This window comes from Chiloscyllium punctatum, chromosome 19, assembly GCF_047496795.1.
Source record: "Chiloscyllium punctatum isolate Juve2018m chromosome 19, sChiPun1.3, whole genome shotgun sequence".
In the NCBI taxonomy this organism is placed as follows: Eukaryota; Metazoa; Chordata; class Chondrichthyes; order Orectolobiformes; family Hemiscylliidae; genus Chiloscyllium; species Chiloscyllium punctatum.
The window spans coordinates 96,438,289-96,582,467 of record NC_092757.1 but is presented as its reverse complement, the minus strand read 5'-3'; the positions used below and the strand labels follow the sequence as shown (position 1 = coordinate 96,582,467).

General features: G+C 46.3%; 3 protein-coding genes and 1 pseudogene across 9 annotated transcripts in view; 3 read left to right on the top strand and 1 right to left on the bottom strand.

Annotated features, from left to right (window-relative positions):
- smyd4 (SET and MYND domain containing 4) overlaps positions 1 to 8,826 on the top strand; it is a 13,741-nt gene extending 4,915 nt beyond the window's left edge. For 2 of the 4 annotated variants that reach the window (XM_072590119.1, XM_072590116.1), the window contains 7 exons: positions 1 to 406; positions 4,873 to 5,055; positions 6,619 to 6,782; positions 7,052 to 7,187; positions 7,471 to 7,587; positions 7,909 to 8,032; positions 8,426 to 8,826. The exon at positions 1 to 406 is cut by the window's left edge and continues 615 nt beyond it. In XM_072590119.1, the coding sequence (XP_072446220.1) occupies positions 1 to 406; positions 4,873 to 5,055; positions 6,619 to 6,782; positions 7,052 to 7,187; positions 7,471 to 7,587; positions 7,909 to 8,032; positions 8,426 to 8,594 (1,299 nt within the window). In that variant the 3' untranslated portion in view covers positions 8,595 to 8,826. The remainder of the gene's footprint in view (positions 407 to 4,872; positions 5,056 to 6,618; positions 6,783 to 7,051; positions 7,188 to 7,470; positions 7,588 to 7,908; positions 8,033 to 8,425) is intronic. The other 2 variants (XM_072590118.1, XM_072590117.1) reach the window with 2 other exon arrangements.
- A 6,785-nt stretch (positions 8,827 to 15,611) lies between these two features.
- On the top strand, positions 15,612 to 24,356 carry LOC140491223 (uncharacterized; annotated as a pseudogene).
- A 2,089-nt stretch (positions 24,357 to 26,445) lies between these two features.
- On the bottom strand, positions 26,446 to 57,452 carry vma12 (vacuolar ATPase assembly factor VMA12). Its single transcript, XM_072590115.1, is given in 7 exon segments — positions 26,446 to 27,338; positions 33,627 to 33,739; positions 34,641 to 34,683; positions 43,258 to 43,347; positions 44,475 to 44,548; positions 56,619 to 56,852; positions 57,236 to 57,452. Coding segments are annotated over 7 exon segments (867 nt in total). The 3' UTR covers positions 26,446 to 27,242.
- Positions 57,453 to 57,497: 45 nt separating this feature from the next.
- Positions 57,498 to 131,838, top strand: poldip2 (polymerase (DNA-directed), delta interacting protein 2). Of its 4 annotated transcripts, none has more exons than XM_072590114.1 (11): positions 57,498 to 57,649; positions 66,148 to 66,229; positions 68,126 to 68,223; positions 69,568 to 69,667; positions 71,070 to 71,145; positions 72,108 to 72,215; positions 74,480 to 74,616; positions 76,380 to 76,406; positions 77,185 to 77,310; positions 98,387 to 98,466; positions 131,097 to 131,838. In XM_072590114.1, the coding sequence occupies exons 1-11, from the start codon at positions 57,516 to 57,518 to the stop codon at positions 131,209 to 131,211; spliced, it is 1,083 nt and encodes a 360-aa protein (XP_072446215.1). In that variant the 5' UTR covers positions 57,498 to 57,515; the 3' UTR covers positions 131,212 to 131,838. The 4 variants fall into 4 exon arrangements, with proteins under 4 accessions (XP_072446215.1, XP_072446214.1, XP_072446213.1 ...); XM_072590113.1 differs by having other exon boundaries at positions 74,477 to 74,616; XM_072590112.1 differs by lacking the exon at positions 131,097 to 131,838 and adding an exon at positions 104,715 to 105,276.
- Positions 131,839 to 144,179: the final 12,341 nt, after the last annotated feature.

Below are 144,179 nucleotides of genomic sequence, written 5' to 3'. Positions count from 1 at the left end.
ACAGAAAAATTGGAGAGTGGAGCTGACCAAAGGTCAATTGGTGAATGCAGCGTGAGGCACAATCCAGACCACAAAGTGGAACTGAGCAGTTGTTTTTCTGGGATGTCAGAGGTTGGCAATGGGATGCCCAGGGATGCTCAGAGCCGTTACCAGATGATCCACAGTCTCCTGACCCACACCAGATTGCAAACACCAGAGCACCGCTTCATCTGTGGTCTTACTGCAGCAGCTGTGTGCCAGGAGATCAGGCGAATGGGGCTGGAGTCACAGCTGGTGAGTGACAAGCTGGAGCAGCCTGCAATTATTGCCCAAGGCCAGGGACTGAGGACACTGGGAGTGGCATTGCTCCGACACCACCTCCAGCTGGTGTGTAATGCTCAGGCTATCACTGCAGTCAGAGTCACAGGTATGTACCAGGGTACAGGATGGCCCGAGAGCCTGCTGTAATGGAATCATGGATTTCACAGGGTGGGATTGGTTACTGGATGTTCCGGGGTTTAGATCTTTTAAAAAGAACAGGGAGGGGGTAAAAGAGGAGGGGGAGTAGCACTGTTAGAAAGGGCATCACAGCTTCAGAAAAGCAGCTTGTCGAGGAGGGTTTGTCTACTGAGTCAGCATGGGGGTGGAAGTCAGTAACAGGAAAGAAGCAGTCACTTGATTGGGTTTTTTCTATAGACCCCCCCCCCCCCAATAGCAGCAAAGTGATGGAAGAACAGGTTGGACAGCAGATCTTGGAACGGTGCAGCTGTAACGGTTGTTGTTACGGGTGACTTCAACTTCCCCGATATTGATGGGAACCTTCTTAGTGCAGATGGTCTGGATGGATCTGATTTTTGTCAGGTGTATCCAGGAAGGATTGCTGACTCAATATGTAGCTCGGCCAACTGGGGGGGGTGAGGCCGTATTGGATTTGGTGCTAGGCAATGAGGCATGCCAGATGGCAGATCGCTCAGTGGGACTATTTCTGGGACAGTGATCACAACTGCCTCACCTTTACCATAGCCATGGAGAGAGCTCGGAACAGACAGTAGGGGAAGGTATTTAATTAGGGGAGGGGAAATTATACTGCTATTAGACAGGAGCTGTGGAGTATAAATTGGGAGCAGTTGTTCTACGGGGAATACACAACAGAAATATGGAGGCAGTTTAAGGAGCACTTGTGGCGAGTGTTGGATAACTTTGTCCCACTGAGACAGGCAAGAAATGCTAAGGTGAAGGATGTAGGTTTGCTCGCTGAGCTGGAAAGTTCATCTCCAGACGTTTCGTCACCTACTAGGAAACATCTTCTGTGGGCCTCCAGGCAAAGCAATGTTGATAATTCCTGCTTTCTGTTTATATGTTTGGGTTTCTTTGGGTTGGTGATGTCATTTCTAGTGGTGACATCATCTCCTGTGGTGCTGTCACTTCCTGTTCTTTTTCTTAGGGAGTGGTAGATGGGGTCTAATTCGATACATGAACATCAACTAGCCACAAAAAGACATGACCCCCTCTCACTAGTATCCTTACATACAGATAAGGAAGGACACCACTTCGACTGGGACAACACATCCATCCTAGGACAAGCCAAACAGAGACACGCATGAGAATTCCTAGAAGCATGGCATTCCAACAAACACACAGTGTTCGACCCCAACTACCATCGCCTGAGAAAAGGAACAGGAAATTATGTCACCACAGGAAATGATGTGACCGCAGGAAATGATGTCACCAACCCAGAGAAACCCAAATATATAAATAGAAAGCAGGAATTATCAACAGTGCTTTGCCCAGAGGCCCACTGAAGATGTTACCTTGTAGGTGACGAAACGTCTGGAGATGAACCTTCCAGCTCAGTGAGCAAACCTGATATTAAGGAAGTGGATGTGCTGGAAATTCTGGGAAACATCAAGATAGATAAGGCCCCAGGGCAGGACCAGATATATCCATAGTTACTATGAGAAGTGAGGAATGAGATTGCTGCACCTCTGGCGATGATTGTTGCAGCCTCATTCTCCACGGAAGGAGGACTTGATGATTGGAGGGGAGGTATTCCCTTCACGAAAGGGAATAGGGAAATCCCTGGGATTACAGATCAGTCAGTCTTACGTCTGTGGTAAGCAAGGTACTGGAAAGGATTGGAAAAACATAGTTTGATTAAAGATAGTCATCATAGCTTTGTGAGGGGCAGTTCATGCATCGCAAGTCTTATTGAGTTCTTGGAGGATGTGATGAGACAAGTTAACGAAGGCCGAGCAGTCAGTGATGTATATGGATTTCAGGAAGGCATTTGATAAGGTTCCTGATGGTAGGCTCTTTCAAAAAGTTAGGAGGCTTGGGATACAGGGAAACTTGGCTGTTTAGATACAGAACTGACTGGCCGAAAGAAGACAGCGAGTTGTAGTGGATGGAAAGTATTTGGCCTGGAGTTCACTGACCAGTGGTGTCCCACAGGGATCTGTTCTTGGGCCTCTGCTGTCTGTAGGTTTTATAAATGACTCGGATGAAGAAGTGTAAAGGTGGGTTAGTAAGTTTGCTGATGACACAAAGGTCGGTGGTGTTGTAGATAGTGTCGAGGACTGTTACAGGCTACAACAAGCCATTGACAGGATGCAGAGCTGGGCTGAGAAGTGGCAAATGGAGTTTAACCAGGATAAATGCAAAGTGATTCATTTTGGAAGGTCAAATTTGAATGCTGAATACAGGGTTAAAATCAGGATTATTGGCAGTGTGGAGGAACAGCAGGATCTTGGGGTACACATACATAGATCCCTCAAAGTTGCGTCCCAAGTTGATAGGGTTGTTAAGAAGGCATATAGTGTTTTGGCTTCCATTAACGGGGGATTGAGGTTAAGAGCCACAAAGTTTTGTTGCAGCTCTATAAAACCCTGGTTAGACCACACTTGGAATATTGTGTCCTGTTCCAGTCGCTTCGTTATTGGAAGGAAGTAGATTCTTTAGAGAGGGTGCAGAGGAGATTTACCAGGATGCTGCCTGGACTGGAGGACAGGTCTTCTGCAGAGAGGTTGAGTGAGCTAGGGCTTTTCTCATTGGAGAGAAGAAGGAAGAGAGGTGATTTGATAGAGGTGTACAAGGTAATGAGAGGCATAGGTAGAGTAGACAGCCAGAGACCTTTCCCCAGGGCAGAAATGGCTGTCACAAGGGGAAGGAAGGTACAGGGGAGATGTCAGAGGTAGGTTATTTGCACAGAGAGTGGTGGGTATGTGGAATGCACTGCCAGCAGTGGGAGGAGAGTCAGTGACAATATTTACATTTAAGCGACTGCTGGCCAAGCACGTGGATGGCAGTAAATTGGGGGCTGATATTAAATTAGGATAAATGCTCGGCAGAACATTGGCCAAAGGGCCTGTACAATTCTATGTTTTGTGTAAACTGACACCATGAATGGGATTTGTATGAGAGTGTACTGCCTAGCCAGTGTGGGAGCAAGCTATATGGACCAGGGAGATTCCTGGCCCTGGTTGTACTCTGCATTGAATCAGAGAATGGTTACAGAACATGAGGGGGTTGGTCAGTCAGTGGTATCTATGCTGGCTTTCTGAAGGAGCGATGTACGTACTACCTCTTCCCCGGCCCCTGACTGCTGCAAAACCTGAACTAGTTATTCAGTTCTCTTTTGAAAGGCTCAGTTGAAGCCCATTCCAGACCCTAACCACTCACTACATGACAGGTTGATTTTTACTGTCCCTTTGTTTCTTTTGTCAGTGAGCTTCGGTGTCTGTCATCTGATTTCTGATCCTTGTACCCAAGAAGACACCCTCTTTCTGACTCTCCATTCAGACCATGGTTCAAGGTTATAATGACAGTCGGCACCTTGAAACGGACAGGTCCAAAAACCAGCCTATAATCCCTTACTGATGCCAAGTGTGTATAATGGTGCCGTGGGCAGTGCGTGATCCGGTGTGATTGCCAAAGGATCTCCATTCCCTCTTATTTTTCCTGCCACTGCAGCAGCTTCCAGAGCCCGCAATCAATCTGTCCGGATGCCAGTCAGCATCCCCGGACTTTCCATGTGGTTGCTTGTGTTACTACACTGGGTGAACCCCTCTGCTAATTTAAAACCTGCAACACAGAAAAGATTTATCTCATGCGGTAATCTGTGAAAATTCAAGAGGTCAAGAACAAGTAAAAATTAACAACTTTATTACTTAAAGTATAACAAAGAATAATTAACTAACAACTATTTACAACTCCTGTCCAACCTATCTTTTACATTCCCTTCTATAATACTAGCCCGATAAAGCCCCGATTACAATTTACAAAACAAAACTTCTAATCTCAAAACCAGGTGGCTTTCGGTTTTCTCTGTAATCCTGACTTGTTCTTGGGGATTCTGCTGCACAGGTTACTGATCAATAAAGGTACCTTTAAGAGAGCTATTTTTCAGGCAGTCTTTACATGCTGGTAGCTTGGCGGTTCTCTTCTCAACTGTTCAATTTTCCCTTGTCTTATACCCCCAAAGGATCGGATTGTGTCATTGGCTTTTCACATTGTCAATATACTAATACAAACTGGATTGGACTTTGGTATTTTTTGTGGTATAATTTAAACTGATTGGCCTAATTTGAATCTGTTTTGTCATTTCCAGGCAACCAGCTACCCTAGTTACCCCAGTAACTGGAGCACATGTGACATTGTATCTTTTTTTCTGAACACTTGGTGCTGTCAGGTAGTTTTTGCTAGCTTTTAACTTTCTTAAAGGTACAGTACACCCACATCTTCATAACAATTGGCCATGCAGCTTAAAGAGATCATTGCCAAGGGTCCTGTGCAGCTGCTTGTGCCTGGTGATCCTACAGCTTTACTTTGACTTTGTGACTGCAAGCTCACTTCCTGCTGTGGATTCCTAGCTTAAAGCACTTGTTCTTGTTGCAGGAGGCGGACATTCCCATGTGGCAGAGATGGAAGAGGTCAGAATTGCGACTGCCTTCTATTGTACAGTCAGTCTGCTGAACCATTCCTGTGAACCCAACACTAGTATCACATTCCACAACACCACCATCATTGTGAGAGCCTCCCAGTACATTGCAGCAGGCCAGGAAGTGCTACACTGCTATGGTAACTCCAACAGTCAGCTCTATCCCTCCATAGCTCCCCCTCTCGGACTTCTCCCTGCCCTCACCTTTTCTACTTTCACAACACACAGGTTGGAAAGTCAGTTCCGAGTGGGGTTAGGGCAGTAATATAAAAAGATACTGAATACGTTAAATGAGTGTATGAAGATGTAGTAAATAGAGTATAATGTGGGAAGATGTAGAATTGTTTTTGGCAGAATAAAAGGAAACCTCTAAATGGTGAGAGATTGCAGAGCTCGATACAGAACAATTTGGGTGTCCATGTATATCAATTGCAAAGTTTAGTCCAGCAAGTAATTGGGAAATAGAATGTTATCATTTATCGTGAGGGGAATTGAATCCAAGAGTAGGGAGGTTGGCCTTCAGGTATACAGGGCACTGCTGGGACCACATCTGGAGTACTCTGTAGAGTACCAGTCACTGTATTTCAGGAAGAATGTACATGTATTGGAAGCGGTTTAGAGAAAGTTCAGACTAATACCTGGAATGGGCATATGTTATGAGGAAACGTCTAGGCTTATATCCACCAGAGTTTAGAGGAGTAAGAGGCGATTTGTTTGATGTATAAGCTCCTGAAGAGTATTGGCAGGAGGATGTAAGAAAGAATGTTCTGTCTTTTTATTTCATTCATTCACAGGATGAAGGTGTCACTGGTCAGGCCAGTAATTATTTGGCAGATGAGAGCCAACCACATTGGCTGTAGGTCTGGAATGGCATGTAGGCCAGACCAGGTAAGGATGGCAGTTTCCTTCTCTAAAGGACATTAGCGAACCTGATTGTTTTTTTCTGACAATCGACCACAAATTTGTGGTCATCATTAGATTCTTAATTCCAGATTTTTATTCTATTCAAATTCTGCCATCTGCTGGGGGTAAAATTTGAGCCCTAGTTCCCAAAACATTACCTGTGTCTCTGGATTAACAATCCAATGATTATGCCACTAGGCCATCGCCATCCCTTTGAGGGAATTTAGAACGAGAAGTCATTGTTAAAAAGCATGAGGTGACCAATGGGACCGAAATGAGGAGAAACTTTTTCTGGTAGCGTCATGAGTCTTTGGAACTCTCTTCCTGGAAAGGTGTTGGGTGCAGCTTCTGTGAATATTTTTAAGGCAGACGGAGGCGGACAGGTTCTGAGGAAAACTTGAATGAGACTCAAAACATTAGCTGTTTTTCTCTCTCCACACTTCCTGCCAAACCTGCTAAGTTTCTCCAGCAGTCTCTGAATTTGATTCAGATTTCCAGCATCCAGGGTTTTGCTTTTATTCAAGTGGATGGGATCTTGTTAAGTGAGAAGGTGAAAGGTAGGAATGTGGGTTTGAGGTTACAGTGAGATCAGCCTTGATTTGATCGAATGGCAGAACAGGCTCGAGGGCCCAAGTGGTTTACACCTGCTTGCAATTCTCAGGTGCTTTCCCCATTCTTTCCATCTCCTCTCCAATATGTGTGTCCCTTTGCTCTGTCTTCCCCCTTCTCTCTGTTTCCCCTTCCCCAGCAGTGCTCACTGTGTATTGTGTTGGCTTCAACTGTCTCTCTGCTGATTCCAGGGCCGCACTGGAGCCGGATGGCAGTGAGGGAGCGACAGCAGGCCCTGAGATCGCAGTATTTCTTTCACTGTCAGTGCACTGCATGTGTTCGTGAGGAGGGGAAGGTTGGAATGGACTCTCTGCTTGGCCAATTCCTCTGCTCTTATTGTGGGGTTGAGTTACAGGTGAGGAGAAGACAAGTAGTTGTGCTGGCACTGAGTTATTGGTTTTCTGTTTACTGACCATCTCTCCTGCTGCACTACCCAGGACTTCGTAAAGCAAATTCCATCAGAGGGCATCATTCCTAGCTCATCACCTAGTGGCCCCGACAAGTTTTAAGAAAACACTGGTTGGCTGGAGCTAACTCCACAAGGTCCCACTGCACTAGAAGACATTTGGTGATGATGTCACCATTCCCTTTGCAGTCTGCCTCAATCAGTCTTGTTCTTTGCAGGATTCGAAGGAGGCTCATTGCACGTGCTTAAACAGCTCCTGTCGTCTCATTGTCTCCAAACAAGCCCTCTTCCAACAAGTGAAGAAAGTGAGAGACCAGATTGGGTTTGCCAGGCACCTGAGTACTCAGCATCCAGGTACAATGACCAGGACTGACCGGGCATCTGGGCACAGGCCAGTACTGACCGGGCATCTGGACATGATATTCAGTAGTGACTGACCAGTACTAACCGGGCATCTGAGCATTGGACTAGCAGTGACTGACCAAGCACCTGAATGCAGTGACCAGGCATTTGGGCTGGTGATCAATTACCAGCGAGCAGTTGTTATTTAAGCCAGTGACAATGGGAAGTGGGGAAGCGTGTTTCGTTTGGATTCTGTGATTGTGCTGGGTTTTACCAGTTTCCTTTCTTCTCCCAGATAAAGCCCTTCGGTTGCTTTCTGAATGTCAGCAGTTAGCTTGCACCCTCGTGTCTGGCCAACACCCATTGCAAGGAGAAATCGAGGACTGCCTGGCACAGACTCATGCTTCCCGAGGTGAGGGCAGTCCCTCTGACTGCTGTGTGAAGCTGGGAAGCACTGGGGCTGGATGGAGCGGGGAGGATAGGGGCCTCCTTAGGCAGGGATTGTGATGAGGAAGTGTGTTGAACTTGTTGCAGGATAGTGGAGAGCGAGTGTCGGGTCTGGGAGGGGTTTTGTTGGAGTGTTATCGGGATAGTGGGGAGAGGGTTTGGGGATGTTTGCTGATTCGGGATATTTGTGTCTGTTGGGTGGATGGTTGCTGGACTGAGAGTTCCCCTGTCTGTGCCAGTGATCCTCCCTCAATTTTACTGATTTGGGCTAATTCTGTTCCTGCAGGTGATTGGCTAGTTGCTGCTCGGCACATGAGGAAGAGCAAGGAGTTGGTGCAGATTCAGTATGGAGCCCAGAGTGTGGAACTTGGCAAAGAGCTCTTCAAACTGGCACAGATTCTCTTCAATGGGTAAATCTGGGCACTGAAATAGCTCACACTGCAGTGTAATGGGCACAGACTGGGGAGGAATGGGCAGCCCAAGAGTAACAGTGACATCCTATCTCCCTCCTGCCACATCCACCTAACACTCATTCATTCTCACTTTTTTACACACATACTCTCACTCGTACACACACAGTCTCAACCTCACTCTCTCACGCTTACACACGCAGTCTCAAACTCTCAGTATCTCTCACATGTACTTTCACTCACTCTCTTGCTCTTGTGCGCTGTCTCTGTCTCACACAGACACACTTCCTCACACCCTCATCCTCACACTTGGACAATCTTTCAGTCTTGCACTCACTCATACGCAAAGACTCTCCTCTGCCCAGCCTGACTCTTTCTTCCTTTCATTTGTAGACATGTTGTCGATGAAGCGTTAAGTGTTACTGAACAGGCTGAGAACCTGCTTTTGCTCCACTGTGGGGCTGAACATGAGATGGTGATAGAGTTGAGGGCAATGAAGTCCTGCCTACAGACTCTTCCAAGCCAGTTTGCTAGGTCTCCCAAACTGTATCGCAGAGAGTGACGGGATCCTCGACCAACCAAGTGATGTCTCCACCCAGGCTCAGGATCACAACCAATCCCAGGGAAACCCATCAGATACAACTCCGTCAACTTAAGGAGCATTGTTACTGAAACTATACTCGAGAGCTACAGATGGAACTGGCAGTGCTGCCTCCTCACAGTTAGAGTCTGCCAAGTGTTTGTAAAAATACATTGAACTGTTTGAAATTCATTAAATAACTAAGTGTCAGAAATCGTTGAATGATAATCTTCAGGTGTACAGTGTGGATGCATTTGTCAGTGAGTGTGTATCAATGGCTTCTTGTACCCCGTGTGTGTGTGTGTGAGTGTGTGTGTGAGTGTGTGTGTGAGTGTGTGTGTGAGTGTGTGTGTGAGTGTGTGTGTGAGTGTGTGTGTGAGTGTGTGTGTGAGTGTGTGTGTGAGTGTGTGTGTGAGTGTGTGTGTGAGAGTGTGTGTGGGTGTGTGTGTGTGGGTGAGAGTGTGTGTGTGTGTGTGCAGGTGTGTGTGTGTGTGTGAGTGAGTGTGAGAGTGTGTGTGTGTGAGAGTGTGTGTGTGTGTGTGTGAGAGTGAAGGTGTGTGTGTGTAGTCTCCTGTTTGTAGTGAATGAAACCTTTGAAGAGCAGGTGTGCACGCTGGAATGGATACAGATAGAGGAAGCTGAGGTGCTGAAAATTTTGTCAAACATTAAGATTGACAAGTCGCCAGGCCTGGACCAGATTTGTCCTCGGCTGCTTTGGGAAACGAGAAATGCAATTGCTTCACCACTTGCGAAGATCTTTGCATCCTCGCTCTCCACTGGAGTCATACCTGAGGACAGGAGAGAGGCAAATGTAATTCCTCTCTTCAAGAAAGGAATTAGGGAAATCCCCGGCAATTACAGACCAGTCAGTCTCACGTCTGTCGTCTGCAAGGTGTTAGAAAGGATTCTGAGGGATAGGATTTATGACCGTCTGGAACAGCATGGCTTGATTAAATGCAGTCAGCACAGCTTTGTGAGGGGCAGGTCATGCCTCACAAACCTTATCGAGTTCTGTGAGGGTGTGACTAGAAAAGTTGATGAGAATCGAGCTGTGGATGTGGTGTATATGGACTTCAGCGAGGCATTTGATAAGGTTCCCCATGGTAGGCTCATTCAGAAGGTCAGGGGGAATGGGATACAGGGGAACTTAGCTGTCTGGATACAGAATTGGCTGGCCAACAGAAGACAGCAAGTGGTAGGAGAAGGAAAGTATTCTGCCTGGAAGTCAGTGGTGAGGGGTGTTCCACAGGGCTCTGTCCTTGGGCCTCTATTGTTTGTAATTTTTATTAATGACTTGGATGAGGAGATTGAAGGATGGGTCAGCAAGTTTGCAGATGACATAAAGGTTGGAGGTGTCGTTGACAGTATAGAGGGCTGTTGTAGGCTGCAGCGGGACATTGACAGGATGCAGAGATGGGCTGAGAGGTGGCAGATGGAGTTCAACCTGGATAAATGCGGCACGGTGACACAGTGGTTAGCACTGCTGCCTCACAGCGCTAGAGACCCGGGTTCAATTCCCGCCTCAGGCGACTGACTGTGTGGAGTTTGCACATTCTCCCCGTGTCTGCGTGGGTTTCCTCCGGGTGCTCCGGTTTCCTCCCACAGTCCAAAGATGTGCAGGTCAGGTGAATTGGCCATGCTAAATTGCCTGTAGTGTTAGGTAAGGGGTAAATGTAGGGGTATGGGTGGGTTGCACTTTGGCGGGGCGGTGTGGACTTGTTCAGCCGAAGGGCCTGTTTTCACAGTGTAAATAATCTAATCTAAGTAATCTAATCTAATCTAAATGCGAGGTGATGCATTTTGGAAGGTCGAATTTGAAAGCTGACTACAGGATTAAGGATAGGATTCTTGGCAGTGTGGAGGAACAGAGGGATCTTGGGGTGCAGGTACATAGATCCCTTAAAATGGCCACCCAAGTGGACAGGGTTGTTAAGAAAGCATATGGTGTTTTGGCTTTCATTAACAGGGGGATTGAGTTTAAGAGTCGTGAGATCTTGTTGCAGCTCTATAAAACTTTGGTTAGACTGCACTTGGAATACTGCATCCAGTTCTGGTCACCCTATTATAGGAAAGATGTGGATGCTTTGGAGAGGGTTCAGAGGAGGTTTACCAGGATGCTGCCTGGACTGGAGGGCTTATCTTATGAAGAAAGGTTGACTGAGCTTGGACCTTTCTCATTGAAGAAAAGGAGGAGGAGAGAGGACCTAATTGAGGTGTACAAGATAACGAGAGGCATAGATAGAGTCGATAGCCAGAGACTGTTTCCCAGAGCAGAAATGGCTAACACGAGGGGTAATAGTTTTAAACTGGTTGGAGGAAAGTATAGAGGGGATGTCAGAGGAAGGTTCTTTACACACAGAGTTGTGAGAGCATGGAACGCATTGCCAGCAGCAGTTGTGGAAGCAAGGTCATTGGGGACATTCAAGAGACTGCTGGACACGCGTATGGTCACAGACATTTGAGGGTACATACATGAGGATCAGTGGTCAGCACAACATCATGGGCTGAAGGGCCTGTTCTGTGCTGTACTGTTCTATACTCCAGCTGTGTGTGCCTGCCCAGACAGCCCCTGTGTGTGTGTGTGCGCACGTGCACGCCTGCCCAGACAGCCCCTGTGTGTGCGTGCACGCCTGCGCAGACAGCCCCTGTGTGTGTGTGCGTGCACGCCTGCGCAAACAGCCCCTGTGTGTGTGTGTGCGTGCACGCCTGCGCAAACAGCCCCTGTGTGTGTGTGTGCGTGCACGCCTGCGCAAACAGCCCCTGTGTGTGTGTGTGCGTGCACGCCTGCGCAAACAGCCCCTGTGTGTGTGTGTGCGTGCACGCCTGCGCAAACAGCACCTGTGTGTGTGTGTGCGTGCACGCCTGCGCAGACAGCCCCTGTATGTGTGCGTGCACGCCTGCGCAAACAGCCCCTGTGTGTGTGTGTGTGTGTGTGCACGCCTGAGCAGACAACCCCTGTGTGTGTGTGTGCACGCCTGCCCAGACAGCCCCTGTGTGTGTGTGTGTGTGTGCCGGCACGCCTGTGCAAACAGCCCCTGTGTGTGTGTGTGCGTGCACGCCTGCGCAGACAGCCCCTGTGTGTGTGTGTGTGCGTGCACGCCTGCGCAGACAGCCCCTGTGTGTGTGTGTGCACACCTGCCCAGACAGCCCCTGTGTGTGTGTGTGCACGCCTGCGCAGACAGCCCCTGTGTGTGTGTGTGCGTGCACGCCTGCCCAGACGGCCCTGTGTGTGTGCGTGCGTGCACGCCTGCCCAGACAGCCCCTGTGTGTGTGTGCGTGCACGCCTCCGCAGACAGCCTGTGTGTGTGTGCATGCACGCCTGCGCAGACAGCCCCTGTGTGTGTGTGTGCGTACGCCTGCGCAGACAGCCTGTGTGTGTGCGTGCACACCTGCCCAGACAGCCCGTGTGTGTGCGTGCACGCCTGCCCAGACAGCCCGTGTGTGTGCGTGCACGCCTGCCCAGACAGCCCGTGTGTGTGTGTGCGTGCACGCCTGCCCAGACAGCCCCTGTGTGTGTGTGTGCGTGCACGCCTGCGCAAACAGCCCCTGTGTGTGTGTGTGCGTGCACGCCTGCGCAAACAGCCCCTGTATGTGTGTGTGCGTGCTCGCCTGCGCAAACAGCCCCTGTGTGTGTGTGTGTGTGTGTGCGCGCCTGCGCAGACAGCCCCTGTGTGTGTGTGTGCGTGCACGCCTGCCCAGACAGCCCCTGTGTGTGTGTGTGCGTGCACGCCTGCGCAGACAGCCCCTGTGTGTGTGTGTGTGTGTGTGTGCACGCCTGCGCAGGCAGCCCCTGTGTGTGTGTGTGTGTGTGTGTGTGTGTTTGCACACCTGCGCAGACAACCCCTGTGTGTGTGTGTGCGTGCACGCCTGCCCAGACAGCCCCTGTGTGTGTGTGTGTGTGTGTGCGCACACCTGCCCAGGGGAGTGTCCCTGGGGAGTAGGGGAGTGTGTCCCTGGGGAGTAGGGGAGTGTGTCCCTGGGGAGTATCCCTGGGGAGTGTCTCTGGGGAGTGGGTGAGTGTCCCTGGGGAGTAGGGGAGTGTGTCCCTGGGGAGTGTCCCTGGGGAGTGGGTGAGTGGCCCTGGGGAGTAGGGGAGTGTGTCCCTGGGGAGTGTCTCTGGGGAGTGGGTGAGTGTCCCTGGGGAGTAGGGGAGTGTGTCCCTGGGGAGTGTCCCTGGGGAGTGGGTGAGTGGCCCTGGGGAGTAGGGGAGTGTGTCCCTGGGGAGTGTCCCTGGGGAGTGGGTGAGTGTCCCTGGGGAGTAGGGGAGTGTGTCCCTGGGGAGTGTCCCTGGGGAGGAGGTGAGTGTGTCCCTGGGGAGGAGGTGAGTGTGTCTCTGGGGAGTAGGTGCAACACACTCTTTCCGAACGTCACTCTTTTTGTAAAACATCTCAGGCGCTCGCATCAAACCAGGATCTTTTGAACCAAATGTTCGTGATGCCAGAAGACGGGTGAATTTATCTCAATTGCCTGTCACTTTCCCAAATGTCAAGGTGCTATGCAGACGGTGATGGGAGAGTTTCAATGTGAAGCCTGTGAGGTCACCTTCACAACAAAAAGTGGTCTTGGGCAGCATGAAAGACATATGCACCCCGCATTGAGGAACAACAAGCGCATAGAGGCCGACCAGCCTACAGGAAGGAGACGGAAAGGGGCGTGGTCCGAGGAGGAAGAAACCCTCTTGGAACAACTAGAAATAAACCTCGCCGGCACCAGGTTTCTCAATGTCGAGATTGCTAACGTCCTAACAACGAAGACCACCAAGCAGATCTCAGACAAACGCAGGTTGCTCCAGAAGAAACGTCTAGCCCAAGTCACAACCCCGACAACCCCGAAAACGTCCAAAAGAGAGGAGCAAGAGCCCATACAGGAAGAGGAAAATGGCTCGGCAGCACCAGTAGATCAATAAATTCCATATAAAATCCCGGCTACACTCCTTAAACACAGGGAAGTAGATGAACAGATCAGACAGGCCGAGGAACTACTGCAGAAAGCCAATGATCCACTCTGTATGGCTCAAGCTTGAGGGTTGGTAGACTGTAATACTGACGAAATAAACGGTGGACATAACGGGAAACACCCCCGCAGACGGCAAAGAGAGATCAACAGAAAGGCCAAAAAGAACAACAACAACAATGGTGCGAAGAAACGTTATGCCACTAAGAAAGCAGTGTATAAAGAGACCCCAAGATTTATACAGAACCAACAGGCGCCAGCTAGCCCAGAAATTAATGGGTGCACCCAATACATCTCAATGCCCCATCTCACGAGAGGAACTTGAAACCAAATTGCGTGAGAAATTGTCCAAGGCAAATAATAAGGTGGACATAAAGAACTTTACTGGTTCCGCTGGCCATGTTGATGAAAACCTACTACTGGGACCAATCGGTGAAGAGGAGGTCGACGAAGCCCTGAGAGGTATCAATAAACACAGTGCACCGGGGCCAGATGGCAAAAAGCTGCAAGATCTAGAAGTCATCCAAGAGACTGACGCCTCCCGTATACCGCGACCCTTTACCCTTTGGTTAAAAACGAGATCTATCCCAGAGAGTATGAAGAAGAGCCGGACAGTACTCATTCCCAAGTGCGAGGACCCGGATCGATTTAAGAACCTGGACAACTGTCGGCCCATTACAATCGGGTTAATGCTTCTCCGCCTATTCACAAAAATTCTGGCAAAGAGGTTAAGCAAGGTAGTGAACATCAATCCGAGACAGAAGGGTTTCCTGGCACCCACTCCCGGCTGTAACGAGAACATTGCTCTCCTCCAGAATATCATCAAGGGCTCGAAAAAGAACAGAAAGGAGCTGGCCGTTGTTTTTGTCGATCTGGCCAAAGCGTTCGACTCAGTCAGCCACAAATTACTCATCGGGTTGCTGAAGAGGATGAAAACACTTGCTGCCTTGGTGGATCTGATCCGCCAACTCTCCACCAATAACACTACGGTGATTGAGGGCGAAGGCAAGCCCACCGATCAGATAAAGATCGAGAGAGGCGTTAAGCAAGGCGATCCGCTTTCACCATTACTATTCAACATCGCGATAGACCCCCTGATCAGTACCCTGGAGCAGGCAGGCCAGGGCATTACAATGCCGTACGGGAACAGGACGCTTTAACTGTACAGCATTGGCCTTCGCGGATGACAGTGCACTGCTGAGTAACTCTCACGCCGGGATACAAGAGAACTTAAAGATCCTCCAGTCTTATTGTGATAAGACAGGTCTAGACATCAATGTCAATAAAACCAAAGGCTTCCACTTCACCTGCAAAAGGAAGACCTTCATGTATAATCATGCAGCAAAGTGGAGGATCAGAAACGAGGCCATCAAATACATCCCACCAGGAGACACTGAGAGATACTTGGGCGCACGGATAGACCCAGGGGCAGGCGTTAAAGAGAGTCAATGGGAAGAAAAGCTCAAACCCTGGGTTGAAGGTTTACGGACGGCGCCGCTCAAATCAACTCAGAGACTGGAGCTTCTCAGGGTGCACGTCATTCCAAGATTATACTTCCACCTGATACTGACAGAGGCGTCTCAAAACACATTGGGAAAGCTGGATCAGATCATTCGAAATGCGGTAAAAGAATTCCTACACTTGCCACAACACATTGCAGATGACTTGCTGTACTCAAAGGACAAAGACGGAGGGTCTGGCAATGTCGAAGCTCAAGGTTCAAATTCCATCCACCATAATTAGAAAGTGTGAATCTCTTGGACGCTCAACCGATCGGATCATAAAAGCTTCTTTCCAATTCAGGGAAGAGAGCAATAAGGAAACCATTGAGGAATATCGATCGCTAAATGTACTTCGAGAAATTAAAGGTTTCCTGGTTGAGAAAAAGATACCCGCTGGACCTAGCACAGAAGACCTGGCAATGATGCTAGAGGGTGGGCAATTGTCAGAAAAGCAACGACAGCACTTACTAAAACCTCCCAATGAGTACGGAGCGTGGCGAGAGTGGGAATTCGAGAAGTGGGAGTAAGATGGTGTGCCAGAGAGATGGCATTAAATACTTCCAGGAAGACAAGATATCCAATTCCTGGCTCAAGCCGCACGCAAACACCAGATCTAGGAACGTCATCTCCAGCCTGCTTCTCAGATCTAATCTGTATCCGACGAGAACGACCCTATCCAGGGGCAATCCTCATGCGAACAAAAGCTATAGGCGATGCAACAATCGAAACAAAATGCTGGCAACACATATCGGGGCACTGTCCGTACGTCAAGAACAAGAGAATCAAAAGGCACAATGTGGTCCTTGAACATTTAAGAAAACACCTCGGCAAGTATGGATGGACGTGATACCTGGAGCCAAGGTTTGTGACCTCGGATGGCAATCTATGGAAGCCGGACATCATCATCAAGAAGGAGGACAGCTCCAAAGTGGCGGTAGTAGACGTCACAGTCCGGTTCGAAAATAATGACCAGTCCTTAGAACAAGTTTGGACCGAAAAAACCCAGAAGTACAAACATCTGAGCGAGGAAGTGGAGTGCCTCACAGGAGGTACCAAGCCACAATTCTTCGGGATCGTCATCGGCGCCAGAGGAAAACGGTTTGGGAAGAATGACTCCTTAATGAAGTTTCTGGGCCTAAAGAGGTTTAAGACCTTTGCCTCTATGGTCTCGCGTGACACACTTTTCATGACTTTGCAGCTCATGCAAATATTTAACGATTATTAACTAATTTATTAAAAACAAAATTGGGACGCGTCCATACCATCGACGCTATGGCTGTCGACGAGCGACATGAAAACTCGAAATGTGCACTCACGTGAGTGTTGTTAAATAGGTGAGTGTCCGTGGGGAGTAGGTGAGTGTCCGTGGGGAGTAGATGTGTCTCTCTGGGAGTAGGTGTGTGTCCCTGGGGAGTAGGTGTGTGTCCCTGGGGAGTAGGTGTGTGTCCCTGGGAGTAGGTGTGTGTCCCTGGGAGTAGGTGAGTGTCCGTGGGGAGTAGGTGAGTGTCCGTGGGGAGTAGATGTGTCTCTCTGGGAGTAGGTGAGTGTCCCTGGGGAGTAGGTGTGTGTCCCCCTGGGGAGTAGGTGTGTGTCCGTGGGGGGTAGGTGTGTGTCCGTGGGGGGTAGGTGTGTGTCCGTGGGGAGTAGGTGTGTGTCCCCCTGGGGAGTAGGTGTGTGTCCCCCTGGGGAGTAGGTGTGTGTCCGTGGGAGTAGGTGTGTCCGTGGGGAGTAGGTGAGTGTCCGTGGGGAGTAGATGTGTCTCTCTGGGAGTAGGTGAGTGTCCCTGGGGAGTAGGTGTGTGTCTGTCGGGGGTTGGTGTGTGTCCGTGGGGAGTAGGTGTGTGTCCCCCTGGGGAGTAGGTGTGTGTCCGTGGGGGGTAGGTGTGTCCCCCTGGGGAGTAGGTGTGTCTCCCCCTGGGGAGTAGGTGAGTGTCCGTGGGGGGTAGGTGTGTGTCCCCCTGGGGAGTAGGTGTGTGTCCCCCTGGGGAGTAGGTGTGTGTCCGTGGGGAGTAGGTGTGTGTCCGTGGGGGGTAGGTGTGTGTCCCCCTGGGGAGTAGGTGTGTGTCCCCCTGAGGAGCAGGTGTGTGTCCGTGGGGGGTAGGTGTGTGTCCCCCTGGGGAGCAGGTGTGTGTCCCCCTGGGGAGCAGGTGAGTGTGTCCCTGGGGAGTAGGTGAGTGTGTCCCTGGGGAGTAGGTGAGTGTCCCCCTGGGGAGTAGGTAGGTGAGTGTCCCTGGGGAGTAGGTGAGTGTGTCTCTGGGGAGTAGGTGAGTGTGTCTGGGGAGTAGGTGAGTGTGTCCCTGGGAAGTAGGTGAGTGTGTCCCAGGGGAGTAGGTGAGTGTGTCCCTGGGGAGTAGGTGAGTGTGTCCCTGGGGAGTAGGTGAGTGTGTCTCTGGGGAGGAGGTGGGTGTCCCCAGGAGGAGGTGAGTGTCCAGGAGGAGGTGTGTGTGGGGCCCTGTCCCCTTCCCCACCCTGTCCACTGTCTCCTGATGTACCTCATATCTACCTGAATGCTCGATTGTATGGCCCTCCAGAGCTTCCCTGTCCTCTCACTCCTTTTGACTGAATGAAAAGACCATTATTCAAAAGAAGCCCAGATGGAAGGGACCGATTGCTGAATTTCCCCGATAGTTTTCTGAGAATGAGCTCCGGATTGCTGGAATTTTCTCAGCGGTTGTGTGCAAACAGCGAGTTTGAGTGACAGCAGTACAGGGAGGAAAAGAGATAGGAGGAACAAAGAGAGAGAGGGAGAGAGAGACAGGAATACAGGTCGTATGAGAGAGAGAGAGAGAGAGAGAGACCACAGCACAGATTGATGAGAATAGACGGGTCAAAAATGAGTTAAGCACAGTAGGGAAACGTCAATTCTCCTGTTCCTCAGCTGCTGCCTGACCTGCTGTGCTTTTCCAGCAACACACTCTCAACTCTGATCTCCAGCATCTGCAGACCTCACTCTCCAAAGTGGGATTGATAGTACTGTATCCCATACCAAACCAGTATCTGTTCTCAACAACACGCACAGGTTCTGCTTTGCTGATAATAAATATTCTGAAATTACAATATGGACAAAAGTGAGATTATACATTTTGGGAGGAAGAGGAGCTGAATATTATTTAAAAGCAGAAAGACTGAGGAATGCTACAGAGTAGAGGGATTGAAAGGAATGAATTATAAAAGCTAGCATCCGATTTCAGTGGATAATTGGGAAGGAAATAGAATGTTGGCCTTTATTTCAAAGCGAATGGAGTATTAAGGTAGGGAAGTTTTGCTACAACTATGTAAGGTACTTGTCAGATCACAGTGGGAAATCTGTGGGCTGTTTTGGGCCAGTTACCAAAGGAAAAATGTAAGGGGCAGATCCAGAGAAGGTTCATTTGTGATCCTCTGTAATATACACAGGGAGCTGCTCATGTCTGCCATATACACAGAAGGGCTCTTTGGGGCAGTGGTGGTGTCCCTACCACTGGATTGTGAGGTCCAGGTTCAAGTCCCACCTGCCAATAGACAATAGACAATAGACAATAGACAATAGGTGCAGGAGTAGGCCATTCTGCCCTTCGAGCCTGCACCGCCATTCAATATGATCATGGCTGATCATTCCTAATTAGTATCCTGTTCCAGCCTTATCTCCATACCCCTTGACTCCACTATCTTTAAGAGCTCTATCCAATTCTTTCTTAAAAGAATCCAGAGACTGGGCCTCCACTGCCCTCTGGGGCAGAGCATTCCACACAGCCACCACTCTCTGTGTGAAGTAGTTTCTCCTCATCTCTGTCCTAAATGGTCTACCCCGTATTTTTAAGTTGTGTCCTCTGGTTCGGCACTCCCCCATCAACGGAAATATGTTCCCTCCTGCCAGAGTGTCCAGTCCTTTCATAAGCCTATACGTTTCAATCAGATCCCCTCTCAGTCTTCTAAACTCAAGGGTATACAAGCCCAGTCGCTTCAGTCTTTCCGTGTAAGGCAATCCTGCCATTCCAGGAATTGACCTCGTGAACCTACGCTGCACTCCCTCAATAGCCAGAATGTCTTTCCTCAAATTTGGAGACCAGAACTGTACACAGTACTCCAGGTGTGGTCTCACCAGGGCCCTGTACAGCTGCAGAAGCACCTCTTTGCTTCTATACTCAATCCCTCTTGTTATGAAGGCCAGCATGCTATTAGCCTTCTTCACGACCTGCTGTACCTGCATGCTTGCCTTCATTGACTGGTGGACAAGAACACCCAGATCTCTCTGAACAGCCCCTTTACCTAATTTGATACCATTGAGGTAGTAATCTGCCTTCCTGTTCTTGCCACCAAAGTGGATAACCAGACATTTATCCACATTAAACTGCATCTGCCATGCATCTGCCCACTCACCTAACTTGTCCAGGTCACCCTGTAATCCCCTAACATCCTCATCACATTTCACCCTACCACCTAGCTTTGTGTCATCAGCAAATTTGCTAATGTTATTGCTGATACCATCTTCTATATCATTTACATATATTGTAAAAAGCTGCGGTCCCAGCACGGATCCCTGCGGTACCCCACTGGTCACTGCCTGCCATTTCGAAATGGAGCCGTTAATCACTACCCTTTGTTTCCTGTTAGCCAACCAATTCTCTATCCAATCTAGTACTTTGCCCCCAATCCCGTGCGCCCTAATTTTACTCACTAACCTCTTGTGTGGGACTTTATCAAAAGCTTTCTGAAAGTCCAGGTACAGTACATCCACTGGATCTCCCTCGTCCATCTTCCGAGTTACATCCTCAAAAAATTCAAGAAGATTAGTCAAGCATGATTTCCCCTTCATAAATCCATGCTGACTCTGTCCTATCCTGTTACTATTATCCAGATGTGCCGTAATTTCATCCTTTATAATAGACTCCAGCATCTTTCCCACCACTGAGGTCAGACTAACTGGTCTATAATTTCCTGCTTTCTCCCGCCCACCCTTCTTAAAAAGTGGCACAACATTAGCCGCCCTCCAATCCTCAGGAACCAACCCCGATTCTATTGAACTCTGGAAAATAATCACCAGCGCATCCACGATTTCCCGAGCCACCTCCTTCAGTACCCGTGGATATGTGTAGTAGCATGTCTGAGCAGTTTGATTAAAAATATCAGGAATATACTCAGGGACTACAATTCTGTATTACATATTCAGGAGCTGCTATTCTCTACAGTCCATACCGGGACTACAATTGCCTATTGTAGCCTGTTCCCTCAAAGCCTGTTTTATTTACGTGGCCTGTGGGGATGGGACAGCTGATAGCATTATCGCTCGACTATTAAACTCAGAGACCCTGGTAATGTTCTGGGGACCTTTCTTTGAATCTCCTCTGGCAGATGGTAAAACCTGAGATCAATAAAAATCAGGCATTACAACATAAAGGAACAGAATTAGGCCATTCAGCCCATCGCGTCTGGTCCTCCATTGAATCATGACTGATATGTTCTCAATCCCATTCCTCTTGATGCTGTTACTCATCATCAACCTACCTCCCTCTGTCTTAAATATACTCAACGACTCCCTCTCCCCAGCTCTCTGGGACTTCCACTGATTCAATACTCTCTGGCTGGAGAGATTGTTGATTGTTGGAAAAACCATCCTGGTCACTAGGGAAGGAAACTACCGTCCTGGCCTACACGTGACTCCAGAATGTGACCCACAGCAATGTGACTAACTCTCAAAAAAACACCCCTGGGTAATTAGAGGTGACCGATATCTGCTGAAACCTTCTCGCCATTGAGTGAATTTTAAAAAAATACGTTGGATAGCTAAACGTTATAATATCAACCGAATTGCCATTAGAACCTGTTGTTCCCCCAATATACACAGATTGTTATTTAATACAATATACACAGTGAATGCTATCCCTAAAATACACACAGTAACTGCTATTTTACACTGTTCCCCACTGCACATGGTGACTAATTCCTTGCGGAACACGTACAGACTGCTATTCCCTGTGGTATACAAAAGGGCTGTTATTTTGTCTAGTACACGGGCAATGTCACTCCCTGTAATATACATTAGGATTGCTTTATGTATATCACACACAGGGAGAGCTATTCTCCTGAATACACACCGGATTACTGTTCTCTAAAATACACTAAGAGCTGTCAGTGGCAGTAACTAGGAGTTTGGATCAGGGACATTAGTTGCTCTATGTCCCAGGCTGAAAGCAAGCACGATCTCAGTGGCACGACCTGGAGCCCCACTTCCCCATGGAGGGAGGCCTGAACAGGGCTTGGTCCTGCCTGCAGGGTGTCAGGGGTGAGAACGGGTCAGCACTTTGTGGGAGTCGGATATTTTGGGAGAGGGGATATTTTGGGGGCTGGTATTTTAGGATGAGGGTGTTTTGAGGGGTGTATTTTGGAAGGGGAATTTTAGGGGTTGGTATTTTGAGGAGGAGGTATTTTGGGAGAGTGGATATTATGGGGAGAGGGTATTTTGGGGGATATGTATTTTGGGAGAGGGGGTATTTTGGGGATTGGGGATTTTGGGAGAGGGGGTATTTTGGGGAGTGGGTATTTTGGGAGGGGGGTATTTTGGGCAGGGATATTTTGGGAGAGGGGGTATTTTGGGGGGTATTTTGGGAGAGGGGTTATTTTGGGGATTGGGGATTATGGGGTGTATTATGGGTGTGGGTATTTTGGGAGGGGGGGTATTTTGGGAGAGGGGGTATTTTGGGAGTGGGGGAGTATGCTGGGGGCAGTTGAATTCGCGGGTGTCGCTGATGTGTACCCTTGGCAGGTGTCTACTCCCTGGCTGAGGGACAGTGCAGGAGGAAGAGGACAGTGTTTAACAGGCGGTAGCTTGCAGAGCTGCAACAGGCGTTTGTACTGAGCCCTTACCCTGACATCCACAGGAGGGACACTTTAGCTGCAATCACTGGGCTCCCAGAACCTAAGATCCAGGTCAGTGCTTGCCCAACACACCGCCTGGCAGCTTCTCATAAACAATCTTTACTTCTGTTCTGGAAAATAGTTCCAGCATAAAAATAATTCTAATATCAAACCCTGGCCCTGCATTTGTTTCAAAGATGGTTGGGTGTGGGACAAAGTCAGACATCACCAGGTTATAGTCCAACAGGTTTATTTGAAATCACAAGCTTTCAGAGTTTTGCCCCTTGGTCAGATGATGATGAGGCAGCACTCCCACATCCTGGGATTTCAAATAAAGCCTTTGGTCAATAATGTGGTGATGTCTGATTTCTGACCTTGTTCACTCCTGGCACCTCCACATTAGTGTAAGAAAGAGACAGAGTGGTGAACAATTCACTTCAGATTGAAGTATCAGACAGAGAGCGGTGGACAATGTCAGAATTACACCCCGGTCCTCTCAGATTCCTCATCAATGCTTTTCTTATTCCGAAACTACCCCAACACATTCCTGGTGAAATGCCCACTCTCTACAAACCCCAGGGTCTCCCAACTCTCCGGCTGAGGCCAAATGCTGGCAATGTGAAACAGGGAATGCTGCAGGAATTCCGATAGCCTGACAGCGTCTGGGGACCGGTTCAGACCAGAACTGAACTGCTCAGTGTTTTCCCTCTGTCCAGCCCACACTGTGCTCCTCCTGCTCACTCCCTGGACTACCTCCTCGTGAAGCTTTCTCAGGATGTTTCAATTCTCCCCCTGGTTACCCCCAGCCTCAAGCCTGCTATTTCTCAGCTATTCCTGACTTTAATTGCTGTTTGCAGCTGCTGAGTCGGGCTCAGGGTGGGACAGACACCCTGTGGGCAACGGGGGAATAGGTCACTTAACCTGGAACTGGGGGACTGGGGAGGGGAGGGCGGAGAAGGGGAGAAAAGGGGGAGAGAAGGATAATGGGAGGGGAAAGGGGAAAGCAAAGGGGAGGAGGAGAGGGAAAGGGGGAGAGAAGGGAAAAAGGGAGGGGAAGAACAAGTAGGGGAGAAAGGGGGAGGGAGTGGAAGGGAGAGTGGGAAAGGGGTGGGAGTAGGAGAGTGCGGTGTGGAGGGTGGGGAGGATGGAGGTGGGGGGTGGGAGAGGAGGAAGTACAGTGTGCCTGAATTAAACTGTGCCCAAACATGTACAAATGGTTTGCTAACATTTTGCTGCTTTTCCTCCAGGTCTGCTTTCAGAACCGTCGAGCTCAATGCACCAAACAGTGGAAGGTGGTGAGGAATTGTCAACAGTCAGACTCTTGTCTGCAGACAGACGGTCAGTTTAGAGCTGCTGGCCCCTGCTAGAGGAGCTCCCCCAAATCTAACGGCCCTCTGCACCAACCCCACTCTGGGGAGATCCAGCAGAACAAAGCTCCCCAGCCACGGTCTCCTCCAGCTCCTTGGATCAGTGTCTGTGGGAGACTAGCTCAGACTTCACTGCTCTGCATCAGCCAACAGGCTGCCACATCTCCAGAATCAATGCCAGTCAGTTCACCAGCAGCCTTAGTCTTTGGGTTGAAGGGGACACTGTAACTCCTTCTCGAAACTACACTGCTGATTTTGCCCAGTTCTCAGTATCTGACCAAGCCAATGCTAAAGCCAGGGCCTAGACAGCAAGGGGATGCAGAGATATACACCTCCCTCTGCTTGACTTCTGACCTCATCTACAATGCTGCAGTCGTCACCACTGTGTAACCTCCATCGGGCTAACCCAAGGGAACCAGACAGCAACTTTCAATTGCCCAGGACAGCATACCACACACTGCAACACAGCCAAACTCTTGATGCAGACACAGTGACGGAGCAAGGTCACAGGCTTGAAGAATCCCTCACTGCCTTTCCAGACCTCCTGACCAATGTCCTGGAAGATGGATTCTGGTTTATTTCTCATCAGCACATTCCTAACTCAACTCCCTCCATTGCACATCAGCAGCTCAAGGGGTCACGTGTGTAGTTCTCCAGCCCCATAAGGTCTGACAGTGCACTCAACACGAGGTCCTGTATCTCCTTCACTGTCATCCTGCTGACAGCTGTGCTCTGGAAATGAAGGTGGTCAGGGTTAGGAAACCATTCACCAGTTGGAGTGAGGAAACTGGTCCTGACCCTGTCCACATCTGGCACTCACTTTCAACAGGGGTCCGTAGAGGGTGGTTCGAGAGTGAGGTGGGGGAACAATGGAAGGGCTGAGAGACAATGGTCAATGGGCAAAGAGCTGATTCCCAAAGTTGTAATGAGCCTTCTTGGATGAGCTTTTCTGATTTTTCATGTGAACAGTGATGGGGTAATTATTGTAATTTTTCTGCTGCGCATATGAGCTAGCCATCGTAACCCAATAAAAACAGTAACCATTATTAAGGGTTTATAAGAGACTGAGTTATTTGTATACAGAAATATCCTGAGTGTTGTTACATGGAATGTTTCTGGGGAGATTAAGCACAACGTATTATTCTGCTGCTGATGAAGAAACACTGGTTCATTGCCAGTGAGGATGACTCTGGTATAAGTCATTCATTCCAGTTGAGGTACCACAGTTAAATATCCACCTTCTGAACACAGTTGGACAATAAAGTGGAACACCTGCTGGATAGAGATTGCCCAGTTATACAGATCATCACTTCAAGCCAGCAGCTCAGTTAGCCTCAACCCCAAAGGTGGAGAAGAGGCAGTCCTGGGGGTGGGTGTGTGTGTGGGGGTATAGAAGGAGCAGGTTCCCTCCTTCACTGGTCAAACTATTAATGTCTATGATCTCGCCTGAAGATTAACTGCTTGGGCTTGTGGAATTGCAAAATCACTTGCCATCATCACAGAACAGGAAAAAAATCAGAAGATTTTAAAGGAATTTCTTATTCCAATCTTATCCTTATGTTATCCTAATATTTAAGAAAGATAGTCCATTTTCTGTGTTGTGATTGTGTTTGATTCCATCATACCAGATGTGCGCAAAGTTTCTCTCTCTCTCTCCCACTCTGCAGCTATTAAATCTGTAAATGAAATGAAGACTTCCGTAACCTTTGGCTCCTGAACATTTTATTACAAACAATTTGATCATATTTCTAATCCAAACTGAACCAGCCTCATTTAAAGACAATGTAATTATAACTTGTTTAATTTCATACCAAAAACCTTTTTAGTTGAGAACAATCAGATCAGACTTTAGTCGTGGAGATCACAGCCAATCCTTCTAATGACAGTGGGATTTTTCAATATCCAACTATCATAAGCTATTATTCTGCAGCAAAGATTGTTCATCCTTATCATCCTGGTCTCCAACTGACTCGCCACTCGAGAGCAGTGACACATTATTGGAGACCTGAGTACCTCGAATAATCTCAAGCAATCCCTTAATCCTGCTCAGAATCAAATTGAGTGCAAAAGGGAAGCACAGTGACTAGACGGAGTCCCACGCTCGGGTCAGTTATGAAACCATGTACTTATTAATACTAAAAAAAAATTTTCATAATTATGAGAATTTAGATGGTTTAACAGACATTGTAGTTTAATCAACATGTCCCCAATGGGAATGGTCTGGAGTGTGGTTTGGCTGCACTATAAACTAATCTCTCTCTCTCTCTTCCTGCAGCCAAACCATAGGCAGCTGTGGAGGACTCAACACAACTCAAAGCTCAGAGCAGACAGCTACTGGCATCGCCACACACATTTCACATCCTCTACTAGATGGAATTTCTTAAATTAAAGAGAACATAATCAAAAGGAGGTGATATTAAAGTTTCAGTAAACATTTAGATCCTAGTTAAGAGTATTGTGTCCACTTCTGAACACCACAGGCGTCAGGGCCTCAGACAAGGTCACAGTGCAGAGGACATTCGGCCCATGCTGTCTGCACCAGTTCTATCCCCTAGGGAAACCATCCTGCCTTTTCCCCATATCCCCGCTCACATTTATATCCAAATAATTATCCAATGTCTCAATGGAACCTGCTTTATCACATTTCCAGACCTTCACTACTCGCTGTGAGAGAAAGTTTTCTCACTCCATCCTTGCTTTGTTTTGCACATCGGGTGCAGGGGGATTGGCTGGCACTGTATTTTGAACAAAGACTGCCATAGTCCCATATTGAGAAATGTGGGCGTGGGACTGGTGGAACTGTTTTGGGCTCAGCAACACATTGAAGAAAGTAGGTACACGTTGTGCTTCAATTCTGTACTACTTTCTGTAAGCTCATAGGGAGGGGACAGTAGCCTCATCTCGCAAAGGTACAGATTTGAAACAGAGTAAAACTATTTCGATTCTTTTAAACTGACAGCAAAGCTCCTTCGACACTGTCCCCATCAAATACTTCAATATAGGAACAGCATGGGATTAGATATGGAGCAAAGTTCCCCTGACCCTGACCCTGACCCATCAAACACTCATGCTGGATAACTGGAAACATTATTGTAGGGATGTTTTTCAGCTTTTTGTTGAATGGTTGATTTAGTCTTGGATTTCCATATTTCACACACTCAGGTCATCATGAGACACATTGGAAAACTGCAAAATGGACTTTAATAAACACTGGTCATTTGGTTTACATTGTTTAAAATTTCCAGACACTAACAGCAGACCTGGTACACAGGGAGATTTGAGGTGTCCTTGGAAAAGTGAAGGTTGGGTTTGTTTAAGGTTTTCACGTTTACCACAATCATGGACAAAGTAGATAGAGAGAAACTGTTCCCATTGGTAGAAGGAATGGGAACCAGAGGAGAGAGGGAATGATAAGATAATTGGCAAAAGAACCAACACAACATTTGGAGAAACATCACATACAGCAAGGCAATAGGACCTGGAATCTCCTGCCGCAGAGTGTAGAGGAGGCAGCTTCAGTCATGGCTTCAATAGGCACCTTGACCACTAATGAAGAGAAACCCTTTTTTCAGAGAAGGCCAGGTGACTGCAAGAACCAGGTAAAGGGTCTAACAGTGACCAAGTGGTAGCTCTAACCAGGTATGGGCGGAACTCACCTTTTCTCTCTCATCTCCTTTGGCTGCCAACTCTGACATTTTGGTGGTCATCAAGTTCTGGCCTCGTGAGCCTCCATGGTTTCGACTCTTCTCACATGGGGGCTGTGCTTCAGCTGCTTCCTTTAAGCCACCCCATAAAATCTGCTTCTTTGTCTAAGTGTTTGGTCACCTGTCCTACTTTCTTACATCCAGTGTTAAACATTTACTTCGATAATGCTACTGTGAAATGTCTTGAGATGTTTTACCATGATGAAGGTGCTATATAAATGTAAGTTACAAGAGCCTCCAATTGGTTTTAACAATGTGTTCTGGCAGTGTGCTACATCTCTCCCAGCTCTCCTTCCATTATCCGTACAAGTACATACAGCTCTGCCAGACCCACTACAGACGATACAATCAAAGCAGAAAGCACCCGCTGAAAGAGAGAGACAGAGATGTTACACAGCAAATAGACCTGTCGCTCAATCCCATTGAATGCTGCTTCTCAATACAAATTATCACCTGTGACAGCTTCCCTGATTGTGTACATCAGAGTTCGACTTGATAGAATAAAGGATTGGGCCCATAACGAACCAATCACATTCTGTATAGTTATCAACAAATAAACAGGGTAACTATAGGCTGATTAGCCAAGCACTTATTGTTGGAAATGTATTGACATCAATTATTAAGGAAATAACAACAGTACATATGAAAGATCATAATCTGATCAAGCAGAGATCCCAACCCACTGAGACCCCACCCCCACTGAGACCCCACCCCCACTGAGACTTCACCCCCACCACTAAGACCTCCCAGAGACCTGCCCCACTCTTAGACCACTGAGACCCCTTCCATTACCACTAAACCCAGAGACCCCTGCCCTACCCATAACCCCACTATTAACCCCCACTGAGACCCTTACCCTGCCCCAACTCCCACCAAGACCTCACCCTCACCACTAACGAATAGGTGTTATTAAGACCTATAGCCCTTTCTGTGTCCACTGTATTTGCTCCATTAACCCCCACGGAGACCCCACGGATCTCTGTAGGGCATTAACCCTCCCACAGCACACAGAACAGTAAAGCGTAGGAACAGACTTTTCAGCCGACCATGTCAGTGCCAACCATGATGCTATACTAAACTAATCCTATCTGCGGCTCTCTATTCCCTGCCTGCTCATGTGTCTGTCGAAATGCCTCTTTAATATTGTAATATTAAATATTGTACCTGCTTCTACCACCTTCCCTGGCAGCACATTCCAGGCACCTACCACTATCTGCATAAAAACCTTTCCCCCGCACCTTAAACCTATGCCCCCTATATTTGACATTTCCACCCTGGGAAAAAGAGGATTTATTCACCCAACCATGCCTCTCGTAATTTTATATTCTTCAGCCCCACCATGATTTAACAAAAACAATCCAAGTTTGTCCAACCATCCTAGAGTCTTGCTTGGGGCCATAGAAATGCCTATCTGTGCCCCTGACTAAAGAATCCTGAATCACCACTGTTTTTATCCACCCACCTCCATAACCAGCGCTCCTCAAACATTCCAGAAGATTCCCCTGGCCTCGGAACCTATTCCACCATTAGCCATGTGGCTGATGCAGCTACCACCCCCACGCTGATTGATGATGTCACTTCCGCCCCCATCATGGCCACTCCCACAATCACTTCCACCCCTCACAATTCCTCATGCATCACACCTGACATCACTTCCGGCCCTCACATCATCGCTGATGCCACATGCTCAGTGACTTCCTCCACCCCTACTGCCATGGTCACCACCACGTCCGCCCCCACCAGCGCCACTCACCTGCATTCTGCAGACACGCCCCCCACAGACCCCACTGTCACTATCCCCACCCCCCAGAACCCCAAGGGGAACACTACCCCTGCTCATGACTCCACCCCCATTCCCCCCACCATCACACCCACTCCAGGTACTGGCTCCGACCCCACTCCCAGCTCCACACCCACACCAGATCCCAGCTCCCGGCCCTGCCGAGTTTTCACCATCCCCCCAGACCTCCCCCTCAATGAGGACGAACGATCAGTCCTCAGCAAAGGACTCACCTTCATCCCCCTCCGTCCACGCATCAATGAATTTAATACACGACGTGACATCGAACAATTCTTCCGTCGCCTCCGCCTCCGAGCTTACTTTCACAATCAGGACTCCTGCCCACCTTCCGAGGACCCCTTCGCCCACCGCCAACACACTGCATCCACCTGGACACCCCGCGCTGGCCTATTACCTGCCCTCGACCTCTTCATTTCCAACTGCCGCCGGGACATTAACAGCCTCAACCTGTCGTCCCCCCTCCCCCACTCCAACCTCTCACCCTCACAACGCGCAGCCCTCCAATCCTCTGCTCCAATCCCAACCTCACCATCAAGCCAGCGGATAAAGGGGGCACAGTGGTAGTCTGGCGCACTGACCTCTACACCGCTGAAGCCAACGCCAACTCGAGGACACCTCTTCCTACTGCCCCCTCGACCATGACCCCACCCCCCATCACCAAACCATCATCTCCCGAACCATACAGAACCTCATCACCTCAGGAGATCTCCCACCCACAGCTTCCAACCTCATAGTCCAGGAACCCCGCACTGCCCGGTTCTACCTCCTTCCCAAGATCCACAAGCCTGACCACCCTGGCCGACCCATTGTCTCAGCATGCTCCTGCCCCACTGAACTCATCTCTACCTACCTCGACACTGTCCTATCCCCCCTAGTCCAGGAACTCCCCACATACGTTCGAGACACCACCCACGCCCTCCACCTCCTCCAAGACTTCCGTTTCCCTGGACCCCAACGCCTCATCTTCACCATGGATATCCAATCCCTCTAGACCTCCATTCGCCATGACCAGGGCCTCCAAGCCCTCTGTTTTTTTCCTCTCCAGACGTCCCCAACAGTACCCTTCCACCGACACTCTCATTCGTCTGGCCGAATTGGTCCTCACCCTTAACAATTTCTCCTTTGGAGCCTCCCACTTCCTCCAGACCAAAGGGGTAACCATGGACACCTCTTCCTACTGCCCCCTCGACCATGACCCCACCCCCCATCACCAGCTATACCTGTCTCTTTGTTGGCTACGTAGAGCAGTTGATCTTCCATAATTACACTGGCACCACTCCCCACCTCTTCCTCTGCTTCATTGATGACTGCATTGGCGCCACCTCGTGCTCCCGCGAGGAGGTTGAGCAATTCATCAACTTCCCCAACACATTCCACCCTGACCTTAAATTTACCTGGACCATTTCTGACATCTCCCTCCCCTTCCTGGACCTCTCCATCTCCATTAGTGACGACCGACTTGACACTGACATTTTTTACAAACACACCGACTCCCACAGCTACCTGGATTACACCTCTTCCCACACTACCTCTTGCAAAAATGCCATCCCGTATTCAGAATTCCTCCGCCTCCGCCAGATCTGCTCCCAGGAGGACCAGTTCCACCACAGAACACACCAGATGGCCTCCTTCTTTAGAGACCGCAATTTCCCTTCCCACGTGGTTAAAGATGCCCTCCAACACATCTCGTCTACATCCCGCACCTCCGCCCTCAGACCCCACCCCTCCAACCGTAACAAGGACAGAACGCCCCTGGTGCTCACCTTCCACCCTACCAACCTTAGCATAAACCAAATCATCCGCCGACATTTCTGCCACCTCCAAACAGACCCCACCACCAGGAATATATTTCCCTCCCCACCCCTTTCCGCCTTCCGCAAAGACCGTTCCCTCCGTGACTACCTGGTCAGGTCCACGCCCCCCTACAACCCACCCTCCAATCCTGGCATTTTCCCCTGTCACCGCAGGAACTGTAAAACCTGCGCCCACACCTCCTCCCTCACCTCTATCCAAGGCCCTAAAGGAGCCTTCCACATCCAAAGTTTTACTTGCACATCCACTAATATCATTTATTGTATCCGTTGCTCCCGATGTGGTCTCCTCTACATTGGGGAGACCGGGCACCTCCTAGCAGAGCGCTTTAGGGAACATCTCTGGGACACCCGCACCAATCAACCACACCGCCCCGTGGCCCAACATTTCAACTCCCCCTCCCACTCTACCGAGGACATGGAGGTCCTGGGCCTCCTTCACTGCCGCTCCCTCACCACCAGACGCCTGGAGGAAGAACGCCTCATCTTCCGCCTCGGAACACTTCAACCCCAGGGCATCAATGTGGACTTCAACAGTTTCCTCATTTCCCCTTCCCCCACCTCACCCTAGTTCCAAACTTCCAGCTCAGCACTGTCCCCATGACTTGTCCGGAATTGTCCTACCTGTCTATCTCCTTTTCCACCTATCCACTCCACCCTCCCCTCCTTGACCTATCACCTTCATCCCCTCCCCCACTGTACTCTATGCTACTTTCTCCCCACCCCTACCCTCCTCTAGCTTATCTCTCCACGCTTCAGGCTCACTGCCTTTATTCCTGATGAAGGGCTTTTGCCCGAAACGTCGATTTTGCTGCTCCTTGGATGCTGCCTGAACTGCTGTGCTCTTCCAGCACCACTAATCCAGAAACTGCTTGCCTAGACTCTGATTGCCCACCCCCTGCTCTGATCCCCTACCCCCTGCTGTGGGTGCCACTGATCTGGCTACTGCTGCTGCTGTTGCTTTCCCCGGTGAGGCCATTTCTGTTGACAGTATCCAAAACAGTGCAGCTGTCTGAGAGGGGAATGGCCACTCATCCACCTGTCTGTCCACACATTGTTGTCTTCCTGGTGGTCACCCAACTCTTCTTGGTCTGTGTAGCCTTTAATGTGGTGCAACCAGATCACAAACCATGCTGTCCACGACATTCTCAGCCTCATGGATGCTCCACACTGAGTCCATCTCCCCCCCCCCCCCCCCCTAGCTCCAGGAGTTCCATGCAGCAAACCAGGAGCTGCAGCTGAACTCACTTCCTACATGAATAGTCATCATGGAAACTAGAAGTGTTCCTGATTACACAACCAATTACACAACATTACCCACGACTAACCAAAATCAGATGTTTCACACTTGTTCTCCTTTCCCAACAAAGTACAACGACAAAAATAATTTCTCTCTCTCCCGACACTACAGTCTCGAGACCTGGTTTCTGAGCAGCTAAACCTGTCATTTACTGAACTGTGACATCACCTCCGGATTCAGCTCCACTCTCCCCCCAACACAACCTTACCGACACCCTGACCCACCACCCCCCCCCCCCCCACCGCACCAACCGACATCCCCCACCGCACCGACTGACACCTCCCCCCACCCACCCCCCCACCGCCCTGACTGACACCTCCCCACACCCACCCCCCACCGCCCCGACTGACACCTCCCCACACCCACCCCCCCACCGCCCCGACTGACACCTCCCCCCACCCACCCCCCCACCGCCCCGACTGACACCTCCCCCCACCCACCCCCCCACCCACCCGACAGACACCGCCCCGACTGACACCTCCCCCACCCACCCGACTGACACCGCCCCGACTGACACCTCCCCCACCCACCCGACTGACACCGCCCCGACTGACACCTCCCCCACCCACCCCCCCACCGCCCCGACTGACACTTCTCCCACCCCCCCAACTGACACCTCCCCCACCCCCCCACTGCCCCGACTGACACCTCCCCCCCACCCACCCCCCCACCGCCCCGACTGACACCTCCCCCACCCACCCGACTGACACCGCCCCGACTGACACCTCCCCCACTCCCCCACCGCACCGACTGACACCCCCCCACCGCACCGACTACCCCCCCCACCCACCCCCCCACCGCACCGACTGACACCTCCCCCACCCACCCGACAGACACCGCACCGACTGACACCTCCCCCACCGCACCGACTGACACCTCCCCCACCCACCCCCCCACCGCCCTGACTGACACCTCCCCCAACCCCCCTGACTGACATCTTCCCCATCCCCCCAATGCCCTGACTGACACCTCTCCACTCCCCCCACCACCCTGACATGACATACCCACCCCCACCACCCTGACTGACACCCCCACCCCTCAACGCCCTGATACCCCCATCACCCTGACACCTCCAACCCCCACTGCCCTGATTGTCACTTCCCACACCCCCCACTGCCCAGACGTAACCCTTCCCTCACTTACACCCCCCTCCCCCCAATCCTCCCCCCCCCCCCCCCCGGAGTGACCCCACTCCTCAGGTATTTATCCAGTAGCTCCTGCTGCTCTTCACTCCTCAGTTCCCTGTTTCTGTGCTGTGTGTTGTGCTGCCACCCGTCTGGCTCACTTTGTGGGATTTACACAATTCCAAACATACACACAGCACAGCTGGTTTCCCCTTGACCAGTTGTGTCAGTACCAGCTTTTTGAAGGAATTATTCAGTTCAATCCAACAGCCCAGATCCCACTCCCCTGCAAATTAACTCTTTGATTGTCCAACTGATTTTTGAACATTCCTTGGGGATATAGCTTTACTGCTACTTCAGATACGGAGTTCCACATTAGAACAATATTCAGTATGGAAGCTACTTGTATTTTCCAGAAATGTTTTGCCAATTATTTTAAATCCATGAATTCTGTATATTGACCTACACACTAAAGAAAACAGCTTTTGTTTATCTGATTTATGACAGCACTTTCTCCAATTTACCTTAACCTTTTCCCAGAGCTTATCCCCTTTACACTATGATTAGTAGTGCTCCTCTCTCCTTTACCTATAGGAGGTACAACAACTGCTGTCAATACCGCTGCTGTATCCGTGAAGATGTACTGACTGCCAAGGTATGTGCAGGCAAATGCAGCTCCCACCGTCACTAGGAAGTTAAAGACGGTAACCACCACTGCCTTCACCGATCGCACTGCACCAAAAACAGCAGTTTTAGGAGATTTGAGGGACAATTGGCAGTGCAGCTCTGCTTCAGTAACCATAGCAGCAGTGTCCTTAGAGCAAAATTCAACACAGCAAACAGTTCCTCACAACAAAAACCTCTCCAACTGGCAGCAGAGGGTTTTAAGACCCCACAGACAGATTCTTTAAACAGAAGCATCTCCAAGCAAACCTTCCCATGTCATCACAAGCTGAAGGGTCTGAGCACCCACTTCCCAACCAGACACAATGCGAGGTCACCTTCAATTCAATCCTCAATAATAGTGCACGAAACAAGTGTGACATGATCGGCACTTACCCTCCTCCACCATGATCCAAGGTAGAAGTTGCATTGATAGCCCATTTCATTTGATTCAATTTTGACATTTCCACCTTGGGAAAAGACTATCTATTCACCCAACCATGCCTCTCATAATTTTATATTCTTCTATCAGGTCCCCCTTCAGCCCCACCATGATTTAACAAAAACAACCCAAGTTTGTCCAACCATCCTAGAGTCTTGCTTGGGGCCATATAAATGCCTATCTGTGCCCCTGACTAAAGTATTTATCCAAATGAAGAACGCTAGAGTCTAGGAGATAGAACACTTCCATTTTCACCACATGGTATCAGTAAAAAACCCTCAGAACAAGCACAGCACAGGAAAAACATCGAGTGAAATGCCCTTTTTTCTGTCCATGCAATACAGCAGGCCGAAGTTTAGAGTATGTCAGAGCATCAGCAAAGATCCCATCACTGTCCTCTGTGAGTTTTATCTATTCTGCAGTGTGAAATCTAGAGAGTATAATGGTCTGTTTGGTGCTGAGTTACAGGTTCACGGTTACAAGTTACAAATCTGGAATCAGAGTTTTTAATGAGAGTCAGTCACTCACCTTGTCTTCCCAAATCTCCCAGAGTGCCGTACCGGTTAATCTGCTGTAAAAAGAGCAAGAAAGGGAGGTTAGGGGAAGAATGTAACTACAGTCCCAGGTGGGACGGTCCTTTTGCTACAGGTTAGCTGTGGGAACGGAACTGTGGTAAAGTCACAGGACTAATAATTTCTGAGTTCCAGACTAATGTTCTGGAAGCAGGAATTGAATCCTGCTATGGCAGATGATGAAGTTTGAATTGATCAGAATTCTAGCTGAAAAGCTTCTCTAGTGATGATCACATAATTAACAATAGGGGCAGAGCAGTAAATGTTGTCTACATGAAGTTTAGCAAAGCCTTTGACAAAGTTCTACATACTAGACTAATTAGTAAAGTTAGATCACATGGGATTCAGGGAGAACTTGCCAATTGGATTATATGGAAATGATTTGAATGAGAATTTAGGAGACATGGTTCGTAAGTTTGTGGACATTCGGTGATATGGTTGATGTGAAGGTTATTGAAGAATCTAAAGGGATTTTGATCAATTGGGCCAATGAGCTGATGAGTGGCAACTAGGAGTATATTTTGGATAAATGTGGGGTATTGTATTTTGGTAAAACATACAAGGACATGACTCATACTGTTAATGGTAGGAACCTGGATGTTGTTGTCAAACTGAAAGACCAAGGGGGTTCAGGTACATAGATCTTTGAAAGTTGCATCCAGGTAGACAGGCATTTAGCATGCTTCCCTTTATTGCTCAGGCCATTGAGTATAGGAGCCAGGATGTCATGTTGAGGTTGTATAGGACCTTGGTGAGGTGATTTTTGGAGTATTGTGTTGCAATGATGCTGCTCCTTTAGTAAGGTTATGCTGTCCTTGGCTTTCTTTTCAGAGAGGTCATAAAAGCAGCGATTCCATAAAGTCTGGCCTGGACCAGGTTTAAGGCCAGTTTGATTATAGCTAACAGATACTGCCTTGAAGCAAAAGGCTTTCAAGTTACAAGATGCTTGGACAATGAAAGGGGAGTGCCCAGTTCTCCCAGCACAGCTTTTCTTTGGTTTGGTTTGGGTTTTTTTTTCGCAGTCTGGCTGTCCACTGAAATCAGTCAGACAGTGGGAGGCTGCTGGTCCAAGAAACAGCTCCATGGAAGAAGGTGTTTCACGCTGAATCCCTCTGCCATCTCTCTCTCTCTCTCTCCTGTAAGACCCTGTATTTGATTTTACCATTTGTGCCAAGGGGTATTTATGGGAATTGTTGCAAGTATGTGGAACAGCATCATTACGTTGGGATAAGCTGTTGGGTTTTTGGGTAAGTTAAGTTATTTGGTATTCATTTGTGTTTCATTCGGTAATCTTGTAAATGAATTCTGTTTTGTTTACAAGTAAATGGGTTGGACCAGCTGCATCTCTCCTGGAATATCCTCGTTACACCTGCTTAAAACAACCAGCACAGTTTGGCTCTGGGCTACTTTCTTGAAATGTTTTTCTTTCTGTCCAGGAGCAGCGAGAGACAGGGGTGACATTGGAGACCAGGAGGTTGCTGGGAAGGTAAGGACTTAGTATACATTTGGGCAGCGGCTAAACCCGAGATACTACATGTATAGTATCTCCCTCCTGACCCTCCTTCCTCTAACCAGAAGAAAAAGACTCTATAAGGTAAGGTTTTATTTAAGTGCATTGTTTGGTTTTAGTTAGTTGAAATAAAACTAAGGCTTACAATGCAGGGAACTTCAGACCCCGTGGCATGTGCCTCTTTGCTTGATGTGGGAGATCAGGGATGTGGCTGATGTCCCTGACTCTTATATTTGCAGGAAGTGTGTCCAGCTCCAGCTCTTGTTAGACCGCATGACAGCTCTGGAGCTGTGGATGGACTCACTGTGGAGCATCTGCGATGCTGAGGAGGTCGTGGCTAGCACATTTAGTGAATTGGTCACACCGCAGATTAGAATTGATCAGGAAGACAGCGAATGGGTGACCAAAAGACAGAGAAAGAGTAGGAAGGCAGTGCAGGTGTCCCCTGCGGTCATCTCCCTCCGAAACAGACAACCGACTTGACACTGACATTTTTTACAAACCTACCGACTCCCACAGCTACCTGGATTACACCTCTTCCCACCCTACCTCCTACAAAAATGCCATCCCGTATTCCCAATTCCCAATTCTGTGGACCAGTTCCACCACAGAACACACCAGATGGCCTCCTTCTTTAGAGACTGCAATTTCCCTTCCCACGTGGTTAAAGATGCCCTCCAACACATCTCGTCCACATCCCGCACCTCCGCCCTCAGACCCCACCCCTCCAAACGTAACAAGGACAGAACCCCCCTGGTGCTCACCTTCCACCCTACCAACCTTCACATAAACCACATCATCCGCCATTTCCGCCACCTCCAAACTGACCCCACCATCAGGGATATATTTCCTTCCCCACCCCTTTCCGTCTTCCGCAGAGACCGTTCCCTCCGTGACTACCTGGTCAGGTCCATGTTCCCCAACAACCCACCCTCCCATTCTGGCACTTTCCCCTGCCACCGCAGGAACTGTAAAACCTGCGCCCACACCTCCTCCCTCACCTCTATCCAAGGCCCTAAAGGAGCCTTCCACATCTATCAAAGTTTTACCTGCACATCCACTAATATCGTTTATTGTATCCGTTGCTCCCGATGTGGTCTCCTCTACATTGGGGAGACTGGGCGCCTCCTAGCAGAGCACTTTAGGGAACATCTCTGGGAGACCCGCACCAATCAACCACACCGCCCTGTGGCCCAACATTTCAACCCCCCCCCCCCCCCCCCCCCCCCCCACCCCCTCTGCTGAGGATATGCAGGTCCTGGGCCTCCTCCACCGCCGCTCCCTCACCACCCGATGCCTGGAGGAAGAACGCCTCATCTTCTGCCTCGGAACACTTCAACCCCAGGGCATCAATGTGGACTTCACCAGTTTCCTCGTTTCCCCTTCCCCCACCTCACCCCAGCTCCAACCTTCCAGCTCAACACTGTCCCCATGACGTGTCCTACCAGCCTATCTCCTTTTCCACCTATCCACTCCACCCTCCTCCCTGATCTATCACCTCCATCCCCTCCCCCACTCACCTATTGTACTCTATGCTACTTTCTCCCCATTCCCACCCCCCGCTCATTTATCTCCCCATTCTGCAGGCACTCTGCCTGTATTCCTGATGAAGGGCTTTTGCCCGAAACATTGATTTTCCTGCACCTCGGATGCTGCCTGACCTGCTGTGCTTTTCCAGCACCACTCTAATCCATACTGTTTTGGATACTGTTAGGGGAGATGGCTGACCAGGGGAGGGTAGCAGTTGTCAATAGACAATCGACAATAGGTGCAGGATTAGGCCATTCTGCCCTTGGAGCCTGCACTGCCATTCAATATGATCATTCCTAATCAATATCCTCTTCCTGCCTTATCTCCATAACCCTTGATTTCACTATCCTTGAGAGCTCTATCCAACTCTTTCTTAAATGAATCTAGAGGCTGAGCCTCCACTGCCCTCTGGGGCAGAGCATTCCACACAGCCACCACTCTCTGGGTGAAGAAGTTTCTCCTCATCTCTGTCCTAAATGGTCTACCCCGTATTTTTAAGCTGTGTCCTCTGGTTTGGCACTCACCCATCAGCGGAAACATGTTTCCTGCCTCCAGAGTGTCCAATCCTTTAATAATCTTATATGTCTCAATCAGATCCCCTCTCAGTCTTCTAAACTCAAGGGTATACAAGCCCAGTTCGCTTCAGTCTTTCAGCGTAAGGTAATCCCGCCATTCCAGGAATTGACCTCGTGAACCTACGCTACACTCCCTCAGTAGCCAGAATGTCTTTCCTCAAATTTGGAGACCAGAACTGCACACAGTACTCCAGGTGTGGTCTCACCAGGGCCCTGTACAGCTGCAGAAGAACCTCTTTGCTTCTATACTCAATCCCTCTTGTTATGAAGGCCAGCATCCTATTAGCCTTCTTCACTACCTGCTGTACCTGCATGCTTACCTTCATTGACTGGTGTACAAGAACACCCAGATCTCTCTGTACTGCCCCTTTACCTAAATTGATTCCATTTACCTAAATAGATTCGGGGTCGGTTCCTGAGGATTGGAGGGTGGCTAATGTTGTACCCCTTTTTCGGAAAGGTGGGAGAGAGAAAGCAGGAAATTATAGACCAGTTAGTCTGACCTCATTGGTGGGAAAGATGCTGGAGTCTATTATAAAGGATGAAATTACGGCACATCTGGATAGTAGTAACAGGATAGGACAGAGTCAGCATGGATTTATGAAGGGGAAATCATGCTTGACTAATCTTCTGGAATTTTTTGAGGATGTAACTCTGAAGATGGACGAGGGAGATCCAGTAGATGTAGTGTACCTGGACTTTCGGAAAGCTTTTGATAAAGTCCCACATAGGAGGTTAGTGAGTAAAATTAGGATGCATGGCATTGGGGGCAAAGTACTAGATTGGATTGAAAATTGGTTGGCTGACAGGAAACAAAGAGTAGTGATAAACGGCTCCATTTCGGAATGGCAGGCAGTGACCAGTGGGGTACCACAGGGATCAGTGCTGGGACCGCAGCTTTTTACAATATATGTTAATGATATAGAAATTAGTATCAGCAATAACATTACCAAATTTGCTGATGATACAAAGCTGGGTTGCAGGGTGAAATGTGAGGAGGATGTTAGGAGATTACAGGGTGACCTGGACAAGTTAGATGAGTGGGCAGATGCATAGCAGATGCAGTTTAATGTGGATAAATGTATGGTTATCCACTTTGTCACAACCATGGCACCATGGGCGGGCACTACTGTTCAGAAGGGTGGGAAAAAGAACTCGTAGGGTCATAGTCAGAGGGGATTCTGTTGTAAGAGGAGTAGATAGGTGGTTCTGTGGCCGAAAACGAGACTCTTGGATGGTATGTTGCCTTCCAGGTGCTCGGGTCAGGTATGTCACCGATTGGCTGCACAGCATTCTAAAAGGGGAAGGTGAACAGCCAGTTATCGTGGTGCATATAGGCACCAATGATTATAAGTAAAAAACGAGATGAGGTCCTGAAAGAAGAATTCAGGGAGGTAGGAGAGAAGTTAAAGAGGAGGACCTCAAAGGTAGTGATCTTAGGATTGCTACCAGTGCCACGTGCTAGCCAGGGTAGAAATGAAAGAAAAGGCAGGATGAAAGTGTGGCTTGAGGGATGATGTAGGAGGGAGAGGTTCAGATTTGTTGGACATTGGGACCGGTTCGAGGGAATGTGGGACTATTACAAATTGGATAGTCTACACCTGAACCAGATCGGAACCAATGTCCTTGGGGGAGTTTTTGCTACTGCTGTTGGGGAGGTTTTAAACTGATGTGGCAGGGGACTGGGAACCAGAAGAGAAGACTAGTAGACAGTGAAGTGGAGACTAGAGACTGTAAGGATCATGAACTTAGAATTACCAAGAGAAGAGTAGGCAGAGAGCAGATGAACGCAAGAGAACTGGCGGCCTAAAGTGAATATACTTTAATGCAAAGAGTACAGTGGGTAAGGCAGATAAACTTAGGGCTTGGATTGGTGCCTGGGAGAATGACAATATTGCAATCACAGAGACTTGGTTGAAGGAAGGGCATGATGATTGGCAACTAAATGTTCCAAGTTATAGACACTTCAGACAGGACAGGGAGGGATGAACAAGGGGGGAGGAGTTGCATTGCTGGTCAGGGATGATATCACAGCTGTGCTAATGGGGGACACTATGGAGGGCTTGAACAGTTGAGGCATTATGGGTAGAGCTGAGAAACAAGAAGGATGAGTTACATTGTTGGGGCTGTACTACGGCCTCCCAACAGTGGTGGGAAAGTTGCTAGAGAAGGTACCGAGGGATAAAATCTATTTATATTTGGAAAAGAATGGGCTTATCAGGGATAGGCAACATGGTTCTGTTAAAATCGTACAAGATTTTGGTTCGGCCGCATTTAGAATACTGTCTACAGGTCTGGTCACCACATTACCAAAAGGATGTGGATGCTTTGGAGAGGGTGCAGAGAAGGTTTACGAGGATGTTGCCTGGTATGGAGGGCGCTAGCTATGAAGGGAGGTTGAGTAGGTTAGGATTGTTTTCATTAGATAAAAGGAGATTGAGGGGGGACCTGATTGAGGTTTACAAAATCATGAAGGGTATAGAAAAGGTGGATAGAGACAAGCTTTTTCCCCAGAGTGAGGTGATGTGTTCAAGGTGAGAGGTGAAAAGTTTAAGTGGGAATACACGTGGGAAGTACTTTACACGGAGGGTGGTAGGTGCCTGGAACGCGTTGCCAGCAGAGATGGTAGAGGCAGGTCCGGTAAATTCATTTAAGGTGCATCTGGACAGATGCATGAGTAGGTGGGGAGCAGAGGGATACAGATGCTTAGGAATTGGGCGATAGATTTAGAGAGAGTGGATTTGGATCAGGTCAGGCTTGGAGGGCCGAAGGGCCTGTTCCTGGGCTGTAGATGTTCTTTGTTTTGAGGGGCCCAGTTCTGGTCACCCTGCTGTAGGAAGGTTGTTATTAAATTGGAGAGGGTCCAGAAAAGATTTACCAGAATGTTGGCGGGACTGCAGAGTTCAAGGATAGGCTGAGACTTTTTTTCATTGCAGCACAGGAGATTAAGGGGTGACTGTTTCGAACTTTATAAAATCATGAGGGGTTTAGGTAGAGTCAGAGTTCTACAGCACGGAGACAGGCCCTTCGACTCAAATTGGTCTATGCTGACCAAACTGTCCATCCACACTAACCCCATTTCCCTTCACTTGGCCCATACCTTTCCTATCCATGTATTTGCCCAAATGCTTTTTAACTGTTGTTAATGTACCTGCCTCAACCACTTCCACTTGTAGCTTATTTCATATGCATACCTCCTCTGTGTAAAAAAAGTTGCCCCTCAGGTTCCCAATTATTCTTTTTCCTCTAACCTTAAAATGTTGCCCTCTAGTCCTCGATTCCCCAACCCTGGGAAAATGACTGAATACATTCACCCTATCCATGCCTCTCATGACCTTATACACTTTTATAAGATCTCCCGTTAGTCTCCCATGTGCAACGGAAGAACATCCTAGTTTGTCCAATCCCCTAATATAACTCAGTCCTGGCAGCATCCTTGTAAACTACTTCTGCACTCTTTCCAGTTTAATAACATCTTTCCGAAAGGGTAAAGTGAAGACTGGAGATCAGAGTCGAGAGTGTGGTGCTGGAAAAGCACAGCTGGTCAGGTATTCGGGGAACAGGAGAGTCAACGTTTCAGGCATAAGCCCTTCATCAGGAATCCTTCTGAAAGCAAGGTGACCAAAACTGAATACAGTACTCCATGTGTGGCCTCACTAACATCCTGTACAACCGCAACATAACTCCCCAACTGCTATACTCAATGCCCTGACTGATAAAGGCCAGTGTGCCAAAGCCTTCTTCACTGCTCTGTCTACCTGTGACTCCACTTTCAGAGAACCATGCACCTGAACTCCAAGGTCCCTCTGTTCCACTACACTCCTGAAGGCCCTACCATTCAACAGGAAACTTCTACAGGAATTTGACTTTCCAAAATGCATCTCCCACTTATCTATATTAAGGTCCATTTGCCATTTCTCAGCCCACTTCCTCAGCTGATCAAAGTCCTGCTACAATTTCTGATAAACTTTCTCATTGTCCACGATACTGACTATTTTAGTGTCATCTGCAAACTTACTAATCACGCCTTGTACATTCTCATACAACTCATTGGTAAAGATAACAAACAGTAATGGGCCCAGCACCGAACCCTGAGGCACTCCACTCGTCACAGGCCTCCAGTCTGACAAGCATCCTTCCACTATTACCCTCTGCTTCCTACCATCAAGCCGATTGTATATCCAATTTGCCAGCTCCTGCTGAATTCCATGCGATCTCACCTTCCAGAGCAGCCTACCATGTGGAGCCTTATCAAAGGCCTTCTTGAAATCCAAATAGACTATGTCTACTGCCCTAGACTCATCAACCTTTCTGATCACTTCAAAGAACTCAAACAAATTTGTTAGATAGCAAAGGTTTTTTTCCCTAGGATGGAGAGTTCAAAACTAGGGAGCATATTTTAAAAGTGACAGGAGAAAGATTTAAAAGGGACCTGAGGGACAATGTTTTCACATAGAGGGTGATTTGTGTGTGGAATGAACTGGCAGAGGAAGTTGTAAGAGCTGTGTACAGTTACAACATTCAAAAAACATTTGGATGGGTACATGAACAGGAAATGCTTAGAGGGATATGGACTAAACACAGGCAAATGGGACTAGTTTGGGAAACTTGACAACATTGGTTGGAACGAAGGGTCAGTTTCTGTGCTGTATGACTCTATGACATCACAATTGCCAATTTTCATAACTATCCATCCACTAATGTCCTTTAGCAAAGGAATCTCCCATCCATACTCAATCAGGCCTACATGTGACTCCAGGCTCTCAGCAACATGGCTGACTGTTAACTACCCTCTGAAATGGTCAAGCCGGCACTCAGTTCAGAAGCAAGTATGAATGGGGAATAAATTATGTCTTAGCCAGTGAGATCCACATCCACGAAGGAATAAAACAAAGAATAAAAAGATCCAGCAAATGTGAAAGATAGAAAATTAGAAATATTGAAGTAAGTGATAACACCTGGCAGTTGACATTTTTGGTAATGCGTCTATACTCTTCGTTTGCAAGGTTTGCTTTGATCTTTTCCAATCGGGCTATCAACTCTGGGTTCTGAAAGAGACAACCATGTGACATGAGAAGAGGATATTTAAACATTTCATAACTTGCTAAATATTCAAAAAGACAAGACTCCCCATCCAGCTTCCCCACTTGCCCACTCCTACTTGGTCAAGGTTCCCCGAGTGTTGCTGTTCACTCACACCTCAGCCAAGTAAGTGTTCTGTGGATGCCACTGGAGTCAGCAGGGTGCAGACCCAAGCATACCTACTCTTGACATCAGCATCCAGACACATGAACGGAGCAGTATGAAGTGATGGATCATGGTCAGCATTTGGAGCGTTGCCGGCATTTTGTACAGGAATGTTAAGGTTAACATTTGTTAATTCAGCACAGACTGGGAAGAGATTTGGGGACTTTCTCATTAATAAGACAATGAGATATTGGGAATTGAATATCAGTTAAAAGCAACCTGACATCCTCGCTGCACTCTTGGAGTGGCCAAGAATTGATCAGTGATTGGTAGAGAGAATTTTTAAAGATCACCATTTTATGGCCACCATTGACACCCTTGCATTAAACCCCCAATATCGACCCCAATTCAGCTCCAGCCTAAAATTAAATTTTATATTCCCAGCTTCACTCAGAACACATAATAGTCATATAGTAGGTTCTATTGAGGAGTTTAGGGGCTCAATACTTTTCGTTCAGGGAATTTCAAATTATTTTTAAATGATTGAGAAATCCAGATGAAAATCCAAAGACCAAAGTACAGGACAGCACAGGTGAACCACTGTAGAATAAGGATAAAGTAAATTTAACACATGACACCAAACCTAGGTTTTAAAGGACAGAGATGTGAGGAATTCTACTCCTGACCAAGAGTTATAAACTTGATAAGAGAGATAATCATGCATAGAGATCTGGAATTGCAGAAATTACCAAAGCAGCAACTGATTATAACAGCATTCCTCAAAGAAACATCCAATGACCTATATGACATCAGCTTATACAACTGATCAATACAACATGCTAAAGGATAACAGTGTTGAGATTTCTGTTATATCTCAAAAACAAACCAACACAATGATTTTAGATGGGAGGAGGAGGGGGGAGGATATTGCTGCCCCTAAGGATAGCATCAGTCACATCCCTTTCGGTGTTTAAGTGAGTATACCCACCCTCTCTGGCAGCTTTACTTCTGGTGTGAATATTTCTGCTCCTTCCACAAGTTCATGCAGATACACAGGGAACCCTGCAAACAAAATAACATCTTGTATTTACATAGCACCTTAAACATGCTAAAAGTGCTTTAGTTTCATCTTTATCTATGGTTGAGACAATCCAAGGTGCTGCATGAGAGAATAGTATAACACAGATAATAACACTGAGCTACACTAGCAGAAATGAAGAAAAATGACTTTGGTAAAGAGGGAAGTTCTAAAAGAGAAAAGCAAGGTAGTGAGGTAGAGAGTTTAAGATAGGAAGTCCAATGACTAGGGTTATGCAACTGAAAGCATAGCCACCAATTAATTAAAAACAGGTATAGTCAAGGGGAGAGTATTAGATGAGTGTTAAGACTTCAGGAGGTTGTGGGGCTGATGTGATTACAGACATACAGAGGGATGAGACCATGACAGATTCAAAAACAAGAGTGAGAATTTTAAAATCAAGATTTTTTAGCTGAGAATCAGGATAAGTTACTGATCACAGAGACTATAAGAGAATGGAACGTGCTGAAAATGAAGACACGGGAAGTTAAGGAATGGAGTTCATGACTGGGAGTGAAGACAATGGCTTCTATCTTCCAAATAAGACCATAAGACCATAAGACATAGGAGTGGAAGTAAGGCCATTCGGCCCATCGAGTCCACTCCGCCATTCAATCATGGCTGATGCGCATTTCAGCTCCACTTGCCAGCACTCTCCCCGTAGCCCTTAATTCCTCTAGACAACAAGAACCTATCAATACTGAATTGGAGGAAATATTTTCTCATCCTGTACTAGATGCCAATTAAGGAATCTAGTAATATTAAGACAGTAGATGGTTTAAACAGTATATCACATAGTACAAGTTATAGAACATAGGACATAGAACAATACAGTGCAAAACAGCCCCTTCAGCCCTCGATGTTGCTCCGACCTGTGAACTATTCTCAGCTCATCCCCCTAAACTATCCCAAAATCATCCATGTGCTCATCTAAGGATTGTTTAAATCTCCCTAATGTGGCTGAGTTGACTACATTAATATTCCACACCCTTACCACTCTCTGCGTAAAGAACCTGCCTCTGACATCTGTCTTAAATCTATCACCCCTCAATTTGTAGTTATGCCCCCTCGTACAAGCTGACGTCATCATTCTAGGAAAAAGACTTTCACTGTCAACCCTATCTAATCCTCTGATCATCTTGTATATCTCTATCAAATCCCCTCTTAGCCTTCTTCTTGCCAATGAGAACAGACCCAAGTCTCTCAGTCTTTCCTCATAAGACCTTCCCTCCAGACCAGGCAACATCCTAGTAAAATATAGATGGATAAACAACACAGACATGAGGAGACAGAATGGGTAGTGCAGTAGAGCCAAGTAATGTCGGGTTGCCTGTTAAGATTATCCATCGGTTGGTTGATTATTGTCTGGGATGTTTTTAGCTGTCCTTTTTTGGGGTGGCTATATCTGTGGTTAAGATGTATGGAGAAGAGGTGTGTGTGTGTGTGTGTCTGTGTCCATTGTTAACTCTCAGAATGTAAATAACATGTTTTCTTTATCAGTGAATTGCCTGGGACTGGGGCATGGCCTCAGCTGAAAGGTGCCAAGATGGTTGCGAGGATTGGGAGGATTGCCCCCTATGGGTAAGGGGGGGGAGCTCTCTAGTGAATTGGGGTTTATTTGGGTGTTTGTTTAAGTTAAATGTAGTGGTTAGTTTTTTTAGTTATAGTAGTTTTCACAGGAGTAGAATTTAGATTTTATAGAGTTAATGTTTTCCTCGTTTGTTGCACTTCAGATAAGCTTCCTCCTCTTGGGGAACCAAAGGCTGCCCTGGACAACCATGGCTAGTGATTTGTTCAGGTGGTGAACTTGGAACTTAAAAAAGGGAGCCAATCCCCCCTGAAAAGAAAGAAGGTGCTGTCAAGCCCTAGGAAAGGGTGGACATTGCCCTGCTGCAGGAGACGCATCTAACCAATAAGGAACATCTGAAACTGCAACGGGGGGGGGGGGGGGGGTATGAAGGGTATTAGTCTCCTCCTTTACCTCAAAGTAGAGGGTTTATGCTGGTAAGAAAGAACCTCCCATTCCAGGTAACTGAGCAAATTAAGGACGAACATGGATGGTTCATTATTCTTAAAGCTCTAATACACGGAGAAGAATATGGCGTCCTGAATGTTTATTGACCCCGGTGCATCCTCTTAAATTACTAATTTATACAGTTGCTAAACTGATGAAACTTGGGGTGCGCTGTATGGTCATAGGAGGGGATTTTAACTGCCTAATGGATCCCGGGGTAGACAGGATGCCGAGGGGCCTGGCAGGTTCACCCGCGTAATCTCGACAGTTGGTGAAAGTGTGAGGATTTGGGATTGGTGGATGTGTGGAGGCATCTCCACCAGAATGGAAGAGACTTTACTTTTTATTGCAACCCACACAAGTGTCACACGCAAATCCACATGTTCCTTATGCCGTTGGTCTGTTTGGACAGAACATTGCTTTGCAAAATTGGGAATATAACTACCTTGGAGGTTGTGCCACTGTTTTTACCATGTTAACATTAAGTGTGGTAGAATAGATGTAAGGCACTGAAGCACGGACCCATGCCTGTTAAGGGATAGCAAATTTGTTGAGTACATTTCAAGAGAGTTCAGGGCCTTCTGGGATATCATCTCGGATACAGCCAGTAATCCAGCAATACTTTGGGAGGCCATTAAGGCACATTTACGAGATGTGATCATTTCATTTTCAACAACGAGGAGGAGGCAGGGGGGTGGTGCAGCTGCGGATGTTGGAGGCCCAGCTGAAGGTAGCTGAAGCATATTATAATGGGCCTTCATTGGTCAAGCTGCAGTGGGTCATGGCTCTCCAGGCTGCTGTCGACTCATTGCACACACAGGTGGCAAAACAAAAAGGGGTCTCCTTTGCTAAGCAAAGGTTGTTTGAATTTGGAGATAAGCCAGGTAGATATCTGGCTAGAAAGAACAATGCTTCCCAATCCATTATATCTATCAGAGAGAGGGCTAGAACAGTTACCTGTGAGTTTAAAAAGATCAGTGCTAGATTTAGGGAATACTTTGCAGAGGTATACCGGTCAGAGGGCAGCGAAGACGGTGCAGTGAGAATGCAGTCCTTTCTTGAGAACCTGGACCTCCCCAGTAAGAACGTGGAACAGTCCTCCCTGTTAAATGTGCCTAGGACCTGATCAGGTGTACCCGAGAACTCTGTGGGAAGCTAGAGAAGTGATTGCCGGGCCTCTTGTTGAGATATTTGTACTATCTATAGTCTCAGGTGAGGTGCTGGAAGACTGGAGATTGGTAAATGTGGTGCCACTGTTTAAGAAGGGTGGTAAGGACAAGCCAGGGAACATTAGACCAGTGAGCCTGACATCAACTTGGTGGGCAAGTTGTTGGAGGGAATCCTGAGGGACAGGATGTACATGTATTTGGAAAGGCAAGGACTGATTAGGGATAGTCAACATGGCTTTGTGCGTGGGAAATCATGTCTCACAAAATGGATTGAGTTTTTTGAAGAAGTAACAAAGAAGATTGATGAGGGCAGAGCAGTAGATGTGATCTATGTGGACTTCAGTAAGGTGTTCGATGAGGTTCCCCATGGGAGACTGATTAGCAAGGTTAGATCTCATGGAATACAGGGAGAACATTTGGATACAGAACTGGCTCAAAGGTAGAAGACAGAGGGTGGTGGTGGAGGGTTGTTTTTCAGACTGGAGGCCTGTGACCAGTGGAGTGCCACAAGGATCGGTGCTGGGTCCTCTACTTTTTGTCATTTATATAAATGATTTGGATGCGAGCATTAGAGGTAGAGTTAATAAGTTTGCAGATGACACCAAAATTGGAGGTGTAGTGGACAGTGAGGAGGGTTACCTCAGATTACAACAGGATCTGGACCAGATGGGCCAATGGGCTGAGAAGTGGCAGATGGAGTTTAATTCAGATAAATGCAAGGTGCTGCATTTTGGGAAAGCAAATCTTAGCAGGACTTATACACTTAATGGTAAGGTCCTGGGGAGTGTTGCTGAATAAAGAGACCTTGGAGTGCAGGTTCATAGCTCCTTGAAAGTGGAGTCGCAGGTAGATAGGATAGTGAAGAAGGTGTTTGGTATGCTTTCATTTATTGGTCAGGGTATTGAGTACAGGAGTTGGGAGGTCATGTTGCGGCTGTACAGGCCACTGTTGGAACACTGCATGCAATTCTGGTCTCCTTCCTATCGGAAAGATGTTGTGAGTCTTGAAAGGGTTGAGAAAATATTTACAAGGATGTTTCCAGGGTTGGAAGATTTGAGCTACAGGGAGAGGCTGAACAGGCTGGGGCTGTTTTCCCTGGAGCATCGGAGGCTGAGGGGTGACCTTATAGATGTTTATAAAATTATGAGGGGCATGGATAGGATAAATAGGCAAAGTCTTTTCCCTGGGGTGGGGAGTCCAGAACTAGAGGGCATAGGTTTAGGGTGAAAGGAGAAAGATATAAAAGAGACCTAAGGGGCAACCTTTTCACGCAGAGGGTGGTACGCATATGGAATGAACTGCCAGAGGAAGTGGTGGAGGCTGGTACAACTGCAACATTTAAGAGGCATTTGGATGGGTATATGAATAGGAAAGGTTTGGAGGGATATGGGCCAGGTGCTGGCAGGTGGGACTAGATTGGGTTGGGATTTCTGGTCGGCATGGACAGGTTGGACCAAAGGGTCTGTTTCCGTGCTGTACATCTCTATGATGATACAAGAGGTGCAGGAAGCAATAAAACATCTCCAGGGTGGCAAAGCACTGGGGCCAGATGGATTCCAGAGTGAGTTTTATAAGGAATTCATATGTGTGTTGGTAAAGCCACTATTGGGGATGTATAGCTATTCACACACAGAGGATTGTCTTCTGCCCTCTCAGGAAGGCTAACATCGCCCTTATTTTCAAGAAGGGGAAAGACCCTAAGAATGTGCTTCATACAGACCAACTTTGTTGTTGAATATGGACTTTAAACTTTCGTCAAAAGTGCTGGCCCTGAGTTTGGAAAAGGTATTGGCCTATATTATTAAAGAAGATCAGACGGGTTTTACCAAGGGCCGTAGCTCCTCCAACAATATCAGGAAGGTACTCTACATAATGCAGGTATGACGTCAAAAATTGATCCTGGGTTTGGTGATCTTCCTAGACACAGAAAATGTGTTTATCTGGGTAGAATGGGCGTCCCTGTTTGGGGCCCTAGAGAGCTTTGGTCTGGTGGGAGCCTTTGCTTGGTGGGTCGCGGTGTTGTATAATGATCCCAAGGCAGCAGTCATTACAAATGGTACAAGTCAGATAACGTTAGTATTGGGAGAGACAGCTGGCAGGGATGTCCTCTTCCACTGTTATTTATCTTGGTAATTGAGAAGAGGGGGATAGGTGGTGGTGGTCGACCTTCCAGGCTTGAAGAGATATTAAATAAGCACCCTGTGAACATATCTGGGTGACTGGGTACAGGAGGATTCGGGGTTGATTTGGCTTGAAGTTGAAGCCTTGCAGCCAAGATGTCCCCTTGTTAATTCATTGATAAGATGAAATCCGTGTCTGAAGTGTAAGAGCCCAATCATTTTGAATACGGTGAAAGCTTGGAGGATAATGAGGCAAGACCTCATCGTTTACCCCATTGGTGGGAGCCCCAGGATTTAAACCTGGGGCAATGGACTCCGGCTTTAGGCTATGGGAGAATAAGGGAATCTCTTGTTTGGGAGATTTATTCGAGGGGGGGGGACTTGATGTCATTTAGCCAACTGAGTCAGAAATATGGACGCCTCCTTGCAGAGCACTTCAGGGAACATCTCTGGGACACCCGCACCAATCAATCTCGCCACCCCGTGGCCCAACATTTCAACTCCCCCTCCCACTCTGCCGAGGACATCGAGGTCCTGGGCCTCTTTCACCGCCGCTCCCTCACCACCAGACGCCTGGAGGAAGAACACCTCATCTTCCACCTCGGAACACTTCAACCCCAGGGCATCAATGTGGACGTCACCTGTTTCCTCATTTCCCCTTCCCCCACCTCACCCCAGCTCCAACCTTTCAGCTCAGCGCTGCTTCATGACCTGTCTGACCTACCCATCTCCCTTCCCACCTATCTACTCCACCCTCCCGTCTGATCTATCACCTCCATCCCAATCCCCATTCACCTATTGTACTCTTTGCTACCTTCCCCAACCTGCTCGCTGACCTATCACCTCCAACCCCACCCCATTCACCTACTGTACTCTTTGCTACCTTCTCCCCAGCCCCACCACACCCCATTTATCTCTCCATCCTGGAGGCTTCCTGCCTCTATTCTCGATGAAGGGCTTTTGCCTGAAACATCGATTTTCCTGCTCCTCGGATGCTACCTGACCTGTTGTGCTTTTCCAGCACCACTCTGATCTAAACTCTGGTTTCCAGCAGCTGCAGCTCACTTTTGCCTGAGAAAGCAGCAATAGCCAAATTTGTTGCATCACGATTGACTCAGTTGCAAAGGGGCCATTAGAAAGTGTGGGAATGCAACAGTGAAAGGGAATATAAAGGTGTTTCTATGTTCACAAACAAGAATAGTATGTTGCCTCGCTCATGCTAGGTCAAGGAAATCTAAGAGGAGCTACAGGCCATTCTGGAGGGGGAAGGTAAACAGCCAGTGGTGATGGCACACATTGGTACAAATGACAAAGATTAAAAAAGGAGGTACTAAAATCAAACCTTAGAGAGTTAGGAAGTAAGTTTAAAGTAGAAACTTAAATACAGCGATCTTGGGATTGGGATCCTTGGGGCTTTGGGACTGGATCTGAGGAAGGTTAGATAGTACAAATTGGACAGGTTACTCCTGAGCAGGGCTATCCTAGGGCAGCATTCAGTCAAATGGTTGGGGTGGTTTTAAACTAAAATGGCTGGGTAATGGGAACCTATGCAGGGAGTCAGAGGAAATAGAATCAAGGACAAGAACAAAAGACAGGAAAGGGAACAAGAAAAGTGATTGATAGACAGAGGAAGCAAAGGCCAGGATCAACAGGGACACAGTGAAAAATGAGAATGGGACAAGTAATATTAAAAAAGATGAGGTGCAAGGCTTTGCTTCTTCATCCACAGAGCATTCACAATAACATGAATAAATGAATGTATGAATTACACAAATAGATAAAAACAAATATAACATAGTTGGGTCTTGGAGACATAGCTGTCGGGTGACCAGGGATAGGAAGTGAATATCTGTCAGGAGGGAGTTACTCTGGGAGTTCTCAACATTGATTGCAGACCTCATGAAGCCTTGTGATTTCAGGAAACATAAGCAAGGAAACTTCCTGCTAATTACCACTTAACCTGCCCCCACTGATGAATCAATACTCCTCCATGTTGAACAACACCGAGAGGAAGCGCTGAAGGTAGCAAGGATGCAAAATGCACTCTGGGTGAAAGATGTCAACGTCCACCACCAACAGTGGCTTGGCAGCAGTGCTACTGATCAAGCTGGTCAGGTCTAAAGGACAGAGCTGCTAGACTGGGTCTGCGGCTGGAATTGAGGGAACCAACAAGAGGGAAAAATATACTTGACCTCATCCTCATCGGTCTGCCAGCTGCAGATGCATCTGTTCATGACAGTATCGGTAAGAGCAACCACCACACAGTCCTTCACATTGAGAATAACGTCCATCGTATCATGTGGTACTATCACTGCACTAAATGGGATAGACTTCAAACAGATCTAGCAACACAACACTGGGCATTCATGAGGCCCTGGGGGCCATCAATAGCAGAATTGTACTCCAACACAACCTGCAAACTCATGGCCTAACATATCCTCCACTCAACTATTAGCAACAAGCCGGGGACCAACCCTGGTCCAATGGAGAGTGCGGGAGGGCATGCCAGGAGCAAAGCAAGCGTACCTAAAAATGAGGTGTCAACCTGATGAAGCCAAACAGAACAACTTATATGCCAAACAGCATAGATAGCAAGTGATAAAAAGAGCTAAGCAATCCCACAACCAACAGTCAGGTCCAAGCTCTTCAATCCTGTCATATGCAGTCGTAAATGGTGGTGGACAATTAAACAACTCACTACAGGAAGAGGCTTCACAAACATCCCCAACTCAATGATGGAAGGGACCAACATATCAGTGCAAAAAGGTAAGGCTAAAGCATTTCCTGTCATCTTCAGCCAAAGTGCCAAGTGGATGATTATCTTGGCCTCCTCCCGTGGTCCCCAGCATGACAGATACCAGTCTGTAGCCAAATCAATTCACTCCAAATGATATCAAGAAACAGTTGGAGGCATTAGATACTGCAAAGGCTATGGGACCTGACAACATCCCAGCAATAGGACTGAAGACTTGTGCTCCAGAACTTGTCACTGCCCTAGCCAAGCTGTTCCAGTCCAGTTACAACACTGGCATCTACCTGTTAATGTGGAAAATTGCCCAGGGTATCTCCTGTACGTAAAGAATGCATGGCCAATTACAATCCCATCAGTCTACTTTGCAATTTTCGAGAAGATTTGTAGCTCAGGTTGAGGTTCAAGGTTGTAAGTTTGCTCGGTGAGCTGGAAGGTTTGTTTTCAGACATTTCGTTACCATACTAGGTAACCTCATCATCACCAGAGGCTCACTGATGAGGTTACCTAGTATGGTGACAAAAGGGCTGAAAACAAACCTTCCAGCTCACCGAGCAAACTTACAACCATCAGTCTCCTCTCGATCAAGGTGTCATCAACAGTGCTATCAAGCAGCATCTGCTCAGCAATAACCTGCTCAGTTTGGGTTCCACCAGGGCCACTCAGGTCCAGACCTCATTACAGCCTTGATTTAAACATGGACAAAAGAGCTGAATTCCAGAGGGAAGGGGAGAATGACAGCCCTTGATATCAAGGCTGCATTTGACAGAGTGTGGCATCAAGGAGCTCTTGCAAACCTGGAATTAATGGGCATCAGGGATAACTCCTTATTGGATTGGAGTCATACGTGGCACATAGGATGATGATTATGGTTGTTCGGGGTTAGTCACCTCAGCTCCAGGACATCTCTGCACAGGTTCCTCAGGCTAGTGTCCAGGCCCAACCACGGTGGCACAGTGGTTAGCACTGCTGCCTCACAGCGCCAGAGATCCGGGTTCAATTCCCGCCTCAGGCGACTGACTGTGTGGAGTTTGCACGTTCTCCCCGTGTCTGTGTGGGTTTCCTCCGGGTGCTCCGGTTTCCTCCCACAGTCCAAAGATGTGCAGGTCAGGTGAATTGGCCATGCTAAATTGCCCGTAGTGTTAGTTAAGGGGTAGATGTAGATGTAGATGTAGGGGTATGGGTGGGTTACGCTTCAGCGGGGCGGTGTGGACTTGTTGGGCCGAAGGGCCTGTTTCCACACTGTAAGTAATCTAATCTAATCTAATCTAATCTTCAACTGCTTCATCAATGACCTTCCCTCCATCATAAGACCAGATGTTCGCCGATGATTGCACAATGATCAGGACCATTTGTGAGTCCTCAAATACTGAAGCAGGCCATGTTTAAATGCAATAAGATCTGGACAATATCCAGGTTCAGGCTAAAAAGTGGAAAGTAACATTCGTGCCACATAATTGCCTGGCAAATACCTGTTCTATTAAGAGATGATCTAACCACCATTGCAGTGGTGCACGATCCTTAGCTCCTTCCAAATCCACTGACTAGAAGGACAAGGGCAGCAGATACACCATTACCTTCAAGTTCCCTTCCATGCATTCACTATTCTGACTTAAAAATAAATCACACTGAGTCAACACCCTGGATTTCCCTCCCAAAGGCATTGTGGGTCAACCTGCAGCACACAAACTGCACTGCTTCAGGAAGTATGGTCACTCCACCTTCTCAAGGGCTGTTAGGGACCAGCACAAATGCTGGCCAGCCAGTGACATCCATGTCCTGTGGGCAAACATTGCTTAAAGAGATGACAGTGGAAAGGCAAAGAAAAGCATACTAAGGGCACAAGTGAACTCCAACAATTGTTCATTCCTGTCTCTTGCAAAAGTGAAATGGGAAAGATAACCAAACCATGACTGACAAGGGAAGACAAAGGTAGCATTAAACCCAAGGAAGAGGCATACAAATTGGCCAAAAAAAAAGTAACACACCTGAGGAGTGGGAGCAGTTTTGAATTCAAAAAAGGAGGAAAAAGGGATTCATTAAGAAAGTGAAAATAGAATATGAGAGTAAGCTTGTGGGGAAGTTAAAAAAAAATGACTGTAAAAGCTTCTACAAGTGTATGAAGAGTAATAGATTGGTGAAGACAAATATAAGTCCCTTACAGTTAGAAACAGGGCAATTTATAATAGGGAACAGAGGAATAGCTAAGCAACTAAACTTTGCGCTCACAAAGGAGGACTCAAATAGCACACTTGAAATGCTGTGAAGACAAAGTCTAGTGAGGAGTAATCTACATCACAGAATACTTAAGGAAGTGGCCTTAAAAAAAGGCATTGGTGGTCATCAAAGCTTCTACAGACTCTGAAACAGTTCTTACGGATCGGATGTTAGCTAATGTAACCAAGAGAGAACTGTGAATTATACACCATCGAGTCTGACACCAATAAGGAAAATATTAGAGTCCATTGTAAAAGAATTAAAAGCTGAGCACTTACAAAACAATGGCAGTATTGGAAAAAGTCAGCACAGATTTACAAAGGAGTTGCTCGACAAATCTACTGGAATTCTTCAAGGATGCAACTCAAGAGTTGTTGAAGGGGAGCCAAAGGATATGGTTTATTTGGACTTTCAGAAGGCTTTCAACAAAGTCCCAGGTAAGAAATTAGTGTGTAAAATTCAAGTTACATGGGATTGGAGGTAGTGTGTTGAAATGGAAAGAAAACTGGTTGGCAGATAGGATACAAAGAGTAGGAATAAATGGGTCTTTTTCAAATTGCAGGCAGTGACTAGTGGGCTACCACAGGGATTGATGCTTAGACCCCAGCTATTCACATACAGAAATTATTCAGGTGAGGGAACAAAATGCAATATCTCCAGATTTGCAGATGACATAAACGGGGGGAGCGGGGGGAGAGTTGTAAGAAGATACGGAGGTGCTTCAGTGTGATTTGGATAAGCTGAGTGAGTGGGCAACTGCATGGCAGATGCAGTATATTATGGGAGGTTGTCCACTTTGGGATTAAAAACAGGAAGGCAGATTATTATCGGAAACAAACAAAACAAAACATATTGGAGAAACTCAGCATCTGTGAGAGTTAAAACAGAGTTAATGTTTCGAGTCCAGTGACTCTTCTTCTGGCCTCTTACCTGCTCTTGCAACCACAGTATTTATATGACCAGTCCAATTCAGTTTCTGTTTAATGGTTACCGCCATGATGTTGACAGTGGGGGATTCAGTGATGGTAATGCAATTGAATATGAATGGCAATGGTTACATTCTCTCAGTGCCAGGCAACTGTGTGGTTTGAATGCTACTGGCCATGTATCAGCCCAAGCCTGGATATTGTCCAGGTCTTTTTGCACTGAACACAGACTGCTTCATTATCTGAGTTGTCACAAATGGTGCTGAACATTATGCAATCATCAGCGAACGTGCCCACTTCTGACCTTAAGTGGCCCTAAGATTTGAATGATATCATCATTCCTTCGCTGTCACTAGTTCCAAATCCTACAATACCTTTGCTAATAGAACTGTAGGTGTCCCTACACCCAAAGGACTGCAACAGTTCAAGACAGTGGCTCACAGCTACCTTCTGTACGGCAGTTTGGCATAGACAATAAATATTAGCCCAGCCAGGACACCCACTGCTTGTGAATGAGTAAAATAAAAGATACAGAATAATTTAAACAGCTATGGAAAACATGACTTTTATTGTAAGTAAAAGCAAAATACTGGAAATACTCAGTAGGCCTTGCAGTATCTATAAATAAAGAGAAAGCTTTGGCAAAACCAAAGTTTGAAAAGAGATCAACCCTGAAAAAAAGAGATAGTGCAGTTAATAATACTGGCTAAAGGTTGAGGAACTTCATCAGAACTGTGCCAGCCATGGTTCAGCAGAACCATACCAAATTTGGACAGATAATAATGTACTAGATAAGATCTAATACACAGCAGCCATTCTATTAACACAAAGATAACTATTCCAGAACTAGATTACTCACCTTTCTCTTGTAAGAATTTATGAAGTTTTCTCAGCAAGTCGAAGGAGACTGTGCCGGGGGAATGGGTACTGTTGAGGCAGGAGTGGAGTTCAGAATATAGATCCTCAGGGATAGAATGATCCTCTTTCAGGACAAGGTCGAGTTGCTGCTTGAAGCAATCTCTGACTCTCAGAGCACATGCCATTGTCCCCTGAGCAACCAAGACTGGACCAGACAGGGTAGTAAGGAGACAACCTGTGAACAAGTTACACACAGACATTAAAAAGAAACAGGACAATTATTTGAAAAGAAAATTCAATGACAAGTAGTTTAAATGTAACACCTCCTAGAAATGTAACAATTTCATTTCAGCCTCAGAGACTATTCTAAATAATTAAATTTTATGAATATTTTATTTGAAGAATGAGAACGTTATTTAGCACAGTCGTTTACAAACAACGGTGAAGCTTACAAAAAATTATTATTATTTAAATACAGGCTAATTGTACAACAAAGTCACGTTTACCGCTCAGTTTGTACATCTGAGTATTGAATTTTACGATATATTTCCAGCTAATGAGTCAAAAACACCCCCCTGCATTATTTTATCTGAGACAAGCTGCACTCACGGCTCTGACCTTGACTCAGCGGCGCAGGCTTCAGGCCGCGATAGGCCCCGTCCCCATGGCAACCCGCCAGACCGCCGCCATCTTTGTTCGGGGCAGACTCCCGGGATCGGGGCAGGAGACAGAGAGAGGCCGCCCGCAGCCCGGAGAGAGAGAGAGAGCCGAGTCACCCGGAGAGAGAGTGGGGTCCTAGCCTGCAGTGACGCCACAGGAGAGCGGACTCAGGCATTGCCGATCCCCAGGGCCGGGCCGTGTGTCCGGGACTCGCTGACCGTCGGGCCCCTCAGCATCAATGGCGGCCCCGGCTCTGAGCCGCTGCCTCTCGGCTTTGGCCACAAACCCCGCGCTCCGGCTCCGGGCCCTGACCGCTTGCTCGGCCTGCGGTGTGGGCCAGCGCCAGCAGCATGCCCGGCTCCTGTCGTCCAGGTAAGCGGGAGGCCAGGAGTACAGGCCCCGGGCCTCAGCCTGAGGGGAGTCCCCTTAGTCTAGATCCTCAATTCCTGTATCTCCCGGGAATTCCCTGACAGATTCATCTGCTCCAACAATAAGTAGTTTATATAATCCACTTGGAATGATTCCGTGTTAAAAACTGGAACTTTAACAAAGGACACCTATAATGTTGGCAGGTGACCCAAAAAAAAATTGGAAATACTAGGCACATGTTGGTGGATTCAGGAGACAAGTGACAGGTTCAGTTTAATTCTATGAGTTGTTAGATGTTTGTTTGGGAGAACGTGGAGAGCCACTATAAACCAAAGCAAACAATTCTACAGGAAAGCAGGAACTGAGGGACCTGGGGTATGGATTATTGAAGTTGACAAGACAGGTTGAGAAAGTGGGTAATAAAGCGTCTGGAATCTTGCCCCTGCGAACAATACACAACAAACTGTGTTGGGAGAAGATCATTGAGTGGTGATTTTGGAGTGCGGGGAGGTGTAGGGGCATGAGGCAAGGCACCACACTCTCGTTAATGGATACGAAGCAAGGCTTGAAACTGGAGAGGGGATATGGATGGATCAAGACATGGGAGTGACTCTATACAAAAAGCAGTCCCAATTCCAAAACATGCTTCCATCCAAAAACTTTATAGCCATTTAATAACATTTTGCAACAAGAAAGATGAGTAGGAAGTTTGGTCTCGTACAAAGGATTACTTGGACCACATCTGGAATATTGTGATGAGTTTTGGATTCCTTATCTAAGGTATAGAGGGATTTTCTTAGTGGAGAGATTTGGTGGGCTTGTACTCATTGGAGTTTAGAAGAATGAGAGGCAACCTTATTGAACATATCCTGTCAAATCCCCAAAGAATATTGTAATTGTGAAAAGGTCATTTCCATGTTTAGTAAAATCTAGGACAAGAGGACGCAGTCACAGAGAAAGGGTTCCAACTTTAAGACACAGTTGGAGACTTTTTTTCCTTTGAGGATAACATCGACTGCAGAGGCTGAATTGTTAATTATATTCAAGACTGAGTCAAATTTTTAATCCATAAGTGAATTAAGAGTTATGGGAAAGGCAACAAAATGGAATTGAGAATTATCAAATCAGCCATGATCTCATGGTGGAGCAGACTTGATGAATGGAAGGGCCTACTTTAGCTCCTATAACTTATGACCTCACTATCCCTCAACCAACATCACAATTCGCTTCCTGGACCATTCTCACATTGCTGATTGTAGGATCTTGCTGTATGTAAATTGATTGCCATGTTTCTCCACATTACAGCAATGACTTCACTGTGAAAGTACTTCACTGAAGTTATGTGTTTTGGGATGTCTCAAAGATGTAACAGGCACTGCAGCAATGCAAGTATGCTTTTTCTTTTAAACCTAAACCAGCAGAAAAGCATGTGGGCCCTTGGATTAACTTTGTTACGACACAGGGCAAACCCCCCACCCTGCTTAATTAAAATTAACAACACAGAAAAAATTTATTCTGTGCAGTAATCTGTGAAAATTCAAGAGGCCAATAACTATTTAAAATAAAACTTAACAGCTTCATTTCTTAAAGTATAACAATTATTTACAACTCCTTCCTCTAACCTATCTTTTACTTTCCCTTCTATAATATTAGACCAATAAACTCCCGATTAAGATTTACCAGAAATTCAAATTTCAATTCCAGCCCCCTGTCGAATCTTCCCTGTGTATCTTCCTCTGTAGATTTGCTCTCCAGGTCGTTGTCGATGTTTTTCTCTGTGCAAACTCCTTCTCTAGACAGGTACCTCTCAGAGAGGTCTGACTAGTAGCTACATCTGTTGGTCTTTGGCAATTCTTCCCCCAATTGTTCAATTTTGTTTTGGTTTTATACCCCCAATGTATAGGATTGTACAATTGCTTTTTATATATTTTTATTAAGAAAAAATAGATTTTTAAATATTACACCAAATACAAAACAATGCAATTCAAAACAGTACAAAAATAGTACAAATCTAAACCCAAAAAATAAAACATTCCCCAGCCCACCCTCCTATACAAATGCATAATCATATATAGAGAAGTATAAAATTAAAAAAACCCTAAACTAGCTATTTAACTAACTAAATAAATACCTAACAACAAACAAATAAATAGTAATAACTCAGCCCAGCCAAACAAAACACTCATACATTCACAGCTCCTTCTCCCTGGATATTGGACTCATGAAACACAATCGTTACGGCTGTATAAAAGCCCTTGTTAGTGTGGCAGATAAATCTGTGTCCAGGTATTTCAAAAAGGGTTGCCATGTCTTGTAAAAATTCTCAGTTTTGTGGTGTACCATATTTGTGATAAAATCCAGGGGAATATGCTCCATAACAATCTTCCGCCAACCCAACAGGCCTGGGGGGGTTTTCTGATATCCAACCGAGCAAGACATTCTTCCTTGCACAGAATGTAAGAATATTGAAAGGTTTTGCGTTATGCGAGTCTGCAGGAAATACAATGGGTAGGCCCAAAAGGAGCGAAATAGGGTCCTTCTCCACCCCTACACGTAAAATCCTCTTCATTGCACCCACCACAGTGCTCCAATATGTTTGAAGCCTGCCACAAGACCAAAGACAATGGGTAAGAGTACGCATACAGACATTACACTTGGGGCATGCTGAAGATACCCCTGGTTTAAATTTTGACAAACGGTCTGGGGCTAAGTGGACCCTGTGGAGAATCTTCAACTGTAAAGCATGGATCCTATTGCAAATTGATATCTTCCTTGCATTCTCCCAAATATCCTCCCATGCCTCTGAAGAAACTTCAACACCCAGCTCTCTTTCCCACACCTTGCAGAGTCGATCAGACTCATCTGAGGTGGCACCCCCCAATTGGTGATATAGAGTACTGACAAAGAGTGTAATCTTAGCCCTTAGTACCCCTATTTCTATGTCAGATTTGTAGGGATCAGTCAAAAGTGTGGTCTTTTTTTGAATAAAATCCCTAACTTGAAAAAAACGAAAGAGGTCTCTATTAGGTAACTCGTACTTCTGTACTAACTGATCGAAAGACATCATTACATCTCCCTCAAATAAATCACCCCTGCAAGATATATCCCTAGCTGCCCAACGTTTAAATCCTGAATCTATCATACCTGGTTGAAAACCCGGCATGCCCACGAAAGGTGTAAACAAAGATGTTTTGCCAATATTACCTTCCCTCTGCCGAATTGCCCTCCATGCTTTAACAGTATTGATGACTATTGGGTTATGGCAATATTCCCTAACTGTCCTCAGCTTGTTCAAAAACAGCAAACTGGTCAGGGGGCACCTTGCCTGGGAGACTTCGATATCTAGCCATATTGAAAGAGGGTCCCCACAAACCCAATCACTTACGTAGGTCAAAAGCGAGCTTAATTGGTAATGTTTAATGTCTGGAAGGTTTACTCCCCCCAATCTGTGAGGCAACTGCAGTTTGGCTAATTTAATGAGGGGCCGTTTACTGTTCAGTCTCCTGAGCGTTTGTTTATTAAAAATGAGGGGGAGCATCCGTATAGGGTACAGCAAATGAGGGAGAATATTCATCTTAATAAGCGCTTTCCGACCCAACCATGAGACTGGAAGTGCCTCCCATCTTTGGAGATCTTGTTTAATTTTTTCAAATAATTGAGTAAAATTGGCTTTGAACAGCCAATCCAGAACTGGAGTAATGAATATGCCCAAATACACAAAACCTGCCTGTGACCACCTAAATGGGAATCTATAGTCACTCTCAAGAGCCAACTCTTTCATAAGACCACCCATAGGCATAGCCTCAGATTTAGCAAAATTTATCTTATACCCTGAAAAAGCGCCAAATGTGTGAATGCATTGTATCAGGCAAGGCACTGAGACTGCTGGATTTGTCAAACAAATTAGAACATCATCTGCATACAGCGAGACCTTATGTAATTTTGACCCCACTTCTGGAGCTGATATATTGAGATCCCCACGAATGGTCTCTGCCAACGGTTCAATCACCAACGTAAAAAGTAATGGTGAAAGGGGACAGCCCTGCCAGCTGCCCCTACAAATATTAAAATTGCTTGATCGTACCCCGTTGGTAATGACCGCCGCGAGAGGTACACTGTAGAGAACCTTTACCCAAATTATGAAAACTTCGCCCAGACCAAACCAGTCTAGAGTATAGAAAAGGTACGGCCACTCAACTCGGTCAAATGCCTTCTCTGCATCGAAAGAAATCACCAATCCATGAATTGACTGCTGTTGGCATGCTTGAATTACATTAAGCAGCCTCCTTCATGAAGCCCGTCTGATCCTCTTTAATAATAGGGGGTAACACAGTCTCCAGCCTTAACGCAAGAGTCTTAGAGAGGATCTTAAAGTCCACATTTAAGAGCGAGATGGGCCTTTATGAAGCACAGTCTTCCTTCTCTTTTTTAAGTTAAGTGAAATATTGGCCTCTCTCAGAGTTGTTGGGAGACAAACATGACTGTATGAATCATTAAACATATTCAGCCTGACAGTATACTTATAAATTCCTTATAGAATTCACTGGGAAATCCATCAGGACTGGGCACCTTTCCACTCTGAAGCTGCCTCACAGCTTCCTGCACTTCTTGCTCTGATAATATGGCTTTGAGAAAGGAGTGTTGTTCAGGAGTCACACCCGGGAACTTCAGATCTCTAAAAAGGATTCCATTTTGGCCTGCCCCTCCTCACAATTCTCAGACTGATATAACTTAGAGTAGAATCTCTGGAACGCCACATTAATCTTTTTAGAATCACATGTTAGGTTCCCAGACCCTTCCCTAATCGCTGTAATGGTTTGTGGGGCACTTCTCTTTCTGGCAAGGTATGCAAAGTATTTGTCTGGCTTGTCACCATGCTCGTATAACCTTTGCTTTGCAAAGGCCATCTCCTTCTTTGCCATCTGCGTGAGCACGGAATTTAGTGTAGACCGCAGTGCCATAATCCTCTGTAGTTTGACCAACGAGGGTCTGTCAAAGTAGGCCTTCTCGGCTGCCTTCAACCGTGCTTCAGGGAGACGTTGCTGCTCACCCTTCTGTTGCTTCCTACTTGTGGAATATGAAATAACTAACCCTCTGGCATAAGCTTTGGCAGTTTCCGAGAGAACAGATGAGCTGTATTGATGTCTAGGAATGCCCGAAATTCCCTAGAGAAATACCCCACAAACTTGCTGTCCATGAGAATAAAGGGGTCCATTTGCCAGTACCCTGAATCCACTGTAAAATGAAGTGTAGACTCCGTGACTGGTTCACAGAACACCTATGTTCTGTCCGCAAAAAGACCCTGAACTCCCAGTTGCCTCTGCCACTTGAACATACCACGCTGTGCCCTAGCTAACATCTCTGTCGTGGGCAAGCTGCAGTGCACCAGTGAAGCTCAGTACAAGCTGCAAAAACAGCACCTCGTTTTCCGCTTGGGGAGTCTACAACCTGGGTTTGAGGCAGCTTTTCTCATGTCCTTAACCAACTCCCACACACCAGGCCTTGTTATCACACAGTCTACTATTACACACTACCATTGTTAGCCACTAATAGTCCCCATTCATAGCCATTCATTCTCCTAGGCTGACTGTTATCCACTCCTTTGTCTGTCCAGTTGTTCTTCTCTCTCTCTCTCTTTGGGCCCAATCTCCACCTATCATTTACTCCTTGCTCTCTTTTCCCCAATCCTATCTTTTCATAAAAATCAACCTCTTCCAATTACCGTCAGTTCCGAGGAGCGGTTACCGGATCTGAAATGTTAACTCTGGTTTCTCTCCACGGATGCTGCCAGACTTGCGGAGATTTTCTATCAATTTGTGTTTTTGCTTCTGATTTCCAGTGCCTGCAGTTCTTTTGTTTTTTTTTAATTTAGCATAAGCAGCGAGTGATAGATAGAGCTAAATGATTGCACAACCAACACATCAGTTCTAAGTTATGCATTTTTGCCACATCAGTCATGGATGGTTGTGGACAACTAAACAACTCACTGAAGAAGGATGCTCTACGGATATCCCCATCCTCAATGATGGAAAAGCCCAGCACATCGATGCAAAAGATAAGGCTAAAGCTTTCACAGCCAGAAATGCTGAATGGATGATCTATCACAGCCTCCTCCAGTGGTCCCCAGCATTACAGATACTAGTCTTCAGCCTATTTGATTCATTCCACATTATATCAAGTAACAGCTGGAGACATTGGATACTGCAAATGCTATGGGCCCTGACAACATTCCGGCTATAGTAGTGAAGACTTGTGCTCCAGAACTTGCTGCTCACCTAGCCAAGCTTTTTCAGTACAGTTACAACACTGGCAGCTACCTGACAAGGTGGAAAATTGTCCAGGTATGTCCTGTACACAAAACGCAGAACAAATCCAACCCAACCAATTACTGCCCCATCAGTTCACTCTCAATCATCAGTAAAGTGATGGAAGGTCCTGTAAACAGTGCTATCCAGTAGCACCTACTCAGCAGTAATGGTTCAATGACACCCAGTTTGGGTTCTGCCAGGGCTCAAGACGCTGACTTCAATACAGACTTGGTTCAAACATGGGACAGAAGAGCTGAATTTCAGAGGGGAGCTGAGTGTGATAGCCCTTGACATCAAGGCTGCATGTGCCATCAAGGAGCCTTAGGAAAACTGAAATTAATGTTGGGGACAATTTCTCTGGATGGAATCAGACCTGGCACAAAGGAAAATGATTGTGGTTATTGGAGACCAGTCACCTCAACACCAGGATATTACTACAGGGGTTCCTCAAGGTAGTATCTTAGGTCGAACCAATGACCTTCCCTCCATCAGAATGCCAGAATTAAGGATTTTACTGATGATGGTGCAATGTTCAATACTATTCACAACTCCTCAGATACTAAGCAGTCAATGTTTAAATGCAATACGATCTGGACAATATCCAGGCTTAGACTGAAAAGTGGAAAGTAACATGATTGCCACACAATTGCCACGCAATGACCTGCTCCAATAGGTATGTGAATACGAAGGGTTTAGAGGGATTTGGGCCAAGTGCTGGCCCAATGAGATTACGTAAGGATATCTGGTTGGAATTGACAAGTTGGATTGAAGGGTCTGTTTCCATGCTGTACCTTTCTATGACTGTAAGAGACAATCTAACCACTGTCCCTTGACATTAAATGGTGTTACTATCACAGAATTCCCCACTATCAACATCCTAGAGGTTACCATTGACAAGAATCTCAATTGGACTAGCCAAATAAATACAGTAGTTACTAAAACATATCAGAGGTTAGGAATACTGCGGCGAGGATCTCGCCTTCTGACTCCACAAAGTCCGTCTATTATCCACAAGGCACAAGTAAGGAGTGTGATGGCAGCCACACCAACAACTCTCAAGAAGCTTGACACCGCCCAGGAAAAAGCAATCCACTTAATTGGCACCACATCCACAAATAGGCTAGGCGAAAATGAGTACTGCAGGTACTGGAGACTAGAGTCCAGAGTGTGGTGCTGGAAAAGCACAGCAGGTCAGGCAGCATCCGAGGAGCAGGAAAATCGACATTTCGAGTAAAAGCCCTTCATCAGGAATGAGGCAGGGAGTCTCCGGAGTGGAGAGATAAATGGGGGGGGGGGATGGAGCTGGGGGGAGGTAGCTGCTTCAGGGCAGAGGAGACAACCTGGGGGTTGCAGTGAGAGAGACACAGATCTTTGTAGAGAGAGGAGGAGAACTTCTTAGCACCACATTCTGGACCACATCCACAAATGTCCACTCTGTTCACCACGACGCTCAGTAGCAGCAGTGTGTACCATCTACAAAATGCACTGCAGAAATTCGCCAGAGATCCTCAGGTAGCACCTTCCAAATCCACGACCACTTCCATCTCAAAGGACAAGGGCCGCAGATACATGGGAGCCTCTTCCGCTGCAAGTTCCCCTCCAAGCCAATCACCATCCTGAGCTGGAAATATATCGCCATTCCTTTACTGTTGCTGAGTCAAGATCTTTGGACTAGCTCTCTAATGGTATTGCCATTGTACCTACACTCCAAGGACTGCAAAGGTTCAGGAGAGTAGATCTGCACCACCATCTCCAGGTGCAATTAGGAATGGGGACAATAAATGCTGGCCAAGCCAGCAACTGCCATTTCACATGACTGAATTTCCCTGAATTCCCAGCGTCTGACTTGCTGTGTAGCCCCAATATTTAGATGGCTAGTCTGGTTCACTTTCTGGTCAACAGTAAGGACTATGATGTTGATGGTGAAGATTCAGTGATGAGTGTGCCATTGAATGTCAAAAGGTGATGGTTGGATCCTCTATTGTTAAAGATAGTCATTACCTATCACTTAAATAGCACAAATGTCACTTGCCATTGAATAGCTGTAAATTGTACTAAATTTTCTTATTTTTCGGGAATGGCAGTATCCTGTGCTGTGCAAAAATGTGGCTGTGAGTACATAGGCAGCTTACAGGTTGTCAATACCGTCATTGAGGTCTTTTCTGAAATCCGGCTTTTTTTTTGTTATCCCAGGAATCGACCTGAAGGCAAAGTTTTGGAGCCAGTTGGAGTATTTGAGGCTCTCAAGCAACAGGGAAAATATGAAACTGGGCAGGTAAGTGTTTGAGTGGAGCTTGAAAGTGTCTCTGATCCTGGGGGTGGAAGCTGGAAACAGACATCTGGTGTTGGCTAGGCGGGGATAGGTGGGTGGCGGGTCGGAAGATCCACACCAAGTCCCAGTCCCTAGATGGAAGGGTGGGCATGGACTCTCTAAGACCAGAAGATATTGGGGTTGAAGTAAGGCCATTCAGCCCATCCATTCCACTCCACCATTTTTTTTTAGATTAGATTACTAACAGAGTGGAAACAGGCCCTTCGGCCCAACAAGTCCACACCGACCCACCGAAGCGCAACCCACCCATTCCCCTACATTTACCCCTTTACCTAACACTACAGGCAATTTAGCATGGCCAAATCACCTAACCTGCACATCTTTGGACTGTGGGAGGAAACCGGAGCATCCGGAGGAAACCCACGCAGACACGGGGAGAACGTGCAAACTCCACATAGTCAGTCGCCTGAGTCGGGAATTGAACCCAGGTCCCTGGCGCTGTGAGGCAGCAGTGCTAACCACTGTGCCACCGTGCCGCCCTAATTAATTTAATTTAATCATGGCTGAAGGGCATTTCAACTCTACTTACCCAAACTCTCCCAGTAGCCCTTAATTCCTTGCGAGATCAAGAATTTATCAATCTCTGTCTTGAAGCCATTTAACGTCCCGGCCTCCACTGTGCTCCATGACATTGAATTCCATAGGCCCACCACTCTGGCCTGAAGAAATGTGTCCTCACTTCCGTTTTAAATTGACCCCCTCTAATTCTAAGGCTGTGTCCATGGGTCCTAATCTCCCCGCCTAACGGAAACAATTTCCCAGCATCCACTCTTTCTAAGCCATAAAATGCAGCTTGGCTTGGCCGAGGCTGGAATTGAACCTGGGTCTCTGGCACTGTAAGGCAGCAGTGCGAACCACTGAGCCACTGTCCCACCCTACGACCCAGTCCCTTAGATGGTGAGTCCAACCCCCTCTCTCTTCACTTTCTGGCATTGAATACTGGGTATAGACATTGGCTGCTTGTGTGGCTTTGTACTGAACGAGCTGCCCATTGCTCTTTGCTTGATGTTTCGGAGAATGTGAGAAGAGTTTGTTCAAACAAAGCAGATTCTGACAGTATTTGACAGCATGAATATTGGGATGGGTCTAGAATTACAGTTCACTGACTCAGGTTATGAAGTTCAGCCATTTTGGACTAAAATGAAAAATGTCTTGATTCTGAGAGTTGGGAACTTCTGGAATTCTGTTGCTAGGAGTGCTGTAAATGTCCAGCCAGAGTATATTCAAGATTGATGTAGTTAGACACTGAGATGTTTGGAGGAAGTAATAGTGTAATGTTCATGTTACTGGGCCAGTCATCTACAATCCTGGGCTAATATTCAGGGGACATGAATTTGAATCCTAGCAGAACAGTTGTTGAAAATTAAATTCAATTTAAAAAATTGAGATTATAAAAGCTTTTCAAATGGAAACTGTGTAACCATTGCAGATGGTTGTAAATATCTATCTGGTTTACTAAAGTTAGGGAATCCTTATCTAGTCTGGCCTGTTTGTGACTCCAGACCCACGGCTATATGGTTGACTCTTAACTGCCCTATGAAAAGGCCTCACGAGGCACTCTGTTCAAGGGCAGTTGAGGATGAACAATAAATGCTGGTCCAGCCAGCAGCACTGACATCCCCTCACACCTGGCAGGGGAGTTGAATTCTAAGATTAACTTTGATCATATTGTACAGTAGAACAGAGCAGTGTAGATTTGAGACCAAAATAGACTGCTCCTTTCATTTGCATTATTGATGCTCTGGCCTGGATTGTGGCTCTCAGCACTGGCTGTAATGGTGTAGCTTAATTCTGAATTACTGCAGCAGCCTCTGACCTTTTTGTGTCCTCTTCCTATAGCTATTTCTGCACAGTGTGTTTGGTTACCGAGGGATAGTCCTGTTCCCCTGGCATGCCAGGCTATATGACCGAGATGTCGCATCTTGCAGCTCTGACAGGTAAGAGGCTAGGGTCCTCAAAACAGCTTGTTAATGGCAAGTATTTTATCTTGCTCATCAATCTTGAGCATTAAAGCTAGCGAGTGGTTTGTCAAGATTCCAATATGATTTGCGTGGCTTTCACTGATTTCTATTTCTCAGATAAGTTGCCTTTAGTTTAATGGGGAGGGGAGAAAAGCGAGGGATTGGCAGTAGATAATGATGCTCTTTCATGAGCTGGTGTAGACATGATGGGCTGAATTGCCTCCTGCACCATTACATCTGTGATTTGACATGTTAATCATCTACAAAGAGCTAACTTAACTGCCAGGGTTACATTTTTGCGATTATTCAATTTTTTTGAATAGCTCAGTGAGCTTATTCAATTGGCTCGGGCATTCTGGGTTTCAGTTCTGATCTGTATTTGCATGGCTGCTGTGAGCCCTGGTGATGGCAGGCACATCCTAAACAGCTATGACACCCCAGATGGTGACTAGCTGTATAGACCAGGAATATCCCATGTCTAACCATCTTCTGTGCTCAGTTAGTGGCAGGTGCATTGAATAATGCCTGTGTAGTTTCATCATTGCAATGAGTATACACTTTCAGCAGGGAGGGAGATAGACAGCGGGGAGTGCATGCTTAAGGAGCTGAGTTAGCAGGCAGGGTCCAGTCCATAACCTGTTGGAAAGGGCAGGTTGGAACCCAGCACAAAGTCCAAATGCTGGGTTTGGGAACATCACTGCCAAGGACTCTATTGAAGGTACTGTCCTGTTTGATTGACAGAATAAGACAGAGCTACTACAACTATTTACAAAGTGGAAACTGAAAGAAAAACCAATAGTTCTGAGGAAGGGTCACTCGACCAGAAATGTTAACTCTGATTTCTTTTTCACAGATGCTGCCAGACCTGCTGAGCTTTTCCAGCAATTTCTGTTTTTGTTTCTCATTTACAAAGTGTTAATGGAATGAAGTGGAGTAATATGTTTTAAAATTCAAGCTAAATGTTTGCACCAGAAATTACTCCAATTTGATCATAGTGACTTTAACACAAATCTGGTGAATCCCAAGTGGGATACATAAACAGGATTACTGCTGTTTGAGAGAGTCTATTAGTGATGTCAGAAATCCTGTAAATGAGATTGCATGAATTCTTATTTAAGTTACTTTCATGATGCTTCTCGTTCTTTTGAAATGTTTTTCCAATGTTACCCTGACAATTTTCTGCCCTGTTTGCTCATATCAGTGCTTTGAAGGTATATCCAGATAACCCCTTGCTGTTTGAAGTGGGAACATGCCATGTTTTATGCTTCTTATTCTCCAGCTTCATGCTGCAAATTAACCCATTGTATGTCTCTCTCACAGTAAAACAGAAAACTCAGGAACTCAAGGTTCCAAAGAGGTCAAGGGCAAAACGCACACCTACTACCAGGTGTTGATCGATACCAGGGACTGTCCTCATATAGTAAGTGTGAGCACTGGCTTAATCAGGACGATGCAGTTAGAGATTTTTGTGTAGGAACATATATTCTAAAAATGCTGTCAAGCAGGTTTGTGACTCTTTGGGGAAACCTCAGAAGGATGGAGAGTTTCCAGGATGTTTTCAGCTGTTTAAAAAAAAAATTGTCATGATGTGTGGGCTCTAAGTGGAAACGTAGTGTGAGACAGAAGGAAAGGAACTGTTATGAGTATTTTCCTGACATGGTCTGTTGTATTTATGTATAAATTACTCCATCATTCTTGAAGTCTCAGTGCAGGGAAAGCTCCTGGTCAGTGGTGCTGAGCCTTACAGAATAGAGTCCGGATTAGTTTACTATCAGCCAATGCTCTGAATGTTTTTCACTGTTCTGTATGTCCTCACAAGGACTAGCATATCGACCAGTTAAGACCTGAGCCTAGCTCTCTATCTACATGGACTATCCGCTCATGTACCCACAGAGAGACTAATGGTCTGAATAAAATACTGGGAAACAACCAACATCTCAGGAACTGTAACCTGGGCTGCTTTAAAGAAGAGTTTGGGTTGGAGTAGAAGGTTCATATGACTAAGGAGCAGAACTAGACCACTCAGTCCATTGAGGCTACCATTCAGTGAGATCATGATCTGATAATCCTCAACTCTACCTTCCAGCCTTTTCCCATAACCCTGACTGATTAATATATTAATGCATATATTTAACAACAGCTCAACAGCCCTCTTTGGAAATGAATTCCACAGCTTCACTACTCTCTGAAAGAAGAAATTCCTCTGCATCTTTGTGTTAAATGAGCGAACCCTTTATTCTGAGACTGTGCTCAGGTCTTAGACTCTCTTTTACAAAATGAAAACACCTCTCCACATCTACCCTGCCAAGTCCTCTAAGAATCTTCTATGTTTCACAAAGGTTGCTTCTCATTCCTCTATACTCTAAAGAACACAGGCCCAACCTACTTAACCTCTCTTCATAAGACAGTCCCTCCAAAGCCTGCTATCAGTCTGGTAAACCTTCTCTGGTCTTCGGGCTTTGGCAAGATATCTTATCTTAAGTAAGTGACCCTAAAACTATTCATTATTCCAGTTTGGCCTGACTAATAACCTTGTATAGTTTTAACAAAATTGATGGTGGATAAAAATCAGATCTATTGGATGAGAATTAGTGCTTCCAGAGATTTGTAGGAGCTATGGGAATTTGGGAATAGTTCTTTTTTGAATCCTTTTGCAACATCATACATGAATCAACGAATCAGCAATTCTTGTTTTTCTATTGTAACATTCAGCTAATGTTGTACTGGTGTTCATAACCTTTGTGATGCAAACAGCAATCAACCCAGCTACTGTTAACCTCTGTTTAGCACCCAGTGATTGAATGTGTGCTTTTCTGTTGTAGTCTCAAAGGTCACAGACAGAAGCAGTAACCTTTCTCGCTAACCATGATGACAGCAGAGCGCTTTATGCTATTCCAGGTAAATTGCTGTTGTTTTGTTTGTGGTGCAAAAGCAGGAAAGCTCTGGGTTTGATCATGGATCTTCTATTGTTGCTATGAAGTTAGTTGAAATAAAATAGGTTGCTTTGGCATCCCTGGAAGAATGAAGGAAAATTGATCAGGCTTTCCATTCCTGTTTGTGCTTTGAGCAATTGCTAAACATTGAGACAGAATAGCATCCAGTTCAAGTGTGATCTACCTCCTAAGCTAAATAAGCTGTAGACCCACACTTTTACTGTCTTGTTTGAGGAGTGGTCACAGAAGAGACTCCTTTGGTGCTGTGAGCCAGTATGGAATCATACCTACATGTCATCTAAAGTTGCTGCCTGTGCCCTGACTTGCATCAAGTCCATTTCATCCATCACCCCTGCATTGTTTACATTTGTTCGAAGTCCAGCAGTACCTTGATTTTCAAACTGTCATATTTTTGGTTTCATATCCTTTCATGACTTTGTTCCTCCCTGGCTCTATAACTTCCTCCAGCCCAATAATCTTCAGGATACCTGTGCTTATTTCATTCTGGCTGTTGACTTCCCCATTTTAATCACTCCACCATAAGCAACAGTCTGTTCAGCTTCCCAAAATATCCAGATCCTTCCCTAAACCCCTTCAGTCCCCTCATTTTTTAATTCTCTTCAAACGTCCTCTTTGGTCAAGCTTTTGGATGCACCCCTTCATTAGGCTCAGTCTTAAATTTTGTTTGATAATGTTCCTTTGAAGCACTGTGAGATGTTTTCCTGCATTAACAGCTTTGTATAAGTAAGAGTCTTTATGGAGGAAAGAAAGCTGCAAGCACAAGGGATTCTGGTTTGGGAATGAGATGTAGGTGCTGCTGGAGAGGCTGCACACAGCTTATGAAACCATTACTTGTGTAATGCAATTCCTTAACAAAAGCTTGTAAGTGTGTTTGAAAGGTATGAATGAACATTTCTCTTGTATTAGGTTTAGACTATGTGAGCCATGAAGACATCCTGCCTTACAGCTCCTCAGATAGAAGCCCCATTCAGCATGAGTTATTTGAAAGATTTCTCTCCTATGACCCTTCAAAAGGTATGTCAGAATTCAATCTCTAAACAAGCTTCTCTCTGCTTTGCTTCTGTGAAGTATTTTGTGTAATTTTACAAAAACCTGCAGTTGTTTGATTTTGTAGAATGTTATTTGTGGGCATCAGACTGAAGATCAGGATATAGAGCTGAGTATAATTAAGGCCAGAAATGAACTTTAACTGAAAGAGAGGTTTCACTTGGCACCGTTTGTGGCAATGTCTGCTATGCTCAGTCCCCACTGAAATGTTGTGGATACAAATCCCACTCTGGAAGTGGAGCAAACATTCTGATAAGGCCACACTGACAAAGGCTCACTACTGAGGGAGTGCCAGACTGTCCAAAGGACAATGCTGCGGGAGCACTGCACTGTCAGACGGTTGGTGCTGCAGCAGCCCCGCACCATCAGAGGTGCTGTCCTTCAGTGGAGGCTTAAACAATGTCACTGTTGGCCTGCTGTGTAGATCATACAAACCCATGGATTACAACAACCTTGATTTCGAAAAGCTAAAAGTTCACCAGGGTTTCTCTCGAGTGTTGTCTGCAAGGGGTCTTCAGCATGTTCACTGCTCCCATCCCAGGAACTCTGGCAGGCTCCAGCTGATGCAGATTGTATGCACACCACCATGGCCCACTCGAGAAATATGGCGTCAGGATTTACTGCAGTGCTTCAGACCTAAAGACATCGGCTTAATCAAATTGGAGATGAATTACAAATGGAGTAAGATGGCAGTCTAATGCTTTGTGAAATAGAAATATTCAGCATATTGAAGAACTTCCACTGTCTTCAGCTCAAACAAGCAAGTTTTTGTGATGTTTCATTTTTGTAAATAAAATTCATTTGTCAAAGAAATGACCCACTCTCCAAGCATTTTCCTTTCTTGATGAATGTCACTGTCAGCAGACTTATTGGCTGTTTAGTAATCTGTCAGAATGATTCTAGTTAATTGCTAGTTAATGGACCTCTGTCATGATTATTTCAATGCTAAGTGCTTTGAGGTATTTCTGGGACAATGTTAAGGTAAATATACGTTATGAATATAATTTTCCTGCTACTCAAATGAGGAGCTGTGGTGCTGAACTCTTCCAATTTTAGGTACTCTTTGTTGTCAGGAAGACCCCTCTGGGTAGATATAACCACTGCATAGAGGATATCCTTTTATTTTGCTGTAATGTTGTACCTCACCTGCAGTACAGCATTTCTTCAGGAAACTCCAATAACGTGATATTTTTCCACAGGCCACATCAACGATCCTGGAGCATCTGAGCGGTATCTGTGCAGAACGTTAACATTTCATTCCCCAATATGATTCAACATTGATTGAGGGAGAAATGTTGACTTTGACCCCAACTGAATTCTTTTGGTCTTTGCAATCCACAGGATTTTTCTGATATACAAAACAGTTAGCACACCGGGAAATTACATTAGCAGCAGAAGCAGCTTTGAGCTAGGGGAAGAAAATTGGTCCGATCCCATCTCCTAGTCACTAAGAATCATACAATAGTGCAGCGGAAAGGATTTGCAGGGTATTACAGATATGGATTGTGATCAACTATTATCTTCTCTGTGATCTAATAGCCTACTCACTCATTGAGGAATGGGTACTAGACTGAGGTAAAGTAGGCCTCTAGCCTCAGTGAAAATACTCCAGAACTCTGTGCTGCATTATTTCAGCATTCCCTTTGGCATTGTTGTGGAATTGTTGTTTAACAGACTTAAAGACTTACTAGTACTTTCTCCAGGGCAATTGAAGGGTAATAAATGGGCTGCTGAACGGTTAGCACTGCTGCCTCACAGTGCCAGAGACCTGGGTTCAATTTCAGCCCGGGCAACTATCTGTGGAGTTTGCATGTTCTCCCCATGTCTGTGTCTGTGTCTGTGTGGGTTTCCTCTGGATGATCCCATTTCCTCCCACAGTCCAAAGATGTGCAAGTTAGGTGGATTGGCCATGCTGAATTGCACATAGTGTCCAGGGATGTACATGGTCACTGGTTTAGCCATGGGACATCAGGGATAGCATGGGGGGTGGTGGATGGGTCTGGATGGGATGCTCATAGGAGGGTCGGTGTGGACTGAATGGGCCAAATGGCCTGCTGCAGAACTGAAAGGATACTATGAAATGCTAGCATTACTAGTAACTCTCAAATTCCACCGAAAAATGAAACATAGTGGGAAAACTTACTATTGTCCAGTTGGTTTTCAGTATCTGTGTTGGTTTGTCCAAGTGACGTGGATCTGGATTTAAAATGTTGCACTGTTTCACCCAGCAGCCTTGCCATTTGTAGCCAGAGATACGCTGCGTGCTTGGCAGGAGAAGAACCATCCCTGGCTGGAGCTCTCTGATGTACATCGAGAAACAACAGAGAACATCCGGGTTACCGTTATACCCTTCTACATGGGCATGCGGGTAAGAATCTCCAGTTGGCTTGTGCAACACCCCAGGATTTCTCTCATGGTGGTGCTAACAATGCTTGATAAAACTTGCTAATGAATTTAAGCTTTCTCTGTTTTGCAGTTGTTAATTTCACACAATGCCTCTAAATGGGTTTTGCTGGTAATGCAGCTTTTCATTTGGATTCATCAGGACAGAACTACAATAACACTAAATCTCAAAGAGAACAGAAATGTATATTGCATAAGTTTGAGGGTACTGATTGGTTGAGAAGTGGATGAAGTGGATTTTACTAGTGGGAGCAGTGCCCCCCCCCCCCCATTTAGCTTCCTCATGAAAACTTCAATCAGATCTCCCAACTCCTTCAATCTACTGTCATAATGAGGTGTTTCATCCTTAGAGCTATTCTTGGAAATCATTTCTGCACTTGCTCCAGTATGTTCACACCCTTCCTATAGTGTGACTCTCAGGATTGTATACACTACTCCAGGTGAGGACTAACAAGTGTCTTGCACAAGTTTACCATCACCTCCTTGATCTTGTATGCTATGTCCCTGTTAATAAAGCCGTGGGAACTGTTTGCTTATTAACTGCTCTCTGTGTCTGCCACTTTCAATGTTCTGTGAACACTGTATATACTCAAGTCCCTCTATTCCTGCACTCCTTTACAATGTATCCCTATTTTGCATTGCCTGTCCACATTGTTCTTATTAAAGTGTATCACCTCACACTTATGTGTATTGAACATCATCTGCCACCTGTCTGCCTCTTCCACTAACTTGTTTATGTCCTGTTCAAGTTCTATACTTTCCATTTCACTGTTTAGATATTTTCTCGTCAAACTTCAGTGATGTTATGACACACTTTTAGAACAGGTGGGACTTGAACCTTGACTTCCTGGATCAGAGATAGGGACACTGCCAACGTGTCACAGTTTACTGTTCACAGTTTACACACCAAAATTTTGTTGTAATTATCCATGTAGCTTGGTATGTGCTGTGGGCATAGTCCAACCGATCCAGCAATTGAAATGTTCACTTGAACGTTCATGTCTCAGGCCTGTGCTCATTTCCAAAGCACTGACCTTCCTGCATGGTGGTGACTACTGGAGTTGAAAAATGTGTTGTTGGAAAAACGTAGCAGGTCAGGCAGCATCCAAGGAGTAGGAGAATCGCGTTTCGGGCATAAGCCCTTCTTCAGGACTACTGGAGTTGCCTTAGAATCATAGACAGGTCCAGTACTGAAGGAGACTATTGTTGACCCTGTTTAGACAGGAAGAGGTTCCACATTGCACAAGTTACAGATAGCAAACAAGGTTGTCCTGCAGGGGCTAGAGGAAGGTGGATGAGGTATGAACTCTCTCATGTTCTAGGGTGGATGAGGTGAATTAATGAATCGCTGCCACGGAGAGTGCTGGCCTTAGTTCAAGATCACTCACATGAATAATGTTGTGTTGTTTGGAGGGATAGTGAGTGGAAGCCTGGCTTACTCTTTGGACAACAATGTCTCTAAATTGTGCTGATGTTGCAGTTTGTTTTAGAGTGTATGTTTAGCTGCTTGTCCCTGAGACTGTAAGGCCTGTGGCTGTTTAACTATTCTATGGACACTTTCACTGTATGTGCAGCTAATTTTCTAAAGTAACTGGTTTGTACAAATGAATGTTTTCAGTTCAGAGAAAATGCCATTTGCTGCGTTGCAGTGAAGGCTCTACCTAACTGTTTCAAACTGTTTTCAAAGATATTGACCTCAAATTCTTACAACATTTAATTTAATTACAGGAAGCACAGAATTCCCATGTGTATTGGGTAAGTATTGCTCACTTTGATCATGATTGACATTGTTCATATCGATCGATGAGTTTACTACTGAATGCTGTTCAGCTAAGTTAAGAATTGCAGCTGTCATGTTAGAGGGTTGATGCTGTATGATCATGGGCTTCTCTCCATTTTTTTCTGACCACATAGTAGAAAGATGATATGCAAGGGAGGAATTCCTCTGATTGGGAAGGGATAGAGTTTGGAGGAAGAGGAATGTAACTGGGAGAGGTGAGTCATCATCCTAAAGCAGGATTCTGCCCCTAATCCTTCATGAAGAGCCCCGGGTAGTGGCTAATGGGTAAGGGAAAATGAGCCCAAGACTTTGGTGTGGAATGGTCCAGTTGTATTTTTGAAGCAGAACAATTATCTATAAATGGTTTCATTATCCCTTTTCCTTTCCTTGAGGCAACAATGACAAAAGTAGTAAGCATTGCTTCATCTCTCAAATGTGGCAATGTACACACTCCAGTCCGAGATCAAACCCTGACTGCTCTATGTGGAGTCATACAGCATGGAAACAGACCTTTTGGTCCAACTAGTTCATGCTGACCATAATCCCAAGATAAACTAGACGCACTTGTCTGTGCTTGACCCATATCCCTCCAAACTGTATGCAGTAACCGAGTATACCGTGTATTTACGAAGGTATAAGAGTAGCTGGCACAGGTAATTATACTGAAATACATTTCTCCATGTAAAGGATTCTGACCCAATGACCTGCTCTTTGAATCTGATTTTGGTCCATTTTACTGTCTCTCTCCTCCAGTGGAGGTACTGTATCCGGTTGGAGAATCTTGGGACAGAAGTTGTTCAGCTTCGGGAAAGGCACTGGAGAATCTTTAGCCTGTCTGGAACCTTGGAGACTGTACGAGGGAGAGGAGTAGTGGGCAGAGTAAGTACCAGTGCAGTGTCACTACATTCGCACCACTGTCTTACACTCATTAACTGGCTCCACATTCTGTACAGAGTAGCACACAATCAGAGCTCCAGTTTGAGAATATTTAGGAGTGTTCATCACAGCAACATCCAAAACCTGGAAAATGTGACTCCCTAAGCTAACTTGGACTTTAATGTAAAAACAGCAAACGCTGGAGAAAGGCAGCATCTATGGAAAGATAAATAGAGTTAACATGTTGAGTCCAAAAACTGTTTGGAATAGAAAAGTCTTCAGACTCCACATTAACTCTGTTTCTCTCACCACAGATGCTGCCTGCCAGACTTACTCAGATTTTCTGGCAATTTCTGTTTTATTTTAGGTTTCCAGCATTTTGCTTTTATTGAGCTTTAATATAAATGTTCATAAGGAATGGGTATGGAAGGCTTGAGTTGTAAAGAAAGGCTGGATAGGCTGGGACTTCTTTCACTGGAACATAGGAGGGGGAGAGGTGATTTGATAAAAGTTTATAAAATAATGAGTGGTATAGATAGAGTTGATGGTAGTTGCCTTTTCCCTAAGATGGGGAATTTCAAGATTATGCGGCACATTCTTAAGGTGAGAGGAGAGAGATTTTTAAAAAGACATGAGGCAATTTTTTCCACACAGTGTGGTTCGTGTGGGGCATGAACTTCCTGAGGAAGTGGTGGATGCAGGTACAGTTAGGACGTTTAAAAGACATTTGGGTAAGTTCATGAATAGGAGTGGTTTGGAGGGATATTGTCCAGGAGCAGGCAGGTGGGACAAGTTTAGTTTGGGATTATGTTCAGCATGGTCTGGATAGACCAAAAGGTCTGTTTCTGTGCTGGATGACTCTATGACTCTAAGTGTAAGGGATCAGGCACTGAACAAGAAACAATCCTTCAATGACAAGATATACAAACAAATCAATGGGACCCCTATGGGATCACCAATATCAGGACTTATAGCAGAAGCAGTTATGCAGAGGTTAGAACAAACAGCCCTTCCCACGATCCAACCCAAGCTCTGGGTCCACTTTGTGGATGACACCTTTATCATAATAAAACGCGACAAACTAGAAGAAATCTACGACCACATAAACAACATTCAGACCAGTGTAAAGTTCACCAAAGAGGAAGAGAACAATTACAATAACAGACTCCTCTTCTTGGACGCCATGGTAGAATGGAAAGCTAATGGAGAGCTCAGACCAGCGTTTCCAGGAAAGCCACACACACAGACCAGATACTCGACTACACAAGCAATCATCCCAACACACACAAACAGACTGCATCAGGACACTATTCAAATGAGCCACAACACACTGCAGCACCACGGAACTATGCAAAAACCCAAGGAGAAACACCTATACAACGTATTCAGGAATAATGGCTACCCGATAAGCGCAGTCCGCCGATTCCTGCATAAAGGACCTAAACAGGAAGACCCAACACGCCCAGAGACTCTAGCCACCCTACTATACATCAAAGACATCTCAGAGATGACCACCAGACGACTCCAGCCCCTTAGCATCATGGCAGCCCACAAACCTATTACCACACTAAAAACAACGACTCGGGAATTTCGATTATCCAAATGAGATGAGTGAGCACTATTTGGTTTGGATAATTGATTGTTCGGATAATCGATTTTAGCTTAAACAGGGGAAGCCATACTGATCTAATGCTGTGTTCTACCGGAGAATTTATTTAAATCCATAATTTTAATGAATCTGCCATTTAAACAAACTCATCTTTGCAGTCTGCAAATTACAGGTTAAAATGAGAAGAACTAAACCCTTACCAAGAAACCCTTACTCATTCCTGAAGAAGGGCTCATGCCCGAAATGTCGATTCTCCTGTTCCTTGGATGCTGCCTGACCTGCTGCGCTTTTCCAGCAACACATTTTCAGCTCTGATCTCCAGCATCTGCAGTCCTCACTTTCTCCTTACCAAGAAAACCCAGCATTAAACAAGGTCTCGAACAGCTTCTCTGATCGTATGACCATTTACAGTATCAGTTTCCAGGAACTCCTCTTGTGATAGAAAGATGGAAGCCCCGCCTCACACACGCGTTTACATTCTCGGCCTTTTTTTAAAATGAACGCCCTGTAACGTGCCGGGAATATTGTAAAACAGTTACTTTTGCAAAGGGCTGTGTAACAACCCTTATTTTTATAAATCCAGTCGCTGATAAGACCATAAGACATAGGAGTGGAAGTAAGGCCACTCGGCCCATCGAGTCCACTCCACCATTTAATCATGGCTGATGGACATTTCAACTCCACTTACCCGCATTCTCCCCATAGCCCTTAATTCCCCGAGACAACAAGAATCTATCAATCTCTGCCTTGAAGACATTTAGCGTCCCGCCCTCCACTGCACTCTGTGGCAATGAATTCCACAGACCCTCCACTCTCTGGCTGAAGAAATGTCTGCGCATTTCTGTTCTGAATTTACCCCCTCTAATTCTAAGGCTGTGCCCATGGGTCCTAGTCTCCTCACCTAACAAACAATTTCCTAGCATCCACCCCTTCCAAGCCATGTATTATCTTGTAAGTTTCTATTAGATCTCCCTTTAACCTTCTAAACTCCAATGAATACAATCCCAGGATCCTCAGCCGTTCCTCATATGTTAGACCTGTCATTCCAGGGATCATCCGTGTGAATCTCCCCGGACACGCTCCAGTGCCAGTATGTCCTTCCTGAGGTGTGGGGACCAAGACTGGACACAGTACTCCAAATGGGGCCTAACCAGAGCTTTATAAAGTCTCAGTAGCACATCGCTGCTTTTATATTCCAACCCTCTTGAGATAAATGACAACATTGCATTCGCTTTCTTAATCACAGACTCAACCTGCATGTTTACCTTTAGAGAATCCTCAACTAGCACTCCCAGATCCCTTTGTACTTTGGCTTTATGAATTTTCTCACCCTTTAAAAAGTAGTCCATGCTTGTATTCTTTTTTCCAAAGTGCAAGACCTCGCATTTGCTCACATTGAACTTCATCAGCCATTTCCTGGACCACTCTCCAAAACTGTCTAGATCCTTCTGCAGCCTCCCCACTTCCTCAGTACTACCTGCCTGTCCACCTAACTTTGTATCATCGGCAAACTTTGCTAGAATGCCCATTGTCCCTTCATCCAGATCATTAATATATAACGTGAACAGCTGCGGCCCCAACACTGAACCCTGCGGGACACTGCTCGTCACCGGCTGCCATTCCGAAAAAGAACCTTTTATCCCAACTCTTTGCCTTCTGTCAGACAGCCAATCCTCAATCCATACCAGTAGCTCACCTCGAACACCATGGGCCCTCACCTTGCTCAGCAGCCTCCCATGTGACACCTTATCAAAGGCCTTTTGGAAGTCTAGATAGACCACATCCAGTGGGTTTCCCTGGTCTAACCTACTTGTCACCTCTTCAAAGAATTCCAACAGGTTTGTCAGGCACAACCTCCCCTTACTAAATCCATGTTGACTTGTTCTAATCTGACCCTGCTCTTCCAAGAATTTAGAAACCTCGTCCTTAAGGATGGATTCTAGAATTTTACCAACAACCAAGGTTAGGCTAATTGGCCTATAATTTTCCATCTTTTGCCTTGATCCTTTCTTGAACAAGGGGGTTACAACAGCGATCTTCCAATCATCTGGGACTTTCCGTGACTCCAGTGACTTTTGAAAGATCTCAACCAACGCCTCCGCTATTTCCTCAGCCACCTCCCTCAGAGCTCTAGGATGTAGCCCATCGGGGACAGGAGATTTGTCAATTTTAAGACCTTTTAGCTTTTACTATCTCTTTTGTAATGACAACCAAACTCAACTCAGCCCCGTGACACCCTTTAATTGTTGGGATATTACTCATGTCTTCCACTGTGAAGACTGACGCAAAGTACTTATTAAGTTCTCCAGCCATTTCCTTATCCCCTATCACTAGCCTTCCAGCATCAGTTTGAAGTGGCCCAATGTCTACTTTTGCCTGTCATTTGTTTCTTATGTGTTGAAAGAAACTTTTACTATCACTTCTAATATTACTGGCTAGCCTACCTTCATATTTGATCCTCTCCTTCCTTATTTCTCTCTTTGTTATCCTCTGTTTGTTTTTGTAGCCTTCCCAATCTTCTGATTTCCCAGTGCTCTTGGCTACTTTATAGGATCTCTCTTTTTCTTTGGTAGATTTTCTGACTTCCTTTGTCAGCCATGGCTGTCTAATCCCTTCCCGGATAATCTTTCTTTTCTTGGGGATGAACTTCTGTACTGTGTCCTCAATTATACCCACAAACTCTTGCCATTGTTGCTCTACTGTCTTCCCCACTAGGCTCTGCTTCCAGTCTATTTTCGTCAGTTCCTCTCTCATGCCCTCGTAATTACCTTTATTTAACTGTAACACCATTACATCCGATTTTGCCTTCTCTCTTTCAAACTGCAGACTGAACTCTACCATATTATGATCGCTGCTTCCTAAGGGTTCCCTTACTTTAAGATCTTTTATAAAGTCTGGTTCATTACATAGCACTAGGTCCAGGATAGCCTGCTCCCTTGTGGGCTCCATCACAAGCTGTTCCAAAAAGCCATCCTCTCAGCATTCCATGAATTCCTTTTCTTTGGATCCACTGGCTACATTATTTACCCAGTCCACCTGCATAATGATGTCCCCCATGATCACCGTGACCTTGCCTTTCTGACATGCCTTCTCTATTTCCTGGTACATGTTGCGCCTCTGGTCCTGACCACTGTTAAGAGGTCTGTACATAATTCCCATTATGGTTTTTTTGCCTTTGTGGTTCCTCAATTCCACGCACACAAACTCCACATCATCCGACCCTATGTCATTCAGTGCCATAGATCTAATTTTGTTCTTAACTAACAAGGCCACCCCGCCCCCTCTGCCCACCTCCCTGTCTTTTCGATAAGTTGTAAATCCTTGGATGTTTAACTGCCAGTCCTGAACCCCCTGCAGCCATGTCTCTGTGATACCTACCACATCATAATCATTCACGATGATCTGTGCTGTTAGTTCATCTACTTTGTTACGAATACTACAAGCATTCAGGTAAAGTGCCATAATGCTAACTTTCTTATCTTTAGAGATATTGGAAGTCATAAGATGTCCTAAGTTATCCTTCCTTTTTGTTGCATTCCTAGTCTGCCTCAAGCTTAAATCCACCTGCATACATGTTATCCTCCTGCTTATCTTTCCATTTAACTCCATCCTCCCTGTCGCTTTCACTTTCCCTTCCCCTCCCAACTCAGAAGCTTGAGCTGCTTGTGTTTCTTTGTTTTTGTGAGCGTTTTCACATTTTCTTCAGTACAGGTAAATCGAATACACTTACCTCTTTGATATAAAGTTTTTGTGGGACCTTGAAATCTTTGGATAATCCAAAATTCGGTTAATCCGATATTCGGATAATCGAGGTTCCTCTGTACTGACTAATTTAAAGGACCCTGTACCTGCAGCCAGCAGAACAAAGGTAATATACAAAATATGCATGGACTGCAACAAACATTATGTTGGACAAACTGGCAGGAAACTAGCCACCAAGGATACATGAGCACCAACTAGCCATGAAAAGACATGACCAACTATCACTGGTATCCATGCACACTGACGAAGAAGGACACCAGTTCGACTGGGACAATGCATCCATCCTGGGACAGGCTAAACAAAGACACGCACAGGAATTCCGAGAGGCCCAGCATTCAAACCAGAACTCCATTAACAAACATATCGATTTGGACCCCATTTACCAACCTCTCAGAAACAGAATCAGAAATGATATCACCCACCACAACAAACTGAGAGAGATAAATAGCAAGTGGGTCAGAACACCAATGCTTCACCAGAGGCTCACTGATGATGTTACCTAGCAAGGTGACAAAGTTCTGAGAACAAATCTACCAGCTCAGCGAGAAAACCGACAACACAATCTTGTGGTGTGTTTAACCTCCTGTTGTTCCAAGCAGTGAGAATGTGAATGGCTGGTTTAGTGGTCTGATGCAGCCAAAAAGTGGATTGAAATGTTAATGGCTAACACTGAATCAGGCTGTCAGAATGGTGCGGAGGTACGACCTGTCCTTTGGCTGCAACATGACTATCACATTGAGCTAAATTCACACCCAGCAGTCAGGGGTCTACAGCCCACTGCTGTTCTCCTCTAAACAAGCTGTTGTTACTTTCTACCTGGGTACTCTTTTATCAGATCCACATTGCAAATTGCGATATGTCTGTCAGCTGTTTAGAAGCTTTTCTAAAATGCTTTTAGAAAAGCGAAGACTGAGGGGGTGACCTGATCGAGTCCTTTAAAATTATGAAGTGATTTGATAAGGTGGATGTAGGGATGATGTTTCACTTGTGGGGAATGCTAAAGTAGAGGCTATGTATATAAAATAGCCACCAATAAATCCAGTAGGAAATCAGACAAGTGGCGAGACACTGGTTGAGGTGAATAACTTTATTTAGCACTTTACTTTATTATGTCGTACTGTGGATGTGTTGCTTGCTAAAACATATTTGTGAACTTTTGTTAAAGATACAATTGCCAGAAAATGTTTTTCAAGGGACTTAATTCAATTCATATGCATCATATAACAGTGGAAAGAAAATGAATCCAGAGCCGTTCTCTCAGTCTGAGTCAGCAGGACAAGAAAGGACAGGACTAGGTGTGAACGACGATGGTAGACCAAATGCTGGGAATTGTTTAATTTGTTCCCGGGATGCAGACGTTACTGGCTGCCCAGCATTTGTTGCCCGTCCATATCACCCTTGAGAGAATGGTGGTGAATCACTTCTTGATCCATTGCAGTCCATAGCGAGACCACAATACCATAAGAATGGAACAGGAGTAGGCCGTTCAGCCCCTTGAGTCTATTCCATAATTCAGTAGGGTCATGGCTGATCTGACACTCCTCATGGCCACTTTCCTAAACTTTCCCCATAACGTTTTGTTCCCCAAATGATCACGAATCCATCTGGCTTCGCCTTAAATATACACAGGGACTCTGTCCCCACAGCTCTCTGTGGCAAGGAGTTCCAAAAAAATTCACAATCCTTTGCAAGAAGAAATTCTTCCTAATCTCAGTCTTAAACTTGTGACATTTTTTCTGAGACTATACCCTCTGGTCTTAACCACTCCCATGAGGAGAAACATCCTCTCAGCATTTATCCTGAATCCTATATGTTTCAATGACATCACCACTGATTCTTCTAAATTCCATCTGGCTTCGCCTTAAATATACACAGGGAACCTTTGCTCATAAGACAATCCCTCCATACTGGGATCATCCTGGTGAAGAGCAAATTACTGCAGATGTTGGAATCTATACTGAAAACAACAAACGCTGAAGATCACAGTGGGTCAGGTGGCATCCTTGGAGAGACAGCAAGCTAACGTTTCAATTCTAGATAACTCTTCAAGAGTAATTTAGTCTCGAAACATTACCTTGCTCTCTCCATGAGTGCTACTGAAGATCTATGACCCCTCAAGAGGGGTCTCTTGGTTCGAGATCGGTCAAAAGAATCAACGAATTTGGTCTGTTCAAAAAACAAGAGTCATTAGTTGATTGAATGAAGGTACCTTGATGCAATTCTATCCAGCAACACAGAGGTTAGAGCTTCTGTGTTCCGTGGTGAAGTTGCGCAATTCCATTTGAAGATTACACACTATTTATATGTTTTGTAAGAGAGAGTACAGCCTTAAATACAAGAAAGACCAATCATGTATAATAACGTGACATGATTTATAGCAGGTTAATCCAATGGTATTCCCTGGGAAAGGCAATCAACTGTAATATGGTGACATGATTGTCAACAGGCTAATCCTGTTGTATTCCTTGGAAAAGAAATCTTATTTACATAAATTATCATGCCACGGTAGCAGTTCAAGGTTAGTTTGAATGGTCAATTAATGTGTTAGTATTCATTTTATGAAAACTCTATTGTCCTCTTATCTTTGAATTTCAGCTTAATTCTGCAAAGCAGCAGTTACACGTTCACAGGGTTTAATCACTACTCTCAGCTATTTTATAGTATTCTTTTAAATTGAAAAACCATTTTGTGGTTAATAAAAATCAACATATACTTGTTGCCATAATCTCAGTTTTAGATCCTCACTACCTGACCTGCTTGATCTCTAGCATTTGTGGTTTTCATCCGAGTGAACCCTTGCCTCATAAATGAAATAATCTTGCTGTAACTAAGAGACCAAAGGTGCCCACAGTGCTCCAGATGTGGCCTCAACAGCACCTTGTACAGTTGAAATAAAACTTCCCTACTCTTTTAGTAACCCTGTTGAAATAAGGGCCAACATTCCATCTATGTGCTAACTTTGTGTTTTGTGCACAGGTGTCCCCAAGGCTCATTGTGTTGCAGCTTTCTGCAGATATTCTGTTCATTTGTTCTCCTTTCCAAAACAAACAACTTCACATTTTTCTCCAAATCATACTCCATTTTTCAACCTTTTGTCTACTTAATTGATAAATATCTAAGCTGTTTGTATTCCCCTCGCAACTGCCAATCCGCCTATTTTTATGTTGTCTGCAAATTTGGCTGCACTGCATTTGCTCCCTTTCTCCAAGTCATGAATATTTATTGTAAACAGTTGCAATCCCAGCACCGATCTCTGTGGAACTCCACTATTCACAGGTTACCAACCTGAAAAAGGATCTTTTTTCCCAGGGATGTGTCTGTCCTGGGCTGGGACTGGTCCTATCGAGTCATCCAGCATGGAAACAGACTGGTTCAACCAGTCCATGCTGACCATGTTCCCACCTTAAACTAGTCCTATCTACCTGTGCTTGGCCTATAATTCCTCCAAACTGTTCCTATTCATGTACTTCTCCAAATGTCTTCTAAACATTGTAACTGTATCTGCATTCACCACTTCCTCTGGAAGTTCATTGCACACATGAACCACTCTCTGTGTAAAAAAAGGTGCCCCTCATATCCTTTAGAAATCTTTCTCCTCTCACCTTAAAAATATGACCCCTAGTTTTGAACTCCTCCTCCTTGGGGAAAAGACCATTGGCATTCACCTTATCTATGCCTTTCATGATTTTATAAATCTTTGTATGGTCGCTCCTCAACATCTTCTGCTCCAGTAAAAGCTTTTCCATTCTATTTTTCTATCTCAAACTCTCCATTTCTGGCAACATCCTCTTAAACCTTTTCTGAACCCTCTCCAGTTTAATAATAACTTTCCTATAAAGATGACCAGAACTACACACAGTATTCCAGAGAAGGCTTCGCCAATGTCCAGTACAACTGGAATAGGACGTCCCATGTCCTATCTCTGGATTAGTGGTGCTGGAAGAGCACAGCAGTTCAGGCAGCATCCAAGGAGTTTCAAAATTGACGTTTCGGGCAAAAGCCCTTCATCAGGAATTCCTGATGAAGGGCTTTTGCCCGAAACGTCGATTTCGAAGCTCCTTGGATGCTGCCTGAACTGCTGTGCTCTTCCAGCACCACTAATCCAGAGTCTGGTTTCCAGCATCTGCAGTCATTGTTTTTACCTCATCCCATGTCCTATACCTCAAAGGTCTGAGCAATGAAGGCAAGCATGCAGTCTTCTTAACACCCTGTCTCCTTGTGATACAAACTTCAGAGAATTATGTACCTGAACTCCTAGGTCTCTCTGTTCTTCAACACTACCCAAGGTCCTACCATTGATTGTATAAGTCCTGTGCTTGTTTGTACTACTAAAATGCAATACCTCACATTTCTCCAAATTAAACTCAATCTGTCACTCCAACCCATTGACCCAATTGATCAATGTTCTCTTTGTAATCTTAGATAACCTTCTTCACTGTTGATATAGCACCAATTTTGGTGTCATCTGCAAACCTACTAAGCATGCCTCTGAAATTCTCATCTAAATTGTTTATATAAATGACAAACAAAAGTAGACCCAGTACCAATCCCAATGAAACACCGCTGATCACAGGCCTCCAGTCTGAATAAAAACTCTCCACCACCAATTTTGTATCCAATTCACCTTGAATCCCATGTGACCTAATTTTACTAATTAGTCGACAATGTTGAACCTTATCAAAGGCTTTCCTAAAGTCCAAGTCAATAACATTTACCACTCTGTTCTCATCAACCTTTATGTTATTTCATTAAAAAACTCAATCATGTTTTGAGACACAATTTTCGTCGCCAATGTACATCACAAGTAGCGGCTCTATTTTGGTGTTCCAGAATAAATTATGTTCATTTCCAGTCAGGTTCCCTGAGTTATTACATCCCCACTCACTGTTTCTTGCCCATTAGCTAATTCTCTCTCTCCATGCCCATATTCTAGTTGCAACAACGTGGGCTCTTATGACTTAACCTTTTATGAGGTGCTTAGTCGAACGCCTTCTGGAAGAGTCATAGAAGTGTGTAGTATGGAAACAGACCTTTCAGTCCAACTCATCCATGCTGACCAGATATCCTAAATTAATCTAGTCCCATTTGCAAATACTTGGCCCATATCCCTCCACACCTTTCCTATTCGTATGCCCATTCAGGTGCCTTTTAAATATTGTAACTGTACTAGCCTCCACCACTTCCTCTGGCAGCTAGTTCCACACCTGCACCACTCTCTACGTGAGAAAAGTGCCCTTCAGGTCCCTTTTAAATCTTTTCCCCCCCTCACCCTAAACCTATGCCCTCTAGTTGTGGGGGGAAAGGACCTTGTCTATTTACCCTATCCATGCCCCTCTTGATTTTATAAACCTCTACAAGGTCACCCATCAACCTCCACTCTCCAAGGAAAGGTCCAAATACAACAAATTTACTGGTTCCCCTTTATCCACACTGATTGAGACTACCTCAAAAAAACTCTAATGAATTAGTCAGGCGTGATTTCCCTTTCATGAAGTTATGCTGATTCTGCTTGATTAGGTTATGATTTTTTAAATGTTCTGTTCTTCTTTAATAATTGATTCCAAGATTTCCAACAATCGAAGTTAGGCAAATCTGCCTGCAGGTACCGGCTGCTTACCTTCCTCCTCCTTTTGAGTAAGGGTGTTACATTAGTAGTATTCCAATAGTTGAGAGTACCCAAGATGATGTTAGGGTGACAGTATTGACAGAATGACAATGAAGGGTTGTGATCAAGGTATACCTTGGAGCTGAACTTCCAGGTGGCCATGTTCTCATATCTCATTTTTTTAATAAATTCACTTGTGAGACGTGGGTGTCACTTCCTGGGCCAGCATTTATTGCCTGTCTCTAGTTGCCTTTTGAAAAGGTGGTGGCGAGCTGCCTCCTTGAACAGCTGCAGTCCATGTACTGTCAATTGACCCCCAAATTCCTCAGAGGAAATTCCAGGATTTGGATCCAGACACAGCAAACAGATGGTGATATAGTTCCAAGTCAGGATGCCAAGTGGGGTTCTCATGTATCCCTGCCCTTGTCCAGTGAGATGGAAGTGATTCTGAGTTTGACAGGTGCTGTCTAAGGACCTTTGGTGAATTCTACAGTGCGTCTTGTAGATAGTACACATTTCTGCGACTGAGCATTGGTAGTGCTGGGAGTGGATTCTTGTGATTGTGGTGCCAATCAAGTGGACTGCTTTATCCTTGATGGTGTTGAATTTCTTGAGTATCATTAGAGCTGCACACCTCCAGGCAAGTGCTGAATATTCCGTCACATTCCTGACTTGTGCCTTGTAGAGAGTGGACAGGCTTTGGGGAGTAAGGAGTATTCCTAGTCACTGATCTGCTCTTATAGTTACTATGTTTATCTGGCAAATCCAGTTGGGGTTACCATTGGCCAGAAACTCAAGAATGTTGCTGGTAGAGGATTTAGCGATGTTAAGGGGCAGTGGTTTAGATTGTCTCTTATTTGAGATGGTCATAACCTGATATTTATGGGGCGTGAATGTTACTTGCCATTTGTCAGCCCAAGCCTGTCCAGATCTTGTTGCACTTGACCATGGATTGTGTCAATATCTGAGGAGTCACGAATGGTGCTGAACATTGTATGTTCACCAGCGAGCACCCCCACTTCTAATAGAGGGAAAGTAATTGATGAAGTAGCTGAAGATGGTTGGGTTAAAATCTCTACCTTGTATTGCTTTCAGATTGAGATGATTGAATTCCAAACACCATTGTTCTAGATATGACTCCAACCAATGAGAACTTTACCCTGATTCCCATTGGCTCGAATTTTGCAAAAGCTTCTTGATTATCCACAGTTGGGGTGGCATGGTGGCTCAGTGGTTAGCACTGCAGCCTCACAGCTCCAAGAACCTGGATTCGGTTCTCACCTCAGGCAACTGTCTGTGTGCAGTTTGCATATTCTCCCAGTGTCTGCGTGGGTTTCTTCCGGGTGCTCCAGTTTCCTCCCACAGTCTAAAGACGTGCAGGTCAGGTGAATTGGCCATGCTAAATTGCCCATAATGTTAGGTGTGTTAGTCAGGGTAAATATAGGATAGGGGAATGGGTCTGGGTGGGCTCCTCTCCAGAGGGTTGGTGTGGACTTGTGCTGAGGGTCCTGTTTCCGTACTGTAGGGAATCTAATCTAAATAGTTCCTTGATGCCAAGGATGGACACTCTCACCACACTGGTAAATTGTTGTTTGCATCATGGTGATCATAGAAAATCTGGCTGATGTCAGGTAATTGGGTTCAATTAGAGAACTGAGTTTGTTAGAGTTGCACCCATCCAGGCAAGTGGTGAATATTCTATCACATTCCTGACTTGTGCCTTGTAGATGGTGAAGAAAGTTACAGCAACTGGACACGGAGCAAGGTTTGTATTCTGGGAGAGAATGACTGGGATTAAGGTTCACATTAACCTTAGCTGGTACAGGAATTGAACCCATGCTGTTAGCATCAGTTTGCATCACAAACCATCTATCCAATCAATCATTGATGCCGAGCTTTCATCCAGCTTTTCAGCTCTGAAACTATTCTCATTCAGCACAATGTTTCAGCTCTAATCCTTCAGTAGTATTGGCTGTACCTCCTTTACCATATTAGTCTAATTTTCATAGCATTGTGGTAATGTCACTGAGAAATTATACTCTGTCCTCATAACCTAACATTCAGCAGGCACCTTTGGATTATACTTTTTTAAAGACTGCTGCCGATTTCTACATCCATTCTCTACTCTGTGTACTTGCTGCAAGATCTGTCTGTATGCACCTGCTGGTGGCTGCCCCTGTAATTGGGCTCCATTTGCACAATCCTCTTCCATTATTTGTATTTCTCCATTAATGCTCCTAAAGTATTTACACTGCTGCAGAATTGAACAAGAAGTGAGTCTGTTAAAATGTTAAGAGGATTACAATTAATGTTAACTAAACCTTTTGCAATAATGAGATTAAAGTAATGAATTTAAAGGCATGTTGGAATGTCAGCAAGCAGTATATGTTGGGGAGAAAGCTCCGTACACATTGACTGCAGTGATGTATACTGTAAGGATTGTAGTTCTGACGTGAAACAAAGAAAATTAGGATTGTGTTCAAGGGAGCAAAGACAAAGGATGAAGCAATGAGGTCTAAAATTAGAAAATAGTTGGAAAAGGTAATTAGAGCAAGACTTTACAAAAGTTGGTAAATCATTCACAAAGGGGCAGAAGCTAAGGAGCATCAGCAAAAATTTGAAGGAATGGTTAGAAGAAATATTTTCACAATGTTTTGAAATATCTTACCACATGGGACTATTGAAGCTGACTTAATTAAAGCATCTGAGGTTCAATCTATCCTGTCCCTTGCGCACAGCAGATGCAGTAATACTGTTGAGGATGATAATGCATTTCATAATTGTTAATTCATTATTACAGACAAATTTGATGAGATCGAATAGATGGCTTTGATTTGAAAGTTCACAATGACTTCCTCCTGTATTGTGGTTTCTCTGTGATACCATACCAATATGGAGTTCAGGACCACAGCATGTTGCAGCCCTGCACCACTTCCTTTATTCATCACTTCACACCTACACTGACACCAAGTTCCAAAGCTTCATATTCAAAATACTCACCTTCAAATTTAAAAAGCTCCAACGGTGGCCTTCAATCAGTTTGGGATACACTTGTGCACTCTCTTCCCTTTCGAATCTTCCTTAAAATTTATTTTTGAGCTTTGAGTCAACTTTCATTGAACATAGAACGTTACAGCGCAGTACAGGCCCTTCAGCCCTCAATGTTGCACCGACCTGTGAAATTAATCTGATGCCCAAAGGTATATACCTCTTTCCCTGTGGTATATACCTATCCCTGCCCATTGCTATTGTAAATATAACCAAATTGTGGTCTCAATCGCTCACTTACCTCCAAATCTAACACTTGGCCGGGTTCATTCCCCAGTACCAATTACAAAATGGCATCGCCCCTTGTTGGCCTGTCTACATACTGTGTCACAAAATCCTCCTGAACACATTGAACAAAACCTGATCCATCTAAACTACTTGAACTATAGTATTCCAAGTCAATGTTGGGGAAGTTAAAGTTTCCCATAACAACTGCATACTACCTAACAACAACTTTCCTACTCTCACGAATCAAATGAGTCTCCACCACATTCTCAAGCAGTGTATTCCAGTTAGTATCCAATTGTTAATAAAAATATTTCTCCTGATGTCATCTTTGATTCTTTTGCGAGACATCATAAATGTTTCTCTTTTTGGTTCTTACATTTTCCATCAATGAGAATAGTTTCTCCTTATCATCTCAACCGCATTACAACCTTGGTTCAAACATGGACAAAAGAGCTGAGTTCCAGAGATGAGGTAAGAGTGACAGCCCTTGACATCAAGGCTGCATTTGACTGAGTGTAATGTCAAAGAACCCTGGCAAAACTGGAATCAATGAGTACCTAGGCAAACTGGCGCAATCTGGCACAAAAGAAGATTAGATTAGATTACTTACAGTGTGGAAACAGGCCCTTCAGCCCAACAAGTCCACACCGCCCTGCCGAAGCGCAACCCACCCATACCCCTACATGTACTCCTTACCTAACACTACGGGCAATTTAGCATGGCCAATTCACCTGACCTGCACATCTTTGAACTGTGGGAGGAAACTGGAGCACCCGGAGGAAACCCACGCAGACACAGGGAGAACGTGCAAACTCCACACAGTCAGTCGGGAGATGAACCTGGGTCTCTGGCGCTGTGAGGCAGCAGTGCTAACCACTGTGCCACCGTGCCGCCCACAAAGATGGTTGGGGTTGTTGGAGGTCAGTCATCTCAGCTCCAGGGCATCTCGACAGGTGTTCCTCAGAAGTGCCCTAGGCCCAACCATCCTCAGCTGCTTCATCAATCACCTTCCCTCCATCATAAGGTCAGAAGTGGGGATATTTGCTGATGATTGCACCATGTTCACCACCATTCACAACTCCTGAGATGTTGAAGAAGGCCATGTTCAAATGCAACAATATGTCGACAATATCCAAGCTTGGGCTGACAAGTGGCAAGTAACATTTGCACCACACAAATACCAGGCTATGACCACCAGGCTAAGAGACAATCTAACATTCTTGACGTTCAATAGTGATACAATCACTGAATTTTCCCACTATCAATGTCCTAGGGTTTGACATTGACCAGAAACTCAACTGGACCCACCACATAAACACAATGGTTACAAGAGCAGGTCAGAGGCCAGGAATGCTGTGTCCATCATTGACAAAGGACAAGTTAGGAGCCAGATGGAATACTCCCCACTTGCCTGGATGGATGCAGCTCCAACAACACATCCACAAAACATCGATTCCCGCCACCACTGTAGCAGTAGCAACAATGTGTACTATCTACAAGATGCATTGCAGAAATTTACCAAAGATCCTCCGACAGCATCTTCCAAACCCATGAGTGTTTGAGTGATAGGGAGAAGCTGAATAGGCTGGGGCTATTTTCCCTGAAGTTTCAGAGGTTGAGGGGGACTTTGTAGAAGTTTATAAAATCACGAGGGGCATGAATAGGTTGAATAACCAAGGCCTTTACCCATGTTAGAGGAGTCCTAAACTGGAGGGCATAGGTTTAAGGTGAGAGGGGAAAGATATAAAAGGGACTTGAGGGACAGTGTTTTCATGCAGAGGGTGGTGCCTGTATGAAATGAGCTGCTAGAGGAAGTGGTGGAGGCTGATACATTTACAGCATTTAAAAGGCATCTGGATGGGTACGTGAATAGGAAGGGTTTGGAGGGATATGGTCCAAATGTTGGCAAATGGGACAAGATTAATTTAGGATATGTGGTCGGCATGGGTCTGTTTCTGTGCTGTACAGCTCTAAAACCACTACATCTAGAAGGACAAGGGCAGCAGTTACATGGGACCACCATCACCTGAAAACTCCAAGTCATTCACCATCCTGACTTGGAACGATGTCACAGTTCCTTTACTGTCACTGGGTCAAAATCCTGGAAATCCTCCTCAATGACACTGGCTAACCACCATCTTCTCAATCTACAAAGGGTAATAATGCTGATAAAGTGTGAGTTGAAAAGGCACAACAAGTTGGGCAGAATCAGACGACCAGGATAGTCAACATTTCATTCGGGACCCTTCATCAGGACTGGGGTGGGGGAAGGGAGCTGAGAAATAAATAGAGGGTGGGTGAGGCTGGGGGAAAGGTAGGTGGGATGGGGAGGTGGATGTAGGTAGGGTGTTATTGTGGTTATAATGACAATCATAATAACCCCTGATCTGCATCCACCTATCACCATCCCACCTATCTTTTCTCCAGGCCCACGCTCCTGTATTTATTTCTCAGCTTCTTTGCCCCCTCCCAGTCCTGATGAAGGGTCTCGACTTCCTGCTCCTCCGATGCTGCCTGACCTACTGTGCCTTTGCAGCTCCATATTTTAACGACTCTGACCTCTAGCATCTGCACTTCTTACTGTCTCAAGGGCAATAAATGCTGTCCAGGCAGCCGTGTCCACATCCCGTGAATGAATGAAATTAAATTATTTGACCTCTTTCAAATATCAGGAGAATAATTTTAACCTCTTAAATGATAGCATGTAACTGAAGACATCTTCCCTGCAACCATTCCTATCAATATTTTTTTGCACTCCTTCCAAAGTTTTCACATTTTTTTTCATGAGCCTGTTGCACCAGCTGAGAACAAACTAGTGTTTTATAAGGATTTATCTTCTTTCTCGGTGCTTGTCTGTTGCCTTTGGCCCATTTTGAAGCAAGGATGATCGATTTTGAGCCACAGGTTACTTCTGCCCCTGCTTCCCCACTTTGGCTAATTGACCCGAGTGGTGCTTTTGATAAGGTATAGCATTACAGCTGTACTTTGGGAGGGTATTCTTGGAAATACATCCAGGGAAGTTATTTGGGTGGAACTAGGAAATAAGAAAGGGATGATTACTTTATAGGGATTGTATTATAGACCACCACCACCCCCACCAATAATAGGCAAGAAATTGAGAAACAAATTTGTAAGGAGATCTCAGCTATCTGTAAGAAGAATAGGGTGGTTATAGTAGGGGATTTTAACTTTGCAAACATCGATTGGGACTGCTATAGTGTTCAGGGTTTAGATGGAGAGGAATTTGTTAAGCTTGTACAAGACAATTTTCTGATTCAGTATGTGGATGTACCTACTAGAGAAGGTGCAAAACTTGACCTACTCTTGGGGAAAAAAGGCAGGGCAGGTGACTGAGGTGTCAGTGGGGGAGCACTTTGGGGCCAGCGACCATACTTCTATTCGTTTTAAAATAGTGATGGAAAAGGATAGACCAGATCTAAAAGTTGAAGTTCTAAATTGGAGAAAGGCCAATTTTCATGGCATGTGGCAAGAACGTTTGAAAGCTGATTGGGGGCAGATGTTCGTAGGTAAAGGGACGGCTGGAAAATGGGAAGCCTTCAGAAATGAGATCACAAGAATCCAGAGAAAGTATATTCCTGTCAAGGTGAAAGGAAAGGCTGGTAGGTATAGGGAATCCTGGATGACTAGAAAAATTGAGGTTTTAGTTCAGAAAAAGAAGGGAGTATATATCAGGTATAGACAGCAGAGATTGAATGAATCCTTAGAAGCATAGGGGTATATTTAAGAGCGAAATCAGGAGGGTGAAAAGGGCACATGAGATAGCTTTTGCAAATAGGGTTAAGGAGAACCCATAGGGATTTTATAAATGTATTAAGGACAAAAGGGTAACTAGGGAGACAATATGGCCCCTCCAAGATCACCAAGGCAGCCTTTGTGTGGAACCACAGGAGATGAGGGAGATACTAAACAAGTATTTTGCAACAGTGTTTACTGTGGAGAAGGACACGGAAGATATAGAATGTGGGGAATAGATGGTGACATCTTGAAAAAAGTCCACATTACAGACGAGGAGGTGCTTAATGTCATAAAACGCAAACAAGTGGATAAATCCCCAGGACCTGATCAGGTGTATCCTAGAACTCTGTGGGAAGGTAGGGAAGTGATTGCTGGGCCTCTTGCGGAGATATTTGTATCACTGATAGTCACAGATAAAATGCCGGAAGACTGGAGGTTGGCTAACATACTGCTACTCTTTAAGAAAGGTGGGAAGGAAAAGTCAGGGAACTATAGACAGGTGAGCCTGACATCGGTGGAGGGCACGTTGTTGAAGGGAATCCTGAGGGACAGGATTTATATGTATTTGGAAAGGCAAGCACTGATTAGGTATAGTCAGTCAACATGGCTTTGTGGATGGGAAATCATGTCTCACTAACTTGATTAAATATTTTGAAGTAACGAAGTAGGATTGATGAGGCAGAGCGGTAGATGTGATCTATATGGACTTCAGTAAGGCATTCGATAAGGCTTCTCATGGTAGACTAGTTAGCAAGACTAAATCTCATGGAATACAGGGAGAACTCGCCATTTGGATACAGAGCTGGCTTGAATATAGGAGACACAGAGGGTTGTTTTTCAGACTGGAGGCCTGTGACCAGGGGAGTGCCACAAGGATCAGTGCTGGGCCCACTGCTTTTTGTCATTTATATTAAAAAACACATCCCCTTTATCCTGATGAAGAGCTTTTGCCCGAAATGTCGATTTTCCTGCTCCTTAGATGCTGCCTGACCTGCCATGCTTACAGATACTCTGGCCACTCCCCCACAGTCACATGCCACTTAAGACCATCTCTAGTTACTCACAGTCACATTACCCCAGGTACAATGGTAGGATCAGATCATCCCAGGAGATGATGCAAATTCTAATGCGCTAATCCTGGGGAATTGTTATGCAGACGGTTTTCTGACTTGGTGATTCCTCAGGACAATGCAGGTGTGACATACCTCTGGTCTGAAAGCATTTCTGAGTGGAAGAGATTGAATGATAGTTTAACTTGACAATAGCAGGAGAGTAGTAGAGCAGGAGAGGGCGGCACGGTGGCACAGTGGTTAGCACTGCTGCCTCACAGCGCCAGAGATCCGGGTTCAATTCCCGCCTCAGGCGACTGACTGTGTGGAGTTTGCACGTTCTCCCCGTGTCTGCGTGGGTTTCCTCCGGGTGCTCCGGTTTCCTCCCACAGTCCAAAGATGTGCAGGTCAGGTGAATTGGCCATGCTAAATTGCCCGTAGTGTTAGGTAAGGGGTAGATGTAGATGTAGGGGTAAGGGTGGGTTACGCTTCGGCGGGGCGGTGTGGACTTGTTGGGCCGAAGGGCCTGTTTCCACACTGTAAGTAATCTAATCTAATCTAATCTAGTAGCAAATGACAGTCTAGATGAAGTGTGAATTACAATGGCGGTCATCCGCATTCTTACATGATTGTTGCCCCCACCCAAAGACCGTGCAGTTTAATATTACATTAATGTCCAGAGAGATATTCCCATTTAGTCTTTTAACATTGCAACCTTATAGGGTTTTATAAAATCATGAGGGGCATTGAAAGGGTATTTTCTCTGGGGTGGAGGAGTCCAGAGCTAGAGGGCATAGGTTTATGGTGAGAGGGGAAAGATATAAAAGGGACCTAAGAGGCAACTTTTTCACATAGAAAGTGGTGCGTGTATGGAGTAAGCTGCCAGAGGAAATGGTGGAGGCTGGTACAATGACAACATTTAAAATACATCTGGATGTGTATATGAGTAGGATGGGTTGAGAGGGATATAGGAAATGTGCTGGCGATAGGGATTCGATTAATTTAGGATATCTGGTCGACATGGATGAGTTGGACGGAAGGGTCTGTTTCCGTGCTGTACATCTCTATGACTCTATGACTGCTCTTCTCCTGTCCACTTGCTGTCATATAGCATGGAATCCTTTTGTAAGGCTAATACTCCACTTTAGCACTGAAGGAGCACCGCACTGTTGGAGATGCTGCCTTTTCAATGAGAACCAAGATCCCATGCCGTAGTTTTGAAGAAGTGCAGGGTAGAGTTATCAGTAGCACTCTGGCCAATATTTGCCCCTGAATCAATATACTAAACACATTATCTAGTCGTTAACACATTGTTATGTGCAAGGCACGGTGGCACAGTAGTTAGCACTGCTGCCTCACAGTGCCAGAGACCTGGGTTCAGTTCCCACCTCCGGCAACTGTCTGTGTGGAGTTTGCACATTCTCCCCATGTCTGCATGGGTTTGCTCTGGGTGCTCTAGTTTCCTCCCACAATCCAAAAATGTGCAGGTTAGGTGAATTGGCCATACTAAATTGGCTGTAGTGTTAGGTGTAGGGGAATGGGTCTGGGTGGGTTGCTGTTCAGAGGGTCGGTGTGGACTTGTTGGGCCGAAGGGCCTGTTTCTAATCTAATTGGTTTTTGTGTTTCCTGCATTAAGCAGTAGCTACTATATTGCTGCAAACTACTTAGATCCAGCCATTGGTCGTGAGAAGCATTATTTGAATATATGCTGCCTTTAAGCAGAAGGCAAGAAAATGTCTTTCAAAAGTGCAGGATTATGTTGCCTACTGAAGATTATTCCCACCCATGTCTATTCATGATTTGGAGATGCCAGTGTTGGACTGAGGTGTACAAAGTTAAAAATCACACAACACCAGGTTATAGTCCAACAGGAAGCACACCAGCTTTCGGAGCATCGCTCCTACATCAGATGGTTGTGGTTTCATGTCTATTCATGTTGCTTCCCAAAGCCTGTCATCCACAAATATCACCTCCTGCCATATTCTTGACTTTAAAAACTAATGGATATTTGTCTCTGTTCAGGAACCAGTTTTGTCAAAGGAGCAGCCTGCATTTCAGTACAGCAGCCACGTCTCACTGCAGGCTCCCAGTGGTCACATGTGGTGAGTACTCTGTTAACTCTAGTATTAAGCTTGGTTCCGCAATCATGACTTTGCCTCACTCAGTATCTGCTACATTATGCAGACTTGCTGAAATACAGATGTGATTTGGCACAAGCATATACTGGAGAGGTGGCCTGTCGAGGTGGTGTCATCATATTTCAGAAGTCCAGGCTAATGTCCTGGGGTCACTGGTGTAAATCCCACCACAGCTGTAGAAAATTAAATTAATAAAATTAATTTTAAAAGTTTGGACTATGAAACTAGTCTCAGTAATAGTACCACATATATCAATCAATATAATTATTAATTATTGTGTAAACCTGTCATGTTCAGGGAAGGGAATCTGTCATCCTTAACTTGTTCGGGTCTTCATGTGACTCCAGACCCACATGGTGAGGCATCAGATGCTGGCATGGTCATCAGTACTGACATCCGATCAAATATCCAGAGAAAGTAAACTGTACTTGGTGAGAATGGCCTGCTCCTATGATAGATCATTAATAATTAAGCAGTGAGAAGCTGAGCTGTACAGAACAGGAGGGTCCCAGTTAGTGTTTGCTGAGTTAGTTCAGATGAGATGGGAGAATTGGATCAAAGTGGACACAATGGCTCCTTGCATCAAGAAGAGAAATATCAATTTCCAACTGCTGATTACTAACTGGGTGCCACTGTTGTTTGGGGTGTGCACGTATGTATATCCAGGATTCATGAAATTGAAGTGAGGATTGGGGCCCTCCCCGTTATTGGATTTATCCCTGCATGTGTGCAGTTTTAGCATAAGGGAGTAAAGATGCCAAAATATATTTTCTGGCATTTTGTATCCATTGATGATTGCAAAACTTACATTTATTACCTCCTTGTTAAGCCACCTGTGTTGCTTTTGAGTAGGCATGTTGAATACCCACATCAGGTAGTTCAGTATACAGTACTGTGCTGCTTTAATTCTACAGCACTTACTTATTGAGAATCCATACTGCCTTTTTGTTACAACACGCCTAAAATATTGTTAAATCACTGTGTTACTACAACAGCTGACTTCTGTGCTACTGTTGACATTATAAAATACCCCAAAGAACTTCCACAGATTGTTATAAAACAAGATTTGACACAGACAATGCCCGAAACGTCGATTCTCCTGCTCTTTGAATGCTGCTGCACTTTTCCAGCAACACATTTTCAGCTCTGATCTTCAGCATCTGCAGTCCTCACTTTCTCCCATAACTACTGAACCTCTATGCCCCCGACCTGACCTCTTATATATCGATGATTTTAATCCTTCTGCCAATGGTGGCCCTGCCGTCAAATGCCAAGGCCCTAACTTTGGAATTCTCTCCCTAAACCTCTGTAGACCTTTCTCCAACCTCTTATAAGATCCTTCTTTAAAACCTATATTGTTGACCAAGTTTTTGGTCTGCTTGAATCTAGTGATTGATAATGTTCCTGTAAAGTATTTGGGATCTATGTAAAGGCACTACATCAAGACAAAATGTTGTTTATTTGTTTCCTTTTGTTGTTGATAGCAACATTAAACTTCCTCAATGATCCAACCATTGGGTTACAGATCCCAGTGCTTTAAGGTTTATAATTCTGCTGCTAGCTGAAACTGGCCCAGACACGGAGTACTATTAGTGCCAGTGTATAACAGCATTGTGTCCCAATAGACAATTAATTTACATAATTAACAGGCAAGTAAGACAATTTGATTATACAGGAGCACAGAAGATGTGATGACACAGGTGGATTCCATACAAGGTTTCAAAAGAGAGCTGGATGTATATTTGAAAATGAATTTAGAGGGCTGGAGAATGGTTCTTGCTGGGTAGCCCTTTTGGGAGTCAATACAGACACAATGAGTCAAGTGGCTAACTTCTGTACTGTAAGTTCTGTGAATCTATCATTTAATTTTGAGAATGTAATTGGTAAGTTGATTGAAGTGATTAAGGTGAGGTGCTTGTCCTCCTTCTAATGTCTGAAATCTACGAAATAATGTTACCATATCATTGGTTCCTAATCAAAGCTGCTGACTGTAGGTTCACTTCAATAGCCCACATTGCTGTCTGGTCCCTCCCTAGTAGCAGCTGAATGGCGCCTACTCACTGGGCAATGTGTGTCAACCTCTAATCTTCATTTATTCCATCCTCCATCATTTGAATCATCTGAATCTGTCTTTTAACATCTGTTCAGGGTTTTATTTGATGTTTTTCTATTCGATCCATGAGTACACCTTGTATAAGATATTAACTCTGCACTGACCATTCCATGATTTCTTAATCCTCAATGTGTAAATTTATGTTTTCTTTGTAATCCAGCCCAATTTCCGCAGCCCATTTACTCCTTCTCAGTGCTGTTTAATGGGTTTATTCCCAGCTGTTCATGTATATTCAGTAACTTGCTGAGATTTAATCTGCTGGTGGGTAGAGACAAGGATTAAGATCAGGGAGAGGATTGGAAAATAAATTGGAGATAGGAATAGAAAGGATGAGAGTGCCTTAAGTTGCAGTCTGCCAGTGTGGGCTACTTCTTGCCTGAATAGCATGAGGAGGCTCTTCAACCTCTTGAATCTATTCTGCCATTTAATTGATTCAATTCGAGCCTTCTTAAGCACGGGAGGGAAAAGGAAAGGTGAATCCTGCATGTTTGATTTGAATGAAGAAAGGGGAGAGGAAAGAGTGGAGCATAAGGGAGAGAGTTTCAAATTGCTACCAGCCTCTCATGAAGAAGGGTTTCCAAACCCCTTTCTTGAATGGCCTGGCTCATTTCTGTCTATACTATCAATTCCTTTCAAACTTCTAAAAACATTAGATCACTGCTTTATCTCTCATATTCCAGGAATATAAGCCTGTTTTATTTAGTTTATCCATGTTTTCCAACCCTTGGAGCTTTGCTACAATTCTGGTGACTTTAAATGCCACCCCCCAGCTGAGGGATGTTAATGTTTCATTGAAGGGAGTCCTCGATATGGCATTATCACCCTATCCTCACCTGCAGATGAGGCCCCAGGTACGCATAAGCTTTCTTTCATTACTTTCCAGTATAAACAGAACATATAAAGGTAGAAACAGGTGATTCAATGCAACAGGTACGTGCTGGCCCATGCTCTCTACAAGTTTCTCCTATCCTTCTCAGCATATCTGTCTAAAGTCCCTCATACCTATCTAGTTGCTACTGAAATGCATCTGTTTAATTCAGCTTGACTGTCCCTTGTTCCACATGCTACAAGAAATTAGCAATTAAAGGATCATGTTTATGTTTGTTAAGCAAGGCAGGCTGCTCCAAGGTTCCATCAATGCTGTGAATCTGTTCCTGCCTGCACAGGCAGTGATGGATTGACAGAAATATCCCGCAAAGTACAGAATGCTGCACGTTCTTCCTTTTTAAATAACAATCATAAGACCCACTAAATGTAGAAACAGAAATTGGCCAATCAGCCCATGGACGCTGCGCAGCCATTCATTAAAAAATCATGCCGGATCTGCTAATCCTCAACTTATTTTTCTGTCTTTTCCATATCACTCTTGACTTCCCTTATTGATTAAAAATGTATCCTTCTCGGCCATGAATAAAATATTGAGAACACTCGCAAGTATTTCAAGTATTGGGTGCAGCCAGTATTTATATGTCTGGTCTAGTTCAGTTTCTGGTTAGTAGTAACCTGCCAGGAGGATCATAGTGGAGAATTCAGTGCTAGTGATGTCATTGATCATCAAGGAGCTGTGCTCAGATTCTTTCTAGTCAGCACTAAATTTTCTTTTTCTGATACTTCTGTGAAGTACATTTGGGATGATTTGCCATCGGTCAACAATAAGAAGGTAACATATGTCAGTAGTAGACAGCAGGGATCATGTGAATTCCTAGAAGAATATAAAGGCAGTAAGAGTATACTTAAGAGGGAAATGAGGAGGGCAAAAGGGGATATGAGGTTGCTTTAGCAAATAGGATTAAGGTGAATCCAAAGGAATTCTACAAATACATCAGGGATAAAAGAGTAACAAGGGAGAGTATAGGGCCCCTTAAAGATCAGCAAGCCACTTACATGTGGAACCACGGGATATGGGTGAGACAGTAAACGAGTATTTCACATCAGTGTTTACTGTGGAGAAGAATACGGAAGATATAGAATGTGAGGAAGTAAATAGCGACATTTTGAAAAATGTCCATATTACAGAGGAGGAGGTGCTGGACGTCTAAAAATGCATAATAGTGGATAAATCCCTGGGATCTGATCAGGTGTACCCTACAACTATGGGAAGCTAGGAAAGTGATTGCTGAGCCCCGTGCTGAGATATTTGTATCATCGATAGCCACAGTTGAGCTGCTGGAAGACTGGAGGTTGGCTAATATGGTGTCACTGTTTAAGAAAGGTGGTAAGGAAAAGCCAGAGAATGATAGACCAGTGAGCCTGACGTCGGTGGTGGGAATGTTGTTGGAGCTAGTCCTGAGGGACTGGATTTACATGTATTTGGAAAAGCAATGCCTGATTAGGGATAGTCTGCCTAGCTTTATGCATGGGAAACTGAGGACTGCAGATGCTGGAGATCAGAGCTGAAAATGTGTTGCTGGAAAAGCGCAGCAGGTCAGGCAGCATCCAAGGAGCAGGAGAATCGACGTTTTGGGCATCAGCCCTTCTTCAGGAATCATGGGAAACTGTGTCTCAGTAACTGAATTGAGATTTTTTGAGAAGTAACAAAGAGGATTGATGAGGGCAGAACAGTAGATGTGACGTACATAAATATCAGTATGGCGTTCAACAAGGTTCCCCATGGGAGACTGGTTTGCAAAGTAAGATCACATGGAATACAGGGAGAACTAGCCATTTGGATACAGAACTGGCTCGAAGGTAGAAGACAGAGGGTGGTGGTAGAGGGTTGTTTTTTAGACTGGAGGCCTGTGACCAGTGGAATGCCACATGAATGGGGCTGGGTCTACTGCTTTTTGTCATTAATATAAATAATTTGGATGTGAACATAGGAGATATAGTTAGGAAGTTTGCAGATGACTCAAAAATTGGAGGTATAGTGCACAGCGAAGAAGGTTACCTCAGAGTTCAATAGGAGCTTAATTAGATGGGCCAATGGGCCGAGGAGTGGCAGGTGGAGTTTAATTTAGATAAATGTGAGGGGCTGCATTTTGGAAAAGCAAATCAGGGAAGGATTTATAGACTTAACGGTAAGGTCCTAGGGAACAAAGAGACCTTGGAGTCCAGGTTCATAGTTCCTTGAAAGTGGAGTCGCAGGTAGATAGGATAGTGAAGAAGGCATTTGGTATGCTTTCCTTTATTGGTCAGAATATTGAGTACAGGAGTTGGGAGGTCATGTTGCGGCTGTACAGGACATTGGTTAGGCCACGTTTGAAATACAGTAGTCCCCCCGTTCCAAGATCTACCGCTGATAGTCACGAACCTATTCATTGAAATGGGACACTAACCTTCCTGGCAGTCCCTGGTTCGGGAACGTTCCTTATAAAATGTTTGGGCCATGGTAAACCATAGGTAACTGAAACTGCGGAAGCCAGATCTGCCGATATGGTGGTCAGCCTGTACTGCATTCAGTTCTGGTGTCCTCCCTATCGGAAAGATGCTGTGAAACTCGAAAGAGTTCAGAAGAGATTTAAAAGGATGTTGCCAGGGTTGAAGGAATTGCGCTATAGAGGGAGGCTGAACAGGCTGGGGCTGTTTTCCCTAGAGCATTGGAGGCTGAGGGGTGACCTCATAGAGGTTTATAAAATCATGAGGGTCATGGATAGGGTGAATAGACAAGGTCTTTTCCACAAGGTGGGGGAAGAAGAGGGCATAGGTTTATGGTGAGGAGAGAAAGATTTAAAAGGGACCTTTTTCATACAGAGAGTGGTGCGTGTATGGAATGAGCTGCTAGAGGAAGTGGTGAAGTCTGGTACAATTACAGCATTTAAAAGGCATCTGGATGGGTATTTGAATAGGAAGGGTTTAGGGCCAAATGGTGGCAAATGGGACTAGATTTATTTAGGATAGCTGGTCGGTACGGTTTAATTGTTCCAAAGGGTTTCTATGTGGTACAGCTCTATGACTTTATGTTCCTATGCTAGATATATTATTTGGAAGATGTTTGATTCGCAGAGAATTTTTTATTACCTGAAGCTGTCTAGGAAGCTAATGTTATCAGAAGGAATAGATCCCAGTCAATCCCCTTCCTCCTCCCTTCACACTGTTGCTGATCAGCTGTAGGTAGCCAGGAGCCATGTCCAGAGGCTGACTTTGTCTCTGCATTCCACAGGGGTTCCTATTGCTTTGAGAGAGCCAATCGGAGTCCTCTTGATGTTCGTGTTCCACCATTCTCCCTTGAAAGCAAGGCCGAAGACTCTCCCAATGGGTTCTTGCCTGGTCCGTTCACGACATTAACATGAGTATGCAGTAGCTACACTGTAGAGATAGAAGGACATCTGGTGTGTGGGAAATGCATCACTACCTCAATCAGATATGAGGAGAGACCAGGAACCAGAGAGCACTCTTCCTTCAGTTAAAATAGTGCTCAGCTTTAGAGTTATGGTGTATGGATGTCAAAAGAGAGCTTTGTTTAGACTCTGTGATAATTAAAATCCTCTGTCCACAAAACTTCCATGCATTTTTGTCAGCTTCCCATTTTAAAGTCCTGTGTTCATATTTATAATGTGTAAAGCTATGCTATCAATGTCTTGATTCTCCAATAATCTTGCTGTTGACTTAATTTTATTCATTCCAGACACTCAGTCCAGACTGCCAAAAACAAATTACTTCTGTTTCCCAAAGTGCTGTATTTGTTGCTGTTTATCAAAGAATAATAAAATTTCTGAACTAAATGTGAAAAATCTGACATACCTGACTTTAGAGTTTCATGTGACCAACCAGCTCGGATCGATTCCTATCTTCTTGCCCTGCTCTACTTGAACAGTGTTTTGAGTCTTTGAATGTTATGCAGCGCTATAACTGGTCTTAAACCTATCACCATGCATTATAAACTTGCCTTAAGAGCATGGGAAAAGGCTGGAGGAGTTTGGGGGGTGTGGGAGTCTGTTGGGGAATGAGCGAGGAAATTATGGTGGTGCGGCAGGAAATGAACTTTGAAAGTAAGGCCAAGGTTGGCTTATGGAACAAGAAGAACACATGGACTAGGAGCAGGAGTAGGTCACTCAGTCCCTCCAATCTGCCTATTTAGTAAAGACTATGGCTAATCTAATTGAAAGAAAATCCCCTCATCTACATTTTAATTATTTGTTCTTTATTTATTTTTAAACCATGTCCCCTCATTCTTGTTCTATCCGCAAGAGAAAACATTTTCTCTGAGAAGCAGCTGATTGATGAGCAAGAAGCAGATGATTTATTTCCATTTTTTGAAGGAGTTGGGTGGTAATGAAAGAATAAAACTGTGACCCCTGGTTCTGGACTCCCAGTCCCCTGTATCTATGCTGTTAGAATATAACAGGTTTCTCTGAGATCCTTCTAATTCTTCTAAATTCCAGTGAATCTAGTCATAACTGATCCAGTCTCTCACTGTATATCAGTCCCACCGTCTCAAAGATCAGTTCAGAAAACGTTTGTTGCACTCCCTCCATAGCTACAACAGCTTTCCTCAGATAGAGAGTCCAAAACTGTATTTGATATGTTTCACCAAGGCCCTGTATAATTGCAGCAAGATATCCCTGCTTCTGTACTCAAATCCTCTTGTTGTGAAGGCCAACATACCATTTGCCTTTTTCATAGCTTGCTGTTCCTGCATCCTTACATTCAGTGAATGGTGTATAAAATCACTCAGGATTCATTGCACCCCCCCTTTCCCAATCTATTGCCAATCAAATAATAATCCACCTTCCTGATTTTGTTCCCAAAGTGGATAACCTCAAATTTATTCACATTATATTGTATCTGCCATGTAAATTTTCCCACTTACTTAACTCATCCACTTCACACTGAAGCTTCTCTGCCTCCTTCTTGCATTGTTTCATCTACAAACCTGGAGGGATGACACCTCGTTTCCTCATCCACGTCATTGATATACATTGTGAATAACTAGGTTGCTAGCACTGATCCCTGTGGAATCCCACTTGTCACTGCCTGCCACTTGGAAAAAGACCCGTTTGTTCCTCCTCTTTATTTCCTGTCTGCTCTAACCAGTTCTCAATCCATTTCTGTAGACGGCCTTCCATCCAATGTGCTTTAATTTTCGGTGCTAACCTCTTATTGAAAACCTTCTGAAAATCCAAGTCTCTAAAATCCATCGGCTCCCCTTATCCACACCACTAGTTACATCCTCAAAAGATTCCAGCAGATTTGTCAAGCACAGCTTTCCTCTTGTAAATCCATGCTGACTGTATCTGATCCTGTCACATCTTCCAAGTGTTTAGTTAATTCCATCTTTTATAACGGATTGTAGTATTTTTCCCATTGCTGTTTGCTGTTTTCACTCTCCCTCCAGTTTTAAATAGGGGAGTTACATTAACCACCCACCAATCCATGGGAACTGATCAAGAGTCTGTAGAAATTTGAAGATAACACTAGCTGCTGTTTTCCAGGCTACTTCCTGAAGTATCTTGGGATGAAATTTAACAGACCTTGGGAATTATCTTCCTTTAATCCAGTTTAGCTTCCCCAATATCATTTAATCACTAATATTAATTTCTTCCAATAACTCTGTCCTACTCCTCCTCCCACATTTTTGGGTGTTATTTGGATTTCTTTGTGAAGATAGAACCAAAGTATGTATTTAATTGGCTGCCATGACTTTGTTCCTGATTATAAATTCGCCTGTTCCTGACTGTAGGTGATTGATATTTGTCGTCACTAATCTTTTTCTCTTCACATTCCTGTAGAAGCTTCTACTATTGATTTGTATGTTCCCTGCAAGCCTACTGTCATATCTCAGTTTTCCCCCTCAGTCTCTTTGTCTCCATTAGCTGGAACATAAACCGTTCCCAAGCCTGTTGGGTTTTTGTTTTGGCCAGGTGACTTGATTCAAACATAAAGATCATGCAGTTTCTTGACAAGATAGATGGGGACAAGATATTTCCTCTTGAGGCGTAATCTAAACTAAGAGTCACTGTGGTCACCCTTTTAAAACAGAAATGATGCAAACTGTTTTAGCTGAGGCTCATGAGTCTTTGCAAATCTCTTCCTGAAATGATCATGAAAGCAGAATCTTCAAATATTTTTATGGTGAAGTAGATAGATTTGTGCTCTATAGGTGAAAGTTCATTGGGTTAGGTAAGAAGATGAATTTATGGTTACAATCAGATCAGCTGCGATATTATCAAATGCTGAAGCAGGATCAAGTGGTCCCAGCATTACAGATACTAGTCTTCAGCCAATTTGATTCACTTCAAATGATATTAAGAACCGGTTGGAGACACTGGATATTGCAAAGGCAATAGGCCCTGACAACGTTCCAGCGATTAGATTAGATTAGATGAGATTCCTTACAGTGTGGAAACAGGCCCTTCGGTCCCACAAGCCCACATTGACCCTCCGAAGAGTAACCCACCCAGACTCATTTCCCTCTGACTAACGCACCTAACACTACGGGCAATTTAACATTGTCAATTCACCTAACCTGCACATCTTTGGACTGTGGGAGAAAACAGGAGCACCCGGAGGAAACCCACGCAGACACGGGGAGAACGTGCAAACTCCACACAGACAGTCGCCTGAGGCTGGAAGCGAACCTGGGTCCCTAGCGCTGTGAGGCAGCAGTGCTAACCACTAGTAGTGAAGACTTGTGCTCCAAAACTTGCTGCTCTCCTAGCCAAGCTCTTCTAGTCCAGTTGTAAGACTGGCATTTGCCCTTTATTGTGGAAAATTGCCCAGGTATGTTCTGTATACAAAAAGCAGGAAAATCCAACCCAGAAGATGACCGCCTCATCAGTCTACTCTCGATCAGTAAAGTGATGGAAGGTGTCAACAACAGGTGTCAAGCAATGACCTGCTCAGTGATGCCGAGTTTTGGTTCTGCCAGGGCCAATCAACTCCTGACCTCATTACAGCCTTGCGAAAGTGAGGACTGCAGATGTGGAGATCAGTGTCAAAGAGTGTGGTGCTGGAAAAGCACAGCAGGTCAGGCAGCATCAAAGGAGCAGGAGAGTCTATGTTTCGGGCAAAAGCCCTTCACCAGCATTCCTTTTGCCCGAAATGTTGACTCTCCTGCTCCTCGGATGCTGCCTGACCTGCTGTGCTTTTCCAGCACTACACTCTTCGACTCTTACAGCCTAGGTTCAAACCTGGACAAAAGAGCTGCATTCAAGAGGTGAGGTTAGAGTGACAGCCCTTGACATCAAGGCTGCATTTGACTGAGTGTAGCATCAAGGAGGCCTAACAAAACTGGAATCAATGGGTATCAGGGGGCAAACTCTCTGCTGGTTGGAGTCATTCCTTACACATAGGAACATGATTGTGGTTGTTGGAGTCAGTAATTTCAGCTCCAGGACATCTCTGCACAAGTTCCTCAAGGTAATGTCCTAGGCCCAACCATCTTCAGCTGCTTCATCAATCACCTTCCCTCCATCATAAGGGCAGAAATGGGTATGTTTGCTGATGATTGCACAATGTTCAGCACCATTCGTGACTCCTCCGATACTGAAGCAGGCCATGTTCAAATGCAACAAGACCTGACAATATCCAAACATGGGCTGACAAGTGGCAAGTACTGTTTTTGCCACACAAATGCCAGGCTGTGATCATCTCAAGTAAGAGAGAATCCAACCACCAACCCTTGACATACAATGGTGTTTTATAACTGAATCCCCCACTATCAACATCCTGGGGGTTACCATTGACTAGACACTTAACTGGACTTGCCACATAAACACAGTGACTACAAGAGCAGGTCAGAGGCTAGGAATACTCTGACGAGTAACTCACCTCCTGACTCCCCAAAACGTGTCCACCATCTGCAAGGCACAAGTCTGCAGAGTGATGGAATGTTCCCCACTTGCCTGGATGAGTGCAGCTCTAAGCTTGACACCATCTAGGACAATGCACTTGGCTTATTTGGCGCTGCATTCACTCTCTCCACCTTCAACACTCAGTAATATGTACAAGATGCACTGCAGAAATTCACCAAAGATCCTCATACTGCACTTTCCAAACCCACGACCACTTCTGTCTATAAGGACAAGGGTAGCAGGTGCATGGCAACACCACCCCCTGCAAGTTCCCCTCCAAGCCACTTACCATCCTGACTTAGGAAATATATTACCATTCCTCCACTGTCGCTGGGTCAATATCCAGAAATTCCCTCCCTGACGGCATTTGTGGGACAACCCGCAGCAGGTAAACTGCAGCAGTTCAAATTGGCAGCGCACCCCCACTTCCTTCAGAGCAACTAGGGGCAGGCAATAAATGCTAGCCAGCCAGAGATACCCACATCCCACAAATGGATTAATTAAAATGGGTTTAATGGCCAATTCCTGTTCCTTGTTTATATGTTTGGAAGGTATAACACTGATGTTCAGGGTACATGGGATCTGTATCATAGTGGGATAAAATACTAGTGAGGGCAGATCTGTCACTGTTTAGCAGTGGGGGTACAGTATTGATGGGATGGCTCTGTCACTAATAGACTATGGAACAGTATCTTTAGACCCAGGTCCGACACTTTAAAGACCGTGGCTTTTAATCTTTCTGTACTTTTGATTATGGACTGAAATAGGTAAAGAATGAGTTTAAAGCTCATGGTTATTTGAAGGATTACAGCAGGTTTTGGAAGCAGCTAACCTGACTTGGTGTAATAACTGCACATGTAGCTGCTCGTTGAAGCAGGAGTTAAAGTGCAGTTTGCAGATGAGCTGGGGCTGTGGGGTGTACACAAATGGAGATTGAGCTGGTTGGTTTGTGCATGAGGGAGCAGTTATCATTGACATAGTCCTTCTGCCAACTAACAACAATGGGATTAGTTGCAAGATAGCTGAACAGCTTGGAGATGAGGAGAAACCATCAAATCTTCATCAGTTATTTCTGTTCTCTACAGTTAAAGATACTTTAAGCCTGAGGAAAAGCTGAGTTGCCATAGGCTGAGCCTTTGCTTAATCAATCGGAGACCTTTATAGATATGGATCAGCTACCTGGTGCTTCCTGAAATGGGTGAAAGTGTCTGGAGAAGGAAGAATCAGAGTTACATTCTGATCAGCACAAGCTTCATCTCAGCAGATCCTGTGAACAGTGACCGCTTTTCTCCCCTATCTGAAACAGTGCCCATATTTCTTTCCCTGCCTGTATAAGGTGGAGCTTACAAAGGGTTTAGAATTGTGACAAGTAGAGTTATGCACCACCGGTACATAGTTGTTTACCTGTACCTAGAGTCTGTATACTTGCCAGATATAGTAATTCTTAAGTACTGAAACTGTACAATACTGGGATATGCAGTTGTGGGGATTGGTCTGTCACTGTATAACACTGGGGTACAGTACTGGGGTGTGGTTGGGTCTGTCACTGTATAACACTGGTACAGTATTGGTGGGGACAGTTCTGTCATTGTATAACACTGGGGTACAGTACTGGTGGGGATGGGTCTGTCATTGTATAACACTGGGGGACAGTACAGGTGGGGATGGGTCTGTCACTGTATATCACTGGGGTACAGTACTGGTGGGGATGGGTCTGTCACTGTATAACACTGGGGTACAGTACTGGTGGGGACAGGTCTGTCCCTGTATAACACTGGGGTACAGTACTGGTGGGGATGGGTCTGTCCCTGTATAACACTGGGGTACAGTACTGGGGTGGACGGGTCTGTCACTGTATAACACTGGTACAGTACTGGCGGGGACAGGTCTGTCCCTGTATAACACTGGGGTACAGTACTGGTGGGGATGGGTCTGTCACTGTATAACACTGGGGTACAGTACTGGTGGGGACAGGTCTGTCCCTGTATAACACTGGGGTACAGTACTGGTGGGGACAGGTCTGTCCCTGTATAACACTGGGGTACAGTACTGGTGGGGATGCGTCTGTCACTGTATAACACTGGGGTACAGTACTGGTGGGGATGGGTCTGTCACTGTATAACACTGGGGTACAGTACTGGTGGGGACAGGTCTGTCCCTGTATAACACTGGGATACAGTACTGGTGGGGACAGGTCTGTCTCTGTATAACACTGGGGTACAGTACTGGTGGGGATGGGTCTGTCACTGTATAACACTGGGGTACAGTACTGGTGGGGATGGGTCTGTCCCTGTATAACACTGGGGTACAGCACTGGGGTGGACGGGTCTGTCACTGTATAACACTGGGATACAGTACTGGTGGGGATGGGTCTGTCCCTGTATAACACTGGGGTACAGCACTGGTGGGGATGGGTCTGTCACTGTATAACACTGGGGTACAGTACTGGTGGGGACAGGTCTGTCCCTGTATAACACTGGGGTACAGTACTGGTGGGGATGGGTCTGTCCCTGTATAACACTGGGGTACAGTACTGGGGTGGACGGGTCTGTCACTGTATAACACTGGTACAGTACTGGCGGGGACAGGTCTGTCCCTGTATAACACTGGGGTACAGTACTGGTGGGGATGGGTCTGTCACTGTATAACACTGGGGTACAGTACTGGTGGGGACAGGTCTGTCCCTGTATAACACTGGGGTACAGTACTGGTGGGGACAGGTCTGTCCCTGTATAACACTGGGGTACAGTACTGGTGGGGATGGGTCTGTCACTGTATAACACTGGGGTACAGTACTGGTGGGGACAGGTCTGTCCCTGTATAACACTGGGGTACAGTACTGGTGGGGACAGGTCTGTCTCTGTATAACACTGGGGTACAGTACTGGTGGGGACAGGTCTGTCTCTGTATAACACTGGGGTACAGTACTGGTGGGGATGGGTCTGTCACTGTATAACACTGGGGTACAGCACTGGGGTGGACGGGTCTGTCACTGTATAACACTGGGATACAGTACTGGTGGGGATGGGTCTGTCCCTGTATAACACTGGGGTACAGCACTGGTGGGGATGGGTCTGTCACTGTATAACACTGGGGTACAGTACTGGGGTGGACGGGTCTGTCACTGTATAACACTGGGGTACAGTACTGGGGTGGACGGGTCTGTCACTGTATAACACTGTTGGGGTAAGTCTGGTGCGTTGCACACACTGGGGTACAGTACTGGTGGGGATGGGTCTGTCACTGTATAACACTGTTGGGGTAAGTCTGGTGCGTTGCACACACTGGGGTACAGTACTGGGGTGGACGGGTCTGTCACTGTATAACACTGTTGGGGTAAGTCTGGTGCGTTGCACACACTGGGGTACAGTACTGGTGGGGATGGGTCTGTCACTGTATAACACTGTTGGGGTAAGTCTGGTGCGTTGCACACACTGGGGTACAGTACTGGGGTGGATGGGTCTGTCCCTGTATAACACTGTTGGGGTAAGTCTGGTGCGTTGCACACACTGGGGTACAGCACTGGGGTGGACGGGTCTGTCCCTGTATAACACTGTTGGGGTAGGTCTGGTGCGTTGCACACACTGGGGTACAGCACTGGGGTGGATGGGTCTGTCCCTGTATAACACTGTTGGGGTAAGTCTGGTGCGTTGCACACACTGGGGTACAGCACTGGGGTGGACGGGTCTGTCCCTGTATAACACTGTTGGGGTAAGTCTGGTGCGTTGCACACACTGGGGTACAGCACTGGGGTGGATGGGTCTGTCCCTGTATAACACTGTTGGGGTAAGTCTGGTGCGTTGCACACACTGGGGTACAGTACTGGGGTGGACGGGTCTGTCACTGTATAACACTGGGGTACAGTACTGGGGTGGACGGGTCTGTCACTGTATAACACTGTTGGGGTAAGTCTGGTGCGTTGCACACACTGGGGTACAGTACTGGTGGGGATGGGTCTGTCACTGTATAACACTGTTGGGGTAAGTCTGGTGCGTTGCACACACTGGGGTACAGTACTGGGGTGGACGGGTCTGTCACTGTATAACACTGTTGGGGTAAGTCTGGTGCGTTGCACACACTGGGGTACAGCACTGGGGTGGACGGGTCTGTCCCTGTATAACACTGTTGGGGTAAGTCTGGTGCGTTGCACACACTGGGGTACAGCACTGGGGTGGATGGGTCTGTCCCTGTATAACACTGTTGGGGTAAGTCTGGTGCGTTGCACACACTGGGGTACAGCACTGGGGTGGACGGGTCTGTCCCTGTATAACACTGTTGGGGTAAGTCTGGTGCGTTGCACACACTGGGGTACAGCACTGGGGTGGACGGGTCTGTCCCTGTATAACACTGTTGGGGTAAGTCTGGTGCGTTGCACACACTGGGGTACAGTACTGGGGTGGATGGGTCTGTCCCTGTATAACACTGGGGTACAGTACTGGTGGGGATGGGTCTGTCACTGTATAACACTGGGGTACAGTACTGGTGGGGACAGGTCTGTCACTGTATAACACTGTTGGGGTAAGTCTGGTGCGTTGCACACACTGGGGTACAGTACTGGGGTGGATGGGTCTGTCCCTGTATAACACTGTTGGGGTAAGTCTGGTGCGTTGCACACACTGGGGTACAGTACTGGGGTGGACGGGTCTGTCCCTGTATAACACTGGGGTACGGTACTGGGGTGGACGGGTCTGTCCCTGTATAACACTGTTGGGGTAAGTCTGGTGCGTTGCACACACTGGGGTACAGTACTGGGGTGGACGGGTCTGTCCCTGTATAACACTGTTGGGGTAAGTCTGGTGCGTTGCACACACTGGGGTACAGTACTGGTGGGGATGGGTCTGTCCCTGTATAACACTGTTGGGGTAAGTCTGGTGCGTTGCACACACTGGGGTACAGTACTGGTGGGGACAGGTCTGTCACTGTATAACACTGTTGGGGTAAGTCTGGTGCGTTGCACACACTGGGGTACAGTACTGGGGTGGACGGGTCTGTCCCTGTATAACACTGTTGGGGTAAGTCTGGTGCGTTGCACACACTGGGGTACAGCACTGGGGTGGACGGGTCTGTCCCTGTATAACACTGTTGGGGTAAGTCTGGTGCGTTGCACACACTGGGGTACAGTACTGGGGTGGATGGGTCTGTCCCTGTATAACACTGGGGTACAGTACTGGGGTGGACGGGTCTGTCACTGTATAACACTGTTGGGGTAAGTCTGGTGCGTTGCACACACTGGGGTACAGCACTGGGGTGGACGGGTCTGTCCCTGTATAACACTGTTGGGGTAAGTCTGGTGCGTTGCACACACTGGGGTACAGCACTGGGGTGGACGGGTCTGTCCCTGTATAACACTGTTGGGGTAAGTCTGGTGCGTTGCACACACTGGGGTACAGTACTGGGGTGGATGGGTCTGTCCCTGTATAACACTGGGGTACAGTACTGGGGTGGACGGGTCTGTCACTGTATAACACTGGGGTACAGTACTGGGGTGGACGGGTCTGTCCCTGTATAACACTGTTGGGGTAAGTCTGGTGCGTTGCACACACTGGGGTACAGCACTGGGGTGGATGGGTCTGTCCCTGTATAACACTGTTGGGGTAAGTCTGGTGCGTTGCACACACTGGGGTACAGTACTGGTGGGGATGGGTCTGTCCCTGTATAACACTGTTGGGGTAAGTCTGGTGCGTTGCACACACTGGGGTACAGTACTGGGGTGGACGGGTCTGTCCCTGTATAACACTGTTGGGGTAAGTCTGGTGCGTTGCACACACTGGGGTACAGTACTGGGGTGGATGGGTCTCTCCCTGTATAACACTGTTGGGGTAAGTCTGGTGCGTTGCACACACTGGGGTACAGTACTGGGGTGGACGGGTCTGTCCCTGTATAACACTGTTGGGGTAAGTCTGGTGCGTTGCACACACTGGGGTACAGCACTGGGGTGGACGGGTCTGTCCCTGTATAACACTGTTGGGGTAAGTCTGGTGCGTTGCACACACTGGGGTACAGCACTGGGGTGGACGGGTCTGTCACTGTATAACACTGGGGTACAGCACTGGGGTGGACGGGTCTGTCCCTGTATAACACTGTTGGGGTAAGTCTGGTGCGTTGCACACACTGGGGTACAGCACTGGGGTGGACGGGTCTGTCCCTGTATAACACTGTTGGGGTAAGTCTGGTGCGTTGCACACACTGGGGTACAGCACTGGGGTGGACGGGTCTGTCCCTGTATAACACTGTTGGGGTAAGTCTGGTGCGTTGCACACACTGGGGTACAGCACTGGGGTGGACGGGTCTGTCCCTGTATAACACTGTTGGGGTAAGTCTGGTGCGTTGCACACACTGGGGTACAGCACTGGGGTGGACGGGTCTGTCCCTGTATAACACTGTTGGGGTAAGTCTGGTGCGTTGCACACACTGGGGTACAGCACTGGGGTGGACGGGTCTGTCCCTGTATAACACTGTTGGGGTAAGTCTGGTGCGTTGCACACACTGGGGTACAGTACTGGGGTGGACGGGTCTGTCCCTGTATAACACTGTTGGGGTAAGTCTGGTGTGTTGCACACACTGGGGTACAGCACTGGGGTGGACGGGTCTGTCCCTGTATAACACTGTTGGGGTAAGTCTGGTGCGTTGCACACACTGGGGTACAGTACTGGGGTGGACGGGTCTGTCCCTGTATAACACTGTTGGGGTAAGTCTGGTGCGTTGCACACACTGGGGTACAGTACTGGGGTGGACGGGTCTGTCCCTGTATAACACTGTTGGGGTAAGTCTGGTGCGTTGCACACACTGGGGTACAGTACTGGGGTGGACGGGTCTGTCCCTGTATAACACTGTTGGGGTAAGTCTGGTGCGTTGCACACACTGGGGTACAGTACTGGGGTGGACGGGTCTGTCCCTGTATAACACTGTTGGGGTAAGTCTGGTGCGTTGCACACACTGGGGTACAGTACTGGGGTGGACGGGTCTGTCCCTGTATAACACTGTTGGGGTAAGTCTGGTGCGTTGCACACACTGGGGTACAGTACTGGGGTGGACGGGTCTGTCCCTGTATAACACTGTTGGGGTAAGTCTGGTGCGTTGCACACACTGGGGTACAGTACTGGGGTGGACGGGTCTGTCACTGTATAACACTGTTGGGGTAAGTCTGGTGCGTTGCACACACTGGGGTACAGCACTGGGGTGGACGGGTCTGTCACTGTATAACACTGGGGTACAGCACTGGGGTGGACGGGTCTGTCCCTGTATAACACTGTTGGGGTAAGTCTGGTGCGTTGCACACACTGGGGTACAGCACTGGGGTGGACGGGTCTGTCCCTGTATAACACTGTTGGGGTAAGTCTGGTGCGTTGCACACACTGGGGTACAGCACTGGGGTGGACGGGTCTGTCCCTGTATAACACTGTTGGGGTAAGTCTGGTGCGTTGCACACACTGGGGTACAGCACTGGGGTGGACGGGTCTGTCCCTGTATAACACTGTTGGGGTAAGTCTGGTGCGTTGCACACACTGGGGTACAGCACTGGGGTGGACGGGTCTGTCCCTGTATAACACTGTTGGGGTAAGTCTGGTGCGTTGCACACACTGGGGTACAGCACTGGGGTGGACGGGTCTGTCCCTGTATAACACTGTTGGGGTAAGTCTGGTGCGTTGCACACACTGGGGTACAGCACTGGGGTGGACGGGTCTGTCCCTGTATAACACTGTTGGGGTAAGTCTGGTGCGTTGCACACACTGGGGTACAGTACTGGGGTGGACGGGTCTGTCCCTGTATAACACTGTTGGGGTAAGTCTGGTGTGTTGCACACACTGGGGTACAGCACTGGGGTGGACGGGTCTGTCCCTGTATAACACTGTTGGGGTAAGTCTGGTGCGTTGCACACACTGGGGTACAGTACTGGGGTGGACGGGTCTGTCCCTGTATAACACTGTTGGGGTAAGTCTGGTGCGTTGCACACACTGGGGTACAGTACTGGGGTGGACGGGTCTGTCCCTGTATAACACTGTTGGGGTAAGTCTGGTGCGTTGCACACACTGGGGTACAGTACTGGGGTGGACGGGTCTGTCCCTGTATAACACTGTTGGGGTAAGTCTGGTGCGTTGCACACACTGGGGTACAGTACTGGGGTGGACGGGTCTGTCCCTGTATAACACTGTTGGGGTAAGTCTGGTGCGTTGCACACACTGGGGTACAGTACTGGGGTGGACGGGTCTGTCCCTGTATAACATTGTTGGGGTTAATCTGGTGCGTTGCACACACTGGGGTACAGTACTGGGGTGGACGGGTCTGTCACTGTATAACACTGTTGGGGTAAGTCTGGTGCGTTGCACACACTGGGGTACAGTACTGGGGTGGACGGGTCTGTCCCTGTATAACACTGTTGGGGTAAGTCTGGTGCGTTGCACACACTGGGGTACAGTACTGGGGTGGACGGGTCTGTCCCTGTATAACACTGTTGGGGTAAGTCTGGTGCGTTGCACACACTGGGGTACAGTACTGGGGTGGACGGGTCTGTCCCTGTATAACACTGTTGGGGTAAGTCTGGTGCGTTGCACACACTGGGGTACAGTACTGGGGTGGACGGGTCTGTCCCTGTATAACACTGTTGGGGTAAGTCTGGTGCGTTGCACACACTGGGGTACAGTACTGGGGTGGACGGGTCTGTCCCTGTATAACACTGTTGGGGTAAGTCTGGTGCGTTGCACACACTGGGGTACAGTACTGGGGTGGACGGGTCTGTCCCTGTATAACACTGTTGGGGTAAGTCTGGTGCGTTGCACACACTGGGGTACAGTACTGGCGTGGACGGGTCTGTCCCTGTATAACACTGTTGGGGTAAGTCTGGTGCGTTGCACACACTGGGGTACAGTACTGGGGTGGACGGGTCTGTCCCTGTATAACACTGTTGGGGTAAGTCTGGTGCGTTGCACACACTGGGGTACAGTACTGGGGTGGACGGGTCTGTCCCTGTATAACACTGTTGGGGTAAGTCTGGTGCGTTGCACACACTGGGGTACAGCACTGGGGTGGACGGGTCTGTCCCTGTATAACACTGTTGGGGTAAGTCTGGTGCGTTGCACACACTGGGGTACAGTACTGGGGTGGACGGGTCTGTCCCTGTATAACACTGTTGGGGTAAGTCTGGTGTGTTGCACACACTGGGGTACAGCACTGGGGTGGACGGGTCTGTCCCTGTATAACACTGTTGGGGTAAGTCTGGTGCGTTGCACACACTGGGGTACAGCACTGGGGTGGACGGGTCTGTCCCTGTATAACACTGTTGGGGTAAGTCTGGTGCGTTGCACACACTGGGGTACAGCACTGGGGTGGATGGGTCTGTCCCTGTATAACACTGTTGGGGTAAGTCTGGTGCGTTGCACACACTGGGGTACAGTACTGGGGTGGACGGGTCTGTCACTGTATAACACTGTTGGGGTAAGTCTGGTGCGTTGCACACACTGGGGTACAGCACTGGGGTGGACGGGTCTGTCCCTGTATAACACTGTTGGGGTAAGTCTGGTGCGTTGCACACACTGGGGTACAGTACTGGGGTGGACGGGTCTGTCACTGTATAACACTGTTGGGGTAAGTCTGGTGCGTTGCACACACTGGGGTACAGCACTGGGGTGGACGGGTCTGTCCCTGTATAACACTGTTGGGGTAAGTCTGGTGCGTTGCACACACTGGGGTACAGTACTGGGGTGGACGGGTCTGTCCCTGTATAACACTGTTGGGGTAAGTCTGGTGCGTTTCACACACTGGGGTACAGCACTGGGGTGGATGGGTCTGTCACTGTATAACACTGTTGGGGTAAGTCTGGTGCGTTGCACACACTGGGATACAGTACTGGGGTGGACGGGTCTGTCCCTGTATAACACTGTTGGGGTAAGTCTGGTGCGTTGCACACACTGGGATACAGTACTGGGGTGGACGGGTCTGTCCCTGTATAACACTGTTGGGGTAAGTCTGGTGCGTTGCACACACTGGGGTACAGCACTGGGGTGGATGGGTCTGTCACTGTATAACACTGTTGGGGTAAGTCTGGTGCGTTGCACACACTGGGGTACAGTACTGGGGTGGACGGGTCTGTCCCTGTATAACACTGTTGGGGTAAGTCTGGTGCGTTGCACACACTGGGGTACAGCACTGGGGTGGATGGGTCTGTCACTGTATAACACTGTTGGGGTAAGTCTGGTGCGTTGCACACACTGGGGTACAGTACTGGGGTGGACGGGTCTGTCACTGTATAACACTGTTGGGGTAAGTCTGGTGCGTTGCACACACTGGGGTACAGTACTGGGGTGGATGGGTCTGTCCCTGTATAACACTGTTGGGGTAAGTCTGGTGCGTTGCACACACTGGGGTACAGCACTGGGGTGGACGGGTCTGTCCCTGTATAACACTGTTGGGGTAAGTCTGGTGCGTTGCACACACTGGGGTACAGCACTGGGGTGGACGGGTCTGTCCCTGTATAACACTGTTGGGGTAAGTCTGGTGCGTTGCACACACTGGGGTACAGTACTGGGGTGGACGGGTCTGTCACTGTATAACACTGTTGGGGTAAGTCTGGTGCGTTGCACACACTGGGGTACAGCACTGGGGTGGACGCCTCTGTCCCTGTATAACACTGTTGGGGTAAGTCTGGTGCGTTGCACACACTGGGGTACAGTACTGGGGTGGACGGGTCTGTCACTGTATAACACTGTTGGGGTAAGTCTGGTGCGTTGCACACACTGGGGTACAGCACTGGGGTGGACGGGTCTGTCCCTGTATAACACTGTTGGGGTAAGTCTGGTGCGTTGCACACACTGGGGTACAGTACTGGGGTGGACGGGTCTGTCCCTGTATAACACTGTTGGGGTAAGTCTGGTGCGTTGCACACACTGGGGTACAGCACTGGGGTGGATGGGTCTGTCACTGTATAACACTGTTGGGGTAAGTCTGGTGCGTTGCACACACTGGGATACAGTACTGGGGTGGACGGGTCTGTCCCTGTATAACACTGTTGGGGTAAGTCTGGTGCGTTGCACACACTGGGATACAGTACTGGGGTGGACGGGTCTGTCCCTGTATAACACTGTTGAGGTAAGTCTGGTGCGTTGCACACACTGGGGTACAGTACTGGGGTGGACGGGTATGTCCCTGTATAACACTGTTGGGGTAAGTCTGGTGCGTTGCACACACTGGGCTACAGCACTGGGGTGGATGGGTCTGTCACTGTATAACACTGTTGGGGTAAGTCTGGTGCGTTGCACACACTGGGGTACAGTACTGGGGTGGACGGGTCTGTCCCTGTATAACACTGTTGGGGTAAGTCTGGTGCGTTGCACACACTGGGGTACAGCACTGGGGTGGATGGGTCTGTCACTGTATAACACTGTTGGGGTAAGTCTGGTGCGTTGCACACACTGGGGTACTGTACTGGGGTGGATGGGTCTGTCCCTGTATAACACTGTTGGGGTAAGTCTGGTGCGTTGCACACACTGGGGTACAGCACTGGGGTGGACGGGTCTGTCCCTGTATAACACTGTTGGGGTAAGTCTGGTGCGTTGCACACACTGGGGTACAGTACTGGGGTGGACGGGTCTGTCACTGTATAACACTGTTGGGGTAAGTCTGGTGCGTTGCACACACTGGGGTACAGTACTGGGGTGGACGGGTCTGTCCCTGTATAACACTGTTGGGGTAAGTCTGGTGCGTTGCACACACTGGGGTACAGTACTGGGGTGGACGGGTCTGTCCCTGTATAACACTGTTGGGGTAAGTCTGGTGCGTTGCACACACTGGGGTACAGCACTGGGGTGGACGGGTCTGTCCCTGTATAACACTGTTGGGGTAAGTCTGGTGCGTTGCACACACTGGGGTACAGCACTGGGGTGGACGGGTCTGTCCCTGTATAACACTGTTGGGGTAAGTCTGGTGCGTTGCACACACTGGGGTACAGTACTGGGGTGGACGGGTCTGTCACTGTATAACACTGTTGGGGTAAGTCTGGTGCGTTGCACACACTGGGGTACAGTACTGGGGTGGACGGGTCTGTCCCTGTATAACACTGTTGGGGTAAGTCTGGTGTGTTGCACACACTGGGGTACAGTACTGGTGGGGATGGGTCTGTCACTGTATAACACTGTTGGGGTAAGTCTGGTGCGTTGCACACACTGGGGTACAGTACTGGGGTGGACGGGTCTGTCACTGTATAACACTGTTGGGGTAAGTCTGGTGTGTTGCACACACTGGGGTACAGTACTGGGGTGGACGGGTCTGTCACTGTATAACACTGTTGGGGTAAGTCTGGTGCGTTGCACACACTGGGGTACAGCACTGGGGTGGACGGGTCTGTCCCTGTATAACACTGTTGGGGTAAGTCTGGTGCGTTGCACACACTGGGGTACAGCACTGGGGTGGATGGGTCTGTCACTGTATAACACTGTTGGGGTAAGTCTGGTGCGTTGCACACACTGGGGTACAGTACTGGGGTGGACGGGTCTGTCACTGTATAACACTGTTGGGGTAAGTCTGGTGCGTTGCACACACTGGGGTACAGTACTGGGGTGGACGGGTCTGTCCCTGTATAACACTGTTGGGGTAAGTCTGGTGCGTTGCACACACTGGGGTACAGTACTGGGGTGGACGGGTCTGTCACTGTATAACACTGTTGGGGTAAGTCTGGTGTGTTGCACACACTGGGGTACAGCACTGGGGTGGACGGGTCTGTCCCTGTATAACACTGTTGGGGTAAGTCTGGTGTGTTGCACACACTGGGGTACAGTACTGGGGTGGACGGGTCTGTCCCTGTATAACACTGTTGGGGTAAGTCTGGTGTGTTGCACACACTGGGGTACAGTACTGGGGTGGACGGGTCTGTCCCTGTATAACACTGTTGGGGTAAGTCTGGTGCGTTGCACACACTGGGGTACAGTACTGGGGTGGACGGGTCTGTCCCTGTATAACACTGTTGGGGTAAGTCTGGTGCGTTGCACACACTGGGGTACAGTACTGGGGTGGACGGGTATGTCCCTGTATAACACTGTTGGGGTAAGTCTGGTGCGTTGCACACACTGGGGTACAGCACTGGGGTGGACGGGTCTGTCCCTGTATAACACTGTTGGGGTAAGTCTGGTGCGTTGCACACACTGGGGTACAGTACTGGGGTGGACGGGTCTGTCCCTGTATAACACTGTTGGGGTAAGTCTGGTGCGTTGCACACACTGGGGTACAGTACTGGGGTGGACGGGTCTGTCCCTGTATAACACTGTTGGGGTAAGTCTGGTGCGTTGCACACACTGGGGTACAGTACTGGGGTGGACGGGTCTGTCCCTGTATAACACTGTTGGGGTAAGTCTGGTGTGTTGCACACACTGGGGTACAGTACTGGGGTGGACGGGTCTGTCCCTGTATAACACTGTTGGGGTAAGTCTGGTGCGTTGCACACACTGGGGTACAGTACTGGGGTGGACGGGTCTGTCCCTGTATAACACTGGGGTACAGTACTGGGGTGGATGGGTCTGTCCCTGTATAACACTGGGGTACAGTACTGGGGTGGATGGGTCTGTCCCTGTATAACACTGGGGTACAGTACTGGGGTGGACGGGTCTGTCCCTGTATAACACTGGGGTACAGTACTGGGGTGGACGGGTCTGTCACTGTATAACACTGTTGGGGTAAGTCTGGTGCGTTGCACACACTGGGGTACAGTACTGGGGTGGATGGGTCTGTCCCTGTATAACACTGTTGGGGTAAGTCTGGTGCGTTGCACACACTGGGGTACAGTACTGGGGTGGACGGGTCTGTCACTGTATAACACTGTTGGGGTAAGTCTGGTGCGTTGCACACACTGGGGTACAGTACTGGGGTGGATGGGTCTGTCCCTGTATAACACTGTTGGGGTAAGTCTGGTGCGTTGCACACACTGGGGTACAGCACTGGGGTGGATGGGTCTGTCCCTGTATAACACTGTTGGGGTAAGTCTGGTGCGTTGCACACACTGGGGTACAGCACTGGGGTGGATGGGTCTGTCCCTGTATAACACTGTTGGGGTAAGTCTGGTGCGTTGCACACACTGGGGTACAGCACTGGGGTGGATGGGTCTGTCCCTGTATAACACTGTTGGGGTAAGTCTGGTGCGTTGCACACACTGGGGTACAGCACTGGGGTGGACGGGTCTGTCACTGTATAACACTGTTGGGGTAAGTCTGGTGCGTTGCACACACTGGGGTACAGTACTGGGGTGGATGGGTCTGTCCCTGTATAACACTGTTGGGGTAAGTCTGGTGCGTTGCACACACTGGGGTACAGCACTGGGGTGGATGGGTCTGTCCCTGTATAACACTGTTGGGGTAAGTCTGGTGCGTTGCACACACTGGGGTACAGCACTGGGGTGGACGGGTCTGTCCCTGTATAACACTGTTGGGGTAAGTCTGGTGCGTTGCACACACTGGGGTACAGCACTGGGGTGGATGGGTCTGTCCCTGTATAACACTGTTGGGGTAAGTCTGGTGCGTTGCACACACTGGGGTACAGCACTGGGGTGGATGGGTCTGTCCCTGTATAACACTGTTGGGGTAAGTCTGGTGCGTTGCACACACTGGGGTACAGCACTGGGGTGGATGGGTCTGTCCCTGTATAACACTGTTGGGGTAAGTCTGGTGCGTTGCACACACTGGGGTACAGTACTGGGGTGGACGGGTCTGTCACTGTATAACACTGTTGGGGTAAGTCTGGTGCGTTGCACACACTGGGGTACAGTACTGGGGTGGACGGGTCTGTCCCTGTATAACACTGTTGGGGTAAGTCTGGTGCGTTGCACACACTGGGGTACAGTACTGGGGTGGACGGGTCTGTCACTGTATAACACTGTTGGGGTAAGTCTGGTGCGTTGCACACACTGGGGTATAGTACTGGGGTGGATGGGTCTGTCCCTGTATAACACTGTTGGGGTAAGTCTGGTGCGTTGCACACACTGGGGTATAGTACTGGGGTGGATGGGTCTGTCCCTGTATAACACTGTTGGGGTAAGTCTGGTGCGTTGCACACACTGGGGTACAGCACTGGGGTGGATGGGTCTGTCCCTGTATAACACTGTTGGGGTAAGTCTGGTGCGTTGCACACACTGGGGTATAGTACTGGGGTGGATGGGTCTGTCCCTGTATAACACTGTTGGGGTAAGTCTGGTGCGTTGCACACACTGGGGTATAGTACTGGGGTGGATGGGTCTGTCCCTGTATAACACTGTTGGGGTAAGTCTGGTGCGTTGCACACACTGGGGTATAGTACTGGGGTGGACGGGTCTGTCACTGTATAACACTGTTGGGGTAAGTCTGGTGCGTTGCACACACTGGGGTATAGTACTGGGGTGGACGGGTCTGTCACTGTATAACACTGTTGGGGTAAGTCTGGTGCGTTGCACACACTGGGGTATAGTACTGGGGTGGATGGGTCTGTCCCTGTATAACACTGTTGGGGTAAGTCTGGTGCGTTGCACACACTGGGGTACAGTACTGGGGTGGACGGGTCTGTCCCTGTATAACACTGTTGGGGTAAGTCTGGTGCGTTGCACACACTGGGGTATAGTACTGGGGTGGACGGGTCTGTCACTGTATAACACTGTTGGGGTAAGTCTGGTGCGTTGCACACACTGGGGTATAGTACTGGGGTGGATGGGTCTGTCCCTGTATAACACTGTTGGGGTAAGTCTGGTGCGTTGCACACACTGGGGTATAGTACTGGGGTGGATGGGTCTGTCACTGTATAACACTGTTGGGGTAAGTCTGGTGCGTTGCACACACTGGGGTATAGTACTGGGGTGGATGGGTCTGTCCCTGTATAACACTGGGGTACACAGATGCACTCGCACTCAGATTCGCTATAGTGTTGAGTTGGCTGCCCCCATCCTTTTAAGTAATGTGTTCATGATCGTAACTGTGCGAAATGATTGATTGCCTTAACTCCTTTCTGGGGTTTTTTATAATCAGTTACCTTAGAATATAGAGCATTACAGCGCAGTACAGGCCCTTCGGCCCTCGATGTTGCACCGCCCAGTCATACCAATCTGAAGCCCATCTAACCTACACTATTCCATGTACGTCCATATGCTTGTCCAATGACGACTTAAATGTACTTAAACTTAGCAAATCTACTACCGTTGCAGGCAAAGCATTCCATACCCTGACTATTCTCTGAGTAAAGAAACTACCTCTGACATCTGTCCTGTATCTATCACCTCTCAATTTAAAGCTATGCCCCCTCGTGCTCGCTGTCACCATACTTGGAAAAAGGCTCTCCCTGTCCACCCTATCTAACCCTCTGATTATCTTATATGTCTCTATTAAGTCACCTCTCAACCTTCTTCTCTCCAATGAAAACAGCCTCAAGTCCCTCAGCCTTTCCTCGTAAGACCTTCCCTCCATACCAGGCAACATCCTGGTAAATCTCCTCTGCACCCTTTCCAAAGCTTCCACATCCTTCTTATAATGTGGTGACCAGAACCGTACACAATACTCCAAGTGCAGCCACACCAGAGTTTTGTACAGCTGTAGCATAACCTCATGGTTCCGGGACTTGATCCCTCTATTAATAAAAGCTAAAACACTGTATGCCTTCTTAACGACCCTGTCAACCTGGGTGGCAACTTTCAAGGATCTGTGTACCTGGACACCGAGATCTCTCTGCTCATCTACACTACCAAGAATCTTACCATTAGCCCAGTACTTTGCATTCCGGTTACTCTGTCTAAAGTGTATCACCTCACACTTGTCCGCATTAAACTCCATTTGCCACCTCTCAGCCCAGCTCTGCAGCTTATCTATGTCTCTCTGTAACCTACAACATCCTTCATCACTATTCCCAATTCTACCGACCTTAGTGTCGTCTACAAATATAATAACCCACTCTTCTACGCCCTCATCCAGGTCATTTATAAAAATGACGAACAGCAGTGGACCCAACACCGACCCTTGCAGTACACCACTAGTAACTGGACTCCAGGATGAATATTTCCCATCAACCACCACCCTCTGTCTTCTTTCAGCAAGCCAATTACTGATCCAAACTGCTATATCTCCCACAATCCCATTCCTCTGCATTTTGTACAATAGCCTACTGTGGGGAACCTTATCGAATGCCTTGCTGAAATCCATATACACCACATCAACCGGTTTACTCTCATCTACCTGTTTGGTCACCTTCTCAAAGTACTCAATAAGGTTTGTGAGGCACGACCTACCCTTCACAAAACCGTGCTGACTATCCCTAATCAAATTATTCTTTTCTAGATGATTATAAATCCTATCTCTTTCCAACACTTTACAAACAACTGAAGTAAGGCTCACTGGTCTATAATTACCAGGGTTGTCTCTACTCTCCTTGAACAGGGAAACCACATTTGCTATCCTCCAGTCTTCTGGCACTATTCCTGTAGACAATGACGATTTAAAGATCAATGTCAAAGGCTCGGCAATCTCTTCCCTGGCTTCCCAGAGGATCCTAGGATAAATCCCATCCGACCCAGGGGACTTATCTATTTTCACACTCTGCAGGATTTCGAATACCTCTTCCTTGTGAACCTCAATCCCATCTAGTCTAGTAGCCTGTATCTCAGTATTCTCCTCGACAACATTGTCGTTTTCTAGAGTGAATACTGTCAAACAATATTCATTAAGTGCTTCCCCTATCTCCTCTGACTCCACACACAACTTCCCACTACTATCTTTAATTGGCCCTAATTTTACTCTCGTCATCGTTTCATTCCTTAAATACCCATAGAAAACCTTTTGGGTCTACCCTGATCCTATCCGCCAAGAACTTCTTATGTCTCCTCCTGGCTCTTCTGAGCTTTCTCTTTAGTTCTTTCCTGGCTACCTTGTAACCCTCAAGCCCCCTAACTGAGCCTTCACATCTCACCCTAACATAAGCCTTCTTCTTCCTCTTGACCAGAGATTCCACTTCCTTCGTAAACCACGGCTCCTGCACTCTACATCTTCCTCCCTGCCTGACAGGTACATACTTATCTAGGACACTCAGGAGCTTTTCCTTGAATAAGCTGCATATTTCTAATGTGCCCATCCCCTGTAGGTTCCTAACCCATCCTATGCTTCCTAAATCTTGCCTAATCGTGTCGTAATTGCCTTTCCCCCAGCTGTAACTCTTGCCCAGTGGTATACACCTATCCCTTTCTATCACCAAAGTAAACATAACAGAACCTTAAATCTATGTCTCTCTCATAACTGACACTCTTGCCACTCAAAACAGATTTCTTAGTTGTTTGAGTAGAGTCTTCAATTTTGAACTCATCTATGAAATCTTGCCTGAAACCTCTGCTTTCAGGAAAGTAATCCTAGCATCTCCAATCTCCTCATGTAACTGAAGCCCCAATTTCTTTCTCCCACTCTGTTCATTGGCTGCCTCTTTTCGCTGGCTTTGACAAGCTCCTCACAGCCAGGACTATGAGTGACAGCCTAGACTCAGAGCCATGTGGCCTACTCTTGTTCTTTGTTCATGGGTATGTTCGTAGGATGGTGGGTATATCGCAATCCACATTCCTACCTCTTACTCCCATTCGGTATAGGGACATGAAGCTCAGGCATCTGCTACTATCAGTGAAGAGATAGGAGTAAAAGGAGAAAGATCGAAAAAGGTGCAGGAGTAAGTCATTTGGTCCTTTGAGCCTGCACCATCATTCAGTACAATCATAGCTGACCATGCAATCTCAGTTTCCCATTCCCACCCTCTCCCCATATCCCTTGACCCCTTTAGCCACATGGGCCATGTCCAGCTCCCTCTTGAATCTATCTCATGAACTGGCCCCAACAGCTTCCTGTGGGTAAGGATTCCACAGGTTCATGGCTCTCTGAGTGAAGAGATTCTTCCTCATCTCAGTACTAGTTGCCTTATCCTTTATTCTTAGACTGTGACCCCTAGTTCTGGACTTTCCCAATATTGGGGACATTTTTCCTGTATTTAGCCTATGTTTATATGTTTGTAAGAGATTTTCCCCCTTCTCATTCTTCTAAATTCCAGTGAATACAAACTCAATTGATCCAGTCCTCCTTCATATGTCAGTCCTGCATTCTGGGGAATCAGTCTGGTGAACCTTCACTGGACTCCCTCAATAGTAAGAATGTCCTTCCTCAAACCAGGAGATCAAACCTGCACACAATGTGGCCTCACCAAGGCCCTGTATAACTGCAGAAACAAGCCCCTACTCTGATACTCAAATCCTCTCGCAGTGAAGGCCAGTATGCCATTAGCTATCCTCACTGCCCCGTACACCTGCATTCCAACCTTCATGGACTGTTCCACCATGGCGCCAGGGTCTTGTTGCAGCTCACCTTTTTCTAAACTGCCACCATTCAGATAATACTCTGCCTTCCTGTTTTTGCCACCAAAGTGGATAACCTCACATACATTCACATTATATTGCATTTGCCAAGTATTTGCCCACTCAGCCAGTCTGTCCAAGTCACCCTGCAGCCTCTTAGCATCCTCCTCAGAGCACACACTGGTGCACTGTTATAGAGGCCACAAAATAAGCCGGTGTTGAAAAGGCCTAAGGTGCCTGCTGCTTTGGGTGATGTTCTAGGGCTACGATGAAATAGAGTAGATGATATTGCTGCTGCTTATTCATGTTTCCATCTTCTGTAAGGGCTTGTACACTTTTCAAAAGGCAGACACCAGCACTTTTGATGTTTCCATCCCATCCTTTTCTCTCGAGAATTACTGAGGACGATGGGCCCTTTGTTTCCCTGGTCGGAATATTTGCCACTAGCATGTGATTAAATGACTAAAGCCAGTATGCAGGCAAGATCTGGCCTGAACACCAATCCTGTCATCAAAAGGCAGTGTTGACAATGTGAAATAATACTAAGGCACACAAGTGACTGTCCCACAAACAACAGCACACTCCAACCAGTGCCACCTGGAAGTATAGGCTTGCTCACATTGTCAAGTTCCATTGTCAAGGTTTACGTTTGTTAAAATGAGTTCCAGTTCTGTCCATTTTCATTACTAAGCAATTTTTGGCTGAGCAGCTCTAACCAGAAGCCTGCAAACTAATTTGATCATGTTCTTCCCTTGCTCTGAGTGGCTGTGTTTACTGTTTGGGGTTAGAGATGTGAGGTACTGACTGAATCTCAGTATCTGGGACTCCATATTTCACCAAGTCCGTAACTATACTGATCGGGTTGCTGGATTCTAACTGTGAATTCTTGAGGTTTTGGGAGGGAGTGGTATGTACTGACTCCTCTGTACAGCTGGAATAAAGCCGAATAGTGTGTGTGGAACAATTTTATACAAAACAGTGACTACATTCAGGCCTTGTAACTGGCATTTAATAATGTTCAACAGTCTGACATCGATTATTAATTCACAGTAATTCTAGATTCTGAACTTCAAACATGGTACATTACAAGTGATTTTGAGTTTAATGATATAGCTTCACTTCTGGTCATTATAGACAGTAGTAGTCACAGCCATATTCCAATGTGCTGGTGTTTGTTTTTAAATAACCTCAGAATCAGCTGTGTTTTACTATGATTTGGAGGTGCCGGTGTTGGACTGGGGTGGACAAAGTTCAAAATCACACAGCACCAGGTTATAGTTCAACAGATGTATTTGGAAACACCAGCTTTTGGAGCACTGCTCCTTCATCAGGTAGCTGTGGAGCGGAGCATAAGACACAGAATTTACATCTTATCATCCTGCTCCCTAGTTACATGATGAAGAAGCAGCACTCCGAAGGTGGTGCTTCCAAATACATCTGTTGGACTATAATGTGGTGCTGTGTGGTTTTGAACTGAATACAGCTGTGACAGCAAGCATTGGCTGATGCCAGGGTTGACAACGATGATGCCACCCCCAGTTGAATATGCTGCCTGTAATCTGTGTTAGGGCGTTCACTGATCAGTAATCACTTGGCTGTGATCATTTGAATGTTGAACTCTGAGTTCTGGCCCTGTATTAAGTTATGCCTCTTAGTAACTGAGTCTTATCCCTCCCTCTGTTATTGGTTCTTTTGTGCATGTTCAGATTTCAATATGTGTTATACCCACCAGCAAGTGTCAAACTGCTGCTGCTCAGTGATGGGCTTAAATAAAGCTTTTTAGTTGACAATGTTTCCCTTATTTTATTCCTGTATGTAATGCCCAGAATCAATAGCACAACCTGTAGAATGACCAAGCAGTTATTGAACTAAAACAATGATACAATGCTGCAGACACTGGAAACCTGAAATCTAAAAGAGCAAATGCTGGAAGCAGCAGATTGCTTGGAATCTGTGGGGAGAAAAATTGAGCCAAAACCTGCACTGTGTCCTCACCTGGCAGCTCTCCTCTGTTCACCTTTCATCAAAACTGCAAAGAGTTAGAGAAGTGACAGGTTTCAAAGAAATGCAGAGGCAGGGGAGAAGATTGGAGTGGAGTGGGGAAGAATGTGCCTAGCCTAGATGATACCTGATTGGCTGAGTATTTCCAGCATCTTCTGTTGTTATCAGTAGTTTGTCGATTGAGAGCTTGCATGAAGAGGTCGGTGGGAGTCAGACAAGGCACCACTCTGGGCAGTTGGGGTGAGAGAGTTGCCTAGTGGCACTGTGACAGATGCATTGGTCAAAGCTGTCGAGAATGCAGACAGTTATAGTCCAGATTGAATTCTGAAGTCTCTGTTAGATTTCCTGGGCTCAGAGGCTGCTGCTAGATGCCTGGATCTGAGCCCAGCAGGGTCACATTGCTCAGCTTGACATCGTTCTATTTCCTTCTCTGCAGGGGTACGTTCCGCTTTGAGAAGCCAGAAGGTTCTCAGCTCGATGTCCGCATCCCGCCGTTCTCCCTGGAGAGCAATAAAGATGACAAGGCCCCTCCTGCTGGCTACAGCTGGTAAAGTTCCATGTGCTGGGACCCTGGACTGGCTGTCAGTGGGAAGATTCTGCCTGCAACTTTACTGTAGAGGGGATAACATGAAGGAGAAAGTCTTCCATTGCCAGTCCTTTAGCGATCTCCCTGGTTTGCTGTATAAACTCCAATCACATTTTGTCTGTTTTTGCTGAAGAAATTATTTTGGAAGTGCAACGCTGGGAATTTATAATGTCTGTATCATTGAAGAAGAAAATGGAAGGATTTTGGGTGGGAGCTGGTGCTTGTGGTCAGACTGTGGGAGTGAGGTGGGATTTCTGGTCAGCAGTGCTCAAATTAGCAAACTTAAAGGGGAAAAAAAGTAACATTTATCACAGAGGTGACACAACTTACAGAATAGCTCCCACGTGTATTAAGGAAATTGTTTGAACATATTGCTGAGGAACTCACTTCTGTCAGTAAAATCCATTTACATAGCAGCTTGGACAAGCTTCACATCAACTGTCTAGGGCTGTCTGGACTTCAACTGACTAGTCAAAGTTAGTGGCATCTATTGTACTGTCCTCCCTCCTTGAGAGGGCTTGAGTGTCAGCAATGTCTGCCGCTATGTTACAATAATGGGAAGATTAAATGAAATGAAAGGGTTAAGGTTTTATTTCTGTTTTAGTAGTGCTAGGCTGTACACTAGGATGAAATGTGTCTCAATGTCCAGCTGCTGGTTTGAAAAGCCAGTTTAGGTGTGATGGACCGAATGGCTTGTAACTCCTGCATCGCAACAATTCTCTGATCCTGTGAGATTGACAGATTCGCGTCCAATCATCTGCATTTCTCTCAATGCAGGGAATGTACTCACATTCTGCACTGAAGCAGCTGACACTGTCTACACAACTGACAAATCTACTGTTTCATAGCAAACAGGCATTGCTGCCAATATTCAGACCAGGCAAACGAGGCCAACCAGTTAATGTTTCTTTTGATTCTGATGTTGATATCTTTCTCTCTCTATTTCTCACCCCCTATATATATCTGATATAACATACACACACACACACTTTTGCCTGACTTGCTATTTCTAGCATTTTCTGTGACTTTTTCTTTCCTTTATCTTTTCATGGGCTATGTCACTGGGAAGAGCAGTATTTGTTACCCATCATTAATTGCCCTTGAGCTGCGGGACTTGCTGGGCCATTTCAGAGAGCAATGTAACAACTGCATTGCTGTGGATCTAGAGTCTTTTTTTTTCTCACACTACCGCCTAACTGCGGTAGTGCTTATTTTTTTCCCCAGCCCCCATGGTGTGTGTGTGCAGGTGTGAGACACAGTGAGAGACACAAGGTGTACGAATCTTTATTCAGTTTCCACCACCAGGAAGATAGGAAAACACCCGAGTGGCCAGTGACAAGCGCTGCCCTTCACAGGTCTAGAGTCATTTGTGGGCCAGAGCAGGGTCAGATTGGCAGATTGCCTTGTCTGAAATGAACCAAATGGTTAACAATGGTCAGTCCTAGTTTCATGGCACCAATACCGAGATTAACCTTTGATTTCAGAATCAATGATTGTATTTAAATCCCACCAGGTGCTGTGGTGGGATTTGTTCTAGACCATTAGTCTTGGACGTAAGGATTACTAATCAGTGACATTACCCATCACCCTACTATCTCACTCTTTAAAAGTTAGGAGAGGAATTTTGGTTTCGGACAGTTGGAAGAAATCCTCTTCCCCAGAATCTTTAACACTGACTTAAACAACTGACAGACAGGTGGCACAATGGTAGCAACTTTGCTGATCTCAACCCTTTTCAGGCTGGAGACTGATGTCACTGAGTCAAAGGCTGTTTTGCACAGTTGTATTGTATGTGGGCATTGTGTTGTCCTGCAATCCAGCTACACCATGGAAGTGGTTGGAATATGATGCTCTGACGTGAGATTATCTCTGTATCCTCTTCCCTCCTATCAGGTTCTCTCAGAACTCTGCAATTGCTGCACCTGTGATGTTTGTGTCTTCACTACTTGGGTCCAAGCACTGAAATTCCTTCCCTAAACCTGAACACTTCTCTACTCTTTAAAGGTCACTGTTTTGATGAAAGCTATTCATTTCTGCCCAAATATTTCCTTATCTGGCTGTACATCAAGTTTAATTTGATCATTCTTCTGTGGAGCACCTTGTGAAGCTGAACTATGTGAGAGACTCTGCATAAATGCAAATTGTTTATCTCCTTGTCACTGCAGACAGAATAGTAATATTTAAATTGCCCCCCTCCAGGACTGGTTGTAGCCTGAATATATTTGCTGATATTCCACTTCAAATGATGCAGAAACCCATGGTGGTGACAAAGAATTAACTCAGCCCTGAGTCACAGTTGTAGCATCCATCCTCCCATGGTGGTTCTTTACAGGCAGAGATTGGTAGTGGGGGAGTGAGATCAGCTCTCAGACTGGTTACCTCACAGTGATTAAAGCTGAGCCGGTTTACCGCCTATTGTATGACTGAGCAATAGGAGTCAAAACTGATGGGGACTGTGTATCACCTCTATTACCCTGTGACCCCTGGGATAATGTGCTTACCACTGATTGATTACTCATAGTTGGAGGAGAGGCTGTTGCTGGTTTTTCATTGCTGTCAGTCTTCCACAGAGTCCTTAAGAGCATCTCCCAACCATTCCCCTTTGATCTGGGCTGTGGGCAGTGTTCACTGAATAAATTCCAGAACATGCATGCTTGAAATAAGGAAAACAACACAGGGCTTGGAGAGTCAGGGAGGAGCTGTGAGGTTGGTACTTAATAAATGAGAATTAAATAGTTGTGTTTAACATTGAGGGTTTGTAATAGTTTGATGGTCGGTCCCTTAATGTAGGCTAGTTTTAAACACCGTCAGATTCAGCAATATAATCTGTGCAGAATTCTTGATTATTAAGGGGATCAGTGGTTACGGGGAGAAGGCAGGACAATGGGGTTGAGAAACACATCAGCCATGATCAAATGGCAGTGCAGACTTGATGGGCTGGATGGCCTCATTCTGCTTATGTATATATCTTATGGTCTTATGGAAAAAGAGAGCTGATTCAAATTAGCACCACACAAGGTATTCCTTTACCCCTTTACTCATTGAGAACATTGTTTTAGTGCATCTTCCCTTCTCTCAGAAAGTGCAGCACTCACTAATAGAACAATATATCACAAAGGAGGCCTTTTATCATGCAAGGGCCAGCATTTTGAAAGTTATCAAATTAGTCTCGCTCTCTTCCCAGCTCGTTATTCTCATGGCCCAGCAAATCCTTCCTTCTCAAGTATTTATCCAAGCTACTATTGAAATTAGTCAGTTCCTCTTGAACAAGAATGAGAGAACATAAATTTAAGGTGATGTGCCAAAGCTGCAAGGATGAAATGAGGAGAAACGTTTTCACTCCGTGATTATTGATGTTATGGAATGCACTGCCTGGATATGCAGTGAAGGCAGGTTCAGTAGAGGCATTCTGTTTGGATAGAAATAGGTGCAGGGGTATGGAAAGGTATGGGGACTAAACAGGAAGTTGACATTAGATGGTGACACTGGTTTGTGGAGCTGGTACAGACTCAATGGGCCAAATGGCTCCTGTTGAGATGTAACAATTCTGTGAAGCTGCTTCCACAACTTGCCCTCTCAGTCAGTGCTATCTGCATCAAAAACAACTCACTGTGTAAATGCAAGTGTTGGTGATGGTTATGTGCCTTTGCATTGGCACTAACTGAACCAACTCTGAGCAAGGACTGAATCTGGCCTGAATGTTGAGTGACTGCAGGGAGCTGCCTTCCTTGTGGCAGAGATTCCAGGAATGGGCCGTGCAGAGACGGGAATGTGCTGCTTACCCAGAAGTGGCTGGCTATCAGTCAGAGTCCACATTAACCAAGACTAAATCCTGCAAAGAAATGATTGCATTCCATTCTCCCACCTTCACATTGACCTATTGTTCTTTAATTATTAATCTGGTTAATAATTGTTTTCAGATGGTATAGGGTGAGGCTTGTCCCCAAAATTAAGTTCCAAAATGTTTTGGCAGTTCACAACAGAATTCAGTTTGCCTTCGGTTTAACCTTCTAGGTGCTAGAAGAGATCCCAGCCTGCTCAGAGAAAAAACTGGGCACATTGATCATGGGAATCATCACAAACACATCTGTGGTTCTCCATCTTGGAGACTCTCATTCCATCAGGGTCACTGGAGGGTCATCACAAGCAGAAGCTTGCATTTTGCCCACACTCTCTGGTTATAGTATCTCTATCACCTGCTGTGACTGAGCTAATGCAGAGACAGGGCTAAGTAGCTCTTGAATATTTCCTCAGATTAAAATCATCATTGAGCATTTGATGTGTGTGGAAGAATCGGAAGGTGAAAGATGGCAGGTGCCCAACTACCGATAGCCAGCACCTTCAACTGCAAATTGTTTCTCCATCTCCAACCTCGCATTCCTCTCCAAAATCCTAGAATGTGCTATCACCTCCCAGATTCATTCCCAAATTTCCCACATTTGGAGCTCCACGTTTAGATCAAATAACAATGCCATACACAGAAATAGGCCCTTCGGCCCACCGAGCCTGTGACAACATATTTTGCCCTTCCTTACTAGTGATGTGCAGGAGCCTGTTGGATTATAACCTGGTGTTGTGTGATTTTTAACTTTCATTCTAAGACTGTCTTCACTTACAGGATCCTTATCCTTCTATTCCCTTCCTATTCATGTATTCGTCCAGATGTTTCTTGAATGCTGCTATTGTGTCTGCTTCCATCATCTCCTCTCGAAGAAAGTGAGAACTGCAGATGCTGGAAAGTCAGAGTCAAAGAGAGTGGTGCTAGAAAAGCACAGCAGGTCAGGCAGCATCCCAGGAGCAGAAGAATCGACGTTTCAGACATAAGCCCTTCTTCAGGAATGAGGCTGTACTTTTCCAGCACCATACTCTTCAACTCCATCACCTCCTCTGGCACACGTTCCAGGCACTCGCCACCCTTTGTGTGAAAAAAGATGCCTTGCACCTCTCTTAAACTTCCTCCCTCTTACCTTGAACCTGTGTCCCCTAGTAATTGACTATTCTAACCTAGGAAAAAGCCTCTTTTTTTTTCCACCCTATCCATGCATTCACAATCTTATTTTGCACCCACAACTGGTGGTTCTACAAACAGCAACACTGCTCAGGAGCTTAAGGTAATGACGGGACGTAGAGACAGATGGATGTCAGCTGAACACTTCAACTAAGAACCAAGTTCAAGACAGGATGCTGCAACATGTGGTGAAGACATCAATACTGATAGAAAGTGAGAGAGAAAGACAATGGCAATCACCTTAAAGATTGCATTTGACACCTTTGCTTGCCTGTCTCACCCCCACCCCTTCCATACCCCCAGTCCCTCTCAGTACTCCACCCTCATTGCCCCCCTACATCTTATTGCAGCTTCCTGGCCCACTTGCCCCACATCCCCTTCATTATGTCCTCTCTCCCCATTGGCAGTTACAGGATTTGATCTTGCAACACAGTGGTATGGTGGATCAGTGGTTAGCACTGCTGCCTCACAGCACCACGGTTCCAGGTTCGATACCAGCCTCGGGCGACTGTGTGGAGTTTGTACATTCGCCCCGTGTCTGCGTGGGTTTCCTCCGGGTGCTCCTGTTTCCTCCCACAGTCCAAAGATGTGCAGGTCAGGTGAATTGGCCATGGGAAATTGCCCGTAGTGTTAGGTGCATTAGTCAGGAGTAAATGTAGGGGTATGGGTGGGTTGCTCTTCGGAGGGTCGGTGTGGACTTGTTGGGCCGAAGGGCCTGTTTCCACACTGTAGGGAATCTAATCTAAACACTGAGGAATGGTGGTATTTTTCCAGGTCAGGATGATGTGCCACTTGGAGGGGTTCCACAGGTAGTATCTGTTGCTCTTTTGGCACAATTACACAGGGTCCTAATGAGACCTGGAGTACTGTGTGCAGTTTTCATCTCCGTCTCTGAGGGAAGATATTCTGGCGATGGAAGGAGTGATACAAAGGTTTATCAGACTGATTCCTGGGGTGGCAGGCCTGATTTGTGAAGAGCAACTTATCAGAACAATATAGACCGGAGTTTGCAAGAATGAGGAGGATCTCATAGGAGCCTGTAAAATTCTAACAAGACTAGACAGAATAAACACAAAGAGGCTGTTCCTGATGATGGAGCAAGTCCAGAACCAGGCGTCACAGTTTAAGAATACAGAGTAAGCCATTTAGGACTGAAATGAGGAGAAATATCTTCACCCAGAGAGTGGGGAACCTGTGGAATTCTCTGCCACAGCAGTTGAGACCAAAACATTGCATGTTTTCCAGAAGGATATGATATAGTTATTAGGGCTAAAGGGATAAAATGTTAAGGAGTAGAAGTGGGAACAGGATACGCAGTTGGATGATCATATTGACTGGGGGAACCAGCTGTAGGGGCCAAATGGCCTACTCCTGCTTGAAACTATAAATGCTGGAGATCACAGCGGGACAGGCAGCATCCATGGAGAGGGAGAGAGCTAACAGTTTAGGTTCAGATGACTTTTCATCAGAGCTGAAGAATGCTGAAGACTACTCCTACTTCTATTGTCAATATTTTTATGTTTCTATGTCCATTGAACATCCAGCACCAGATGAGCAGAAATTCCCTCTCATCATTAGGAAGCCACTATCTCCAGTCACCTCCACTTAACTCCATTCCCTCCTGATCCCCAACCCATTCCCTCACAACTGACTGAGATTAAACCAAACTGCGTACAACTTAGTGTCATATTGAACGGAGTTAAGCTTCTAACCTCATATCCGTACTATCTTGAAGATTGCCCAATTCCACCCATTTGTTCTCTCACTATTCCAGCACATTCCAGACTCATCTCCCATTCTTTACCCTCTGCAAACTTGAGGTTGATCCAAATTCTAACTTACACCAGATGCTTTTAGTCTGTCACTACTGTGTTTAGAACAAATAGAACATAGAACAGTACAGGCCCTTCGGCCCTTGTTCTGCTGGCCTTCTATCCCACTCTAAGATTGGACTAACCTACATATCCTTCATTGTACTATCGTCCATGTGCCTATCCAAGAGCCATTCAAATGTCCCGAATGTCTCTGACTACTACCACCACTGGCAGTGCATTCCATGCACCTACCACACTCTGTGTAAAGAACCTACATAGAACAGTACAGCACAGTACAGGCCCTTCAACGCACAATGTTGTGCCAACCATTGATCCTCATATAAGGTAAACCTAATGTACGAACCCTCAAATTTCTGTGACCATATGTGTGTCCAGCGGTCTTTTAAATATCCCCAATGACCTCGCTTCCACAATTGCTGCTGGCAAAGCATTCCATGCTCTCACAACTCTCTGGGTGAAGAACCCGCCTCTGACAGCCCCTCTATACTTTCCTCCAACCAGCTTAAAACTATGACCCCTCGTGTTAACAATGTCTGCCCTGGGAAAACGTCTCTGGCTATCAACTCTATCTATGCCTCTCATTATCTTGTACACCTCAATTAGGTCCCTTCTCTTCCTTCTTTTTTCTAATGAAAAAAGTCCAAGCTCAGTCAACCTCTCTTTGTAAGATAAGCCCTCCATTCCAGGCAGCATCCTGGTAAACCTCCTCTGAACCCTCTCCAAAGTATCCACATCTTTCCTTTAATAGGGTGACCAGAACTGGATGCAGTATTCCAAGTGCGGTCTAACCAAAGTTTTATAGAGCTGCAACAAGATCTCACGACTCTTAAACTCAATCCCCCTGTTAATGAAAGCCAAAACACCATATGCTTTCTTAACAACCCTGTCCACTTGGGTGGGCATTTTAAGGGATCTATGTACCTGCACACCAAGATCCCTCTGTTCCTCCACACTGCCAAGAGTCCTGTCTTTAATCCTGTACTCAACTTTCAAATTCGACCTTCCAAAATGCATCACTGCGCACTTATCCAGGTTGAACTCCATCTGCCACCTCTCAGCCCATGGGCGGCACGGTGGCACAGTGGTTAGCACTGCTGCCTCACAGCGCCTGAGACCCGGGTTCAATTCCCGCCTCAGGCGACTGACTGTGTGGAGTTTGCACGTTCTCCCCGTGTCTGCGTGGGTTTCCTCCGGGTGCTCCGGTTTCCTCCCACAGTCCAAAGATGTGCAGGCCAGGTGAATTGGCCATGCTAAATTGCCCATAGTGTTAGGTAAGGGGTAAATGTAGATGTAGGGGTATGGGTGGGTTACGCTTCGGCGGGGCGGTGTGGACTTGTTGGGCCGAAGGGCCTGTTTCCACACTGTAAGTAATCTAATCTAATCTGCATCCTGTCAATGTCCCGCTGCAGCCTACAACAGTCCTCAATACTGTCAACGACACCTTCAATCTTTGTGTCGTCTGCAAACTTGCTAACCCATCCTTCAATCTCCTCATCCAAGTCAGTAATAAAAATTACAAAGAGCAAAAGGCCCAAGAACAGAGCCCTGTGGAACACCACTCACCACAGACTTCCAGGCAGAATACTTTCCTTCTACTACCACTCGCTGTCTTCTGTCGACCAGCCAATTCTGTATCCAGACAGCTAAATTTCCTCCTGACCTTCTGAAAGAGCCTACCATGGAGAACCTTATCAAAAGTCCACATACACCACATCCACAGCTCGACCCTCATCAACTTTTCTAGTCACATCCTCAAAGAACTCGATAAGGTTTGTGAGGCATGACCTGCCCCTCACAAAGCCGTGCTGACTGCATTTAATCAAGCCATGCTCTTCCAGACGGTCATAAATCCTATCCCTCAGAATCCTTTCTAACACCTTGCAGACGACAGACGTGATACTTACTGGTCTGTAATTGCCGGGGATTTCCCTATTTCCTTTCTTGAAGAGAGGAATTACATTTGCCTCCCTCCAGTCCTCAGGTATGACTCCAGTGGAGAGCGAGGATGCAAAGATCTTCGCAAGTGGTGAAGCAATTGCATTTCTCACTTCCCAAAGCAGCTGAGGACAAATCTGGTCTGGGCCTGGCAACTTGTCAATCTTAAATGTTTGTCAAAATTTTCAGCACATCAGCTTCTGCAATCTCTATCCGTTCCAGCATGCTTACCTGCTCCTCAATGGTTTCATTCACTACAAGGTCCTTTTCTTTAGTAAAGACAGAAGCAAAAAACTCATTTAGGGCTTCCCCTACCACCTCAGACTCTATACACAAGTTCCCTATGCTATCCATGATCGACCCTACTCTTTCTTTGATCATTCTCTTATTCCTCACATAAGTGTAAAATGCCTTTGGATTCTCCCTAATCTTTCCTGCCAAGCCTTTTTTGTGCCCCCTCCTGGCTCTCCTCAGACCATTTTTGAGCTCCTTCCTTGCCTGCCTGTAATCCTCTAGAGCTGAGCAAGACCCTTGCTTCCTCCACCTGACGTAAGTTGCCTTCTTTCTTTTGACGAGAAGCTCCTCCGCTCTCGTCATCCAAGGTTCCTTTATCTTACCCCTTCTTGCCTGTCTCAGAGGGACATATTTATTCATCACTCGCAACAACTGTTCCTTAAACAGTCTCCACATGTCTATAGTGCCTTTGCCATGGAACAATTGCTTCCAGTCCATGCTTCCCAACTCATGTCTGATAGTATCATAGTTTCCTTTTCCCCAATTAAATATCCTCCCATTGTGCCTGCTTCTCTCCTTCACCATAGCTATGTAGAATGTGAGGCAGTTGTGGTCACTATCACCAAAATGCTCTCCCACCGCAAGATCTGACACCTGCCGAGCACCAAATCCAAAATGGCCTCTCCCCTCGTCGGCCTGTCAACGTACTGAGTTAGGAAATCCTCCTGAACACACCTTACAAAAACAATTTCTTTCCAAACCATCTGCTCGAAGGAGGTTCCAATCAATATTGGGAAAGTTCAAGTCACCCATTACAACAACCCTACTACATTCACACTTTTCCAAAGTCTGCCGACCTATGCTTTCTTCAATCTCCTTGCTGCTATTGGGGGGCCTGTAGTAAACCCCTAACGAGGTGACTGCTTCCTTGCTGTTCCTAATTTCCACCCATACTGACTCGGGAGGCAGACCCTCCTCGACAATGGAAGCTTCTGTAGCTGTGATACCCTCTCTGATTAGCAGTGCTACTAATTTCTCCTCTTTTCTCCCCCCTCCCTATTCTTTTTAAATGCTCTAAACCCTGGAACATCCAGCAACCATTCCTGCCCCTGAGAAACCCACGTCTCTGTTATGGCCACAACATCATAGCACCAGGTACTGATCCACGCTCTAAGCTCATCACTTTTATTCCTGACACTCCTTGCATTAAAGCAAACACACTTTAACCGATTCCTTGGTTCTTTCCCAGGAAATTCCTTCCCACTGGCTGCGCTACCTCTTGCTATTGGCTCATCTGCATCAACTCTCACCTCCGGTATATAGCTCAGGTTCCCACCCCCCGCCATACTAGTTTAAACCCTCCTGAACCACTCGAGCAAACCTTCCACCCAGGACATTGGTCCCCTTCCAGTTCAGGTCTAACCCGTCCTTCATGTACAGATCCCACCTTCCCCAGAAGGCATCCCAATTATCTACATGTCTGAAGCCCCTCCTTGCTAATATATATGGTCACTTACTTTCCTTGCCGGAAGCTCCTCTAGCCTGCGTCACTTCAGCAGCTGATCCCGCTCCTATACTGTGCAGAAAAAACACCGCTGGCCACTACCGTTAAGTAATTTTAAAAATCTCCCTTACCATAGCTGTAGCCTTCCTGGTTCGCCTTACCTCTGCTGCTGCTCCCACTCAAAAAGGGATGTCTACCTCTGACGTCTCCCCTAAACCTTCCTCTAATTACCTTAAAATTATGCCCCCTCGTGATAGACATTTCCGTCATGGGAAAAAGTCTCTGGCTATCCACTCTATCTGCGCCTCTCAATATCTTGTACACTTCTGTCAAGTCACCTCTCATCCTTCTTCACTCCAATGAGAAAAGCCCCAGCTCCCTTAATCTTTCTTCATAAGACATGCCCTCCAGTCCAGGCAGCATCCTGGTAAATCTCCTCTGTACCCTCTCTAAAGCTTCCACATCCTTCCTATAATGAGGCAATCAGAGCTGAACACAATATTCCAAGTGTGGTCTAACCAGGACTCTATAGAGCTGCAGCATAACCTCGCATTTCTTAAACTCAAATCACCCAGCTAATGAAAGCTAACACACCATATGTCTTCTTAACAACCCTACAACGTGGATCCAGTTTTGATTGATCTATGGGCATAGATCCCAAAATCCCTCAGTTCCTCCTGCCTTTATCCATGTAATTTGCATTCAAATTTGATCTTCCAAAGTGAATGACTTCACACTTTTCCATCTGCCACTTATCTCAGTTCCGCATCTTGTCAATGTCTCATTGCAAATTACAGTAGCCCTCCATATGATCCACAACTCCACCAGCCCTCGTGTCATCGGCAAACTTACTAACCCACCCTTCCACTTCCTCATCCAAGTCATTTATAAAAGTCACAAAGAGCAGAAGTCCAGAACCAACTCTGTGGAACACCACTGGTCACCGAGCTCCAGGCTGAATAATTCCCATCTGTGACCACCCTCTGTTTTCTATGGGCCAGCCAATTCTGTATCCAGACAGCCAAGTTTCCCTGTATCCCATTGTTTCCTTACTTTCTGAATGAACCTATCATGGAGAACCATGACAAATGCTAAAATCCATGTACACCACATCTGCTCCTCTACTTTCATCAATGTGTTTTTGTCACATCTTCAAAGAATTCAATAAGGTTTGTGAGGCATGACCCACCCCTCACAAAGCTATGCTGAGCATCGCTAATCAACTGTGGTTTTCCAAGTAATTATAAATCCTGTCCCTCAGAATCATCTCCAATACTTTCTCCGCCAGACATGAGACAGACTGGACTGCAATTCCCAGGATTATCCCTACTCCCTTTCTTGAACAAGGGAATAACATCTGCCACCCTCCAATCATCTGGCACTACTCCAGTGGACAGTGAAGATGCAAAGATCACCATCAAAAGTGCAGCAGTCTCTTCCCTTGCTTCCTGTTGCAATCAAGGGTTTATCCCGTCTGGCTCAGGGGCTTTATCTATCCTTATGCTTTTCAAAATGTTCAGCACTTCCTCCTTCCTAACATCAATCTGTTTTAGCATATTGGTCTGTTTCACACTGTCCTCAGAACATCAAGGTCCCTCTCAGTAGTGAATACAACATAGAACATTACAATGGAGTACAGGCCCTTCGGCCCTCGATGTTGCACCAACCTGAAGCCCATCTAAACTACACTATTCCATATATGTTTATCCAATAATCATTTAAATGCCCTTAAAGTTGGTGAATCTACTACCATTGCAGGCAAAGCATTCCACATCCCTTCTACTCTCTGAGTAAAGAAAATACCTCTGACATCTGTCCTATATCGATCACCCCTCCATTTAAAGCTATGCCCCCTCGTGCTCACCGTCACCATCCGAGGGAAAAGGCTCTCCCTGTCCACCCTATCTAACCCGCTGGTTATCTCATATGTCTCAGTTAAGTCATCTCCCAACCTTTTTCTCTCTAATGAAAACAGCCTCAAGTCCCTCAGCCTTTCCTCATAAGACCTTCCCTCCATACCAGGCAACATTCCAGTAAATCTCCTCTGAACCCTTTCCAAAACTTCCACATTCTTCCTATAATACGGTGACCAGAACCGCACACAATACTCCAAGTGCGGCCACACCAGAGTTTTGTACAGCTGCAGTATAACCTCATGGCTCTGAAACTCAATCCCTCTACCAATAAAAGCTTACACACCGTATAACAACCCTATCAACCTGGGTGGAAACTTTCAGAGATCTATGCACATGGACCCCGAGATCTCTCTGCTCATCTACGCTACCAAGAATCTTATCATTAGCCCAGTGCTCTTGATTCCTGTTACTCCTTCCAAAGTGAATCACCTCATGCTTTTCTGTATTAAACTCCATTTGCCACCTCTCAGCCCAGCTCTGCAGCTTATCTATGTCCCTTTG

Coding starts and splice junctions, on each gene's coding strand:
- poldip2 (XM_072590111.1), top strand. CDS start 57,516: ATGGCGGCCCCGGCTCTGAGCCGCTGCCTCTCGGCTTTGGCCACAAAC. Junction 74,617..76,379: donor CCTTCTACATGGGCATGCGG/GTAAGAATCTCC, acceptor ATTTAATTACAG/GAAGCACAGAATTCCCATGT. Junction 77,311..98,386: donor GGAGAGGAGTAGTGGGCAGA/GTAAGTACCAGT, acceptor GTCTCTGTTCAG/GAACCAGTTTTGTCAAAGGA.